The sequence below is a fragment of the Malaclemys terrapin genome, chromosome 12, assembly GCF_027887155.1.
Source record: "Malaclemys terrapin pileata isolate rMalTer1 chromosome 12, rMalTer1.hap1, whole genome shotgun sequence".
In the NCBI taxonomy this organism is placed as follows: domain Eukaryota; kingdom Metazoa; phylum Chordata; order Testudines; family Emydidae; genus Malaclemys; species Malaclemys terrapin.
Window position 1 is genome coordinate 14,112,629 of NC_071516.1, and position 144,179 is coordinate 14,256,807.

General features: G+C 41.7%; 1 protein-coding gene across 4 annotated transcripts; it reads right to left on the reverse strand.

Annotated features, from left to right (window-relative positions):
* Positions 1-24,155: 24,155 nt before the first annotated feature.
* Positions 24,156-118,882, reverse strand: DOK5 (docking protein 5). 4 transcript variants are annotated; one of them, XM_054046504.1, is made up of 8 exons: positions 118,420-118,882; positions 66,287-66,394; positions 46,596-46,710; positions 46,376-46,495; positions 43,502-43,691; positions 42,017-42,152; positions 29,611-29,731; positions 24,156-24,852 (listed from the first exon to the last, which is right to left on the reverse strand). In XM_054046504.1, exons 1-8 carry the CDS (start codon positions 118,483-118,485, stop codon positions 24,788-24,790), a joined length of 921 nt encoding a protein of 306 aa, XP_053902479.1. In that variant the 5' UTR covers positions 118,486-118,882; the 3' UTR covers positions 24,156-24,787. The 4 variants fall into 4 exon arrangements, with proteins under 4 accessions (XP_053902479.1, XP_053902480.1, XP_053902477.1 ...); XM_054046505.1 differs by having other exon boundaries at positions 24,156-24,742; positions 46,376-46,516; XM_054046502.1 differs by having other exon boundaries at positions 46,376-46,516.
* Between the last annotated feature and the right edge of the window lie 25,297 nt (positions 118,883-144,179).

Genomic DNA, 144,179 nt, shown 5'->3' on the forward strand with positions numbered 1-144,179 from the left:
TACTCAGTAGGAATATGGAGCTGCTAGAAGCATGAGGTGACTGGAAAGCCAACAGAAGGGAGTGGGGAAGGGTGTGGGTGCTAAGAAGAGTCAGAAAAGAGATGAATGGTCATGAGAGTTGACCAGCCTGGGGAAACTGAGGGAGGTACATGACCAGAAGGCAGGGAAGGGACAGTCATCTTGTCACAGAGCTGTATAGAGGATTAGGTTTTGCACAGGCATAAAGGTGTCCAAGCCAGGGCCATCTCTAACTGTTTTGCTGCCCCAAGCAAAAAAAAAAAAAAAAAAAAAAAAAAGAGTGCCGCCCTCCATAGCGCCACCATAACACACACCCTCAGCACTGCGACGCCACCCCCCGTGGAGTGCCGCGCCACCGAACCCCCCCACAGAGCCCCCCACGGAGCACTGCGCCGCCGAACCCCCCCAGCCCTCCATGGACCGCCGCACCACCAAACCCCCCAGCCCTCTGTAGAGTGCTGCGCCGCTGAACCCCCCAGCCTCCCACGGAGCACCGCACAGCCGAACCCCCCTCTTCACGGAGCGCTGCACCGGTGAACCCCCCCAGTCCCCCGCGGAGCGCCGCGCAGCCAAACCCCCCTCCCCGTGGAGCACCGCTGAACGCCCCCGCTGAGCTCTGCACTGCCGAACCCCCCGCCGCCACACACACCTCCAGCCGAGCGCGACGCCGCCAAACACCCCTACCGCCGAGTCGCGCTGCCGAACACCCCCCCCCACGGAGCGCCCTGTTGCGCCGCCACCCCCCCCTCCGTGGAGCACTGCTGCCGAATCCCCCCCCAATGCCCCCCGCGCACCCAGCCGCTGAAACAAAAACAACCCACCCCACCCCCAGCGCCACCCGACCGAACCACTACCCCCCCCCCCAAAAAACCCGAGGCCCTCTGCCACCCCAAGATTGGCCGCCCCTTATCAGGCGCCGCCCCAAGCACGTGCTTGGTTGGCTGGTGCCTGGAGCCGGCCCTGGTCCAAGCATGTTCACAAACGGCAACCACTTCAGCCACTTGCAATGCTATTTAATAAGTCTTCATTGCAATAACATGCATGTTCCATTATGAATAGCCCAAAAAGAACTGAAGGAATCGGGGGAGGGTCCATTCTAAAGCTATATCATTCAGTCAAAACTCCCATGAGTTCCAAGATCAATGGAAGTTTTGTTCAAGTAAGGAGAGTAGGAGTAGGCCTATCAGTCATCAGCATGTCTTTGAACATATTTATGAACCAAATGTGTTTGATATCATGAACTTGTGTATAGTTTCTTATAAAAGATGCATCTGGTGAAACTGATCTGTTATGACAGATCAATTTCTTTCTTTCTTAAAACACACACACACTCACACCTATGACATGCCGCTCACACCACCCACAGGGAAGATTCTCCTGGATCACTTTGCTACAAAGTGATGGCTTGCAGCCAAAGATGCTAGATGGCTTTCAAAGATGAGCTAGTGCCATATCTTCACAGCGTTCTTCTTTTCATGGATTTAAACCACCCAGAACAGACTGTGGCTGCATATGTGCAGACATGGCAGTCGTCAGAGGAGTAGAATCTGGGACTTTCAGCACCAAACATACAGAACTATCATTACAGCTAAAAGAGTTTTGAGTGAATAGCAGGCTATGATAAGCCTTTCACCTGAGAGGCCCGATCTGGTAGAGGTGCTCAGAGGGCACCTATCAAATTGGGCCACCCCTTCTCTGTGACTCAGATGGCTGAATGCATATCTTCCCTTGGTTTGTGAATCCTTCTGGGGCGTAGGCCGGAGATAGGCACCTAGACGGAAGCAGTAGAGTAGATGCCCAGAGGCACAAATGTACGCTTCTAGGGAAGTGCTCTTCACTATTTTTGAAGTGGGAAGCCACTTTGGAAAGAAACCTTCAATGTGAGAGCCACATCAACCTGACACAGATGGTTGAACACTCTGAGTTCTTTGTTGGTTGATATGGTAATATTACCATTATTGGTAATATTGCTTGGGTGCAGGAGGGGCCTGGGGGGGGCTGGCTCTGGGAGGGGGCTCAGGGCTGGGGCAGGGGCTTGGGGTGCAGGAGGAGGTATGGTGGCTGGCTCCGAGTTGGTTGGTGGGAGAACTATTCAGAACCTGCCCACTGAAGGGAATGGCACTTACTTTGGGGCATCCCCGGCCCCACACTTCTCCTAAAAGGGGCTAATGTGCCCTTCCAGCCCCTCTTTACAGGGACCATTCCCGCAACTCCCATTGGCCACAGTTCCCCATTCCCAGCCAATGGGAGCTGCAGGGGTGGTGCTTGCAGGCAGGAGCAGCGTGCGGAGACCTCCGTTGCCCACTTTGCCCCCCTAGGGCCGTGGGAGTGAGTTGGCCACTTCCAGAAGTGGCGTGGGACCGGGGCAGGCAGGGAGCCTGCCTTAGCTGCAGCCCCACTGCTGCCGGAGAGCGCGATCGACAGGGAGCCGAATTTGGGGTCCATGGGAATCGACACTGGCTCGCAGGCCTTGTAGAGAAGAACACTGTTCTAGGGAGTTTTATTCTGAAAAACATAGGTACCGAGTCTGTTTATGCACCTACCTGGTTCAGCAGGAGTTTTGTGCATCTCAGTAGTGCTGAAACTGGGATTTAGGAGGCTAAAACAGGGACTCGGGCACCTAACTCCTTTTGTTCACGCAGGCCGAAGTTACGTAGGCTCCTAAGTCCCATTTTCAAAAGTGACAATCTTTCATTTCCCTACCTCACATGGGTGTTGTGAGGATAACTACAATACCCACCTGCTGAAGTGAAAAAACAGATTGACAGAGCCAGAAGAGTACCCAGAAGTCACCTACTACAGGACAGGCCCAACAAAGAAAATATCAGAACACCACTAGCCATCACCTTCAGCCCCCAACTAAAACCTCTCCAGCGCATCATCAAAGATCTACAACCTATCCTGAAAGATGATCCCTCAGTCTCACAGATCTTGGGAGAAAGACCAGTCCTCGCTTACAGACAGCCCCCCAACCTGAAACAAATACTCACCAGCAACCACACACCACAGAACAAAAACACTAACCCAGGAACCTATCCTTGCAACAAAGCCCGATGCCAACTCTGTCCATATATCTATTCAAGTGACACCATCATAGGACCTAATCACATCAGCCACGCCATCAGGGGCTCATTCATCTGCACATCTACCAAAGTGATATATGCCATCATGTGCCAGCAATGCTCCTCTACCATGTACATTGGCCAAACCGGACAGTCTCTACGCAAAAGAATAAATGGACACAAATCTGACATCAGGAATCATAACATTCAAAAACCAATAGGAGAACACTTCAACCTCTCTGGTCACTCAGTAACAGACTTAAAGGTGGCAATTTTGCAACAGAAAAGCTTCAAAAACAGATTCCAGCAAGAAACTGCTGAACTTGAATTAATATGCAAACTAGATACTATTAATTTGGGCTTGAATAGAGACTGGGAGTGACTGGGTCATTACACAAATAGAATCTATTTCCCCATGTAAAATATCCTCACACCCTTTTGTCAACTGTCTGAAATGGGCCATCTTGATTATCACTACAAAAGTATTTTTTCTCCTGCTTATAATAGCTCATCTTAATTAATTAGCCTCTTAGAGTTGGTATGGCAAGTTCCACCTTTTCATGTTCTCCGTATGTATGTGTGTGTATATACTATATCTCCTTACTGTATGTTCCATTCTATACATCTGATGAAGTGGGCTTTAGCCCATGAAAGCTTATGCTCAAATAAATTTGTTAGTCTCTAAGGTGCCACAAGTACTCCTTTTTACATTTAAGACTGTGAGGTTCTCAGATACTGTGCTAATGAGGGCCCTACAAGTACTTGAGAGAGACAGACCATAAGAATGGCTGGGCACTAAGCAGCTAGTTCTTTGAAAATCTGTCTCCAGTGGGCCGAACGATTCTTCTGTCGACCTAGCACTGTCTGCACCGAAGGTTAGGTCAGTATAACCACGTCTCTTGGAATGTGGATTTTTCACATCCCTGAGAGACGCAGTTATACGGATGTAAATTTCTAGTGACGATCAGGCCGAAACCCTACTATGAGTTTATGTAAAAAAGATACCGTGAACTAGATTTTTAGCACTTAGCACAGCACTGGCTCTCAGGGAGTTGGAGTACCTACGCTGATGGGAGAAGCCCTCCTGTCTACATTGAAGTGTCTACACTGGTAGTGTCTACATCGGGGTGGACAAACTTTTTGGCCCGAGGGCCACATCTGGGTGGGGAAATTGCATGCAGGGCCAAGACTATAGGCCTGGGTCAGGGGTTGGAGTGTGGGAGGGAGTGCCGGGTGTGTGGGGGGGTGCAGTGTGCAGGAAGGGGCTTAGGGCAAGGGGTTAGGGCAGAGGAGGGGTGCAGGGTGTACGAGGGGGTTCAGGGAAGGGGTTGGGATGCAGGAGGGGGTGCAGAGTGTGGGGGGGCTCAGGGCAGGGGTGCAGGTAGGGTGCAGGAGGGGTGCAGGGGGCTCAGGGCAGAGGGTTGGGGTGCAGCAGGGGGCTGGGATGCAGGAGGAGTATGGCAGGGGGCTCAGGGCAGGGAGTTGGGGTGCAGGAGGGGTTTGGGGTCCAGGCTCCAGCCCAGCCCTGCTTACCTGGAATGTCTCCAGGGTGGCAGTGGTGCACACCGGGGCCAGGGCAGGCTCCCTGCCTGCCTGGCCTAGCCCTGCGCTGCTCCCAGAAGGGGCCAGAACCACATCCCTGCAGCCCCTGTGGGAGGGGGAGCAGAGGGCTCCGTGTGCTGCCTTCACCTGCAGGTATCTCTCCCAAAGCTCCCATTGGCCATGGTTCCCCATTCCCGGCCAATGGGAGCTGTTGGGGGTGGGGCCTGCAGGCAAGGGCATCGCACAGAGCCCTCTGCTCCCCCTCCCCCAGGGGCTGCAGGGATGTAGTGCCGGCTGTTTCTGGGACCGGCCTGGGGCCCCCGGCACCACAGGGGTGGCAATCCTGCAGGCCAGATTCCCTGCCCTGAGGGCAGTATCCAGCCCGCGGGCCGTGGTTTGCCCACCCCTGGTCTACACTCAAGTGCTACAGCTGTGCTGTAGCATATTAAGCATAGACATAGCCTTAGTGGAGGCTAATATTTCTTCCTTTAAAATGCCTCTCTCAGCTAACAGTGGCTTGGGAATGACTCAAGTCTATACCTCCACTTCAGACACATTCTGAAACTAACTGTAGCAAAGCAAACAGCTCAAAATCAGGCCATATTAGTAATAATAAAAATCCTAATGGACAGCAGACTGTTAGGCAGTTAACATTCTAGTCATAGCTAAAAGAACAAAATGCAAACTTTGGAGACACAAAAAAAGCAACTAGCAGCAATTTTGAAGAGAATTTGATGTGATTGTAAGAAAATCAGCTGGTTCTATCTGGGCTGCTGTAAATAGACTCTTTAGTGACTCCCTGCACAGCAGAAATGCAACAGTATGAAAGATGAAGCACATAAATCAGCAATCAACTCTTCCCCCCACCAACACATTAATAAAAGCTAAAATGAAATGAAGGACAAAAATGCAAACTTCCACTGATTTGAGGCCTTGTTAAATTGCACTGCACTGTTCCATATTTATAATGCAGACAGTTTTGATGCTTCAGTGTTCAATGGAATTTTGCAGAATGAAGTAATTATGAGGACTGACATGCTTTTCAAGGGGCTATTAATGCAACAGTTTCCTACAATGACAAAAGGTTTATTTTGATTCCAGGAAACAGTACAAATGAATCCCACATACTTGTTCTTCACTCAGGTGAACAGATACTGTCACAATGTGTCTGAAACGTAAAACTAACTCCTTACCTCATTTAATAAAGTACATCTATCTCTGTAGAGTGTGGAAAATATGCCCTCCTATTGAAGTAGGGAAAACTGCAGAAGGACTGATGGCCTCAATAAAAACTGAAGAATGGCGGTTGCAAATTGATATATACATACAGTATACATCTTCCTATATTTCAACTACAGGAACTTACTAAATACTGACCATCAAAGGACATCAGACAAAGTTACAGCAGTAGGATCCAACAGGGTGCAATCAAGAAAGGCAAGACATGTTAGTTTGATCTCTTGATTGGTTCATGAAAATCAACAGCACACAGCTGGAAAATTAAATAGAAGTGATTTTAGAATCTACAAATCCTATAGCCAGGAACATTCCACTACTTATCTTCAGAGACAGAAATACATACCTTAGCATTTTCTCATCATGTTATTCAGCGATGTACTGATTAATTCATTATTCTAAGAAAAGTGGTTCCATTTACCAGTTTGTTGATAGCTTTAAATGCTGTTCTCCACTACCATATATGCTCAGTGTCATATATTGGCCAGCTGTCCATTTGAGATTGCCCTGTTCTGTCAAGAGGTTCCAATTTTGCTAGAGATGGTACAGGTTTCTGGCTGGAAATTTGAACACAAGAGAAAATAATCTTTGATTCCATGTGTAGGTATAGCCTATCTATATGGTCATCATCTTCTGGTAAAGCATGTATCAAGGAGTGGGGATCTGGATTCTGTTGCCATCTCTGCCACAGCCTTGAGAGTCACTTAACCACTGTCTGCCTCAGTTTCCTTATCTGTATAATGGGGTTAATATGCATATAACTCTGCAGCGCTCTATAAGCTACACTCATTAATGTTTGCAATGTGCTCTCAGATCCTCAGATGGAAGGTGCCTTACATATTCAACAAAATCTCATCTGAACAAAACCTTTTTGTTGTAGAACATTTTCCAACCAGCTTTGCTATTTATATTTAATCTCCATTCAACATAAGAAGACAACCTCACAAAATAGGGATGAGCCTACTCAAGATACATTAGGGCTGGAGAGAGCACCAGTCCTCTCTTTGGTGAAGACTGAGCGATTGGGTTCTCTGACAATTAGGGTGGGATGGAGTCCTTCTCCTGGACTTGTGGGCAAGAAGAGCTGGCTCTGTCTTCTGATTGCCATACTCTCAAAGACTGCAGCGGTGCAGGGAAATACGTTTGACCTGGTCTTTTACTTAGGCACAGTTTCCTATAATAGGGGGTAAGGTAGAATTTGGGAAAGTAGGATTCCAAAACAGACTTTCTGTGGGACCTCACACAAGTCATTTAGTCCCAGATCTTCAAAGGTACTTAAGGTGCATAATGCCCATTGAGTTAGGAACTTAAATACCTTTGAGGATTTGTCCCTCAGTCTCTCAGGCTCAATTTCTCATCTGTAAAATAGGGGTAATAGCACTTCCCTACCGCACAGAGCTGTCATGAGGACGAGTACATTAAAAAAAAGATTGTGAGGCACTTAGCTCCTATGGTAATGGGGACATAGGTACCTAAGATATTCACTTAAACAATGTTATGTGCCATGTGGTTCACATTTATCTCACCTTTACCCTAGTGGGAGTCTGACTCTTGTGAAGTTAACATAGCTCCCAGTTCCAGCTGATGATTCCTTTTTTTGAAGGCAGCAGGAGTTTTATAAATGAGATGTTCCCTTCCCACAAAGAGCCAAAACAAGCCGAGTTTGAACACTTTGCAATGTCAAAAAGCGTGTTCTGACTCACTAAGCAGTGAGAGCTCAAACCCCAGTTTGTCAGGGAAAGCCAGTGCAATTATCTGTTTGAGTAACTCTAGCTTCTTTGACCCAGGCTTTTCACAGAGGAAAAAAATAGAACACTTTAAAAATCAAATAATAAACCACCAGATCTGGAATGAGAGAGAAGTGGTTTGTCCCATCATGTTGTCCTTAGTGGGCTGTTCTGAAAGCGTTTTGTACTGTATAGCTGACTTCCTAGGTTTGTAGTGATTTTGGAGCTCATCAGCATATTGACTTGATCACAAGCCACTTAAAAGAATAAAAGGCAAAATGAAGGGAAATTAATTGTCAGGTGATATCTCCTGTTTGCAGTTTAAAATGAAGCTAAAGGATCCCTTCCCAATAATGGGAGTCTTTCTATCGATTTCATTGTTGAGAAGTCACAGTTTCAGAAGCTTGAAATGGAGCATGGCTATCTGCCTCACCTGGCTCGAAGGGACAACAATGGGTCTGATGTTTCCCATGTACTGCCATACTAAAATACTATGGATTTCCACCCCCAGTGTTGCCGCCTATTTCCTCTGTTGTGATGTGTGTGGTTTTTCCCATCCACTGGAGCAGCAGCCAAGTTTACCCTCTTCCCCCATGTCCAATCCTAGAGCCATCTGTGCACTGGATAAGTACCTGGCATGGCTTCAAGAAACCAGATAGTTGATTTAAATTGCAGCTGCTTGGAAAAGCCCTACAGGGGCAATACAGCAGCCTAGGGTGCTGGGATGGTGAGGGAACAGATATAGTGATGCAGCTACAGTGGATCTATCACCACATGGCTTCTTTGGGCAAGAGGCTACTGCAATAGTGACCTGGAAGAGCCATCCTATAGTCTGAGGTGCATTCCTTCCCTAGCACTGCTAAGATTCCCACAACCCAGGAACTTTCCTGGTTTGGGTTTGGGATTAGGCCCTTAATTATGTGCAGCTATCCCAGATGTGTTTTTTTTTTTTCAAATTATTTACCTCTCGCTTTACTGACCAGCCCATTTTTGCCTCATTTCTTTTTCTAAGATGTGCAGTGTCTTGTGAGATATCACCCTTTGGAACAGAACTGGTATCCCACCCGTAGAATGGAAATCAGTAGAGTGGGAAGCGGTTATAAGTCTAGCTCCCACTGGCAATAAGAGCTTGTATTTGGAAGGCTGTGCTGATGACCACTGTTTGTAAACTAGGCCAAAGGCATCTGCATCTTCAAGGTTCTGCCTTGGGTATTATAGCATTTCTGTTTTGTATGCATGGTTCATGGTGCAGAAACAGTTCTAGGCACCTAAATCTATAGCCCAGTGAGCACTAGCTTTTCAAAAGCAGGAGGACTACTGTTAACATTTCATGTATAATGACATATCAGACTCAAATTACCTGATAAAACTGAGAAAGTCAGTGTTATTTTGCTGATTCCCTACTCATGTAGTAACAAATTACCAAGTCTGGGAACATGACCAAATAGCATGTAAATAATTGTGATTGGAACTAATTATTATTAGCAATTAGTAGTTTGAAGCATTTAAAAAAGCCTCAGATTTTCAAAGGCACAAACAACAGTTATGTGTTTAGCTCCTATTCATGCCTTTGAATCATAGGGCCTGATTCTCAGTGGTCCTGTTTGGAGTGCCAGGTGCTCAGCACCTGTCAGGATTATGCCCCTGTTGCAGGGTGTATTTTAAGCTTCCTTGGTTAGTTTCCCAGATATATGTATAACTAGGTCCATGCAACAGAAAAGAAATGAAATCCTCGCTTTATTAAGAGGCCGGGGGAGCGGCTTTGCAGTTTCAGGCCGTGAACCCGATTGTGCTCTAAATGAGGAAGCACTTCAGCAGACAGCACTGAGAGAAGAAAAGGAAACACAAAAGCAAATGGAGAGCTTAAAAATCTAGTAAGATAATTAAACTCTAATTAAATGCTAGGTTCTCACTTCAAGCAATGGATTATGCAATTGAAGCAATTTTCCACAAGGATTTGACAGTCACGTGTGGCAAAGGAAAAGCAACTTTGGATTGATTTTGTTTCACTCTGTAAACAAGTAAATTGAATAATCCATTGGAGAAACAGATGTTATAAATAACCGACCCCCAAATAAAGCTAAATGAAATTTATTTTATATATTGCTCCTCTAGCTGAGCCACCGTTTCAATCAATCCTTATCATCGAACTGCAAAAGGTTGGCAGAGATCTGCCACCCCAGAACTTCATTCTCAGAAATATTTGTTGCTTGGCTGTCTTGTCTGGAGAAAAGAAATATATGAAACTAGAGACATAGGATAGTTTTTAGGGAAGAAAAGGACTTGCCACCGTTACAATTAAACATCTCGCTCTTGCTGCAGATTTTTTTGACATCCTTTAGACGGGTTGCCAAGAAACGCCTTTGTATAGATTATAAGCGTGTCGGGGGGGAAAAGTGTTAACACTAAAAGAAAATGGATTTTTTTTTTTTAAATGTGCAGTTAGCACACAGGAAAGGAATTGGCTTGACAGTCCTTCAGACTGAAATCCTGCTGGGTCTTCTGAACATTCACTGTCTGGATAGTAGCAGCCACCTCGTCTGAACCATCAATGGGCACCATCCCTAGCCTGGAGGGACCACCTCTACAGTGAGAGCATAGTACAGTATCCATGCTAATTTATTAATTGCCAACTAAGGAGCAATGTTGGTAGTGGATTTATGTAATAACATTGAAAAATAGATTGAGACTCTTCCTGAGAGCGGTGCAGCCTTGCCTGGAAATAGTGTGCCTTATTGAATGGGGTGCTGGACTGGGATCTAAAGGATTCTGTCCTCATTTCTGCCACTGCCCTGCTGTGTGGCCTTGCAATAAGGTCACCTCCCTGTGCCTCAGTTTCCCTACCTGTAAGATGGGGATAGTGGTACTTCCTTCCGTTGTAAGAGGATTTGAGATCTATGGGTGGAAAATGCTGCATAAAAAGCTATGTATTAATATTATTACACCAAATTTCATTTAGTCCGCTGAACATCAATCAGATGTTGACAGCTATTAGTACACAGCCAGGTTCCAATGAGTTTCAGACAGCCGGAGGGGTGGGCAGATGTACTTTCAGAGAACTTAAAACCTGAAGTTATGGGTAGATCATCTAATGATTGATTTTATAAACTTCTTAATCACCGTGGTATCTAGATTCTAGTACCACATTAAGGGTTGCATGTAGGGGTTCAAGACACTACCAGTCCCATGACACAATTCATAGGGTAGGTATTTGTCCCACTCTTTATGGCAAAATACCACATCCTTCCATGGCTAAGGTCGAGTCTCTTTTGTTGGCTGCCGCTCTGCACCCCAGAAGTCTGTATTTCAGGGTGAGGCGATCCCTGTCGTTACGATGGCCCTGACTCTTCATTCTGCTGGATCTACACTTGGCATAGGAGCAGGACAGGGATATCAGAGGCAGCTTTGCAGAGCCCCAATATTGAGACCACCCTCTGATATCTACTTTTATTTGCCCTTGGCTACCTGTGGTCTCAAGATATTCCACCAGCAGAGTATAACTAGAGCACAGCAATGCTTTGGCCACATCCACTTTGCTGGTAGCTGCAAGATAGCAGGCATGATGGCTCAACACCACCCTATGTTAGGTTTATTCTTTAGAGGCCAGATTCATCGCCTTTAAGGGCCCTTTTATACCTCTGGAGGGTCACAGTAAGTCTATTAACATAGCAACTATTGGACAGATTTTCTGTTAACACTAGGAAATACTTTGGGATAAAGGATACTGTATGCATGCAGGGTTTTACGGTTATCAGTGGAAGTTCTGTGTCTGGAACAAAAACATGATTTGGCCTCTTATTTAAAGTGCATGCGAGTGCATGAGGTGTACTTAGTCCTTATTCTGTGCCAGGGAATCCAAGGGAAAAAGGACCATGGACACTTTGACATACTCTAGCAAAGTTCTCTCACTGCAGCACGTCACTCCAAGGGGGGATGCTTCTGTATGCGGAAGAGAGCCATAAATCTACTCGTAGTACCCTTGGCATCAAGACACTAGAAAATAACATTATTAATACCAAATGTAGATGGCATTTTATCTAACTAAATTATAACTAAAAATAGAGCTCATGCATCATTAATGCCATAAGGCTTTCATCAGAGTCATTACATGTTTATGGAAAAATGAGGTGTTTATGCAGATATTAGCTCACGTTTTATAGATAATATATTTTACAGAGGACATGTCTTCATCACAAAGGGTTTTGTAAATCATTGTGGTTTGCATAAGTTTTATCTCACTATGTAAAATGAAAAACTCCTTGTTCAGTGAAAGAGATAAATTTTCTTAACAATTTCTTAGTATAACAACTCATTGACCTCCTCTACAATGCCTTTTATTCAAGGATCAAAACACTTTATAGGCACTATTAAAGCCTATAACTTCCCCACTCCTGATGAATATAAAGGACATAGATAGTGCATCCAGCCCTGGGTGGAGTATGGAAGCCTTTTAACAGATCACAGCACAACACAAAAGTTTAGGATAGGAAGGGAAGAAAAGCATATGCAGTAGAAATTTGACGGGAAAGTCAGGTAATTACTTAAGTAAAATGTGGCCAGAATGCAATTCCACTCTTACAGAAAGTACCATGGGATCTATAATTAGCCCACATAATAAGTGTCTCTGTTTTACATCTAATCTGAAAGGCAACATGTCCAATAGCACAGCCTTCCTTAGATATGTATGTGGCCCTCCTTACTGTAGTGTCTGTGCACCTCACAGTTGTTAACAGGTCTTTATCTTCACAACACCTATGTGAGGTAGGGAAGTGCTAACCCCCTTTAAAAGAAGAGGAAACAAGTTTAAATGATTTACCCAAAATTATACAGGAAGTCTGTGGCTGATCTGAGAATTTAATCCAGTTTATCCACTGGACTATCCTTACTCTAACACCCTACTGGAGCATTGCTTCAGAGGTAGAGGGAGAAAGGAAACCTACTGAATACCACTCCCATTTACTTCAGCACCTTTCTGGGACGTCTCCTGTCCAAGGGCAGTCATTCACCTGACCTTGTTTAACATGAGAAATCTGACTGAAATCAAGCAGCAACAATGCTCAACCTGTGGGCTGCAAGCTCTAAGGACACGATGAGTCTCTTCCCATTCCATGATTTCAATGTTCAGTGGAAATGGATCTGTTCAGTTCCTCCTGTGAAGTGCTGCAGAACCCATTGCTTCCTTTGAAGTGCTGTGGATGTAGGGGAGCATCAAAGGAGACCATTTCCAAGTAGTTGACTTGCGGGGGACGGGTATTTGTCACAGGCTTAGTTTTCCACAGCATCCTCTGGTCGGTGCAACAGGGCCCCTGTACTCACCCATCTTCCAGTCCTCAGTGTCCAGGTAGACAGCAGCACAAAGCCAGGTGTGGGAGACTCAGCTGAGTCCCCACAAGAGTCCACCCATTCCAGGGTTGGACTAAAGGTCCCCCCCCGCCAAAAAAAGGAGGTGGGTGGGGAGAAAACAAAACCTGAAGCTAGCCCACAGCAGGCCTCCCTTCTTTCCAAGGGCCTTTTGCAAGCCATGGTCCAATTCTACACCCACAGGTGAGTCACTAGGAAGAGTTCTAAAGCAATCATTCAGAATCCAGACCACCTGCCACTCAATGAGCTCAGACAGGCAGCAGTTGCACTAGCAGTCCTTATTCTCTGCCACACTTTCCTTTGGGAGCAGAGGACTGAAAGTCTGTTCCCTCCCTGGCCTACTGCTAACTGAGTAGGGCTTCCCCTCTTTTAAGCCTTTCTTCCAGGCCTGGAATGCCTTGCAGGTATAATAGGGTGAGCCCATAACAGTTCCTTAACCATCACCTGGCAGGTGCAGGATTTGTACACTCCACCACAAGGGATCACAATGATCGAGAGCCCTTAGTATCCAGAATGTTTTAGTATCTAAGTAGTCTACAGCATGTCCTGTCAATAGTGCTAAGGTTGCAATACACATGGGACAGAGGAGATATGTGGGACCTGCCACAGCACTGGATCTTGCACGTTTGAAGTCAGTGGGAACAATGACATTGATGTCCATAGACACATAATCAAGCCTTTAATAGTTGCATTGCAACTGAGGAATTTTTGTACATGTCTGCAAGAGGCACAAATTTGAATCTCTACCTCTTATCTCAGCATCAGAGGAAAGAAATGCCCTCAAAGACAGCAAGTTCTGTTTCAGTGGAGCTGGGGAAGACTCCAGCAGTGAGTCAATAGATTCTCTTTTGCCAGCTGGAGCATTATCTGTGGTTAAGGAGGAAGTCTGGACTGTATGTGAAGGAAAATCAGGATGGTGATAGGGACCAGAAATGGGTTAATTGGGGAGGGGAGAAGAAATGCCTCCTTCAAGCAAGCCAGGGAGCTTCACACTGTGTTACAATAGCCACCTGGGAGAACCATGCTGCAGCTGTGTGCAGTTAGACAGTCCTCCAGCTAGATGGGAAGGAGCTGAAATGCAGACAGACAGGGCCAGTGTTCATTTACATGCTTTGATTTTCATAAATGTTGCAAGCAGCAGGAGAAATGTGTCTAATTTAGGCTCTTCCCCAATTACACCAACCCTCCCTTTCTCATGTTGTGAATCACCCCTCAGTGACAGAGAGAGAGATGCCAAGCCGTCTGCTGCTATTTCACAGACAGAACAATCCCCCATTCTGTGTGATTCGCGAAGAGTCAGCAGCACACCTTTGTTTAAATCCTACTCCATCCTGATCACCATCTGTGTAAGTGGTGGACGTACAGCACACCGGAACTAATTTTGAATCCAGAGTTTTCATTTCTGCAAAGGGGAATTGTAGGTCTCCAATCCATTTACACTTTTATTGTGTTTCTCTATAAGGTTTCACTGCAGAGATTTCTTTTAGAATAAACCAAATGTTTCACTTTGTTGCTATTGCTATGCAAGCAACATGAAAGATAAAGAGTAGAGGCCTGATATGGCGGAAATGGTGGAAGGTGTCGTAAGATAGATAAAGAAGAAAAAGCATAGGATAGTTTTACTTTATTAGCTATAAACCCCAGTTTAGCCAGAGAGCAAAGAATAGGGCAGATACTGTTAAAGTAAATCAAGTTGTTCACTTTTTCTATCACATGGAAACAGTGACACTTAGTGGCGAAGGAGAGTGACACAAATCAACTTTAACAGGGAATTCTCCCAGTTTGATTTCTGGGAAGTGCAAACCAGTTGGGATAAAATAAGAACTGAGACAACATTTCAGACAAAATGGGAACTGACCTGTTCACAGTTATTTCTCCCTCAATTGGTCTTTCATCTGTGTACCTGCAGGCCCACTCATTGACACAAGTCCTGGCTAATGTCAGCAGTGGAAGAGAGACCATCTAGGAGGTTTCTGAAGTAACACTTGTTGATACATCCTTCTTCCAGTTCTCATCAGACTCTGTTCCCATGCAAGTGTCAGCCTTGTTTTTAGAGCTGAAGAGGGTTAGAGAGTTTGGATAACCATTTGAATGCTTCCCTGCGGTGAAACCTTTGAAGATTCACCCCAGCACCATCATGTGATAAAAGACCTGTCTGAACAATCCATTACACTCACTATCCTGGTGCATTTACATTGACTTTAACGAGTTTATGTCAACCCAGTCTCATCTGGTGTATAAGAGTCTTCTCAGTTGTAAACATTTTCTGCCCTATCACTGAGTTTCCTTCCAGAATGAAATAAAATGAGGTAGAAAAACATGTTTGTAACACTTTATTATTAATGTGTAGCATTTAGGGGCCTCTCTCAGAGATCGGGTCCACAATATGCTAGGGGCTATACAGTACATACATATAACAAACAGTCCCTGCCTACAGGGATAATTCTAAGGCAGGTATGTAAATCTTCTCAGCTCATTGTTGGCTCTAAATAAGTCCTCTACTAGTAGTTTCTTTTAAACCATATGGATTAGAATTCCTCAGGGGGCAAGTTGGACCTGAGCTAATCTCAAACATGTGAGACTTTAGGGTGATTTTGGGATGGTTTGATAGTGACAGTTTTGTTTGAAACAGCCATCTATTTCCTCTATTGCTATCACTAAGATGATTTTCTTATCTATTGTACTCATATGCCCCCTGTTATCACCACATCTGAGCTCCTCACAAATTTGAATGCATTCATCCTCATAACCCCTGTGAAGAAGGGAAGTACTGTGTATTCCCACTTTAGAGATGGGGAGTTTGGGGCCCAGAAAAAAAAGATAGGTGACTTGCCCAAGGTCACAGTTAGTTTGTGGAAGAGCAAGGAATTGCATCCAGGTCTCCTGACTTTCAGGCTAGTGTCCATTAGGCCAGTGGTTCCCAAACTCGTTCTGCCGCTTGTGCAGGGAAAGCCCCTGGCGGGCCAGGTTGGTTTGTTTACCTGCCACGTCCGCAGGTCCGGCCGATTGCGGCTCCCACTGGCTGCAGTTCGTTGCTCCAGGCCAATGGGAGCTGCTGGAAGCGGCGCGGGCCGAGGGATGTACTGGCTGCCACTTCCGGCAGCTCCCATTGGCCTGGAGCAGCGAACCGCGGCCAGTGGGAGCTGCGATTGGCCAAACCTGCGGATGCGGCAGGTAAACAAACCACCCCGGCCCGCCAGGGGCTTTCCCTGCACAAGCAGCGGAACAAGTTTGAGAACCACTGCATTAGACAATCCTTCCTCTCAAGATTTCATTGGGCAAAATGCACCAATGCACACTAGGGAAGCTTTGATGTTTCCAGTAGTGTCCACATGGGAAGTTAGTTTTTGACACACTGATGCACCCTTGAATTTACACCCCAGTTATGTCCCATTAGTCCACCATGCAGACATGCCCTAAGTACTTCAAAATATGGCCGAATGTTACCAAGAAACTCAATGAATTTTTCCTATCAAGTATACTTGATGGCATTTGGAAATTAAATGGGGAAGTGTAACATAATCAAGATAACCTATCTAACTCTAATTAGAGCCATTTGTTTGGAAGCAGTTTTTCTTTAACTATTATGTGTTTGGTGGTAATGATACAATATTCTGTAAAAACAAGAAAATGTTTCATTAGTGTTCATGGCAACGGAAGATCAATCTGCACTTGTGAAAGTTAATGAATACACAGAAATATCATATTGTGACCTGTGATCTCAGTGCCTGAAGCAGTAGCATTATTACGCACTCTTCAGCATAGCAACAGGGCTCAGACACAACTATTTTGGTATTCAGATTATTTGTGTGATTATTTAGTTAATGGTAACAAAACCGGACGTTGCAAACTTGAAGAGCTACTCATTTTCTTAAATATGAACTAAAGCTGTTCACACCCCCTACACAAAACAAAAACAAACAAAGCCAAACAAAACAAAAACCCACCACCAAAATATTAATGCAATAGGACAAATGTGAAAAAAATATGGAGGTTTAGTTTTGATAAACATTGTAATTATCGGGGGTGGGGGGGGGAGATTGTGTGTTTTTGTTTTTAATTCTCTAAATACATAGCTTCCAAGGACATGTACAGCCAAAGTTTTCAATGTAGGTACAATTAGGGCTAGTCAAAATATTCTGAGTTTTTAATCTCACTTCTCTTTAACTGAAAACAATTTTTGATGAAAATTTTCAACACGGATGGTTGTGTTTTGCAACCTGCTCTGGAGACAATGCACAAATGCCTACCCATCCACTATTATCTCTGCACACACAAATCATATTGACCAATCCTGCTGTATGTACCATTGCTTGATTTGCACAGCCATATGTTACACTGCACATAAATGTGGGTTATCATAGTTGCACCTTGGTGGCTTGATTTAAAGTGTGTGTGTGTGTGTGCGCATGCACCTGCCCCTCATTTGCCTGCACGAAGAATGTGGTATGTATGTACATGATTGCGAATGATGTATATTTACATATGTATCTAAAAATGATTAGTGTGCTCATAAATTAGATACATAATTCAAGGTGCAATATGTGTCTGTAGCACAACCACATACTTTCAAAATCAGGTCCATATTTCTAGTGAAAATATTTAAACCTCATTTTCCCCCTTTGAATGTGTTAAATGTAATCTAAGAAATATGCATGACTATGTAAAGAAACAGAGGACAATCAAAGCATTAGAAAGAATCATATGAAGATCTCAAAATTACATCCTTGCTTCAGCACGGCTTCCATACCCTTTGTTGTTGGTACTCAGTACAGCCTCGGGGCTGGAGCAATTGTCCCCCACTCCGAATTTACATATATAGAGAAGAAAGTCTATTCCCATAGTCAAAAGATGAACTTCTGACATTAAAGATCACTAAATGTCTATCATTAATTTCTGGAAAGGGCAATCCTAAATAAAACAAAACAACAGAACCACATTTGGCTCTGTCTTAATACCCTGTATTCTAAAAGACAATCAGATACAGCTGAAGAGTGGTAATTTGCTTTGTATTGGCTTTACTAAATATGTTCAAGGAAAATCAAATGAAAATGGTATAGGATGCCATGACTTTACTTCCAGGGATGCAGCTAGTGATTTTTTTCCTGATGTATTGAAGATCTAATTCAAGTGAAGTCTTAAAAAATTATCCCCCACTGAGTGCTGCCAAGGTCAGTGCCAGCTTGGGTTACCTGCTGTGTTGCTGCTGGTTAAGTAGTTCAGACCTGCTCATGAGTTAGAAAGACTTGCACAGTTCAGAATACTTTCTCGTTGTGATTTTGGACTGAAGTGTAATTCGCTTGGCAATTCACTTCCTTCTCATTTCCTCTCTTCTTCCAGCCCCACATTTATATTTCCCTTTCCATGTTTTGTCCCGGAAGACTATTCCTCAGTAGTGAAAATATTCCATGCTGATAAATACATGCTGATCTCTTTCAGGGTGAGGGAGAGTGAAAGGACGGAGTCCACCACTGATCTGTCAGATCTATGTGGAACTGCAGTTTGACAAATAGCACAGCGTTACTTATGTCCAATGGTGAAGGTTACACAAAGCTCCAGGCTGCCCTTTGGAGGGCATCCATATTGGCTGTCCGCTACATGTACTCATGCTGAATATTTTTGTTCTTCTGAAGTGTTTATATATGGGCTGAATTTCTAATCACCCCAAGTTTGGAGGGAAAGCAAGCTGGGGTGGCAGAGTTCAAATAGGAGGATCTGGGTGGTAGAACTGTCGTCGTCTCCCTGCTCATATCTAGCCCATCCACTGTGCAGCAGGATTATACCTCTTGTTTGGGTGGCTGACCATTCTGTGTGGCAGGTGGAAGCAGAGAATGGGAGAGCCACAGGAGAAATAGTGCTGAGGGACTTGTTACTGCATGGATTCTACTATCCTTTTTCCTGATCCCAATGGGATCCCTAAGGGCCATGGCCCAACTATTACATTTCTAGCATTCTTCCTGGTATACATCTGCTCAGTGCTCAATCCAGTGGTTTGCTATTCTATTTCTATACCATCTTCACTGTTGTATCAGTTAGTAAATATTTTAAAGCCCATCTGGATGAATCATACAATATCACCCAAAGATTCATCACCATTACCAACATTACATGCAAACAGACTTCTAGGCACTTTACAAGAAGACAATTAGAATTCAATTCAAAACCCTCACACAAACTTTTCACCACCCCCTATAAAGCCATGGGCAATTTGGGTGGGCATTCTCTTTCACTCCGCTTAACTAATGACCTCTCTAGCTGATTTGTCTGGTGATGATGCAAAAGATAAATAACCCACCAAATTCATCCTGATCTGTTGTAATCATAGCTATACATTTAGCTAACCATTTGTGACAGATTTTTGACATTAAATGTCATAAATGATACAATTGAAGAGTACAAAGTATTTGAAGGGAAAGTTACTTTTAGGTCATTTTTCCCATCCTGCAGACAGTTCCACTAAAAGGGAAAAGAATCAGACCCCACTGATTTAAGGACCCTTCACTTAAAGACCAAGGTCACAGCATTTTCTGTCTTCTTTATAATTGGACTGTTCAACCATAGGTAAAGTCTTACCATATCAATCACTGCATGAATGAAGGCTGAATAAAAGCATTTACTGAACTGTCACATTCATGATAAAACAACAGATGCTGTCAGCTTTAAAGGGAATACGTTAATGGGACAAAGCCTTAAAGATAAAGATTAGTCATAGCATGCCCTTAAGATCACTTATTTATGGTCACAGTTCAGCTCAGAAATAAAAAAAGAATATAATCCTTGTTTACTGTCAATTAAGCTTATCTTAGTACCGAACAGTGTATCAAACAACAGAGGTGTATTGATTTTCCCCTTCACAACTACATGTTGCCATTCTTCCCAGCACTTTATGTCAGGCTGCTTTTCTGAAAGTCCCTATCACTCTCAGTTCTGCTAGTTTGACTTTCTAGCTGGTGGATACTAGTCACTTACATTTCTATAACGCCTTGCATCCTGAACAATCCCAAATTTATCAAAACAATATACAAACAAGGGACCCAAGGCTGATTTTTTTGATTTTTTTTTACATGCATGTGTGGTCCTATTCGGAGTCAAGGGCAGATACCACAAAGAAATCAAGGCTTGAAATGGTGTGGAGACTGAACTATCTGCCCATCCTTATCACAGGATTGAGGCACATTGCTAGGGAAAGTATGGGGAAGTCTAGACTGCATCTGACTGTGCTGTTTGATTTAAGAATACAGAACATGAGTCTCCTGGGATATTAGTCCGTTTCCTTTGACCAGAATTAAATTTTAGAGAAAGGTCTAAAATGAACCCCCCAAAACATCCTTGAATAGGTTTAAACCTATGGTCTTGGAAAAGACTAACTTGTATTTGAAAAATTGTTCCTTTGTCAGATGTATGACTGAACCTCCAGGGAATTTAATGTGAAATTAATGATTAGAGCTGGTCAGGAATTTTTTAAATGAAACTTGTGTCAGAAAATACTGATTTCTCAAAACTGAAACTTTTCAAAGCATTGTATCATTTCAGTGAGGAAGTTTCTCATATCTAGGATGGAATCTCAGGTCAAAATGTACATGTGCATGTCACCAATAATCCACTGGGAGGTGGAGACTCAAGTTCAAGTCCTTATCCTCTGGATTATTGGCTAGTCTGGGGTGGGGATGTCTCCTGGGGGTTTTTCATGAAAAGCCCTGAGAAGTCTCCATTTTGTCCTGATGTGGAACAAATTCTCAATTTATTTTTTTGTGTGAAATGGAATTGTTTCCCAAACAGCCCTATAAATGATTTATTTCAGCCCAAATCAGCAAAATGGTTACTTGCTTATGTACCTCAAAACAATGTTAAGAAGAGTGGAATTAATATGTTCCCTTAACAGCCAACCTGTTTTATTTTTTCCTTCATATCAGCATTTTTACTTTCATTACTTCAATATTAAATCTTCTTTTATTCCCCTGCATACCTTCATTTTGTTTTATTGGCTTTCAGTTTAGAAGAAACATGACTTTGGCTTTATTTAAAAAAATACATAAACACATTTTGTGCTATTCTGTAGTTTGCTTAGCTTTTGTGGGGTGCGGGTGGGGAGAATTATTCATTCTTCTGAGGCAACTTCCCAGAAAGTCAGTATTGAGTCTCCAATTCAGCAAAGTACTTAAGCACACGATTTATTTCAGACATATGCTTAAAATTAATGTGATTACACACTTGCTTAAAGTTAAGCATGTGCTTAAGCTTTTTTGACTCCTGAGAAAAATATGTAAATATAAAAATTAAATTCCCATGAGTGATTTAGAGGCCTAGTCATGAAGAGACATGTTGAGAAACAAAAATCAAGAGAATTACTCACCTGAGTAAACATTTGCAGAATTGTTTCCTATAATTACATGAACCATTGACAAATTTTCCAAGTGTGGTTACTGAAAGGTAGACACCTAAATAAAGTATCTAATTTTAAGGACCAAAATTTGAAAATGTTGGCCTATTTTTTGTTTTTGATTGAAATAAAAATATATTAATGTCCCTCCCTTTTAATATATACAATTTCCATAACTTTTTCCACTGTTTTCCTTTTACAAGTGAATACTGCCAGCAATTCCATAGGCACTAAATCTGACCGGACTATCTTTGTTAGTTCCACTACTGTAACATGTGTCCTGGAAATGAACACCATACCCACTGAAGTTGTAATGACCCTTGTGAGTGTGTACATGGCTGGGACACAAAGCGCATTTATCTCTCCATTGTGCCATAAGCATTACACATAAGCTTCATTCACAATTGCAGACCTTGAATGTTCTTGAGTAGAGTGGGGAGGGGAGGTAACAGGCTATCTCCTGTCAGCAAGCTACAGGGGGGAGTGTTTGCTGCATCTCCATATGGCTTAGGAGTCGGGGCCATTCCCAAGCCCTGCTTCACGAGCTTCTTTCTCTCCAGTTACCCTCTTCCTTCAGGGCTAGTCACATGAGAAACAAGCCCCTCCTTGCAGCAGCTTACCTTCTTCACAATCAAGCTGTCCCTAAAAGACTGTGAGATCACCCAGCTCCTTCACAGCTGCACTTAAACTAGACCCACCCCATGTAACCCTCAGCTGGGAGGGTATCTGCTCACAGGCAATGCTGACCCTGACTCTCCTTAAAGGGCCAGTCACTTGTGACAGGTAAAAGTGATGGCATCACAGTCATATCAGACTCAGCACATAATTGACCAGGCTCCACATAAATCATTTGGCATCCTTTCTCATATAGTTATTCCAAAATCAATTTTAATTTTTTTTTCTTCTTCATGTGAGCCTGCTCACATAATGCATGCATAGCAGGGGACTGATGTCTAAGGACCTGACCTACTCCAGTTTAAATCCAGAGTAACTCCCCTGAAGCGGGTGAAATTATTAAGTAAAAATTAATCAGGCCTTATTTATTAGTTCAACTCTGACTTCATTCAGCTTCCTTCTACTAACAATGTTCATAGGTCTTTGCTAATAAAAAGACCATTGTAGGCAGTCACCACAGCAAAATAGTATCTATAAACATTCCAGCCATCTCTTTCACCCACTTCTTTCTTCCGTTTCCCACTGTATTTCTTGTTGTGTCTTCAGCTCCAAAACTCTTCCTTGTTTTCATAGCTTGTTCGCTCTCAAAGGCAAGGACGGTGTCTTGTACAGCACTTACCATAATGCAGACTTTGGGCTTTGTGACCTTTGGGCATTATGATACTCTAATATTAAACATAATAATAAAATTGACTCCCAAGAATAAAATTGTAGATAAAGGGGAGAAAATGGGTTAAAGTCTGAATATTAAAGTTTATGGCAGTATTATGGTTTATTACAAAAGACCATGCTTCCTTTTAAGTATTGTAAAAGGTAATAGTTTTCCTGGAATACACGTCTAAAAGTGTTTTGTGAAAAGGTTTTCATTTCACTTTATTTGAGACAGGGACACGGGTGATAAGGACTCTAGAAAATCCACAGGCAGAAAGACAGATAATCTAAACCATTTATCAGACATTTGGAGTATGGGTAAAACAGGACTCAGATCTAAACCACCCTGCTTTGGGTTTTGCAGAACCTAAACATGACCAGCACATTTCTGCAAAGCCCAAACCACCCCTTCTATCTTACCTTGATGTTGAACACACACATCCCCAAACTGGAGCCATTTATTTCAACATGTGAACTTTGTGGGAGTTAGTTGAATGGGACCAGGATCTGAACCTACCTCAGGTTTGGATTTGCAAAAACAGCACCATCTCTAGCGGCAAAGGGAAAAAGCTCTTTACAGAAGTAATAGGTTTCAGAGAGACCGCTCTGGCTTCTGGCATTGTAAGCAGGTTGATTGCTATTTCCCCAACATGTGACTTTAGTTCTTCCAGTTTAAAAAAAAAAATCATCACACTATACTTTGAGTAAAAAAAAAAAAGTATGGATTTTATAGATGCCACCATCTTACATTTCACAGATACATCCTAGGAAATAGTGCTAGTGCTTATTTCAAGGGAAATCTCATGTTCCTGTCAGTTTTCAAGTTCCTCAGGCATGTATGGGTTTATTGATACTAAAGTGAACATTGCCTGAGGATACAGGAGTGGCTTCTCGAACCTATACATTTTAGAACTGACTCTGGCTAGAGTTCAAGCTACAAGTGCCCATCATTTGGAATAAAATAAACCAGTTTTTCACCCTTGCTCCTGCTCATTGACTTATTAGCAAATTTTATTAACTATTGTTAAAAGTCTGCATTACTACACATAGCTCCCTCATGTATGAAATATCAGAAGAGCCAGAATTATCCATCTATAGATCTCCAATTCCCCATTTAATGCCCATAAACTGGCTACCCAGTTAGTGCAACATAAAACACACAAAACACAACTGTTGCATGAAAAATTCCGTCCAACTTAATTAACATTCTAATATCGTATCTTTGAGTGCAGCACTTAAAGGAACACTGTTAAACACAGTAGCTAGGACACAAAATGTGACCTCTGCCACAAAATTACTTGGAGCTCATGGCATAAAGAGTGTGGAAGTTACATTCTGTTTCTCTAAATTCATCACAAATCCTAAAGAATGGTGATTCTTTGGGAGAGATCCAAAATAATCCAGTTTCCCTCTGCTTACTCATGAGTGTCTGTTGCTTGACATTATTCTATGAGCTGATTGCACTGCTGATACTGGCATTCACATGGAAAAGCACAACATTGGTGGGGGGAAAAGTTTTATTTTTAAACACCACAGAGTTGGAAATAAACATGGAAAAATTGAAGAAACTTTGACAGTGTCCTTTTAAAAGTCTATCAGGACTCAAGGAGACTTAGCACAGGAAAAACAGATCCAATTGCTGCTTAAAGCTGGCCATCATTTCTGAAAGTACTATGGTCAAAGATTAGTCTTAACCAATAATGTTAGCAACTAAAGGGTAAGAGTTACAACAAACAGGAACCATGAGATTGCTGGCACAGCTGACATCAACAAACACACTGCAGAAACAGACTAAGTGGTATCACAGTACCCCACATCATAAGACAAATTCATATATTTGGAACATATATCTATCATATAAAAACATTCAGGAACATTTAAGGGCTGATTTCTGTCCCCTCCAGGTGTAAAATATTAAATAAACGTGTGATAGTCAGTTTGGCATTTTTTTTTAATATCTACAGAACACATTCCTTTCTTGCCAAGGTTAAAAAAAAAATTATTCAAGGACTTAATTCAATCCAAGCTGACTTTTTCTGTATTTCCACCTTTGTTTGCTTGCCGTCATCATTATTATCCGCTGGGCCAAGCTGTCACAAGACAGAGAGAGTTTTCAAATCCTTTACAGTCTTTTATCAATGCTCTGATCTGTAAGTGGGGAAAGTGTCTGTTCGATGAAGCTTCAGGGGGCTTGAAACATCTTCACCAAATCAGATGCAAGAAAAACAAGCGTAGTTACTGTACACAGCACTAGAACTAGCTAAAGAATGAGACATGCATTAGACTCACTTTAGTTACTTAAGGGAAAGATTGTCACTGTACAAGCTGCTGCACTGCCCTAGGAGCTGACCAAGAAGGGAATGTAGAGAGTCACATGTCCCTTCTGGGCTCCTTCCTTACTCCAGGGGGAAGCAATCGGCTACTGGTCTGTACATATACGTATAGGTAGAAGACTGCTTCTCCTGCCATGCTGATTCAGCTCTACTACCTGATATGCTGTGGGAAGGAGCTAAGACTCCATCCATTCTCCACCCTCCTGTGTAGAAGGGACAAGAGTGGTCCCATAGAGGCTGTTCTCCCTTTCTTGCTGTGACCCACAAAGTGTGTAGCCCATTCAGGACACACAAGGGCTCCTATATCACCTCACTCTCCTGTGTGAGTGTGTAGGACAAGCAGTCATTTTGCACTAAATTAAATAAAAATGTAAACAGGGCCAAATTGAGCTGCATGTACTCAGGCTGAATGGTGCCTGACTTCAAAGGCCATCCCAGTACGATCCATGGGACTATTCCCTACAGATGGTCAGGAAATGAAAATTTCAACATTAGCAAATCAGTTTCCATTCTGAATCAGAACAGAAAGTCATAACAGTGAAACATTTCACAAACCAACAGCATACAAAAAGTTTTGATTCAACATTGCAAAACGAGATCAGGCCATTTTGTTTCCAAATGTCAATTCAAAATGAAAATGTTCATATATTTTGGAAAATTCCCCAAAAAATGGGAATTGAATTTTTTTTTGCTTTTCAAAACTTCTTCCCCGCAGAAAATGTAGCTTCACAGCAATTTTACAAATATCAACCTTCTCCACTTCTCACTTGGTAAGATATTACTCAACGCGTGTAAGGGTATTGCAATTGGGCCCATGCTTAGGACAAAGTTTATTTTATACTGAGTGTTTCCTTTCCTCTTGGTAACTTGGTGCATTCTAAGATTTTGGTGAACTAAACTGATTACATATGTTACAGGTACTGCGTGAAAAGCAGTTCTAAATACCAAGTAACACAATAATCCTAATGGGTGTTTACTAATTGGAACACTATTCTATGTATGACTTCTTTGTGGAAGTCCCAGGACTTATCAGAGAATTTAGATCCATTAGCCAGTCCGAGCTGTGGATTTTTTCAAGGATCCTTCTCTTTAGTTTATTAAATCTAAGCAATTTTTCAAGTATAAAAATAACAGTTTGTGCCAATATTGTCTCCCTATTTATCTTATGTCAAATACATTGGTGTTAAATTATTACTTTAATAGTGGGCTTTATCATAAAACACAGTAAGAAAAATCTGCTGATTGCGGGGCAATGTCACAAATAAACATTTTTCTCATTGTGTCAAAGGCTGTCATCAGCAGGTCAAGCCCTAATTTATGGAGCAAATTCAAACTGTCATTTAAGCAAAATATTGCTTTTACTCTTCATCCCTTTTTCAAAACATTTGCTGCTTTTATGTTGTGTCTGCGCCCTCTAGTGTTCAGATCATCTTCAAAGACAGTAGGGAAAATCTGCTTAGCTTTGTTTATGTGTTTGTGATAAATGAGGCAGGAGAATGAGAATGGTACACAGGCTATATCTAGGCTTGGCAGAATTGGATTTTTTAAATAAATTCAATAGATAATATCAATGTTATATTAAAACTTTTTTTATTTTCATCCATTTAAATTTTCACACTTGCGGGAAGTTATGGGGGTCAGACAATTATTTCATGACAATAGATTTTGAGATTCAAAAAGTGAATGCTTTATAACTATTAAAACACAAATTGTCAACATCATATGTCAAAATATACAAAATAAATATCCTTATATCAAACTCAAGTTCTGAAGCAGCACTTTTCTTACTTTGCCTATCTGTAAATTTCAATCATGATAGATGGAAATACTTTTTTGTCGGTTTGTGTGTGTACAAGTTGTCTGTGAAGCTGATGTTTTACTGACACTTACCAATAAAAATCTATTCCTGTCTAAGCCTATCTATATCTCAGTGTTGCCATCTCTTGTGATTTTTATCTCAAGTCTTGCAACATACGGTAAACCCAGTTCCTGGAGTCATTTGAATGTGAGAATTTCAGCTTTCATTAAAAAAACAAATGTACTTCTCATTATTGCAGAGAAAAAACTTGAAAACACGAACCCTAAAGCTCAAAACTAGGTAGCAAATTAAAAGAACCCCACATTTTTAAAAAAGAAAACTCATAATTTATGCCAATCTCATGATTTTTGAGTCCTGACTTGACATTTGAACACTTGGGGTTGGCAAGTGATATCTGCACTTTGATATCAGGGGTGCAGTGTGCTGCCTAACCAGCCCCTAAACCATTCTGTGGAACACACATTTACAACGTTGTTTTGTTTTACAGTCATTTAGCTCAAAGTCTGTCCACATGTTTCCTACTTCATGGAACTCAATTGCAGTCAGGAGCAGTAAGGCCTTGACTTCTCCAACTATTTCTCTTTCTGGGACAAACTGTTACAAGTTTGCCAGTAGCCTGCCCCTGTGCATCACCCTGCATGGGCGCCAGACACAACTGCTGTCCCTGAGCAATCTGAGTGGCATGGATTTTCCCTACTGGTGCTCCCTGCAGTGCAAGCCACCCCAAGATTAACCTATCCTTCAACACACTAAACAATTCATGTGCACCCTTCTCAGGGTTAGTGCAGCAGGTGTTTTCTTCCTGCAAGTCAGTGAGCTCAGGGAAACATTTCACCTCTGTGGTGCATGTCAGTGGTGCCTCCTCTTGGGACAGTACAACTCTATCCTAACTAAGGGTTGTGCCTGGATGATAGAGTCTAGACCTCTTTCCATTGCCTGTCCAGTATTGACATCTAGCAAAGCTATTTCAATCCCTCTTCATTAACTAAATGAAACAAAGGAACTGTCCAAGTTTTATTTAGTGCTTTAGAGAGAAAATCAGGCCAGAGAGGTTGACAGTTTTTGGTTCCTGCCATCCAATAATCCACTATTGCCTTGTTTCTGTTAAATATTCGGTTAGTCCAATCTGTTTCGCAGAACTCCTCTGCTGACCACTCAGAACAGATCCCTGATCCTTAATTACTGATTCATCATCAACACTGAACCAACCCCCAAAACAGCCCATCAGCTTCATTCTAGCAGATTTAAAATAATAAACTTCACAACGTAAAATGTAGATGGGAAAAGGTTTCAATTTTAAATTAAGAATATGTGCACAAGCTAGAAGGTACTGATTTAGGGCCTGATCTTGAGATGTGCTGAGCACCCACAATCCCCACTGAAGTCAATGGTAACAAACAAGACAGTCCAGACGTGATGGAGCTTAACGGAGTTACATCATGGATGTATTTGAACCAAAGGATCTATGATATATTGGAGATATTGCAGTATGACCTTCTGGGATCAGCTCTTAAATTGTAAGCGTGGGATTCTAAAAAATGCTCAGTACTGTCTAACTCTGCTCCTACTGAGCTTGGGGGGAATTTTACCAGTAGAGTTAGGTCCGCACGGCTCATTTTTAAAGATCACATGCCAGATACTAAGGATAGGACCACGTCTTCCTCCATGTTTGTAAGTGTCTACTGCACACTCACCACTCAACTTCCAATCTGATAAATTAGAGCACTGAATTGGCCATCAGGATAAAGATTCTTACTAGCCACTAGATGTCCCCCAGTGATCATGATAGAGGCAATAATGGGCTTTATAGAACTGCTGAACTACTGACCCCATAGGAAAATCTAACTTTACTGAAAACTGCCCAGGCTCTTATGAGAAATCTCGCAGAATGGTCTGTGCTATCCCTTAGGCTGGCAACGGGAAGTATATCTGAAATACGATAGCCAGAGGAACTGCAGTTCCCCTGAGTATGAGACTGCAAGGACGCAGTTATCCCCCTGCTGAGTTGGATGAATTGTTCACAGCAAGGCCACTCCACTGTGTGCTTTACTAAGCTGTATTTCCCTGTTTGTTGTTGGAAGGACTGGAGTGAGAGTGTTGGACAAGGAGAAAGGTTAGTAATGGTTAGTGGCGTGATAACACATTTGAATGGTGTGGATTAAAAAATCCCCAGCAAATCATTTCAACTCATTTTGATAATTTAAAATCACTTGATCTTTTCAAACCATTTTGTTATTAGAATAATTTGAATTTGCTGTAATCAATTGACTACTCCCATGAGTAAGGCATGTTCCAGGACTGGACCATAAACATGTGCAAACTGCCATTTTTCAAAGGCTTATAACTTGGCCAAATTTAGGCAGATTTTCACAGGGACAGCAAATGATACAGCCCTGACACAAAGGCCACCTGCTGACAAATTCAAGTCCCTGCTCCAAAGCATAGAGAAAAGAAAAGGTGCTAGAGAAAGAAAAGGTTGTTAGAATTTTTTGACATGGGCAAAACAATGTATTTTGCGTAGCTTTGTTCTTGGAAATGGCTAAAGCATTTTGGCTGAAGTTTTCTAAAATAATTCAGCCTTAGACAGATATGTGACAAAGTAAATTTCAGCCTGAGTGGTCAAAGTGTGGCAAATGATAAGCAACTAATTACAGGATCTTATAATCTTATGGGCAACCATAAGAATGTGGTGCTACCATCCCTGCCTATAACAACACAATTATTGTTTCCAGCACAATAGGTGGTCAAACCACTCTTTGGTCCTGTTTGTGGCAGTTTGAGTCTCCCTGCACCATCTCTCCCTTACCTTGTAGGCCATAGAGCTGGCCCGTACTGTGTTGCCGTGTAATGTGCTGCCAGTAGGCACTCCGAGGCAAGGGCACTATGGTGTTGAGGGAGACGGCTCGCTCACTCATTTTCATTTGAAGCTGTAAGAAAGGAAAGTGACATCAGGAGGCGAGCACTACAGCGGTGTTTCTAATACCCACCAGAGCATGTTAATTGCTAAGGCAATAGTTGCACAGAAAAACCTGCTGGAGCGTTGGATGAGAATGACAAACACTCAGGTCCGAGACACACAGGTTTATTAATTCAAATCTTTATCTGAACCAGACGCATGCCTTGGATTCCAATTAGTATTAAAAGCAAGAAACGATAGAGATACTGAAAAAGACAATGTCCGGTTACCTTCTCCTAGGGAGCAGGCAGGTCATGATGGACTTCTCCTATGTCTCCATGGGAGCCCCAACTACCCCTTGCAATCTACCACCTTTTGTATACAACCAAATTATATATTTCATTAGTTCTCTTCCAATCACTACTATGTAGTATGAATATTCTGTGTTTTATGCAACTCCATACAATATACACGTGTAAACTTCCATTGGCATGACTTTTACTGCCCTTGCTATTTTCGTGTTATTTCTAATTTGTTTATGACCACTGATCATACTGATGGCACGTGCTTGACCAGGCTACGTCTGTCTTTTACCCAATATTAGGGAGTCAGTTTTCTCCAATTAGCTTTTGGCAGCACATTTTGCATATTCATTGTCCTCCAATTTAAGCACATCCTATGGTGAAAACATCACTGTTGTCCCATACAGCAACAGCAGTAAGCAAGTTTACTTAATAACAAGGTCACAAAGACAACACTTATATTAAAACTAGGTTGAAGCCAGCCAAATCAGTACAAATATCATTTAGAAATGACCCTTATGTTAATTCCCAATAGGAGCGTCTAATGGAATAATAGCTTTATGCCTCCACCCCCAGCTCTTGCCAAAAGTGGTGTAGTTTTATATTTTGCACTGGTAACAGTGACACAGAAAATTAGGGGCCAGATTCCAGCAAGGCTGGAGAGGGGTGTGCAAAGGCAGCTTAAAGCTCATGTTTGTGCTTCCCTGGTCCTGGTCCAGCACTAGTTCCTCTGAAGGCTGTTCTGAGCCCCCAAATGGCTGAAACAGAAACATGAGGAATTTCTGGCCACTCCCCCTTTGCCAGCAGAGAATTCCACTACAATGGGGATCAGTCTGCCTGGGCCAAACGTAATCACACCGCACCTGAGAATCTGACCTTAAGTCTTTTTCGGCCAGGGTGTGATAAGAAAAGAGACGTCGTTCTTATTTTTTGGGCATAGGTTTTTCTTTTCACTATTCTCTGTCTCCTCTCTCATCTGCAGGGCAGCAAGCACCTTTCCCTAACATGCTGCACTGAGGACAACACAGGAGTTCATTGGCTCCTCAACACAATAGAACAAATTCATCCCATGGGCACCTTCATTGAGTTAGACATCTGGGCTTGTCTACACTTATAGTGCTGCACCAGTGAAGCTGTGCTGCTATAATGCTTACTGAAGAGGCCACCTATACCTCCCAAAGAGGCAGTAGCTATGTCAATGGGAGAAGCCCTCCCATCAACTGGAGTTCGGTCGGTATAACTGCAGATTTTCCACACTCCTGAGCAACACGGTTATACCGACATATGTCTGTAGTGTAGACCAGGGCTCAGTACACCAAATGATCAGATTTCCACAGTGAGGAGGACCACAGAAATACCTAGCTAGGGAGTTGGCATGAATTGGGGCCATTCAAACTTCACTGGCCTGAGAAGAAAGACTGATGAGATCATGATGATTAAATGCTGTACATTACACAGAAGCTTTCTAAACAGAATGACTGGGGGTGTTAATATTATGTTGGGGGTGGGGGTGGGGGTGGAATGGCCAATCCAGTTTTGAGCAGAGAAGGCTTTCGGGTGACCTAACAGAATTCACAAACAGGCAGAGGTCAGACAAAGACAAACTGTTCTCATTAGCGACACAGTCAAGTCAGCACACCATCTAAAAATTAGAACATGAACAGAAAACTATGAATGTGAGCAGGGCTATTGCTACAGCTTTTCATACAATGAGTTCAAACATCTGGCATGGACTAAGCTGCCAACTAAGCCCACTGAAGCAGGAGTTTAAGAGACAGGCAGTCTTGTGAAAGAAGAACCCTGTGGCAATGCAGAGGGAGTGCTGGGATACAGCAGAAGGGACCATGCTAAATGTATCCTACCCAGGGATACAGCTGTCTGAATCTTTCATATCCAATTCATCTTGCTTAGGGATTCATTATGAACCTGGCCTTGGTTCACCAAGGTAAACCCAGGATACATTTTGGGTGGATATAGCCTGAGTTACTGATGAACCCTTTCATGCCTAGCTAGGTGTAAATGGCAGGTTTGAGCTGCATTGTACTTAATTTGGGGATTCATTCAAGCCTGAGACTCAAAATGAAATAAAGTTTGCCTAATATCTTACAAAAAGACACTGCTGAATTTTGCACAGCTCTATTCAGATAGGACTTTCCTGGCCATTTCCACTTTCCTGGTTCTGTATCGCTATTACCACCAATGAACTAATACCTTAATCTGATAGTTGAGGACTTCTAAATTGTGTTGACATAGTTGCAAGATGGCATGGTTTATAGCTTACCACACATTCATGTCAACAGAAAAACATGCAGGACTTCAAGCAAGAGTTGCGGTAGTATTACTGTGCCACAGCCTACAGCTTCTTTACAATTTGCTCCCCTGAAAACAGGAAAGCTAACAAATTACTGTAATTTCAAATCATATTAGTCAACCAAATAAAGCACTTTGAGATACAATACTCTTTTTATGACATGGGCAGTTTCTAAATGGAGACAGATCAAATTAAAAATGCCATAATTTTTTGGCTCGCCTCCAATTTTGTGCACTGACTGATTGCACCTGCAAGAAGTGGGTATGCAGCCATTTTGCATACGCAAACAAACAATGAATGCACAAATCAGTGAGCCACCTTTTACACCACTCTACAGAAAAGAAAAACCGAGGCACAGAGAGAGCAAGTGATGTGGCTCAGGTCAGAGAAGACGCATGTGTAGCAGAAAGGGAAGAGAAGCAGATCCCATTCCTTAACCAGTAGATCATCTATGCCCTTCAATTTGCTCCCAACTTGAACCAAAACATTTAAAATAATGCTATTTGTATTTGTCTCTATATTTTGTTGTGTATGAGACCAAAACTGGAAATAGTGAGATACTGAGTAGTGGGCCATTCTTGGGAGATTTTCAACCCCACCCAACCTGACATCTTGTTCTCATGATATTTCCAGCGTAATTTTCAGGCCAAGAAGTTTTGGCTGTTCAGAGCACGTCTGAAACTTTTAGATGCTTATATGAACCTCATTGAAACTTTCTCAACTGTCCCAGTTGCTAATGTAAACAGTATCAAATAATTTCTGGTGTCTTTCAATTAACAGGTGAACACCAAAAAATCACAAAGCTTAACAACCTGTAAAACTCAAAAACATGAAATAAAACTTGCACAGAGAAAGGACAACCAAGAATACTAAATATCATCCTACCATTTGATAGTCAACAACACGACACACATTTCAGAGTAGCAGCCATGTTAGTCTGTATCCGCAAAAAGAACAGGAGTACTTGTGGCCCCTTAGAGACTAACACATTTATTTGAGCATAAGCTTTCATGGGCTACAGCCCACTTCATCGGATGCGTAGAATGGAACATATAGTAAGGAGATATATATACATACAGAGAACATGAAAAGGTGGAGTTGCCCTACCAACTCTAAGGTATACAACACTCATAGACTCATAGACTTTAAGGTCAGAAGGGACCATTATGATCATCTAGTCTGACCTCCCGCATGATGCAGGCCACAAAGCCGTTCCAACCCTTTCCCTTGACTCTGCTGTTGAAGTCCCCAAATCCTGTGGTTTAGAGACTTCAAGCAGCAGAGAATCCTCCAGCTAGTGACCCCTGCCCCATGCTGCGAAGGAAGGCGAAAAACCTCCAGGGCCTCTGCCAATCTACCCTGGAGGAAAATTCCTTCCCGACCCCAAATATGGCCATCAGTAGAACCCTGAGCACGTAGGCAAGACTCTCCAGCCAGCAAGACTCTCCAATCATTGGCCATTGATACTATTTACCAGTGATGGCACACAAAGATTTTCTCCCTGGTGCAGACCTAAACTCTGTCAAAAACCTTTCATCTGCAAAAACCTTAGCATATAGACAGCTTCCTCTGAAGGTCAGGAGACCCTATGTATTTCAGATCAGGGTAGAAAGCTGTTCCCAGAGCTTAGGGACCCTCCAGGAGGTTGTCCTACCTCCTGACCATTTTCTCAGCTTGAATGTCTCCTCTGTTTGCAACTGATTTAGTGCAGCGTCAGAAAAGACATGGAATCTCAAATGGAGAAGTCCCAATCCATTTAGGATTTAGAACTTCCTGGGAGACTACCTGTCTCCTGGTGCCATATTTCTACAATTGAGATCAGCAAATGCATTTGAGTAAAACTATCTCATGGAAAACCCAGTCTCAGGCCTCTTCCCTTACATATAACACCCTCAGCTATATTCCCTAATTCTTTATTTTAAAGTAGAAAGCATTGTCAATTACACTGTGCTTCAAGATATAAAAATGCATGAGACCTGCACTAGAGCTGGTAAAAATAGTCTGAATTTTGACTTTTTAATGCAATTTCTCATAAATTCCATTTTTAATCAATATGTTTTCTCCAGCCAACAGTAAGCTACACATTTCTCAAACTTTAACTCTGTGGCACTGCCAAAGGTTCTGTCCAGAAAGTCAGACTAAGGTCTCTAAAACCCAAAGTCTCTTAAAATCATACCAGTCTCTTAAAACCCCAGTCTCTTAAAATCTCTGTTATATTGGGAGCAAAAAGCACAGTAATATCTATGCTACACTGTGTTCTTGCAGAATATGTTCTTAAAGACATGCTTCAAGCATGCTTCAACTTTTATTTTCCTTTAAAAAAATCTGTATCTAGAAATGGAGGGAAAGAATCTTTACAAAATTAGTGTATTTCACAGCGAAAAGGGAAGGGTCAAGCAAGCACACAGAAGAGGAAGAGATAAGGGCTGGCTGTCTTAGAGGAGAAGAAGTAAAGATTTGAAAGACAAAGTGGGTGAGGTAATATTTTTTATTGGACCAACTTTTGTTGGTGAGAGAGAGAAGCTTTCAAGCTTACACAGAGCTCTTCTTCAGATCAGGGTAAAGTTATTTAGCGGAACCCATTCGCCTACAACCTCCTTTCTGTAAGGTGTGGACATTGTGCTTGGGATCTGAAAGGAAAAGCAAACACCAAGTCAACTACTGATCTTTAAAACACCCACATTGAAGTTACTATTACTGAATCACTCTAAACAACACACACTTCCACCTACAGTCTCTTCAATAAAGTATCAGCAGAAACGTCAGTGTTAGCATACATTTCAGCACCATAGAAACAAACAACTAGGGATCTATTCCAGGAAATGTAAAACTAGAACACTGACTTTGACAGTTCCCCAACTGCACAAAATCTTTAGCAGTCTGAATTCCATTTAACAGTGTCTCTAAGGTAGGTTGGGTCAGAAGGGAGTTTAAGAGACAGTACAATATTCCTGAAGTAAGTGGAGTTAATAATGGGACATCCTTGGAGGATGGGAAAGAGACTTTGGGGGAAGAAAATTTGAGGAGGAGAAAGCAAAAGGCCTGAAGGAGAGCCTGCTGTGAGTTTTGACCCAAAAGGAAGGGAAATGGGTCTGGAGAGATAAGGAGAAGCAATTCTATGTCCTGAACACACAGACTGTGTCAACACAGCTCAGATTTCATGCAAACCCTGTCTAGACCATGACTGATTTGATTCCCATAATTAATTCACTGGTATCTCTGCAGCAACAGGAGGAGCTGGAATGACATGATAATTGGCTGTTTTTATTTCACATAAACACTCAGCACTAAGAAGTGGATTGAAAGCCGTAGGAAATGAAACACTAATGTGCACATGCACAGTGCTTACGAGTTGGCCAAGAGCAGAGAAGTGTGAATCTGTGTTGCATTAACTTGGTGAGTGAATGATCTGGCAACCGAAGGACATCAAACTGAAAACCTACCATGTTGGGAGTGCTGCTTAGATATTTCCACTCATGTCATTGGTTAAAGCCTATTGGGACCCTTCCAGTTGCATCCCATCCAAAAGATACTTTCGTTCTCCTTGATGGGACACATCTTTGCAGAGACTACACTGTAGCGCTTGTGATGGCTTGCTGGTGAGCCTGCACTAGCACAAAAATACTGCACGTTAATGCATCCTCTTCCATCAAGGCAAACATTTATGCTCAGCCCTACTTAAGTGCACTTTTTGTGGTGGCTTCTTCTTCATTTTCCTTATCCCTTAATTATGGTGAAATCTCCTCTTAAAGGCAATGAAAGGGACTGGAATTTTTCTGACCTTTGTAACAGATAACTGCATAATGCAGTGTGGATGCATTCTCACAAAGGCTGACATTTTACTGGCTATTTGGATGGATGACCATGGTACAGTGATCATTAGCAGGGTTTTTGATGTATACTGAGGTTCACTGGCAACCTGGATGGTGTAGTCTGTTGATAATGTTCTTCCACTGCATATACATAACACGAAAAGCAATTTAGAGGCACTCAGGAGTCAGTGGTGGCATTGTACCATTTCACCATTAGAGGCGAGCCAAATGCTATTTTGTAAAACAATGCAGTATGATGGGACGTTATTGCGTGGTGTTTCAGCCAACCATGGAATTCTGTGCCATATTAGTGACTCCATTCTGCATTCAGAGAGAAGCAAAAACACAGCGGTGAAAAGTAAGTTAGTATTTTAGTTCATATTTCAATAAATTAATGAAAGAGTCAAGATGTAATATATAGTGTAAATACCTGGCTCTGCCTGAAATTTCTCTGGATGAATGTCTCCACATCTTAAATCCTTCTCCTAAACAAGGAGAGCATCCTTGAGTCCTTCTTCAGTAGGAACGCACTAGTGTGACTGAGAACAGAACTTGGGCTAATACCTACAATACTTCTCCAATATTATCTGTCCATTGCAAATAAAAAACACATATTTCTACTGGGGCGTCCAATGTTTTTTAAATGTTTTCTGTGGAATTCAGAAAAAAGGCCAAATTATCGCTCTTACTATGGTCCCTGGTGTCATTCTAGTGCTGGAAAAGAAGAGTAAAGCTGCCCTAGCTGTGCATTTGAGAATTCCCCTGGCATGGGGGTTGTATTACAGGCTTACGTAGAGGACAGTTACTAGGATGGAACCTAGTCCTGGGGATTGGTTTCCAAGCAGTCCAGCAGTTTGAGGGAGTCATCTTTGCACCCTCTCTTGGGTCCCACATTAAGCACAGCTCAGCCAGGACTAAAGGTTTGGGTCAGATTTTTTTTTTTTTTTTTTTTTAAGAATATAACTCCCCCCCCCCACCATCCCACAAATTAATATTTCATGTGTTCTCTCTCTCTCTCTCAAAAAAAAACAAACAAACAAACAGAAAAACCACCACCACCTAGGTAATTTATGTAAAATGTTTGTTAATAGTGTGATCTGTTCACTTAATCTGATGAGTATACATTTCAGAGCTTTATCAAACACTCTAATTATAAAGTACCTGAATCTTAGTCCTGGGATTATTATAGTGAGATTAGGGCTGTCAATTAATCACAGTTAATACATGTGATTAATGCAAAAACATAAACTAAATAAAACACAGTTGCGATTAATCACAGTTTTAATTGCACTGTTAAACAATAATAGAATACCAATTTAAATTTATTATAAATATTTTGGATGCTTTCCTATATTTTCAAATATATTGATTTCAATTACAACACAGAATACAAGGTGTATAGTGCTCACTTGATATTTTTATTACAAATATTTGCACTGGAAAAAAAGATAAAAGAAATAGTATTTTTTAATCTCACACTTAATTGTGATTGTTTTTTTTAATCATTTGTCAGCCCTAATTGAGATGGGGCTTTTTTCTGCCAGGTGAAGTAGGTTCACGTAGTCAATTCAAACTGTTTAAGACAATCATTGCTTAGTTAAGGCAGTTACCAAATCCATTGCAAAAGATATGCAAATGCTGTAGAAGAGGAAATATTTTTATTTTAATGTCTTCAGACAGACAGGGATATGTTAATGCTCTTTTTAAATTTTTTTTGATGGGTTTACTTATGTTGTTCATTTTTTACCCTACTGTCATCCTTTCTACAAGATACTCCTTTCTAGTCCCAAAGATAGGAAGTACCATTCCCAGCACTAATTTCCATTTCTAATGATTACAAGTACACATGGAAATGACCACAATTAGCAATTTGACCATCCACTAATCCAGTTGCACTTGTATTATCATATGCATCAGATGTACTTTTGTCTGAAAATCTGCCCCCGAGCATCTAGGCTGCCCTTTGAACTGGCCAATAAAATCATTCTAGGTAATACTGGATTTCGGTTGCCAGAACTAGGAAGATTCATTCTCATTAAGTTTTGACATTCCATCATGAGAAGTAATGAGGTTCCTTCTCAAACTACCTGGACTGAGCCCTGGCATAAATGGCAATAGTCAAGAACTATAATTCTGTTGGTCAATTATTAGGCCAGCTAGATAATCTTTCATGGTTTTTGAAAAATGTGTTTGTGCTCTATATAAATATTACTTTTTCATTGAATGATGGTAGAAAACAGAAAGGAAGAAAGCATGAAAAGGGTGGGTATAAACCAGATATGCTGTGTGCTAGCAAATAATCAGAAAGGGTGAAATTCACCCGAGCAGAGGGCTAACACGGTTTCTACTCTTTCCAAAAAGGACACATCTTTTAATTCACTCTGCTGACAAGTAAATGCAACTGTCTGGTGTGTCTGTGTCCAATGTTGCAAAGAAGCCATAAAATTGGCATATCCTATGCCACTCCCATATGAGACTTGTCATGTGTCTGGACAAAGGTCATGTGGTCACAGCATCTTATCTGAAATGATCCCTTGTCTGCTCTAATTTGCAGTGAGGGCTAGCCTGATTCCTTGTCAGTCCCAGAACTGGGGGAGCATGTGGGCAGCTTAATGTCACTTCTGCCAACCTTCCACCAGTCTTGTGCTAAGCACAACTTGGCCAGATTGGAGTACCTGAGCGAATGATTAGATATAGACCTTAGAGATGAGTAAATAGTGGACGAAATTTTCTGTGAATATTTGAGTTCTAAAATGAATTTTAATAATCTACATATTCTACCCTTCCAGGTACACTTTCTATAAATAAAAATGAGAATTTCATGATGTAGTTGAATATGTTTTGTGATCAGCAAAAGAGGTGAAATTCATCAAATAGATTACCTAGTATGAAGTATTCTCTCAGATCTAACAAGACAACCAGAAACCTTAATCTGGACACCTCTGAACTCTAGGATGAAGGCTGGAATCTGAACCTAGATCCAGAGCCATATTTCAGAGCCATCTCTATGATGGGCTACACCAAAAACCCAAGCTCTGAATTTCCAGTTGGTCTCAAGTTTGTATCCAGATGGGCTCATCTTTGTATACCAATACTAAATGATATGCCTTTAAACTGAAAAGAAGAGTATGTTGTTATCGTCAGGTTAGCATACTAGGATTGACTGTGTTATTTTTAGAAGTTATAGTTGGACCTAGTTTAAGTAAAATGGAGTTTAGATCTGTTGCAGCTGCTCCCCACTGAAATTTATGGCAACTGTATCTTTGTGAAGTGATTGAGGTGACGATTTTACAGTGCAGTTTAGTATTTTAAGAATCAATTGAAGTGACTCTTCAAATACCATATTGCACAATAAGGCTGCCATTTACAACTTCTGTAAAAACACCAGATATGAAGTGGTCTGAAAATGCTATTCACTTCAATAGGAAAAAGTTACCACAGTCTTTAGACTGTCTTTGAAAATAGCTATGACTGAATAGACAACACATGCTACTCAGTCTCTTCCAACACTAATGGACTGCAGCCAGTCCTTGCTTCCAAGGTATGTATGACCCATGCCAGGCTATTTTTAATCTGTTTTGTTGAGTGGTTTTGTTACACTAGTAAAATAGCTGCTAATTCAGGATAAACAAAATAATTATCACCCTTTTTATTCCCCCTTTGATGAAAGGCTGACATTGCTCCTGAAGACTTGAAAATAACCCATTGTTTCAACAATCAGAAAGTCATCTATACAGCTCTAAGAAATATATCAGTAGAGGATACTGCATTGAGAGAAAGAACAGCAAAAAACTTCATTTGCTACTGATTTTGCACCTCAGGTCAATGCGTTTGTAGAGGCAGAAAAGCAAAGTGTGTCCTTGACAAGTACTACCCAAATATAACCTAATAAATTGAAGGCTGCACTGGAAATTGCTAAAATCCCAATGGCCGCACTTGGGGCAGAGTTTTTACAATTGCATTTAGGTTTGGCATGCTGTATTCTGTTGTCATGACAACACATGTGGATGTCCTATTGACATAATGACAGTGAATATATAAGGAGCCAGCTAACACCATGTGGATTCAACAGAAGAATCTTGCCTTCAAGAATTACTTCTTGGTAAAAACTTCCCCATATTCCTAACCTACAAGGTGATCACAGATGCTGATTAAGGAAATGAATACACGGCAGAAAGTCTAGGAAAGCTACTAAGATAACAATATCTGTGAAGTGTCACTATGAGCTACAAATTAATATACTGGTATTGACTGGAAACAAGTGAATGTTTTACCACTGGACCTTTTTAGGTGAAAAAATATGTATAGCATCAAATACCTTACAAACTACACCAATGAATTATTTATTAGCGTGGGTGCTTAATTGAAGTTTAGCTCAATTATCCAATCCACAAAATTTGGCTTGACACCTTAAGAGAACAGTTAGATTCTTTTGCTTTCAGGGTTTCTTGTATTTCCTCATTCTGGTTGGTCTGGAATTACTATGAGAACAGCCTCTCTAGCTTTGTTTTTGTGATTCTGATTCCAATTCCTGGCCTACATTCAGAAGAACAAAAAAAACCTACAAAAGGTTAAAAAAAGGGGGGAAGGCAGAGGTGAAATATTAATTCAATATATTAATCTTCCCCAAAAAAGGGCGACTTTTGGATGAAATTTCAGTGGACGATTTCCATTTTTTCTCAACCAATTTCATCCAGCCTGACTCACTGCCACAATATATCACTTAGACCAGGATCTTAGAAGGATTCTGAAAAGGATTAGACATTAATATGGATAATAACAACATCCACATTTACATTAGGAAGGATAAGGGGTATAATCCCTTATGCTTTAGGGTATAAGCCAATCACCATCTGTCTGGAATAAGGAGAAAAATTCCCATATGGTCAGGTTATCCCACAGTTCTCCATTAAGGGAATTTTATATCTTCTGAAACATCTGTTACTGGCTAGAGTGCTAGTCTGGGATTCAGGATATTAGTGTTCAGTTTCCTGTTCTGCCACAGAGTTCCTATATGATCTTGGGCAAGGTACTTAGTCTTTCTGTGCCTCAGCTGTAAAATGGAGATAAACAGTACTCTCAGAGGGGTTGTGAGGATCAGTACACTCAAGATTGTGAAGTACTCAGATGCTACAACAATGGGAGCCGTATAAGTACTTTAGACAGATCACTGTATGAGACAGGACAGTAGCCTAGATATACCACTGGTCTGATCCAGTATGCCAGTTACTGGGTCTCTAAATGCCTAATTTCTCTAATCTTGTAAATGTCAAAAAACAGGTCTGAAGACATGATTAAAGCATTTTACAGCCCCAGGAAGCTGAGATGCTTTGAGACTCTAGACCACTATTTGTTTCCTCCTAACAAATCAAGCAGTTTAGTTTAAAACAACATATGACGCTTTCTAAATTATTCTTAAAGTGTAGACATCAATTAATAAATGGAAAACCATGAGTCAGCCACAATATTTTGGAATTGCATTGATGAGAAACACTTCCAAATAAACTACTCAAGTTGCTGATTAATAATGGGAAGCTAATGAGAATGGAAAACATGTGCCTACAGGACCCAGCCATCTTTCCTATAGCAATTTACACCTCTTGATGGTTTTACAAATAACGCAATCAAGGAATATAACGCAGAAACTTCTCTACTTTCAGTTGCTTAAAAAAGCAAACATAATTATTTACTGCTTTAGTAACCCCAAGTGCTAAATGCCATCAGAACTGAACAGATTAACCCCTTAACTAGAAGAGAAGAAAGTCATCATGCACTCAAACTATTTAATATCTGTAAATCAAAAATTAAGAACACGCTCAAGAAGGTGGTCTATGAATTTTGTTACTCATTCATGCGGAGTGTTGGATGACAAGCACAACTAACAGCCATACCACTGAATTTTTCACACTCTGTAATAAGCGCTCATGTTGTTCTGCTATGGCCAAAGCAGCTGAGTGAACCTTCTGATAGATCGCCTCCCCATCTCTTGTCTGAAAGATGAATAGTCCTTCCCCAGTGTCACACATCCTGCCAAAGCGAGAACAGAAATGATCCAAATGTGAGGTTTTCATTTGTTCAGGGTGATTTGTAAAGTATATTTTCGGCACTACTGCTGTAAAAAAAAAGTGATATCAAAGCAAAAGGTAATAAAAATAACAAATGATTGTTTGCAGTAAAACACACTGATTTAGATACAACTTCATAAGCATATATACAAACCACTAGAACAGGATATGATGATTACTCATCATTATCAATAACATGTGGGCCAGATTCTCCAACCCATATTCATGGAGTAGTATTTACTTATGCACATAATTGCTTCTGAATGTAAACATTACAGAATCAAGTCCTTGGTGTATTTCACTTTCAAACTATGTACGCTTGAAAGGGTTTGATTCAGCTGTGAAACTCAGGCCCCTGTCTAAAATCTACATTACTGAACTAAATTAAAGTATTGTGTATCTCTTTAGATTTATTAAAGATGTTGTTAGAAATAGGGAAGTGTCTCCTAGACCAGAAGAGTTACTAAGAAGAGAAATGTTACCTCCACATGCACTGGTGGATGTGAACTTTATTTAATTGAGGAGACCAATATGTAAATTCACTGAGAAAGTCAGTAATTAGGCTTATATTGATTTGCACCATTAGGAGAGCACAAAATTTCCTCTGGGACCTGTGTGAAGCCACCATGCCATTTCTCTTCAGATTGTTGCTCTTTCAGCTCTATAGAGAAACATCCATCTCAACATAAAACATAAGGGTCTAATAGGAATTAAAATAGCATTTTAACACTAATGCCAATGCTTTAAGGCAAAATTCCCCTCTTGCATCTACATGACAGATCCTGACTCCACTATTTAGCTCTCCCTAATTGCACAGAACTCCAGTAAAATTTTGAGAGCAGAGTTTGCCTTCAACTTGAAACACTTGTACATGTAGCTAGTAGATCCATTAGTAACTCCTAATTGAATCTTCATGCCATTATGGCTAAGGTAGGTGCTATTAGTGACCAAGGGTCAATCTTTGTGTTGCACGAATTATTGACAGAGTATAATATTTCCCCCCATTTTTTTTAAATCTGTACATCCAATTCTCCGGGCTCATGTACAGTATTTATTAAAAATAACTACACAGTAAAAAGTAGAATCAGTGTGCAAAAGTTGTGGTTTATAAAGCAGCAACTTAAAAGTATCCATATCATAATGTGAACTTTTTTCCCCGCAAGGTGTGCAACATCCTCTGTAAGGTTCTGAACAATCTCCACTCTCATTCACTTCAGTATAAGGTGGGAAAGCTCATTAGTATCACCTAGGATTAGCCCCCCTATCACCTCTCTATGAAAATGGCTTATAGTATTATAGCAAAACACTCACCTCCCTGCTTCAAACGTAAACCAAGTTGGGTCTCGTCCATACCGCCGGAGGGCACTTAATGGCCAAGAGATGAGTTTTACTCTGGGATTCTGGATATCCCAAAGACAGATATGCTCAAATGTTATCTGCAAGGTACATTCCCCATGCACCTCTAAATTAGGGGATGGCATTAAATACACATTGAATCTCTCTGGAAGAAAAACAAATGGTTGGTCTAAAATCTCTAAGATTTTCCTATTTTTCCTTTATTTATAATTACAAAGTCTTATATCTACTTTTAGCAATTACTCCAAGAATAAAAACTCGCTTCCCTCAATTGATTACATTTATTTCTAAAAATATACTGCATACAGAGTGAAGCCATTTAAGTACCATAAGTACAGTACATAGCAATGGTCTCTAAAAATCCATAAAATGTTATCTATGTGATCACTTTTTCAACAACTGAGATTTGAAGCTCTCTGGGGCAAAGGTCTATTTTATTACACATATGTAAAGGGCCTAATAGAGTCCTGGATTCCAAGCCAGAAGGGATCATTGTGATTCTCTAGTCTGCTCTTCTGTATAACACAATCCATAGAATTCCCCAAAATAATTCCTAGAGCAGATCTTTTAGAAAAAAAATCCCACCTTGGTTTAAAAATCATCAGTGATAAATCCACCACGAGACTGGGTAAATTGTTCCAGTGGTTAATTTTCTCCCATCATTAAAAAAATTACACTTTATTTCCGGTCTGAATTTGTCTAGCTTCAACTTCCAAATGCCAAGGGAGAAAGTTCAAGCTGCCAAGGTTCAATATGTGGGGCCGCAAGGATCGGAGACCATAGAGAAGCCACATAGTGGAATTTAACAGCTCTCTGCATGCTGCACAAGTAAACTCTCCAGTGGCCTGCTGTGCATGAGATTGGAAGGGAGGTGAGCTCTGGTATGACCTGGGAAGTGACTGGGACATTGCTAATGGATCCAGACCTACACAAATTCCTGACGAAGGTTGCAGTAGGCTAAAACTTGTTACCCATGACCTTCAGGAAGAGCTGGGAAACTCTCCAGTGCCCTGGCTCGGGTTGGGATTGCACAGAAGATTCAGCATTCTCTACCCAAGTAGGCTTTGATTCCCCAGACAAAGCCTATTTACTCAGGCCTTACATTCAGGACATGTATGTCACTGTGAAGAACTATAGCAATGAACTTCTCTTCTAATAATTATGGTTGTATATAAAAAGTGTCACAAGAATAGTTAAAAGTGCAGTGCAAATCTGTGCATTTAATAAGTCTCTAATCTATGTTCATGACTGCTTAAGTTTTTAAATGAACTCAATTTCGCAAAGAGGATTCCCTCAGTCTACTTCTCGCAGACATGGAATTATCTAAAGCCACTCACCCACTTGTCAAACTGGTTCCTTCTCATTCATCACCTTTTTTCAGTCACTTGACTTAGTGCACATATTTTGGATTGAATGAGTAACAATCAGAATCGATAGAGGAAAGTGGCAAGTAAATCTGAAAATTAACATGTTCTTTAATTTCAAGCCAGGATAGTATTTTAGAGGTTTAGAATCTGATTCTCCACTCTGTTACATTAGTTCTGTGATGGTATAAGACTGTTTAAGCCAGTGGAATTGCAATGGACAATGGAGACAATGTCTCCAAAAAGACAATGGAATGAAACACAGATTCAGATTTTTAACTCTGAAATCTGGTTTTAAAAAAGCTTGGAGAAATGCTGCTAAAGGAATTCCAGGTTTTCTTCAGGTGAAAAGACAACCTAAGCGTTCAAAATTAACTCTTTTAGGTTCAATGAATGGTTAAAAATGTAACTGATGTTGCATTCTCCATTATATTTTTAGTGCAAGTCCCTGGACTCAGTTTGCAACAGAAATGGGATGAGGGCTAATTATAAATTCTAATATGTTAACCATACATGGGCATCTGAGAGTGTGTGTTTGGCCAGTATACAGATAGAGGGGAAATAAGCTAATAATTAGGGCTGCTTGCAAGGAGGAGAGATTCCAACCTGTGCTTCTCAAAGAGGAGTGTGTTTTCACAGGGCTGCCCAGAGGATTCAGAGGGCCTGGGGTCTTTGGCGGCGGGGGGGCCCCCGCCACCGAATTGCCGCCGAAGACCCGGAGTGGAAGAAGCTCCGGGGGCCCAGGCCCTACGAGAGTTTTCCGGGGCCCCTGGAGCGAGTGAAGGACCCCGCTCCAGGGGCCCTGAAAAACTCTCGTGGGGAACCCCTGCAGGGCCCGGGGCAAATTGCCCCACTTGCCCCCCCAGGTGGCCCTGTATTTTCAAGGTAAATGCATGTGGGCACACAAAAGGCATTCACAACTGTATTTTACATGCAGTTAATAAAATTGTGTGCACTAATCAAATCATGGAAAGCATGTGTGCATACAATTAGCTGATTTCCATATGCAAGTGAAGTAATTGAGCTCAGATTATGTATGCAATTATTATTTATATTGCAATATTTATTATTTGTATTTGTGCCTACGAGCCACAGTCATGAACTGGGACCTTATTTGGCTAGGTTCCTTCCAAATGCAGAACCAAAAAGCATTCCCTGCCCCCAAAGAGATTACAATGCACCTAATTTGTCTGAAAAATCTCACTAGAACATTTCTAAAATCCTAAATCAGAGTGTCGGATTAGCAGAACAGGTTAGTTAGTGCTGATAACAATCAAGATTGGTGTTTTTTGTTTTGGGGTTTGTTTTTTTTTGTTTGTTGGTTTGGTTTTTGCACCAGGTTGTAAAAGCTTGAGTATATTTCTGGTTTCTACGTGCACAGCCCAAACATTTCAGTAATTGAGCCATGCCCTCAGGTAGGAATTATGTTCTAAAACGCTATAAAGTTCAATATTTCTGTACATACCACTCTGCTCCCTTTCTACACCAGATGCCAACAAGTCAGGCTCTCCAAGACTTATGTCATTAATCTGAGTTCCTAGGCATTCCATCTGCAGCACTTTGCACCACTCATCCACCTCGAGTTCTGTATAAATGCCCAGAAAATCTGTTTGTAGGTACAATATGTTTATAATTTCACAATTTACATTCCAGTGTTTTCTAATATACTGTGCCAGTTTACCCACCTGATTCACAAGCAAAGGTTTTGGACGTGTCGTCATTAAAATAAATGCCTACAGCATGTTTCTTCGTGCTTTTTGGCAGTCGTAATATATTCTTCACATTATTGAGTTCTGTGACCTGAAAAAGAGCAATTTGGAGTTCTAATTAGAATCCTTGAATAATGACTATTGAACGGAGGAGAGAAGGGAAAAGCATTAAGCCAAGCTGGAAAAAAAACCAAAAAGAATGAGCCCATGAGCACACACAAGGAAAAATCATCTTGACATGAATCAGGCTCACAGATGAACTTGAAGATTCTAAATGATGTATTCACATTGACACTTCCACAATGCCTCATATTCTGTCTGTGCACAAGCTCCAGTGAAACCCAGTAAAAACAGGATTTAAACCACAGGGATGGTGGAATCATCTCTTCAGGAAGCAGCATTCACGCCAGTGAGGAAACACCTATATGAAGTACATGGTAAAGAGCAAACAGGTGCAGCAGAAGTAGCAACAAGACCAAGAAAAAAGGTTTCACTTGATCCATTCACTTAGCGGGTGAAACCGATTCTGTTATGACTTGCTCTATGGCAGAATAAACACTAGGGTAGATGAAATTTTTCATCTAAAACTATTTTTGATGGAAAATTAGTTTTTCAACAGAAGTGTCCACTTTCCTTGTAGGCCTGTGACAGCAGGGGGCTGGACACAATGACCAAGAAGGTCCCTTCCAGTCCTATGTCTTATGTTCTTTGAAAATTTTCAATTTTTTGGTCAGAAATACAAAAACCTGAAAACAGAACATTTAAGTCCTCTCCACCCCTCAAAAATATGTTTTTCAGTAGTTTTTAGCCAGAGATTTTCAGACTTTGGTTGACAAAAACTGAAAAAGTTTTGATTTTCCAGTTTTCATTTTTTCAATGCAAAGTTGATTTCCCCCTCCCCACCCTGTGGAAATCTCCTATTTTCTGTCCAGCTCTAGTAGACAGCTTCAGCAGACAATAGGTGCTTTTTAACATTTCTACACAAAGAGCCCTATTTTCCAGCCTGGACTAGGACTTTGCTCTAAGATTTTAACAAAAAAGAGCCTAACATTCGGCTCAGTGGTAACTGTTGGTTTCTCTGCACTATTAACACTCAGGCAAGTGGCTAAATAGGGAACCAGGAGACTACATTTTAGGCTTCTGTTTTGGAAAATCTTGGCCGTACACCTCAACATTTTCATTGCCAAAGTAACCATCTGAACATGAACTTTAGCCACTCCCTCCACTGGTGCATTTTTTTTGGTAATTTCACCAGAAAGAGGAAGGATGTGGCTGCTAGACATGTTCTCTCCAAAGACAGCTTGCACCATCATTGTCCTGGTTTTCCTAGTTCTCTGAATATTACTAAAAGGGTATTGTAACATTGAGCAACATTACATGCCAGTGGAAAATTTCACTTGTTTTTTTACCATTGTGGGCTGGTTCTCTACAGTACTGAAAAACTAAAGGCTTACAATCTATTTATAAAGAAGTGAGAGACAAATATCCTAATGAGCCTTAGGCTCCCACTGACCCAGTCTTACCCAGTTCCTCCTCAAAGCAGTTCTATTGCATGTTCCCTTCTGGCAAGAGAGAGAGAGAGAGAGAGAGAGAGAGAGAATGAGAACAGCTCTAGAGGAGGAAAATCTTTGAAAGCTAATCTCTCCTGAAGGAGAATGGGGCAAAGTAGCAAAGTGATGGGTGCATTGTGAGCAGCCTCCAAAATAAAAAAAAAGCAATGCATTGGCTGAAACCTGTGTCTGGACTCACACTTCATTGAGAAGCAGCAGAAAGAAAGTCAGGAGAGGGTCATCACACAAACACTAACCCAGCTGCTAAGTCTCACCTCCAGCTGGCTGAGTTCAGAACTCAGTCTTTTTTGCCTATGGGTTTTAGAATCAATCTTAACATTGCTTTAAACAGGATAATGTAATTGTGCTTAATTTGCAGGATCTCTTCCCACTTTTACAGGGAAGGCTATGGTGAGAGAGCCATGATGGAAGAGCATTCCTGATGCTAACAAGACAAGACACTAATAAATATTTTGATAAAAATAAGAAATCTGTCAATATATATTCCCCTCCCACCTCATCCCATTACAGGTGAACTGCAAATTATCAGCTGCCAAGTTCAACTTCTAATATTTCCTTCTTGCCCTCAACGAAAGAATTCAATAGCATGAGAGAAACGGTAGACATTTCCTCTTTTAGGACCAACGTCTCCCTCTCTTACTCACAATGAATAGTACTTTACTCTCTCTGAGTAATTCCTCTGAAGAAAATGGGACTAATGGTGGAGTAAATTATTGCTCATGTTAAGTACAGAATGGTAGAATCTGACCCATAAAATAATTTGTTACAGAATTACATAGAATGCACTATTCTATCATTTAGCATATAGCATTAGATAGAACACCGGGAAGAGCCTGCTTCCTGAAGTCGTTAAGCTTGCTTTAGTTCTCCCCGTTGTTCACAACCACAACATAGAGGCAGTTCAAGATTTGTGCAAGATTAGTGGCCCCACAGAGATTGTATTATGGCTCCTTCCCTACCTGTGGGCTTAGGTCTGTGTGAATAGCATTGCTCTACTTGGTAGAATGCCCTTCACAACTCCAGTTACTGGGCCTTCGCCAGACTGATGTTAGTGGGTGTTTTTTGTCTACAGAATTTGAATCCACGATCGCAAAAAGGTGAAATAACCTAATTTACTGATATGGCATCTCTGAAATAATTTTACCTTCATCTTGTGGTTGGTAGAGGACCAGACCATGGAGAAAGACTGTTGCCAGAAGCTGGTATATGCATTCTTTCAATGATTTACATTAGACTCGACACATCCAGAGAAAAGCTTTCCAGAATAAAGTCTTCTGTTTTCACATATTCTCTACACATTCAAAAAGGCCAGATTCTGCTATCTGTACTCATGCATGATTACAAACCAATGGTATTACCTGCAGAATAATGTACTATTTAGTGTGGATAAGGGTTTCAGAATGGGACATATAATGATTCACAGTGGTTTCCCTAATGTATATTAACAATAATATCAATATAAGCATTGTGGCCTGATGCTTTAAGCAGTGGTCCATCAGGGTAATCTGCTGGCGGGCTGCGAGACAGTGTTTATATTGATCGTCCGCAGGCATGGCCGCCCGCAGCTCCCAGTGGCCACGGTTTGCCGTACCCAACCAATGGGAGCTCCGGGAAGCGGCATGGGCTGGCCACTGCTTCCTGCAGCTCCCATTGGACGGGAACTGCGAACCATGGCCACTGGGAGCTGCGGGCGGCTGTTTATGCGGATGGTCAATGTAAACACTGTCTCGCGGCCTGCTAGCAGAATACCCTGATGGGCTGCGGGCCGCAGGTTACCCACCACTGCTTTAGAGAATAAGGAGCTCTCTGTTCCCCTCTGTTGTTGAACAGGGCAAAGAATGGCCCCAGAGCTGCTTCATTTGCGTAAGCTATTTACCTAGAACTAAGGAGGCATGTCCCAGGGGAAGAAGCTCTCTGTCCCCATCTATTGGTGTATAGGGAAAGTATGGCTGCAGAGAGAACTTCATTTGCATAATCTTTCTACCAGTAATTCCTCCAGTGACACTTTGGGAGCCACCAAACTGGCCACAAACTCAAAATGTATTGAGTAGTGGAACTGAACTGACAAAGAAGAGAGGGGAACTCTATCTTGTGTCATGGAGTGCATCCAAAATAGAAAGCACTTTGCTCAAGGGACTTATATGCTAGTGGTTCCCCTCTACTGAGGATCCTGTGCCATTGAGAGAACTTTTTGCTGAAGCCACAAAGTACAACACCAGAGCTACCATGGAAGAATCCAATGCCTGCAGATTGGATGCAAGATATCAGCCTTCATCATCTTAAATGGGACTTAGCACATGCTTACCTTCCACAGGCCTTCCGAGGGTAGCAAGGAGCACCGTAGTCAGGTGACTAGGCTTTTAGAAGTTTCAAATGGAATTATTTTTTATGCAAATAAGCTTTTTGAGAGAACCGTGTATAAATTTAAACATGGGTTTTCAGTTGTTCAGCATATCATGACTATGGAGTTTGGGAGGAATATACAACTGAAGATGGAGAAAAAAGTACTGACATTATCAATTCATCTCAAAGGTCATGCAGTTATGAAGAACTACTGTGGTAATCCAAAAGGTAGAGCAATAGATTTCAATAGTAATTTAGTACGCTTCAATTCATGCTTGAAATGCCAAAGTTCATCCATTTGAACAGCAACATTTGTTTTCATTTGATTCCTTTTTCATTTCACATTTGCTCTTTATGAGAGTACTATGTCACAAAGCAAAGAAGACTATCTATACTATTATCTATTTCTCATCATGGTTACCTTCATAGTGCCCATACTGACCAATTTTGCTTTGACGGTTATCAAGAAACACTAATCCTAATGAACAAAACAAATTCTTCTTCACACCAACATTAGATCAGAGGAGAAAAATATATGGAATACATAATGGCGTGGTTGGTAGAAAGTTTATTTTGAAGGCTTTCAGATGGGCCTTCTGCTGGTCATGCATGGAGTAAATTTCACCCTTTAGGACAAATCTTGGAAATATTGAAGTCAGTAGGAACTTTGCCATAGATTTAAATGAGACTGAGATTTATCAGATATTATTACTGAAGAAAAAACCCATAGTTATAACTGAAGTTAGATAGTAAACAAAAATGTAGAAAGATTAGCACCATAGATAAAATTAATCAACAGCTACCAAACTTTAGAGCAAACTGCACTGGAAACTTAGTTCGGGTGCGAGGCATTTCACACAGTGTGGTCTTTCTGAAATCCTTTACTTGTAGCTATGAACATTTTCTGATGATATTTGGTTTTGTAAATCTGAACAGGCTGCAGTGGAAACATTACCCTGTGTGCTGTGATAGATATATAATCCAGAATTTTGACCTCTGATTCTGGTCCAAATATCTATGATAATGTGCACATCATTCCTTCTCTTCCCAGCTGGCTTCAACTCTAATTCTTTTTTGGCAAGGCTTCATAAACACAATGAGAGAAATCACTTGAAGAAACCAAGCACTATGGGTGTCATTTGGACCGTGAATTACACAAATGATTTGATGTGAAGTATTAACCACCAATATCCCTTCACAGATCAACTCTTCAGTTCTCTGCTTCCAGACTCTTCAGCCAGAAGACTTACTTTTTGTGTGCTTTGCTTTCATGGCTGCCACTTTATGTAGCTTGAGCTGTGCAAGAGAAGTCTCTGCTGTTTCCCTTTTATTCTTCACAGCTACATTTTTATTTTTGGAATTGTTACTGAACATGTAAGAGATGACAAAGACGACAGACACATTCCAACAACAGAACATCCCCTTCTTTTAAGATCTAACTTTAGCCATTGGGTTATCCATGTTCTTTAGGCTCAAAGCTGCACCTGGGTATCTGAGGGGGAAACTGTGTAAAGACCTCTTGATAACTGAGCTGCTAAATCCCTCAACAAGCAATTTCATCATCATCTCCAGGTATCCAGGCAGTCTTCCTTCAGCTGACACTTGTGTGGCAGATGGTGCAAATGGCCTGGCACATGTATGCTGAATCCATGTTGAAAAGTGACAGACTGCTAACATCTGTAGTACACTTCTACCTCGATATAACGCGACACGATATAACACAAATTTGGATATAATGCGGTAAAGCAGCACTCTAGGGGGAGGGGCGGGGCTGTGTGCTCCGGCGGATCAATGCAAATTCGATATAACCCGGTTTCACCTATAACGTGGTAAGATTTTTTGGCTCCCGAGGACACGTTATATTGGGGTTGAGGTGTATTGTGCTTTTTGGGAGAACTGCTGATGAGGAAGTCTGAAAATGACTGGAAATATTTGTGATTGAATTTTTCCTGGCTTCTTTGAGGGTGACTTGTGTCACCTTCTTACCTGGTGTTGTTTATTATTGTTACTACTACTATTTTTCTTTTCTGCATCTTACTAACTCTCCTTGACTCAGACTCTTTCACAGCAAATGTATTTTCATATGCATGATTTGTGCTGTGCTAACATTAATTAGTTAATCCTCAGTAGCTCTTTCAGATAATGATAATTACTGTACCAACTCCCATTTTTAGAAATAGGAAAACTGAGACACAAAGAAATTAAGGCCAACATTTTCAAAAGTGGCCACTAATTCTGGATATTTGCCACAGTTTCAGGGTAACTGCACCTGTGACCTGCTCAAACCATGCCCTCTTAGGTCTCTAACAATCACTCTCACTGAACAGGGACCCATGTTCCACTCTCTCCTGACCAGGGCTTTAGACTTGCAGCCTCCTGGTATGCAGAGAGATTCTCCCCAGCAGATCTGATCAAAAGTCTAGGCTCCATGCGTTGCTGTCTCTCCAAGGGCTATGACTGACATACTCCAGTGGTTACAAGTCATCACGGGTCCTAGCAAGCACTACCTAGGACTGCTGTGAGCGATATCTAAGCCTCTGTGTTCTGTAGAGTGGCCACCGATGCATCCCCAGAATACTAGACATTGCAGTACTTCCAGAGCGGTGTGACCCCGCACCATGTATGTGAGGTCACGCCAGATGGGGCGGAGCAGAACACTCTTCAAAACGGCCTCCTTTCCAAAAACAGGACAGTATGACTTAAAACCAGACAAATGTCCTGCCTTGTGGTCTGGATCCCCTGGGGTTTGTCAGACTTCTAGAGCTGCAGTGCTGGTTCCTCCCTTTGCTGCTCTGGCATATTTCCTGGGTACTGACTTCATCTGCTACCTGATCAGTCTCCTTCCTTAGCCCCAGGACCAGCAGTGACACCCCACGAGATACTCCAGTTAATTAAACACACCCCTTTCCCTTAACTCCATCCAAAAAGTGTGAAGGTCCTAGTTTACAGTTTAACTCGCTCAGGGCATAAAGTAGTTGTCAAGCAGTCAGCACACACACACACACACACACACACACACACACACACACACACACTTTGCACAATCCAAAACCTTTATACTCTTTTATTCGTAATCATGTCAAGAACAGGGGAGCACGGATTCTACAAAAGAACAAACATCTGAAACCGCAATGTCCCACACTTTCTAGCTCACACTTCCCTTGTGAGCCCTTGGGAAACATCGGGGTCCAGGAAAGTAGACAAAGCGTTCCCTCCTCATACAGGCTGTGGTATGCTAGCTGGTCTCCCTCACCCAGCTTCTGTGACCTTCTGCTCTCCTGCCCCATCCTATCTCTTCCTCTCTGGCCACTGGTTCCTCTGTTTCTTTATTTAAGCCCCTCCTGGTCAGCTGGCCTGTTTTGTTCTACTGCTGGTATGTTTCCACTGTCAAGTACCATTGTTAACCTTAAATATTTCCCTTTGTATCTGTCTGGTGTGTACATGCTACAGGACCTGTCAGCAACAGTGAACCTACATACAGATAGGCATTTGTAATATAGCAGTTTTTCATCGTATGACTTCACAAATCTGGCAAGTCAAAGTCCTACCAACCCTTTAGCAGGGTTTGGATAAAAGGTTGTGTCCATTTGCTCAATCATGGCTTCTGTTTGTAAATGCCCAGCTTGCACACTGGATGAAATCCATTGGTTTTCTATTGCCATTGACTTCAATTGGGTCAGGATTTCACCTCTTGGGCTTAATTTTTGGAAAGTACTGAGGTCTGCAGCTACTGAAGTTATAGGTATTTGGCTTTTTTTAAAAATCAGGCCTATGGGTCTAAAATCTGGCATCTAAAAACCAAGGAACTCAAAATTAAGTCCCAATTTTCTAAAATAGGTGCACTCCCAAATTGCACAGCATATTGTCCCAGCATATGCATAGGCTGTGGATTTGTGTGCATGTACTCACCGTACCCTGAGTTAGATTTAAAATTCCTTTGAGTGTCTTTTTATTTTCTATTTTATTCCCTCACAAGACTTTCTGAAGGAGGAGAGCAGAGTACTTCTTTCTATAAAACGAACCCCCAAAAGCCCATTCATGCATATGAATAGCAGTACATGAACTCCATGAACTGTTTCAACTGCTTCAAAACTACTTCACAATGTGCTTCTGGTGTTGACCCATATACACCTCATATGTAAGTAATAAAGTGCCAGTATTCTAATGGAAAATTCGGAGGAGTACATTTGCAGCTGGAACTCTACTCCGGCCTCCATGTACTCTTACTTGCACCTGCTTTTGCAGTCACAAACACCTGCTAACAATTCTAGCATCTGTGGGCATAAACAGTTTTTAAATGCTTAGAGGGGCAAATATACCACACCTTTCTGAAAGGGGTAAATTATCAACCATTAGCCTCCATTTCTGCATGTGCAAAGCTGCGTGCACACAAAGATACAAGTGTGTTATGTATCCGCAAAAAGAACAGGAGTACTTGTGGCACCTTAGAGACTAACAAATTTATTAGAGCATAAGCTTTCGTGGAAGGTGCCACAAGTACTCCTGTTCTTCTTTTTGCGGATACAGACTAACACGGCTGTTACTCTGAAGTGTGTTATGGTTTGACATCGGACAAAAATGATATTACATTTCATAAGGCTTCCAATTCTGGCTTGTAGAAGGATTATGGCTAAAACCACCTACTGAATTTTGAGACTGGACTTATTAGGACTTATCACCAACTCTATCACTCTCAGAACTAGTCCCTTGGCTCACATGTTCATTTGAGCTGTACTGGAGATCCATAACCACTGGCTACCAGCTTTATACTACTTGTCATTTCACAGTAAGGAATGGCACATATACGCTATATACACCATAATACGCCTGATAAATCTTGATGTATGACAGTCCAATAAAGATGCCAAAAATGCCCTGCCAACTTTTTTCAAGTCTCTGACCAGACACTTTATTTATAATAAGTGATAGTATTCATTAAAATAAATGTTTAACAACCAGTGATTAGCAGAGTGGCCATATTTTAAATGTTTAATTTGCTACCAATATCGTTTTGCATTAGCGAGCTTGGAAAACAATTACAAATTACACAATTCAATTTTCCAAATGGACTATTTTGTAACTAGGCAGAAAGACTGCTTAAATTACTTCTGCTGTTTCAAGGGAAAATTAATATGACCGGATTAAAACTCAGATCCCCTTGAGGAATCAGTATATTCCTGTCAGCATTATGCAATTAGTTGGTATAGTATTGGAATATTAAGACTGTTTCTGATATGTTGCAAAGTCAAAAGACATTTAGAGAAACAAGAATTTAACTTCCAACATTCCCCCCCCCTCTTTTTTTTTTTTTTTTTTTGCATATGATAACTTGTAGATGATTTATTTATGTTTACCAATGAAAACAAGACAGCTACTTAAAAGGCAATTTTCTGCCCAGCTTTTGTAGTCTGTATCCTAATTATTTTTCCTCCCTTGTGGGACTGCATGAATTAAGTGGCCATTTTGCTTTGTGTATACAAATTTGGAGCCCACTTCTTAAGCTTCAAATGACTTTGTTCTCACACAAGTCACCTATCTATAGCCTTGCCCTGAATAAATCACATCCATAGAACCCTTTAATCTTTAATATGTTGTAAAACTAATAGAAGATTCCAAAGTTAAACTGATACTATTTATAGGCCAATATTTTACAAAGTTACTTATTTCAAAATGATTTGTTGTTCTTTTACCTAAACGAGGCATTGATTTTTATCTATTAAGTACAGGACTCTTCCATGGAACCTGGATTGGTAACGGAACTATTGAACCCTCCCCTATGCACTCAAAAAAGGGATAGCTAAAATCTGGCCCTAGGTAATTAGTAGAGAGCTTATACGGCATAAATTAACATCTATTGAAATTATTATGCCTTGCCCATCACCATGGGCACATACGAACACATACATATGAACAAAGTCCACATATCATTAATCTTTAGAATCTTAAACCCAAAGACAAACCTGTTTTTCCTACCTTTAATGATCCTCTGCTGTAGGTATTTTAAGCCATGTGCAAGGCTGGCAAACTCTCAGTCCTGTCCTCAAAATTTGTGCCCACAACTGAGTCTATCTTCAGCAGCTGACAAACAGGGATTCTCAGAAGCCAGCAAGATGAGTGAGTAACCGCCAGGAGTGAAATGCCAAGGATGAGGGTGGATTTGGGGCCCAGATCCACAAAGTTACCTAAGCATCTGTGGGAACATCTATGCTGCAACTGGGAGCATGCTTCCCAGCTTGGATAGACAGACACACGCTAGCTCTGTTCGAGCTCACATGCTAAAAATAGCAGCATAGGTGGGGATAGCACAGGCAGCAGCTCAGGCTAGCTGCACAAGTACAAACCCACCCAGACCCCCTGGATACATATTTGGGTGACTAGCCCAAGTCCTGTCCATGTGCTATCCCTGTCTACTGCTATTTTATTCCACTTGCTCAAGCAGAGCTAGTGAGTCTGTCTACTGGAGCTGAGAAGCAGGTTCCCAGCTACAGTGTAGACATGTCCTGATTGACAGGCCAGAAGGAGGTGCCTATCTCTGCTTTGGATTTTCATCCATGAACCTTCTTCAGGTCAGCCCTTTCTCATGAAAAACCATAGAGATGCCACCTGACTCCAATTGCGAATAGTCCAGTGGATTGAGAACTCACCCACGGTGTTGGAGACCCAGTTCAAATCCCTGCTGTGCCTGATTTGGAGCAGGGACTTTAATCCATGTCTCCCACCGTCCTGGAGAGTTTCCCCAACCACCACGCTAGAGGTTGCTCTGGGGCGGGTCTCTCTTACTCTTTTCTGTTGAAGCTTTCCCACTTTGTATAAGTAAATATTCATTAGGCCATGTAGGGAGGGAGAGAAAGAGAGAGATTGACTCTATAGCTGGACAGTCAGCTTCAAGTCCCTGCTCCAATGAAAATTTAATTTATACAATGTGGAACAGCTTCAAAAGGAGAGACTGAGAATGACCCATGTCTGGCCATCCTCATGGGAGACCTGGGCTTTAGTCCCTACACCAAGTTAGGAAGGATGGAATCTGAGTCACCTACACTAACCGCTGGGCTATTGGATATTCTGCAGGACATGTATGCTTACAGCAGTCCCCCAAATTCCCCATCTATTTGCTCCTGTCTTTTGAGCAAGATAGCGTGCTTTGAGAATGCCTACCAGATTGGGCACCACAGGCAAGGCAGGCAGGAGAATACCTAGCTTGGGAATCCCACCAAGCTTTGGGCATGGGCTAGGGCTCCAAGCAGCTCATTAGCTGCAGAGCGGCATCAGGTCTTTGTGTGTTCCATCAGTGGAAACTTAAGCACCTGTAGATGCCTTATGGGGAGTAAGGCATCTACAAGATTAGGTGGCACCTGAGCAGTGGTTTGATGAATGTCCGTGGAGCCTACATGTTGGACTTTGGCATCTAAAGAGGCAGGTAGGTGCCTAAATGCCTTTGTGAATCTAGCCCCAAATCACTAGGCATAATGAGCAGGGCTATGCATGAAAACAATAATCTAGAACTGAATTTCCCTTTCTTTGTGCATTCAGTGAAAGACTTTTAACATTTAGGGGACTGGCTGGAGGAGGGGTCAGAGGTGTTTTTGTTTTTGTTTTTTAAAGAAGAAGAAATGTAAAGAGCCTTTTACAAGTAATTTGAAAATGCTGTGAAGATTTTAGGTTTTTCAGGATTTTCCATAAGCCATAGCCTCACACTATATCAGGGATCGGCAACCTTTCAGAAGTGGTGTGCCGAGTCTTCATTTATTTGCTCTAATTTAAGGTTTCACATGCCAGTAATACATTTTAACATTTTTAGAAGGTCTCTTTCTGTAAGTCTATAATATATATAATGAAACTATTGTTGTATGTAAAGTAAATAAGGTTTTTAAAACGTGTAAGAAGCTTCATTTAAAATTAAATTAAAATGCAGAGCCCCCTGGACCGGCGGCCAGGATCCGGGCAGTGTGAGTGCCACTGAAAATCAGCTCGCATGCCGCCTTTGGCACACGTGCCATAGGTTGCCTACCCTTGCACTACATGTTTTTCCTTGATCTTGGGGGAACATCATTAATTTTAAAACATCTAGTTCCCCTCCTCCCTCATTCCTATTTTTCAGGATATTCTTTAAATAAAATAAACATACGTATGTTTAAAGGCCTGATTCAGATAAATTAGGTGTGCATAATCTCTCTGATTGCATATGTAAATGCTCCTAGCTATTTCGTTGTGCACTTGCACTGATTGGGGAAGTCAGTCTTGAAGTTGAAATTCATGCTGGCTTCTGTACTGTCAGTCTGAAATTAATCACAAGTTACATCAATAAGTCATATACTCTCCATTTATTTGTATTTGATTTACCAGCATATTTTTCACATTTAGGAAGGGGCCTGATACATACTTAAAATAAAGGTCCAAATCTGTGTTGCATCAGAGACACAGCACAGAAGATACAGGCCACAGAGAGTCAGAGGAAAGGTGGCTTTACACCACCAAATTTGCAAGGCAGACGAAACAGCATTCAGCATAAGTGAGAGCATCCTCCAGGCTGCCTATGGGCTCACTGCATCTCAGTATCTCCATAGTGCCAAGCACTATGGGTAGGCCTCCTTCCACCCTCAACCCAATCCCTGCCTTGCATCTTATCCTGGAGCTTGTGGGGGTGAGACATTATAAGGGAGCTTATGTCATCCCTATTCTACTTCTACATCAGAGGATCTCGCCCAGCCCCTTTCAGTTCCTTTACAGTCCCACACACCACTGGAGAGGCATATAGGTGGCAGAGTTGATCCCAGAATTCCAATCTGGGTTAAGCCTGGGTGAACCATTCAGAAAAGCAAAGCAAACTCATCTGAACTGACTGTTCGGATATATAGAGCAGAATACAGATATCATGTATCCGTGATCAGCAGTCTCAGATACCTCAATGTGATGACACCATTCTAGAGCCCACAGACCAAAACCCTAAGTAGTGACATAGTAAAGCAACCCACCAAGCAGAACACAAAAGAGTTCTCAGGCCACAGAAAGTGAGAGTCTGACCCCAGATCCAGGACTATTGGTATGACAATGCCTTGAAAGCAGATGCTTAAGAAAGAGCTCTGTCCTATCGAAATAAATTAAAAGTAACACCTGCAGTTAAATCTATCATTAAAAATATATATATAAGAAGAAAAGATTTAACACTTCAGTGAAGAAGCAGGTGCTACAGAAACACTGGCTGTTTTCACCATTTTTCCTCCCCCCACCCCGAATAGTTTTTGTGATGGTGTAAAACTTTTCTTGTAGAATGATATATAAGGTGAGCAGAGGCTCCTGCTGTTACTAGATTTGATGCTGCCTTCCCCAGCATTTGGGAGCCATTTTTCAGGTCCCAAGAGGGAGGTTAATAACCAAAATTCTTAAACATTATTCATGCAAAAGTGGAGTTTCCTCCTACAGTATCATTTGTCCAGCTGGACCTCATTCCCCTGGATTCATTAGCACAATCTCTCGTTGCAGTGACACCAGGCATGGTAAAGGGGTGGGGCTGCTTTCTCATTTGTTGTAGCAATGCTGCCTCTGTCATAGCTATTTAAAAGCAACCTTCTTTCCCAGGGGTATTTAATGAGAATATTAACAGAAAAGAACACAAAGCTATTACCATACACTTAGACCCATTCTTGCTGACCAGTGTGATTATATATCAATAAAGGCAGAGTGCCACGATTCCATGTTGGTCTCATACATCAAAGCAACAGAGCATAAAGATGATGCCTTAGTACAATACATCACCGAAGCCACATTACTCTAATGATATACATAGTGAAAAACTGACCAGAGGGAATATTAGCTGAAATCTCTGCCACGTAAAATTGGTTTTGAATTATTAGCCATGCTGTTCCTAGAACCAGCTCATGATTCAAATAAAGGAATAATGATGATATGGCAATTTTTCTCTTCACTTTATTAGATTTAGTTAATATTACTATTATTAATTGTTATTATTATTATTATTAGACACATTTAGTTAGATTACATCCCAGACTGGAATTTCACACATCTACAAAGTAGCCTTCAGGCCCTGACTCATCTAGACAGACAATGCCGCCACTCTTCTTGGTAACTATGACATCAAAGCGTGTAACATCAGAAAGTCTAAACTCCGTTTCTGAGCAATCACCTTCACAATTTGCATTCACAATATGGATATATGCCCAACACCTAAGTGAGCGGATGCAGGGGGAAAAAAAAGTTTTTCATGACACATGAGGGTGGGTGGGAGAGGTAGGTTTGAGTGTAGCTGACAATTTGGCCCACAAAGTCCTCCAAACTTTAGGTACTACTTTTTGTGGCTATGACAGCCTTTGTTCTGATGCCATAGACTACAAGAGAGGCAGTTCTACAAAACTTTCAGAAATTTCCTATAAAATATACTCTTATGGTAGAAGTAGTAATTGAATGCATGTTACTCAATGCTCCTATCAATAATTTGAAAACCTCAGTAGAAAGAATTAAAGGTAGATTTCACAACCAGCCAGATCCAGATGACGATTCAAGCTACACTGTGGATTAGACCAGTGGTTCTCAAACTAGGGCTGCCGCTTGTTCAGGGAAAGCCCTGGCAGGCCGGGCCAGTTTGTTTACCTGCCGTGTCCGCAGGTTCGGCCGACTGCGGCTCCCACTGGCCGCGATTCACCGCTCCAGGCCAATGGGGGCTGCAGGAAGCGGCGTGAACCGAGGGACGTGCTGGCCGCCCTTCCTGCAGCCCCCATTTTGAGAACCCTAGTTTGAGAACCACTGGATTAGACAATCTCGTTTGCTTGGATGGACACTAGCACAGAATTTGGCTCTGATAGACATTGATTATGGTCACACCTGACTGAGGAGTTCCTATGTATTGCAGAGTATCTGGATGAGGAAGCGCTGGTGGAAAATTTTCAGATTTCTGGTGAAAACAGTAAAAAAAAAAAAAAAAAAAAAGATTTTGTGATACGATTTTGCTATTTTGACCAGCTTATAGAGTGGTTGACATTTTTTCAAAAATTCTAAATTTGGCCTAAAAGTCTTCAATCACCTGTCAGATAAAGGTAAACATCCAGAGCCACCTGAACTAGTCTGTGCTTAACACTGAGCACATGGAACTTCATGCAAACAGGGTAGTGATTTGAGGACAAGGGATTTCCCAGCTCAAACCAGATGGCTTGTCGAGAGTAAGGGGCAGAAAAAGGAGCTGCTGTTATTTTGGCTACAGGTTGGACATATTGGGGCAAGACCCTCAGCTAATGCAAATCAGTGGCATAGCTCCACTGAAGTCAATGGAGTTATTTCAGTTTACACCAGCTAAGGAATCTGCAACTTTATCACTGAATTTACCATCTTTGTACAAGAAAAATAGTAGAGCTGAGTGGGAAATGGTTTTATTGTCCCATGAAAATTTTTGAGATACCAAAAGAATTTCCCATCCTGAATTTGGTTGAAAATTTGAAAATTTTCACAAACAGGAAAAAAATCTAGCTGGGTCAATCAAAACATTTTCTTTTAGTAATTTTGAGAAGTTTCATTTTGATTTCAATTTATTAATTATTATTATATTAGAGCTAGCATCAATTTCAAAAGAAAAGTCATTTCAACCTGGAAAACTGGAACTTTGTGTTTCAAAAATGTCAAAACAAAACATCGACAATTCTGATACTTCTTTCCTCCAATTTTGTTGTTTTGTGTTGAAAAATTTGTCTAAACTGACCCTTTTCCACAAACAGTTAAATAAAATGGTATTTTTCAACAAAAAGATTTGTCAGAAAATTCCCGACCAGGCCTAGTAAACAGGACTTGTGGACATTTTGTAAATGAATAAGTTATGCTACAGCTGGAAAACACCCTGTCTCCATTTCAAATTTCTCTCCCAATGAAAAATGTGGATTCTGCTACGCCACAGACTCTGTTACCACAGCAAAGGGGAAATACTACCCAGGCAAATGATAGCTCATCCTGGTGCATAATTAAATTTAAACAATATTGTCTGATAAGCATTGCTTATTTTTCATTTTTGGGTGTGCACAGAAGAATGATAAACATGGAGAAGCAGTAAATTATAATGATAACACTGACTGTTTGGTGAGGGGCGTGGAGAGAATACGCTTCCAGATTCACTGTTGGAATAGTGAATGAAATCATAAATTAAAATAACATTTACTCTAGACTACAAATGATTTCTGATGAAAACATACATACTGCAGCAGAAATATTCTGGATATAGATAATTATTATTGTGACTAATTTGCATTGTAGTAGTGCATTTAGGGCCCTGCTCCAAATCAGAATTTTGTCATACAAGGCACTGTACAAACTTATAGTTAGAGACAGACCCTGTGCCAGACAGTTTACATCTAAACAGTCGGAGAAAACTGGCTTCTTGTGAACACACTTCTACTGGGCATGAGGACATCCACTCCCAGGCTTGTTGACCAACATGTTTACAATGTCGAGCTCCACTGGCCACATGCATGGCTCACCTACAAATTCTTGTCCACTGTGGTCCCACATATGGAGACATCCTGGAATACTAGTCCATTTTGTACAGGAAATTGCAGAATACCTTACATGGATTCTTTGTGGCTTCGCTTCCCATGTATTTAGACATTTGAGTCTTATATATGTGGAACTTGGGGCAGCTCTGGTTAACGGGCTCTGAAGTTTGAAAAGTTTTGGTTGGAATAACATGGATTTCCCATGGCAGAATCTCATTGGGAAAGCATGGCTTGTGCACTGTAGGTTTGCTTAAATTCTCATGGATTTACCAGAACCAGTACCAGAAGTGGGACTATTAGCCTGTCACAGGATGAGCTGGCCCATTAAGAGGGTTGAGGTCTCAGCTGAACCTGTATCAGATTTGGTTTGGTGGTGGTCTCCCCTCATAAAAGCAGTGAGTGAAGTCACCTGACAAAGCATCAGGTGACTAGGAATTGGGCTTTCTGGGGGAATAAAAGGACAGTCCTGGCCAACTGGCTGCTTGGCCTGTGGATGAGTGTCAACTGACTGGAATATATCATTTAGCTTGACACATTTGGGCTTGAACTCAAAATGCAGCATGAGCAACCATACCAAAATGTTTGTGAATACCCAGAAAGAGCAAGAACAGTTTCCAAAAATCTTGAATGGGAAGTGCATGTACATAGAGGTTTGAAAGGATGGTGCCTGATCTAGGAATGCAGGTCAAACTCAAACCTAAACAGATTTCAAGTGTATTCAGTGTCTGAGTCAAATCTTTCACACAACTCCAAAAAATATCATAAAATGTAGTTCTAGATAGAACTAATGTAGCTTTCAGAAGTATATGTTGCACATGCATTTTTTAATTTTAAAATTACATGAAGATGTTTTATTTCCTTAGAAACTTTTCATGTTTTGTGGGAGAAATGTTGAGATTGGGGTGGAAATGTTGAGATTGGGGCGTACTTTTGGGTTATTATTGTTGTTTTTTTTAAACCAAAACATTTCTAAACAACCCAAAATATTTTCCATGACCATTTTTTAGATGTTCTTTTTACTCAAAACGTTTTTTTTTTTTTTAACAAAAACTTTCAACCATGTCTAGTGTTTATTTTTTGCCAGCAACTATTTCTGGGTGTAAGTTTACTGATTAAGGGTGAGATTTTCATAAGTACCCAGAACTGGTTGAATTCTGCTCCTATTGAAATCAGTGGGAGTTTTACCATTTAAGTGATTGGGAGCAAAGTTTGGCCTATACTGAGAGCTATTGTAAATGCCACACTAGCTGTCTGAGCTCCCGATTACATCCATAAATCAGTTACTTGATATTAGGCCATATCTTGCAACTTGATTTATGTGGCTGGATCCCTATGCCTTCATGGAATCCCTCTGAAGTTAGTGGTAGCCCTGTGGTATAGTGGTTCACTTGTGCAGATCCAGTTGCAGGAATTGAAGTCTGGATTGCGTATGTAATAAACTTGCAAATGCAAAAATGGATATCCTCTTAAAGACGAGAAGAAAATTTGGCCTTAAGTATTTTGGTTCCTCTTGGATCTCAAATCCAGTCTTAAATTCAAAATCTTCCAGGTAATGCTGCATATATGGCTGATGCTCTGCGTTAATATTATAAGAGATTAAATTTGCATCAGTAATTGTCAGAACTGCACCATCATAGAGGTTACATATTCCACACAGAGCTGAAATGTATCTACTCTAAAAATATATACTGTGTAATCCCCACACAGATCAAATGGAAAAATTATTATTCACTTTTCATTGCTTTTGCAAATTGCTTAATATAAATTTGAATGAACGCCTTTTTCTGGGCATGACGTACTACAAATAGCCCTGGGGTTTTATGACCAATCCCTTATAAATTATATTGAGCATAGATACAGATGGAGACAAATAGGAGAGAATTCAGATCCAGTATTCCCTCATGATTTCCTCCTATATGTCTCACAAACCGGATAAGAGAGGATCAGCCTCAGAAGCTCATCTGCAGTCTCAGGCACCTCGAAGGTTATGCAAATAATTCCTAATTTTCAAACGTCTTAAGCTTTTACCAACAAAGATTATAAATTAAAGCATATTATTTTCAACTCCATGCCCAAGGGAATTACTCATGTAAATTCTCAGATGAACTGAGATGAGCAGAGGTCTCTAGAGAGAAGTGATTAGAAAAATTAAGGAAGTTCATTGGTCTGAAAAGCATCTAACGAGGGCTTTCATATTAACATGGAGCAAAATTTGCTAACTTCAGCAGAGTTCAACTAAGGATGAATGTGGTCCTTTATGTTTCCAAGAGTTTGCACAAATAATCCCTGCCAATATAGACCATTACAAGTTCAATTGAAACTTGTGTCTAAAAAAACCTGGTGGTAGGGCCCTTAAAGTCATGGTTATGGCAATTATGATTTAGACTCCCCTTTCCAGGCAAGCACTCTGGACCTGATTCTTGTTTACATTAAGGCCATTTTATACTCATTTAGCAGTGCAAATGGGTCTTAAAGTACAGTAGGTGTAAATATTAATTTACTCCCATTTACATCTTTGACAGTGCAAAGAGACCCTATCTTTTTATATGTCTGAGCTGTATTTAGGTCACTATTCTTACCAGGCTAATAATAAACTGGCGTTGATTCATAAAGGTACCTATCACATGTTTTCAATGTTGAAAAAGAGGGGACACACTCTTTGTAAAAAAACTTCCATGAATTTTTTTCCAACTTTTCAACTAGCTTTAAGGCTCATAAGTGCAACTTAGGGTTGGTCCACACTAACCCCCCACTTTGAACTAAGATACGCAACTTCAGCTACGTTATTCACGTAGCTGAAGTCGAAGTATCTTAGTTCGAACTTTCCGCGGGTCCACACGTGGCAGGCAGGCTCCCCCGTCGACTCCGTGTACTCCTCTCATAGAGCAGGAGTACCGGTGTCGACGGCGAGCACTTCCGGGATCGATCCGGGATCGATTTATTGCATTTAGACAAGACGCAATAAATAAATCCCAGAAGATCGATTGCTTACCGCCGGACCCAGAGGTAAGTATAGACGTACCCAGAGTTAGGACAGACACAAAAGTGAGCCCAGGATTTTGAGTATCTTGATTATTTACAGTTATATTCATAGTAGATGAGTTGTCAAACTACACACATTATAAAATCTTTAAATTTCACTGGAGAGCTTGTCTTTGAAGTAGCAGCAAAACTAAGCATTTTTGGCCTCTAAACATCTGTGGGAGCTGTGTAGAATTATGAACTCAATGGAAATTGGGGTAAGTTACATATGGCCAAATCTTACCTTGTGATAGCACCTAAAATAGGCAGCACGCTCATCTGAAAACTTCTCCAGTCGTTTAGGCCCTTTGCTTGAAGCTTTCTTGAATACTAACCAACATCTCTGATAAATCTGGAAGCACAAAAGAGTAAACTTGGCATCTCCAATGACTTGAATATCACTGACATTTGCATAAAATGTTTTCTTTTTGATGCTTTTGGACGTAAATTATTTACAAGTCACAAACTAGTTGTTGCTTACAGTAAAAATAAAACATTCTATCCACCATGGATCTAAGATAGACTTGCTTAAATCAGAAGAAAGAAAATGAGGGTTTTGAAGACAGATCCAGGGGGGGAAAATCATCACTGGCCTGATTTCAGAATACAATGGCATGAAGAAAAAGTTTCAGAACAAAATACTTGTCTGATCATTTCCTTTAATGCTAGCCACTAGAGGGAAAAGGATGCAAATCATGGACTTGCTAATGCAAGATAATTTCAGTTCCCAGGGGATCAATACTATAGAGAGAATAGTTGAATGATTTTTATTTAGACATACTGTATTATTGTAATGGGAGTAATTAAAATAGGCATAGGATTCAGTCTTGCTACATGCACTTCAGATAGCAACTTTGTAAAATGTTGATCAGAACAGACAGGCAGGTACGGAGCTTTCCGTATCAAAGACAGGAAACGATGCTCTGTGTTTCTGACGGGATTGGAAAAGTTACTGGACAACACAAAGGCAAAATCATTCAATTATCCTGGAATCTAGAACCAAAGGTTGGTCCCAGTGAAGTCAATGGGAATTTTACCAGCATTTAGCCATTAATCATTCCCATATGTTCATTGTATTCACCTGAACTTATTTATTTTTGAGCTCTTCTTCTGCTTAACAGAACACCAGGGAAGTTGAAGGAGTATTTCATTAGCCCCCATAAATCCAGCCTTGACCCACCTGTCTCTCCAACTACTGCTCTAATCCCCTTAATCTGTTCACCTCTAAATTCAATTGTGCCATTTACTGATTATCATTAATTGTACTATGGTAGCATCTGGGAGCCAACCAAAATTGCCACACTTTCAGAAATGTGTGGCTAAATTGGAAAGAATTCATACAACGGCAACAAAAGGGATAAAAGGTTTAGAAAACTTGACGTATGAGGAAAGATTAAAAAACTGGGCATGTTTAGTTTTGAGAAAAGATGACTGAGCAGGGGACCTGATGAAGAGTTTTCAAATATGTTAAGCAACTAAATATCAAAGCTCTAAAATTGTGACCCCCCCACCCCAAATGCATTCACAAGAAAATTTCTAATTGTATGGTTCACAAACAAAACTGGACTTTGAATGAAAAAACATGTTCAAAGAAGACAAGGAATGTTGACATTAAAGAATCATCATGTTTTCCATAACTCCCTCTACCCTTTCTAGTAGATTAAATGTAGCACAGAATAACATATATTTACTCATAACACTGAAACAGAAAATAAAGAATTATTAATGATAATATTAAGATAATATTGATAGCTGTATTTTTAATGATTTGTAATTATGTATAGATGAATTAACACTTAAGCCATGGTTTTGGTCAGCATATGCGTGGTTTTGGCAATTCTTTTACATAGAATTGCTAATCTGTTTAAAATGTTATTGCTGACAGAAGATAACATGTTGTGTTGGAAGATGTAAGTAAAAAGAGTCACAAACAGGAAATGATAAATAAATAAATTAAAAACACACACACACTTTTTCTAGGAAGACCCAGGGCACAGTGACATAAAAACAATCTGACCCACAAACTGCAAACCCAGCAGAAAAAATACAGAAGATGGGTAACTGAAGCTTGCACATGTGTAATGTATAGGTTACCTAAAATCCAAAGAGCTGATGTGCTAAAAGCCAATGGGATAAAGATTAAATAATCTATAATGTAGAAATGTATAAAAGACCTAAGTGAGCATGGCCCCAAACTGGAGCAACACCAGACCAGAAACTGAAGAACAGGACTGAAGGACCAGACCAAGGGAGAAGAGAAAGCAATGATTATTATAAAAGGTGGAAGAACTTCCGGTGCCCCAGCTGTGGTAATTTGGGTCCATTTATCAATTCTGTCTTGTCTGTCATTATTTGCCTGGAATAAACGTATTTCCGGCTGGACTAAGTGACTACAACTCTGTCTGACATTGTACAAATAAGGCAAAAATTAATTAAGCCTAAATTGGGTGGACTTTTAACTCAGATTCTCAACTTTTACTCTCAACAGCTTTTATAAATAGGAGCATGATCAATTATTCTCCATGTCCACTAAAATTAGTTGAAGTAATAAGGGACTTAATCTGCAGCAAGGGAAATTTAGGTTAGATATTAGGAAAAGTTTTCTAACTCTAAAGTTAGTTAAACTCTGGAATAGGCTTCCAAGGGAGGTTGTGGAATCTCCATCATTGGTGGTTTTTAAAAACAGGTTGGACAAACCCACCAGGGATGGTCTAAGTTTACTTGGTCCTGCCTCAGCGCAGGCGGCCTGACCTGATGACCCTTTGAGGTCCCTTCCAACCCCACATTTCTAGGATTCTAAACTATTGCAGCCCCATTGTGCAAGGTACTATACAAACACAGACTAGTAAATAGTCCCTGCCCCAGAGAGTTTATTATCTAAATTTTAGAGACAAGGTGGCAAATGGTAAGGAAGGGGGATATAACACAAGCAGAGTGAAAAATGTGGTGGGCTGAGAGCATCATGTTAGCGTCATGGGTCTTCTATTTACTTCAGGAGAGTGTTCTGTGAGGATGGGGATTGGCTAAATGGAAAGACATGGGAAGGGAGAGGGAGAAAGAACAGCAAAGAGAGAAGGAAAAAAGGAAGTAGGTATGAGAAGAATTGTCCAGTGGTTAGGGCACTAATCTAGGATTTGGGAGAGCCAGATTCAACTCCCTGCTCTGCCACCGACTGTCTGGCATTGGGCAAGTCACTTAGGAAACTAAGGCACTGACAGTCTATCTGTAAAATGGGAACAATAGCACTTCCCTACCTCAGATGGGTGTGATGAGGATAACTGTATTTAAGATTATTGTTAGGTGCTCATATACGGGAGCCATGTAAGTGCCTTAAACAGAAAGAAAGTGGAGTGAGGTGCCGGCTTTGGGGTGGGAAAGTAGTTCTAGTTCCTTACAACTGTTGCTTCCCATACAACTGCATTCTCAACCTCTTCAGTCTGAGGGCTGTTCTAAAAACTTAACACTTCAATTGAGCTAGCTATGGTGCTCAGGAGTGTCTACACTACAGCGCTATAGAAGCACCACTGCAGTGCAGTAGCGGTGCCGAAGTAGCATCTGTAGTGTAGACAGCCTGATTCATCCTTGTCTACTACCAAAATCCTCTCAGAGGTCTTTAGTTACTCCATTATAGCCAGACCCCAGGATCTCTATTCTTTCCTCCCACTCTTTGAACCCTTTGTTGCTTCCAAGAAGGTAGGTGACACCTGTTTTGACTTCTTCTTCTTCCTTGACTTCCATGACTCCATCCTCTTCTTGTTTTCCTCCAAACTCGGATTTCTCCTTCAGTATCTCTTTAGGTGAGTATCTTCCTTCTCCTCAGTCACTGTGCATGAGGGCTTACAGAGGCCCCACCTTCTCTTCTTTACATACAATCTCTCTCATCCATTCACATAGCTTGAACTACCATCTTTATGCTGATGACTTTCAGATCTATTTTTCCCATCCAATCCTGAACCTCAGTCTCTCTCTCTCTCTCTAAAATCTCCCTGTGGGTGTCTGGTGCAGAGGCTCAACCTGAAATTTTCCTAAGGCGGAGGCCATTGGCAAGACCGGAGCCATCCAGGACTTCTTGTCCCCACCTTCACCAGAGAGACCAGGACTACCTGGACCTCTTCCCCACTCCTGCACTTTCCTTCTGAGATCTCTCTATTCCCCACTCTGTCACGATTAACCTCCTTCCTGTCTTTCAGACCTGGTATCATCTTGGATGCCATCTTCAAGCCTTGTTCCCCTCCCCATCCCCACATACATATTCAGGTTGTATTTAAATCTTCCTCCACACAATTTGTAACATCTATCCTAGTTTCTCTCCAGACAGCTCAAAACTCCTGTCCACACCAATAACATCTCCTGTCTTGATTACTGTAACCCCCTCCTCACTAGCCTCCTACCACCTACCTTACCCCTGCATACCTTGCACAAACAAAGTGGCAGTTTTGGGTGCACAACCAATGCATGATCAGCATTTAAGAGGAAGAAAGGATGAGTTAAATTGTAATGAATTTAATAGTGTCCATCACTTAAAAACACAGAGCAATGCCAGCAACTGCAGCATTCTTGAGGTGAAATTGTTTTCAGCAGCTAGGCAAACACAAGCAGAGTTACAGACTTAGAGAATCCAGAAGCTGGATGAACAATTTCTGCCTTATTAAAATAACCTTTATACTTAATCTAATGGCGAAGTGTGATGATTTGAATCTGGAAAGTTAACAGACAGAAGGGAAATGTGTTTATTTGTTGAGTGTAACAGCTGGGAAGGTATTCATTTTTAAATCAGTAATATTAATAATTTTTATACATTTATAAATCCTGATTTGAGTCTGATGCTCTGTACTTGACATCATGTCTGTATATTTGTATACAGAATACCATTGGTATGCATGGCACTTTACAGACAACAACCTTTTACTATTTTAAATATAATCATTGGGTTTATCTAGTGCAGTATTCTACCTCCAGCATGGACAATAACTAGTGCTTCAAAAGGTACAGAGCAGGACACTGTTCCTGCTCCTTTGTCTGGTTCTCCCTGGGGGGAGGATTACCCTGGTGCAGGCACTGCGAAGGACAGCTATAAGACTGCCTTCTAAGGATACTCCTGCACACCCCAGCATAAGGGGAGTGGGACCAGGAGCAGGAAGGTGTGCTGGGGGCTGGACTGTAGCAAAGCCCAGAGATTCTGGACAACTCTGCAGCCTATAGGCTACTTTATCTGAGAGGCCCTCAGGGCTGTCTACCAGAGACCATTGCAACTTAGGGCCAGGAGGGTGTAAAAGACGTTTAATCACACCTTAGTCCATCCTCCCCCTAGGCTGCAAGTCCTGCACGTCATCTTTTAAAAGTGCAGCACAATTTCACTCCAGGTGTCCTTGTCTGGTCTGCTTCCTGGCACTGTCTGTGCTCTCTGAGGTGCATTATCCGATGAGGTGGGGAGGAGTGCCTTTCTCAAATACGTCCCACCAGTGGAGACATGATGCCACATTACATGGATCATTGATCTGCTGTGCGTCAGAGCAGATTTTCCTGTCATCATGTGACCCAATACAATGGGCACATAGCTCTTGATTTTGTGTTTCTCTCATTCTGTCACTGGGAGTTAGGGACACATATTTAGAGAATAGTGTATCTGATTATGGAAACTCCCCAACTATTCTAGAGCATGTGGATTCAGATTCAAGCAGTAAAAATACACTCATTTTCACAATGCAGTGTTTCAGAAACCTTTTGGAGCCACTTATTCATACTCCGTTCTTAACATCCACTATATAAATTACAGCTATTATGCTTGCTACTGACAGATACGCAATGGATCATTGGGAAAATGAAAACATTTGAAGACACCAATCGCTTTCTCATGATGCTTCCAAGCAAACCACCTCAGAGAAGGATGGTCTTGTGCTTAAGGTGCCGGTATAAGAATCAGGAGAGCGAGGGTTTCTTGCCAGCTCAGCCACAAGTTTCCCATGTTATCCGGGGCAAGTCATCTGTGTACCCTAGTTTCGTCATCTGTAAAAATGGAATGATAAAATATTCCTATCTCACAGAAGTGTTCTGAGGATAAATTTGTTGATGAGGTGATCAGGCAGTAAGGTGATGAGCACCACTACATTTTTTAAATGAAATGTTTGTGTGCATTAGATATACACTTGTAACAAAATGATCCATTTACTGTGCAATTACACAGACGCCATAACTATAGCACAGTACTTCTAAGTAATCTTTAGAGCCTGTCAGGTTTCACCCTAAGTCTAACTAAGGAAACAAAGGATACAGCTCAAACGCAATAAGAATTAATGGGCCAAATTCACCACTGTTATTTGCATGCCAGACTTGCCTAACATTGAAGGTAGCCATATACACCAGCAGAAAATCTGACCTACTGTCTTCTTGGGTCAGATCTTGCTTTTGACTTTTATGCTTTTGATACAGCCGGATGTTGATTGCAAAGAACAATGGAAGGAAAAAGCCTAGAGTTATTTATTATCTTGGTGCTCTTGCCTGAGTACCATAGGCTTTACTAATTAAACATAAGAATAGTTACTTACAGCCTAGCTCTGGTGTCACATTGCAATGAGAACACTTACTTTGTGCTGCTTTCTACTTAAAAGAGTCTCAGATGTTGATTATACTTTACATCTGGGAATGTTTGAGATGGTTTCTGGATGAGAGCAGGAGGTTAGTAAGTAATTTTCTACAATACTTAGTTTGAAATACTATCTTGAGAGTTTATGGGACACATGCTAACCAAGTCATTAAGCTGTCAATTTACTTAGGATAACCTTCCAAATATCAAACATTACGCAGACATCTTTATGATATTTTAAAAAGGTTAGGAAGAAATATAGAAGTACTACTGAAGATAATGTCTTCTGGTTTCCTTTGATCTAAGTTTGAATTAAAGACTAGTGATTGAATATACACACTAATACAATTTAAAGCCCAAATTCATGGTAGTAAAATGTAGGACAGCTTAGTGTAGAAAAAATCATAAATGGATCCGTATGTATTTTATGACCAACAAATGTCTACGCAGATTAAACCTAACAAAATACAATGGCAGGTAATGAAGACAAGAACTAGAGGCCATGTTATGAAACAAGAACATACAGAAAACTCAGGTAGAACTATTTCAGGTGGATTAGGATATTTAGATTGTAAACTCTTTGGAGAAGGACAGTCTTTTACACTCTTTGTACAGTGTCTAGCACAACAGGGTCATAGTCCATACACTATGGTAATACAAATAATAAAGAAAACATTGCTGGAGAAGATCACCAAACCAAATAATGTTAATCGCATTTAAGAAATAAGGGGCATTCAATTTATGCACTCTGCCTGAGTGAATTATCTGACATCTCTGATGGAAACACTAACTTGGGGCCTGATCCAGAGCCTGTTAAAGAAAATGGGAACCTTTCCATGGATTTCAATGGGCTTTCGATCAGGCCTTTGGAAACCAATCCATGGTGCTCACTGTGGCTAATTCCCAGAGAAATCAATGAGAAGTTGGCTGGAGTAAAGACTTCAGGATAAATCTTTGGATTGAAACCAACTGGGGTGGGGTGGGGTTGGGTTGGGTGGGAAGCATATCACACAATCTGGAATTACATTAAGAAAATACGGCACACTCTTTGGGCCTGTTATTTTGAAAGTTGTGTGCATGTGAAACTGATTAATATGCATTTCCCTTTAAGTATTTACACACACACCCCCCTCATTTGCCATATCCATGTGAAAAACACCTACAGTGGCAGATGCTTTGCAGAGAAAACTCAGTCCACCTTGTGCGCCTGCTCTAAGGCTAACAGACATAATAATGCAGTTCTATTGCATTACAGCCCTTGTGCAGACTGGAGGCCGTACTGAGAATAGCAATCAAAAGCAGCATTACCAGCTTCCCTTACTAGCTCAGATAACAGTATGTGCACAGAAATCTCATTAAAAAGGTATCACCAGCTATCCCCATCCTTCAATTTGGATATAACCAGAGATTTCTGTTAAATGATTATTTACACCTCTGCATTGTTGATGTAAACCAAACCATGTCATAAAGATGGAAAGCAGGAAACCTGTGTTGCATAATGACTTAGAAAAGAGTATGGCTGAGCTTTTAAAGGTGAGTTAGGATCAGGGCCGGCTCCAGGCACCAGCTTGGCAAGCAGGTGCTTGGAGCGGCCACTCCGGAGAGGGGCGGCAGGTCCAGCTATTCGGCGGCAATTCGGCGGACGGTCCCTCACTCCCACTCAGAGTTAAGGACCTTCTGCCGAATTGCCACCGCAGATCGCAATCACGGCTTTTTTTTTTTTTTTTTTTTGGCTGCTTGGGGCGGCCAAAACCCTGGAGCCGGCCCTGGTTAGGATCCAACTCCCATTGAAATTATTGGCCACCGGGTACCTAACTCCCTTTGGCTTTTATGAAGATCTCAGCCTATAACTCCGTTCAACAAGCATGTGCCCAACTTCAAGAAGAGGATTAACCCCATTGACTTCAGTGAAATTACTCATATGCTTAATTTTAAGCACTTGCTTAAGTACTTTGCTCAGGACCTATGTCTTGCACCAGATACAAATGTGGCTTAGGAGAAGTAGCCTCAGATTCCCAGTTTTAGCCCCGACAGTGACTATTTTGTTGCCTAATTATGTTTCTTTCCCCTGCTTTTCAATCTTACATGCTTTCCATTTTATCCTTTTTCTCTCTGAGTACTGCTCTGCTCTGCTAATAACTTTTACTGTCTCCCTTCCCCAATGAAGAACAGTCAGGCACATATACAACCTATTGAGAATTCTCTCCGATTTTCCAGTTTATTGGCAATTCAAGAACACGTTCTGTTGAACACTAGAGTTACTAGCATTTGTGAATTGCATTGTTCAAGGATTTCTAAAGAGTGACCAAGATGAAAACCCTGTTTAATCTAGCAAAAATAGATCTGTCAAGACTTTTAAAAAAAACTCTTCTACATATACCTGGGGGTAGGGATAGCTCAGTGGTCTGAGCATTGGCCTGCTAAGCCCACAGTTGTGAGTTCAATCCTCAAGGGGGCCATTTAAGGATCTGGGGCAAAATCACAACTTGGTCCTGCTAGTGAAGGCAGGGGGCTGGACTCGACTCAATGACCTTTCAGGGTCTCTTCCTGCCCTCTGAGATAGCTAGATCTCCATATATTTTTATTTATTTTATTAGCAATTAGGACATGTGTTGCTACTGTTTTTTTTTTTTTTTTCTGAGCATCTTTATTATTTGTTATGGGGAAGATTTTCATAGGCACAGTAAGGAGTAGGGTACCTGACTCCCCTTTGTGCCTCTGAAAAATCTCCCCCTATTTGTATTATCATGGCACCTAGAGGCTCCAACCAAAAACAGGGCCCCATTGTGCCATGCTATACAAACAAGAGAGATCCTGCCATGAAAAGCTTAGTCTATTTTAACCATATAACCCCTACAATTTGAGACAATCTCCTCAAACACTTCTCCCAATGAGAGAAGAGGTTGGAGAACCAGACTGGCTTCCGAGTAGGAAAAAAAATAGTTAGAGATTTTTATTATATATCTTTTGAGTATTGATCCCGGTTTGTTACCTCACTTACAAATGAAACCACCATTTCAGTTCAGAAACTTTACAGCTCAATAAATTGGAAAATAAAAGTCCCACGGTACCTCTTTTTTTAAAGCATTACAGTCTTGATGAGAACCATTCTACTGGGCTGGTGGCATTAGCTTTATATAAAAAATTGATTAGAGGTCTGGTCTGAGCCAGTTACAATAAAACAGACACACAAGGCAGTCAAATTTCATGGCTTTCTTACTAAAAATTGTCTTTTTATTTAAGAACAATTTATAACAAAGAGATATACAATGCCCGGTCCTTATGGAACCTGAGCTTGCAGCTGATGACAGTCTGATCCCAGTCCTGTCCGGTTCAATCATTTACTCAAATGTACATTCTTTTCTAGATAGACAGTCGACAATCTATAACTTCCTTTTTTACATTAAGGACCATTATGCATATCCACTTTTTTTCTGGCATATGTTACAAATTTCCAAGTACATATTGCAATATACAAATTTTCCATACTAATGCAGTTAGTACATCTTGAAGTTAGAACATTTATTCTGATCAATAGGATATTATACTAAGCAGTTAAACTTTCCATTCTTAAAAAAGATTACACAATGTTATTATTACAAATTATTCTTAATGCTTACTAGGGGTTTGATTCACTTGACGATAGACTTTTACATAGCAACAGGTCCTTTGACCAAATGGTCAACAGTGGTTAGAAGAGCAGAGCACTAAGATTATGGACTATGAATGTGTTTTGGATTCCAACCCTGGTCTTGCATACTGGCTTTAAGATTTTACAATAATTAGTGTCAAGTTTGATTTCACCCTTAAAGTTTATGTTTCTTATGCTGGCTAGAATGATATGTACTTAGGTGTCTTTCCTATTCTAGATGCACTTGCCTTCTCAGCCCCACTTCTATCAAACAATTCTATGACCTCATTCTTAGTTGTTGTTTTTTCAGAGGAAGTTAAAGAGTTATCTTTCCAGACAAGAAAACATGTAATTCTACCTAAATATTTGAGATGGAGAAAGTAAATGAATTTAAAACATCCAGCTATACTAACAAGAATACATACAAAAGAAAGAATACGGATTGAACTTTGTCAATGGAGATTGTTACACCATTTGTAGTTGTTCTACTAAATAGGATGGGCTTCCCTATAAAACTTTATCTTCCTCATTGCTACAGCCTTTTGATTCTAATATTCAGCAATTTACAAATACATAAGGAGTGTAACACAAAGTAGATAAAATGTATTGTTCCTACAGGAATGTGCATATCTAAAAGCCATCCTGTTAAAACCCAGAGAAACAAGATAAATATTTATGGAACCTCCTCTGTGACATGAAGAGTGTTCAAGTCCACATGACATTCTAATGTCCCATCCAAAGCAGTAGGTATTTTCAGATTTTGCAATTATACTTGCTGACTTCACATTTGCCACTACAGCATTAAATATAGGTTCTATACTCATGGGAATGAAGTAGTGTAACCCACACACCTCCTGGGTGTAGTGTTCTGTCCCATCTAGTGGCACCGAGACCACTTAGAGAGAGAGAGAGAGATAAAGTGAGTCTGCTCTACAGCTTTAGCTAATAACCAGTTGGCTTTTAGCTCATGCACTAAGCTCCAGAGGTCCCCGGTTCGATCCCACCCACTGACCACCGGGGTCTGTCGGCATTACAGTAGTACGGGGTTCTCAAACTTCATTGCACTGCGACCCTCTTCTGACAACAAAAAATACTACACAACCCCAGGAGAGGGGACCGAAGTCTGCCCACTGCCCTGGGCCCCCTGGGTGGGGGAGCCAAAGCCCAAGGGCTTCAGCCCCAGACATCAGGGCTGAAGCCCTTGGGCTTTAGCTTCATCCCTGGGTGGTGGGGATTGGGCTTTGGCCCCAGACCCCAGCAAGTCTAAGTCAGCCCTGGCAACCCCATTAAAATGGGGTTGTGACCCACTTTGGGGTCCCGGCCGACAGTCTGAGAATCACTGAAGTAGTAGATTGTAGCATTTCTAGCAGGTGGTGCCAACATTTGATCACTGAAGGGTGTGATTGAGAAAAATGTATAACGTAAGTAATATTTACTTGGCACAAGACATGTCTGCTCTCTGGAAATCCTCAATATGCAGCAAAGTGACCAAAGTTATGAGAAATGTGGCTAGATCAAAAGATTTGGAAGAAAAATAATGGAGAAAGGAGATGTTTTGGGAATTCAGGTACCACAGCAATGAGCAAGCTATAAATACCTTGACAGACAGATCAATAAATCCATGCTCACCACTTCACTTTCTTTGCATCCGAATAAACAGGAAGCAGGAAAAGAAATGAGGACACGGAAAACTAACAGTGCACTGATGGCTCCCTAAGTGCAGATTCAGAGAAATAATTTATCTAATGTTTAAATTAAAATGGAACAACAGCAATACTCTAACACTTTTATATTGATTCAGACACCTGGCAGCTACTACAGCAAAAAGCTTTACACAGCTAAGAAGAAATCTTGAAGTCAAATTGGGACATTGAGACAGAAGACTTCTGAGGCACCTGGAATTCCTCCCAGCTCAATGTTTGACTAGACCCCTAAGAACCAGAGGAAAAAAAGATGACATTCAAGAAGTCAGTCAAAAAGGAATTTGATGAGATAGTATCAAAATCACTAGAGATTTCATGGACAGAGCTGTGAAGATCAGTACAAGGGAAGGGGAAAAGAATCAAATGTCCTGGGTATGTCGAATGAGAGTTTTAATCCTGCTTTGGTATCGTTATGTTATTTTCATGAAGGATATGAACCAAACAAACGCAAAGCATTAGAACAGTCAGCATCAGTTCATCCAGATTAAGACTATTTTTTTAAATCATCATATGATTCTTAATGTCAGCAAGTAAATGCTACATATTGTCAGGCTTATGGGTATGATCCAGTAAGGTGCTGAGCCCTCTGCCTCCAATCTAGCAAAGCAAATTGCAATTACAAATAGAGACCAGACTCCAACCACACTTATAAAATATACCACGTACTACGCACGCTGCAGTTCACACCTTCATGGTCATGCATGGCAAGCAAGATTAGCCTATTACGCTACTGCAGTCAGTAACAAGCAGAGCTGGGTGGGGAAAACTGGTTTCCCATCCTGCAAAAATCTTTGCTATTTCAATTTTTTTCTCATTCTGAGTTGACATGAACCAGAGACCTTTGTAATTTTTCAAGGCCCCCCGTGATCCAGACTAGCCAATAGCCCAGTAGTTAGACCACGCAAGTGGGATGTTGGAAACCCAAGTCCAAGTACTCACTCTGCCTAACTCAGAGCAAGGACTTGAACCTGGATTTCCCAGGTGAGTACCCTATTTGTGGGAGAAGGGAAGTCAGTCAGTCTGTCTCTCTCTCTCTTCCTTCCCTTCTCTCCCTCCCCACAAACAAATTCCAGCCTGGACCAGAAAAATCCTTCCCAATGAAAGCTCACAGAAATGTATCAGTTTTAGCTCAGCACTTTCTAATGAATCCTTTTTTTTTTATTTTTCCAAAAAAATCCCCAACCAGTTTTTGTGACCAGACTTGATCAAATGAGCAGACTTGGTCAAAGTAAGAGGAAGGTGCTATGCAAGTTTTAAAACAGATATTTTATATTGTTCACCCTCAACAACTGCTGAAGGGCAATTAGTTATGTATATTAATGGATTAACAAATTAATCCGCAGCTAGCAAGGTTCTATCACTTCACTAACCAAATGGTAATGTTGTTAAACAGTACTTTGTTGGAATTTACACTTCATAAACCAGGAATGGTGGATAACCTGGTTACATGGAGTGATAGTGAGTGAGCAACTGGCTGGGCCCCTTAATTATTTATTTACAGACTAACACTTTAATGTTTTGTTGCATAATGTAGACTGCAACAAACTCTGTGATTGAATCCTGGCCTGGATTAAGCAAACAGACCCTGTTCCTCAATCTGTGCGCTGAGAGTCAATTTTCTAGAGTCCCCGTGTCCCTAGCAGCCTTGGTATAAAAACCTTTTGTTTGCTACACAAGTGTCTGCCACAAGAGAAACTGCATACAATGGCATTCTTAACACTCCTACATTGACAAGTTTCAGAGTAACAGCCGTGTTAGTCTGTATCTGCAAAAAGAAGAACAGGAGTACTTGTGGCACCTTAGAGACTAACAAATTTATTAGAGCATAAGCTTTCGTGGACTACAGCCCACGTTTTAATATGTATCTAAATAGCCAAAGTATGTTGGTTCCCACTAGCTCTAATTCATTAATATAGAGAGCCACCAAACAAAATGAGACTGACATGTTGTGACCCTAGAAGTATCCCAATTCCAGAAAGCAGGGGCTCCCTGATATCAGGAAGTGAGTTTCAGTTGGCCTGACCAGCTCAGTGTACCTCAATTCATTAATGTCATAAGCTAATAGATGTCATGTAAGGTATCATTGGATCATTACACTTGTGGGGTGTATGTACAGTAAACACCCAAAGGACTGTTCAAATGCAAAGGAAATATGGAACTAAAATGTGTTTGAACCAGACGAGTCTGGGGAATGGATAAACAAGTTTTTTTTCCAGACAAAGCCAAGGCCGATGCCTCCATTCAGGTGTAATCACAGACAACTGGCAATCAGTCAAGTGGCCATTCATTGGCATATCGAAGACTGCAGGGACAAATCAATTTGCATTGTAAAAAGCACCAGTGGGGAAGAAACCAGCATGGAACCTTCTCCATCAGACTCATTGGCAATCTTCCTAAGAGCAGGGCACTGGACTTTGAGAAGGATACATTTCAAAAGTTCACTGGACTATAAAAATGTGGGATTCTTTGCTCCTCTCACTCTTTCACTGAAGACGGCAAAGGAACTGAGCACTTTGGACTTTGAAAGAGATCCTGACCAAGGAGGTGGTCCGCCATCTTACTAGAATAAATTGAAGTGAGAATCTTACCTTGAACCAAGAATGTCGTTTTGTTAAATCTTAGTCACTGGAAAGCATTTTTAAAACTTTGATTTGCTTGTAACCATCTCCGACTTTGTCCCATACACTTGAACTCACTGAAAATCCTCTCTTTATTATTAAACTTGTTTTACTTTGAATCTAAAGCAACCCATTACTGTGTTTGAACTGAAGTGATTAACACCAGTTAATACAACAAACTGCTGTATCTGCCTCTTGAAAGAAGCAGCAGACCTCATTACTACCCCAAGTGTTCCAGTAGAAGGCTGGTGGACATTTCAGGGCAGATGGTTTGGGGGGAAATTCAGGATTGTGGGTGTGTTGGGGTCACTTGGCTAGTATTAACCAAGGCTGGTGGAGACCAGAGTATGGCTGTGGCGTAACAAGCAGGCTGCTGGAGTCAGAGTTGCAAAACTGGGGCTGCTTATCATAGAGACACTTACTGCATGCTTGTATGCTGGCTGGAAGCATCCAGACAGGGAGCTACAGAAGCAGAGCATTTTAAGGCACTCAGGGTTACAAGACAAGTGGTGACACAACCAGTCACTACTCCAGGTTGCACCCCAAAAAACCAACACATGTGTATGCAAGACTCATCAGTTATCTCCCAATAACAGTGCCAGGACAGCCTACTTCCTCTTCCCAAAGATAGGAAAAGAGGGGACATGTTTTCCAAGCACACTCCCATAGCCTATGTGGGGGAGGGTGGAGGAGACAATGTATTTGTCTCCTTATATAGCTTGTGTTAGTGCTCAAATACAATGACAATATATCATAAATAGGATACATTATCTCCTAACGAAACAGACTGATATAGTCTTTACCCCCCCTCACACTGTTGTCATGTTGAACTTTGGGACCACACGAGTAAAACAGTGTTATCTTACTACAGAATTGAATAATGTGTGCAGAAGGGTGACCTCTCCCCCTTAGTATCACTACACCCTAATGTAACCTCATTTACCTTGTAGACAGGGCCGGCTCCAGGCACCAGCTTGGCAAGCAGGTGCTTGGGGCAGCCACTCCGGAGAGGGGAGGCAGGTCCAGCTATTTGGTGGCAATTCGGCGGACGGTCCCTCACTCTGGCTCGGAGCAAAGGACCTTCTACTGAATTGCCGCCGCAGATCGCGATCACGGCTTTTTTGGGGGGGCTGCTTGGGGCGGCCAAAACCCTGGAACCGGCCCTGCTTGTAGACCTTAAAATAAGATGCTAAATAGAACATTAAATAGCTATTACCCTTTGCATGAATTTACAGTTGTCTTTTGTATGTAGATTGTCCAATCTAGCCTGCTTCTTAAAACAGATGATCAAAGTTCTCTGTTGTCTATTTCCATTTTATCTGAGGTAAGAATTCATCAGTTCAGTGAGGCCAAACACACAAACAAGTGGACACCTAATTAATGCCTCTCTTACACTACTAATGTTATTGATGATGGCTACCCTACCAATTCCTCTCAAATCACGTTGTATACGAAGAGTTAGTACCAAGGAATAGGCTCTAACTGGCAGATGTTAAGCAAAACTCAAAATATTGATTAAAAAAAAAAATAATAACCACCAGTTTCAACTCTGGAGAAGATTACTGGCATAAAGGAGTAAATCCTGCCTCTTACCATCCTTTGTGGTTATGCTGTGCAACTGGAGATTCTCACACAGCAAATTAATCCGAATTAACTAAAGGCATGACTTTAACATGGATTAGTTAAACCACATTAGACCTATTTCTGGATGCTTTCATTCAGAATTACAGTGGTCTTAATTTAGTTTAGCTTAATTCACATTGGAAGTAAGGCCATTTTAATCCTGAATAAAGGTGTCCACACAGGGATTCAATGTAGTTTAACTAAGCCACTTTAAATATTAATCCAGATTAATTTTTATGATGGTCCCTGTGTATACAAGCCCTAAAAAATGTGCCCTCACCATGCATAGATACCACAAATGTTATTGAGTCCCATGGGCTGCAGTCACAGTTGGGGAGCAAATCCATTAATGCTTCATAACTACAGTATAGGAATGAGACTATTATCTGTTCCCCAATCTCTGATATATCCCTGCACTCAGGCGGTGTGCAGGGAACATGATCTGATCCTAGGAACATCAACATACTCAGCTCTCATGAAAACTCCTTGCATCCAAAACCATTTGCAAAGCCATCTGTGTAACTCACATAGAATACAAAGGAAAATGTAAAATGCTAATTTTACTGGGTTCCGAGGTAGTTTGCTTGAGCATATTCCATCAAACAATATAGCGGAGGAATTTGTTCTTGGAGTCAAAGTCAGATAGGGATGCCACATGAACAGATGGCTACAAAGAACCTACTGTGGAATTGCTTCTTGGAGACATTAAATGAGTCAGCACTTTCAGTCAACTGTAGTAGCACTGGGAGTATTGAAGCCTCTTTATACAACTTCTACAGTTTAAACCTGCATACACTTCCTGGCTCCACCAAAGACATTCACTGCCTTCTCTGTGCCTCAGTTTCCCCGTATGTAAAATGAGGATAATTATACTTACTTCCTTTGTTACGTGCTTTGAGAGCTACTGATGAAAAGCACTGTAAATATATTATATTATTAGAAGTGCAGAACCTAAACATTTTATAACTGCTTATAAAATTACACACACACACACACCCCTGGAAGATCCAGCTGCCAACTAAAGAGTCAATCAAAACATGGATAGAGAGACATGGTAGGTTGGAAAATCCATTGGCCAATCTAACTTGTGAACTGGAATCCAATAAAGTGACCCAGATTGAGATTAAGTAGTTCTTTCATAAACAGTATATTTACAGACATTTCCAAAATGGTGTCAGTCAGAGTTCTAACATGGCAAGTGCTAGTGTATTCGGACTTCGGCCATTGAATTCAGTTGGCGAAAGATTCCTACTGGACTCAGTCTAAGTGCTAAACTTTCAAAAGCAAACATCTATTTGCTTTGCATGTGTGCAACCCTCTGGAATTTAAAATTAAGCTGAAATATGCAGCCCCTGACTGCTGTTTGTCCACGTGGGGTTGTACACAAACAAAAGTTGGCTTCTGATGGCCCAGGATAACTGTCTACCTGCTTTGTGAGTGCAGTAACATTTTGGATACAGTCATCTAGAGATAAATCTTTAAGAGTGCGCACTTATGTATACTTGACTTATGAGTACTGGGCATCTGGTAAAGCACAATTTTGAGAATTCAGCCCAAGACACTATGATCTGCACCTGCAAATAACTGCAGAATATATCACACCCAGCATTACAATAATATCCGTACTGAACACTGAATATAAATATAAACATGTCTGTTTCGAAGAAAGAACTGAATCTGATCAGTTTAAACAAAGATGCAAATAGCTAGCATTTTTTGGCATCAGTTAGATGGACTTTTCCTATGATCAACACGAATTACCAATGGCATCACTTAACTGATTTGAGGCCTGATCTACCTACGATGAGGGCTGAGAAGCTTGAACCCAAAGCACTGGATTCTCAGTTGGTGCAAATTAATATAGTTCCATTGGCTCTGATTTATACCAGCTGAAAACCTGGCTCAAATTTCTCAAGAAATAGATTGAGCCAATACATCCTCAATTCTCCCTATACATGTTCTATAAAACTGATATGACTTAAATGTACTGCAACTCTTTGAGTCTTCTTTGCTTAGACCGTAAGCAATTGGAGGCATGGGCCAACTTTTGGTTCTGTGTTTGTACAGCACCTAGTACAATGGGGATCTGGTCCATGACAAGGATTCCTAGGCAGTATACAATACAAATTAATTTACGTTTAAATATTTTATCTTCGAAAAGGACCTACCTGCATTATGTTTTCAGTTCCTGAACAAGACAGTCAATATGGCAATGGAAAATTCCTTTGTTCTATTTGCAAAATACAATAGGCAATCTCCTCAGTTGGTGTAAATCTGTGTAACTCCATGGGCTAGATCCCCACCTACACTATCTGACGCTATTGCCATGTGTTTTCCCGTCATTATTATTTTTCACAATAAAATCCCAAACACAAAAGAATTACGACACATCTAATTTAGACAGGTTGCTCAAATTATTTATGGCAGGGGCTAAACTGCATTTTTTTTTAAACTAGCGGGACTTGCAATTTTATTCTGATCAAAAGCAATGAATTTTTCCTTCGAACATACAGTGGATAGAATTCCAATTAATGCTGGTGCTTTGACTTCTACTTCTGTCTTTTAGTTCTCATTCACACAGCAGTGCAGTCAAGAGATACCTCTTCCCTTAAAGCGTTCGGAGCATCTTCTTATGTGTTACAAATTGTGACAGGAAAACTGGTGGAACGATCACCGCGGAATGCTGATAATGTCACATATGAACATTGGTACATTGGTAATACAAGGCTAAGCTATTTTAGAGAAAATGTCCCCTAGACTGAGAATGCAGGATGGTCCCCTTTTAACTGAACACAGCCACTCTCTTTTTTCCATTACAAACTGATATGAATGCGTATTGTTTATCACTGCACTTCTGCATGGACAGATAATTACAGGCAGGCAGATATTGGAGAAATGTATTCTTTCATTGTTGGGCACAGCAGCCATAACATTTGTTATTTAAAAGATATGTATAAGTGCTATGTGAAGTACTATGTGGTCGTTTAGGATGAAAACACTATACAAATGTAAAATACAATTATTACTAAATAGAAAAGTAGCAGGTATTACACAGCTGCAAACTAATTTCAGGTGCAATTTGGATTGTTTAGCATGACACTATTATTACCCTCCCACTGAAGGGGGAGAAAAGATATTGTTATTGTATAATAAGAAATAGACTGTTATAGACCTAACAAACAATGCATGCAAATGCAGACTGGTTCACTGATTTGGCAGAGTGTTGACACTCTACTTTATTTATAAAATGTAACTGCACTTGGCAGTACATAGGACTTTATTGTCCTGTAATACCTATTTAATGTTACTGTGTTATGAGCATAAATGATATATTACATTATTCATAGTGATCAGGTAGTAATGACCATATAAATCAATGTTGTTTTACAGAAGACTATGTACATTTCTTCTCCTTCCCTGGGTAAACAAATGTATACAAATCAAAATAAATCTCATGAGAAGCTCACTTCATATATGTCTTCAGACCAAAACGGTTAGGATAAATTAGTCTAATCTGCTGTTTGCTAAGAAAGAAAGAAAGAAAAATCTCATAATATATATATAATTCTCTGTAGATCTCAGCTGGCATAAATGAAAATTGCTCTGTACTGCAGTTTCCAGAGGGAATCTAAAGCCCCTGTCTTCCCACAGACACGTCAGTAGGAATTCAGATCAATAAAACAGAGGTGTGTGTCTCCAACGGACAATAAATGGAAGTGTTTAGCATTGTACCACTAGATAGGTCTGTAATGTCTTTTTTGATCACATTATAACACATAACATACCTGGGGAAAGCCTTTTAACCCAAGATCTCAAAGTGAAACATCACTATCATTGTAACAGGTGTACAACAAAAAGAAACTGTTACCTAGTAGTTCAAAATAGCTTAACTTATAGCATTTGATATTGGAATACAGCTAGACAGTGATAATTCTTTGTGCATGTTTAGTACCAGAGCTAGTGAAATTTTTTTCAATAAGAAATAGGGTGTTGAATATTTTTGCTGAAAAAAATAGTCATACGTCTCTTTTCAAAGAAATTTCAAAATATTATTTTTTAAATTTCAACTTTTGTGGGGAAATTTTCAGCATTTTTATATTGAAGTATGGATAATTTTCATTTTTGCTTTAAAAAAAAATTCTTCCCTCCCTAACCTACCCCCACTGGAGAAGGTGGAAAAATTAAAAATGAGATTTTTTTTCTCCCTTTACTTTCTCTCTCACACACACACACACACACACACACACACACTTTTTTCCCCATGGAAAGTAGGGAGAAGCAGTACAAACATGACTGGGATTTGTCTCACCAAAATGAAATAAAATTTTAAAGTGACTTGATTTAAAGAAAAAAAATCATATCAAAATGGCTTCATTTTGATAAAGGGAAGATCCTCTTTTTAAATTTTTCCATTAAAACCAAAAATGATGCATGTTTTTAAGGGGGGCAGGAGAACATTTTTGATCAATTCTATTTAGCACTCTTCATCAAAAGAATCTGATCAAAACTCCACATTTCCATTCTCAGGAAACTGACATTCCAATTTGGAACAAACAAAAACAATTTTCTGAACTTCTAACTGAAATGAAAATTCTGAAATTTCAGTTTCAGAATTTCAAGATTTTGTTCTGAATTTTATTTGATGGTTTTATATTTTTTATTATTTTACATTACTTCATAACATGTCAGTAATAGTGCCTGTTATGACATGTCAATTCCATATGGTTCAAATATTAAATTTTTGTATTTTTTAAAAAAAATCATTAAGAGAACCTGCTCCTTCAGATGTTGCAATTAGTACTAACTAGCAGCTGTCATTACCGATTTTAAAAACAGAACATTTCAGCTGTTATGTCGGAATGACGTGCCAGTAGTAGTAGAGCATATCATAGAAATATAGGGCTAGAAGGGACCTTGAGAGGTCATTAAATTCAGCCCCCCTGCAAAGAGGCAAGACCAAGCAAACCTGGACCATTCCCGACAAGCGTTTGTCCAACCTGTTCTTAAAAACCTCCAATGATGGGGATTCCACAACCTCCCTTAGAAGTCTATTCCAGTGCTTAACTCTACTTGGCATTAGAAAGGTTTTCCTAATATCTAACCTAAATTTCCCTTACTGCAGATTAAGCCCATTACATCTTGTCCTACCTTCAGTGGACACAGAGAGCAATTGATCCATGTCTTCTTTATAACAGCCTTTAACATATTTGAAGACTTATCAGTTCCCCCTTCAGTCTCAGAATCATGCCCGTTTTTTTAAACCTTTCCTCATAGGTCAGGTTCTTTAAGCTTTTCATCATTTTTATTGCTCTTCTCTGAGCACTTTCTATCTTTTCTAATGTTTGGTGCCCAAAACTGGACACAGGTCTCCAGCTGAGGCCTCACTGGTGCCTGCAAGAGCAGGACAGTAACCTCCCATGCCTTACATACAACACTTGTGTTAAATACACCCCAGAATTATATTAACCTTTTTTGCAACCGCATCACATTGTTGACTCATTCAGTTTGTGATCCACTATAACTCCCAGATCTTTTTCAGATTTTTGCTTCCTAAGTGTAGTATTTTGCACTTGTCTTCACTGAATTTCATCTTGTTGATCTCAGACCAATTCTCTGATTTCTCAACATTGTTTTGAATTCTAATCCTGTCCTCTAAAGTGCTTACAACCCCTTCCAGCTTGATACCATCCTCAAATTTTATAAACATATGCTTCACTCCATTATCCAAGTCTTTAATTAAAAAAATTGACTAGTATTGGACCCTGGACAGACCCCTGCAGGTCCCCAATAGATACACTCTCCCAGTTCGACAGCAAACCACTGAAAACTACTTTGAATATAGTTTTTCAACCAATTGTGCCCATACCTTATAATTTTTTCTAGACCAGATTTTCCCACATTATGGACATATCGTGAAACCATGTAAAAATAAACATAAAAAAGAGAACCCACAAAATTTGAAAACAACATTTTTTTAATGCTCTGTATGCATCTGAAGAAGTGGGCTGTAGTCCACGAAAGCTTATGCTCTAATAAATTTGTTAGTCTCTAAGGTGCCACAAGTATTCCTGTTCTATTTGCGGATACAGACTAACACGGCTGCTACTCTGAAACCTAACATTTTTTTAAGTTTTCCAAAATTATTTTTTTCTTAAAATCAATTTTTCATTTTGAAATTTCAGCAAAATCTACACGGTCAAAATTGAAATGCTCCCCTGCCCCTCAAAAAAAGTTGTTTGAGTAAAAATATTTTGATAAAAGTTTCCAACTAACTCCACATCCCAATTTACTTGTCCAGCATCAGCTAAGCTTGAAATCTAAGGAGTGAGTTTCAACAGGCAAGTGTTAACCCACAGAAAGTAGATATGTCACCAGAAATTCTGGCAGCAAAGTGTGACATATGTGTCTTGACTATGTCCCAATATCAAACCAATAAGTTCTAGGCATTGTTCTGCTGTTCACTCACTGTGTTGCCCTGGACTGTCTGGGGTTCATTTTATGCCTATGTAAGAAAAGGTTAACCTATTTCATAGGAGTTTTACAGATTTTTTTTTTAATATCTAGATCTTATGCTGTGGATTTCAAAGCTCTCACAAAGGAGGCAAGCATGATTATTCCCATTTTATAGAGGGGAAAACTAAGGCACAGAAAGGTGAAGTGACTTGCCTCAGGTCACTCGGCAACCCCACAGCAGAACTGGGGATAGAACCCAAAGCTTCTGAGTCCCTGTCCAGTGCTCTTATTAACATTTGCCAGATTCTTGGAGATGCTTGGAGGAAGTGTTTGTGTGGAGGAAAGGGAAGCATGAGTAAAATGTTGTAGGAAGATGAAGGCGTATATGACATTTGGTGTAGTCTCATGCATTCCAAAAGGTTTAAAAAACTTGCTCATCAGAAACATTTTTTAAGACTCAAGAATAAATCATCTCTGGCAGGACTGGCATGGCAGGATCCAAAAATGTAGCGAACTCATTCAAAGGCAGGAAAACGATTCCAACCTTCCCTTCAGTTTGGAGACAAATTTTAAAAGGGCACCTGGGAGCTCCCAAGAGTCCCTTGCAGCACATCACTTCAAATGTTAATAAGCTAGTTTAAAAGCAAAATATCTCCTTGGAATTGCTGTTGATGCACAAAACAGTTGGAAGATATTTTATTGTAAAGACACCTCAATGAATGCTTCCAAACAGTCAGTGGAGGGCACCTTCATTTGGTTATAATCAGCTTGATCTCTTATTATCCAGGCTGAAGGGCGTATAGGGCTGACAAAAGGAAAGATAGTCTTAAGGGTTATGGTAATGAAATGCAGGACATCTGGTTTCTTTCTCTGCTACAGAGTCCTTGTGAGGCCTTGGGTAAGACACTAACCCATGATCCTGCACTGAGCTCCGTTACAGGACTGAGGCCATAATCTCTTTTCACTTTAGCTTCCCCATCCGTAAAACAGAGATAAATACTTCCTTACTTCACACGGGTATTGAATTCAGTAGCGCCAGTGAGATGTTCAGACTCTATGACAAGTGCCATAGGAGCTCCTGTAAGTAAATAAATAAATCTACTGTCCAGGATGCAGATTAAAAAGAGAAGCAATGCTTTGGATTGGCATGGCGGGGAGCAGTCATTATCCAAGGCTTTATTCTACTATTCCTATTTCTCTAGCACTTCTCCAGAATTTAACACAGAAAAATCTAGAGATTCTGAACACTTAAATCAAGCTTCCAGTTACAATTTCCCCCTTTAACAGACTCTCCCCCAAAACGGTCACTGCACCCAACTACTTTGTAACAGACACCTACCTAAATCATCTATCTCCAGCTCCTTCACCTACGAATCTGCGACCTCCCTGGGGAAAGATGGCCAACTATTCAGCATACCCAGAAAAGGCTAACAAATCCTGCCTTTGGTGGGTCACAGAGGGGAGCGTATTCTAGAACTAGGGACCATTTTCAGCAAACAGAAGCTCCATCTTGTTAGTTATTGAGGGAACTCACGCTGGAACGCCTCCCTGCTAATCTAAACTGTGCCAGCATATGAAGACAGCTCTAGGCATTAAATGAGGTGAACAGTCACACTATACGGTCTGAGTCACAGAAAACTCCAGGCTTCTGTGTAAAGTCACAGAAACTACAGGAAACAGACTCAGTACAGCTACCTTAGCTTGGCCATAGTTTCCACCAGAACACAAGCCAGATATGTTGTTTTACTGAATCAGGTCATTAATATAGGCTGCCTGCTGGCAAGGTACAAAAAAAATCAAGGACCAACTCACAAGTAGATTGGCATGCAATTTGTGTTTGAATGGACTAGTTAATTGTGAATGAAGCTGTGACCATCTATGACTGCAAATATCTGACAGCTTGTTTGATTAGAGGGAAAGCTAGAGGGGAAAAGAAGAGCTGTGTCCATGCCATTGTTGTTAATTCATGGAACGCACTAATTAACACATGGGAAGCAGGCCACAAATATATTGGCACCTAATAATTATGAGTGATCAACAGGATGCATGACAATCATAGGGCATGCAAAAAGCTTTTCTTCTTAAAGCAATGGGACAACAGCTTTATTTCAGTCTCCCAAATCTAGCTGCTTATAAAGGCAAATATAAATTCAGGCTGCAACATTTGGCTCTAAAGTTCAGGTGTGTTTGGATCAGAGGTTTTGTTTTAGCCAACATGGCTCAGAGCCATTTGCAAAATTCACTCAGACCTGGATTTGGATTGCTATATTGACTAAAAGTAGAGTGACCACTTTTTCAAAAGCCAAAAGCGGGACACATGCAGGGACCTGTGACCCTACCCCTACACCTTCTCTTCCCCCCTAGGCCCTGCCCCCTGGCCAGGCAGGAAGCCTGGGCCACGGTGGGGAGCCCGGACCCTCCACCTGCCCTGGGCCAGGTGCCGGGTACCTGAGAGTAGTTCCTGGCCTGTGTCCCTGCCCCGCCCGGAGGCTCCAAGCCCATCTTAGCCCTCACCCTCCCCACCAGGAAGAGGCTGGCACTGCCTCCTTAGCCTTGGGCAGGCACCGAATGGCACCACAGGGAATATGGGACAAATGCTGTCCCAGTCATTCAGCACGAGACCGGGACTTGAACTCTGCATTTCAGGACTGTACCACCTAATTCAGGACAGGTGGTCACCCTAACTAAAAAGGTACAACCAAATAATTGACTATTCTTGCAGTTCGATATTAAGAATCTTCAAGAGATCAAATAACCAAGCTCAGACAAAGCAATACGTACAGGAAAGAAAGAGTTGATACATCACCAGTCCTTCCCAGGAAGCGAACGCTCGCAGTGTGTTCAGTTCACCTCACACAGAAGATGTGCTTCCCAAATGACCCCTTAAACTAGGGATCTTTTACAGTACGACTGTTTACAATTTACACAGCACTGTTCACATCACTAAGATTAACTAGCTGGCTAGCTAGTGCCAGTTTTGAGTTTGAGGCCTCCTGGAACTTTCCCCTGCTCTCATTCTGAATATTAAATTCCAAACATTAAGGAGCACGAAGATACTCTCTAATACAAAGCATTCATATATCTTACTTTATTTCCACATTGTACCTTGTCCATCTAGCTTTTGACAGTTTCTGTATTTTCCAAGGCCAAGTGCTGAGCAATACATGTCGCAGGGGTATCATGCCTCAGCAAAAGTGATCAACAGTAAGCCTAGTACAATTTAGCCTGGTGACCCAACAAATACATATTTTATTAATACCATGTGCATAGTACCTATTCAAGTAGTGTGTGTATATAAGCCTATAGGCATTGACTAACACCTAATACTATCAGCATTCAAGGATGTTGATTTCATGGGAAAAGGGATCTAGGTTGATTTCAGACCTTTAATTAACGTTAGTACTAATATTTTCCTTATTGCAGTGTATTTCCTTAGACAATGAGGTGCCATGGACAGGACACTGGACTGAAAGTCAATACACTAATGCTCTTTTCTCATCTCTGCCAATCATCTGGTACATGACCTTGGACAAGTCACTTCACCTGTCTCCACCTTCCAGTCTGATAAATTCTAACAATATTTATGCTCACTGAAAATTCCTTCAAGATCCATGGATGACAAATGCTATAGGAGAGCTAAGTATTATTAGCACATGATGAGTATAATGGTCCACTTTTAAAGTCCAATTCTCTTTCTACTGAAATCACTGGATGGTTTGCCAGTAACTTCAATGAGGGCAGGAGCAACCTCCCAAAGCAAACACCCTGCCAACTACTTCCTTTCACTTTTCTATTTTTTTCCAATTCAGACTTATCACAGCTGTACAGTGAGTCATGGTCCCCTCCCCCTCTCCCCGCCCCCCCCACTTGTATTTATGACTGACTCAAATCAAGGGAAGATATTTATTTTCATGAAATAGCAAATAACGCATCAAGTGAGTCACAGCAAGCTGACCCCAAACAACAACATTTTGCTTTTTTAAAAGTGACAGAATTATAGTCCATTAAATCATACTAACAAGCACTTTAGCTCTGCCTTACAGCAAATAAAATCAGAATGGTAATTGAGATCATTTGGCATGAAGTACTGGACGTACTAATGGATTGTGGCACAGCTCTGTTGCCAGGCAGAGCCCACAACTATCAAAATGGATTTCCTTTTTCTAGCACTTTGATGTAATGACATAAGAGTTATAGCTCCATCTGGGCTCTAAATTACCAAAGTAATCAAAGAGATGTTCAAGTGGACCCAAGACACACAGTAGAGTCCATGTGTGATTACAGTGATCTTGATCCTGCATCCCATGCATATATAAAAACTCCCATGGAAATCAATGAGCCAGTGGAATCCATTGGCATTTTGGATGCATGAGGAATACAGGGTAATATACTTATTAGCGCGTAATCCTAGCATAAGGCCACATGTACAATATAAACTTTGGTTGACGCAAGTTAGGTTGGCATAAAGCTGCCAGTTAGTGTATTGCTTGTGTGTGTACTTGAGCTTCTTACATCAGTGCTGTCCGTTGACAATGCACAGGGTAGTGGACCATGGATAGGTATCCCCAATGTGCAACCCGCCACCATCCAGCACAGTATCTTTTGGGAAGTTTTGGCAATGCATGGCAAGATAGAAACAAATCTAAGGGTATGTCTACAATACGAGAGTAGTTCGATTGTACTTAAATCAAATATGTGGAATCGATATTACAAAGTCGAACGTGTGTATCCACACTAAGGACAGTAATTTGACTTTGTGAGTCCATACTAATGGGGCAAGCATCGACATTGGAAGCGGTGCACTGTGGGCAGCTATCCCACAGTTCCCGCAGTCCCCGCTGCCCATTGGAATTATGGGTTGAGCCCCCAATGCCTGCTGGGGAAAAAAATGTGTTGAGGGTGGTTTTGGGTAACTGTAGTCATCCAACCGTCATTCCCGCCCTACCTCCCTGAAAGCGCCGGCGGGCAATCAGTTCACGCACTTTTCTGGTGAGTGACAGCGCGGACGCCAGAGCACTGTGAGCATGGAACCCGCTGCGACCATCGCTGCAGTTATGGCCGTTGTCAACATCTCGCACCTTATCATCCACCTTTTCCAGAGGCAGATGCTGAGAAATCGGGGGAGGAGGCTACGGCAGCGCGGTGAGGACATGAAGTCTGAGAGTGGCACAGACCTCTCACAAAGCACGGGACCCCGCGTCGTGAACATCATGGTGGCAATGGGTCATGTTGATGCTGTGGAATGGCGATTCTGGACCAGGGAAACAAGCACGGACTGGTGGGACCGCATAGTGCTGCAGGTCTGGGATGAATCACAGTGGCTGCGAAACTTTCGTATACGGAAGGGAACTTTCCTGGAACTTTGTGAGTTGCTGTCCCCTGCCCTGAAGCGCAAGGACACCCGGATGTGAGCAGCCCTGACTGTCCAGAAGCGAGTGGCCATAGCCCTCTGGAAGCTTGCAACGCCAGATAGCTACCGGTCAGTTGCGAATCACTTTGGCATCGGAAAATCTACCGTGGCAGTTGCTGTGATGCAAGTAGCCAACGCAATCGTTGAGCTACTGCTGTCAAAGGTAGTGACCCTTGAAAACGTCCAGGTCATCATAGATGGCTTCGCCGCGATGGGATTCCCAAACTGCGGTGGTGCTATAGATGGAACTCACATCCCTATCCTGGGACCGGACCACCAGGCCAGCCAGTACATTAACCGAAAGGGCTACTTTTCAATGGTGCTGCAAGCACTGGTGGACCATAGGGGACGTTTTACAAACATCAACATAGGATGGCCGGGCAAGGTTCATGACGCTCGTGTTTTCAGGAACTCTGGTCTGTTTAGACGGCTGCAGGAAGGTATTTACTTCCCGGACCAGAAAATAACTGTTGGGGATGTGGAGATGCCTATAGTGATCCTCGGGGACCCGCTAATGCCCTGGCTCATGAAGCCCTATACAGGTGCCCTGGACACTGAAAAAGAACTCTTCAACTACCGTCTGAGCAAGTACAGAATGGTGGTGGAGTGTGCTTTTGGACGTCTCAAGGGGAGATGGAGAAGCTTACTGACTCGCTCTGATCTCAGCGAAACCAATATCCCCATTGTTATAGCAGCTTGCTGTGTGCTCCACAATCTCTGTGAGAGCAAGGGGGAGACCTTTATGGCGCGGTGGGAGGTTGAGGCGAATAGCCTGGCTGCTGATTACGCCCAGCCAGACAGCCGTGCGATTAGAAGAGCCCAGCGGGACGCGCTGTGCATCTGGGAGGCTTTGAAAGCTAGGTTCCTCAGTGAGCAGGGTAACCTGTGACTATAACGTTTGTTTAAAGAGAAGCTGAACCTGCCCCTGTTTCTTTACCCACTTACTGTTGGCTATCCTCTCCAGCTACATACCCCGTTCACCCCGTCCCCCCCTGCTTCCAACACACGTTTAAAAATAAAATAAATGGAACTTTGTTAATGAACACCGTTTTCTTTATTACGGATTTCGCGGTAAAGTGTTGAAACTGGGATGCAGACTATGGTGGGGAGCGGGCATAGTGATGGAAAGAACGCTTCTAAACTCGAGGAATGACAGGCTCCTGCTCCTAGAGCGGTCCGCAGTGGTGGACTGGTTGTTTCAGCGGAGCCTGCCACCCCTCCTTTTCCGGACTCTGTGTGTGGGGGCTATGTGACTTTGTGGCGGGGGAGGACGGTTACAGATCCCCTGCTGTGTGGCTCTGTGATCCATGATAAGGACCGATGCATAAGATCTCTATCCGCCCTCCCCCGCCACAAAGTCACATGCCCCCCCCACACACACACACAGAACATGAAAACCACCTCCCAGACTGACCAGGGTGCCTAGTGACTATAATGTGTGTGTGACCTTCTGCTGAACCTGCCCCCGTGTCTGTACCCTGGTAAAGGTGACTGTCCTCTCCAATTACCAACCTCCTTCCCCCCCCCCTTCAAACACACTCTCCCCTAAAACAACATGATGGAAACAGTAATTAACAGAAACGTATCTTTTATTAGCAACTACACAGTTAGGGGATGAAACTGGGACGGGGGCTTGGGTGAGGTGGGAAGTAAAGGGAGGTGGGAATGAGAGCCTTCTGGTACTTGAGTGGTCTGCAGGGGTGCAGTGACAGTTTTCGCGACCCCTGCCACCCCTCCTTCTTGGGACTTTGGGTGAGAGGGGTATGGGAGTTTGTGGCGGGGAGGGCGGTTAGAGATAGACTGCAGCGGGGCTCTGTCCTCCTGCCTCCGGTCCTGCAGAACATCCACAAGGTGCCAGAGCATGTCCGTTTGCTCCCTCATTAGTCCAGGCAGCGTTTGAGTCACCTGCTGGTCTTCCTGCCGCCACCTCTCCTCCCGTTCGCTGTGTGCTCGCTGGTATTGCGACATGTTCTCCCTCCACAGGGTCTGCTGGGCCGCATCGGCTCGGGAGCAGCCCATAGGTTCTGAGAACATGTCGTCCCGTGTCCTTTTCTTTCTCCGCCTAATCTGCACCAGCCTCTGGGAGGGTGATGCCAAGGTAGGTCCGGAGACAGTCGCAGCTGTGGGATGGGAAAAAGGGAGTGAATTCCTCAAAGATAATTTTTTGTGAACAATGAACATAGTCTTTCTCTGTGAACAATACCATGCACAGCACCTATCACATGCGCACTCAGGACAAGGTCAAATTTTCGGCCTTCGCATTCAGTGCCTGGGGCCTTGCAGTGGAGATCAGACAAGCGGGGCAGGACAGCGGAATTTGGGTAGCAGACTGACATGGTAAGCCGTAGACTTTTGGCTGCTTAAAACTTAAATTATAGCAGTGCCCTCCTTTCACGTTCAAAGCAGTTCTCCTATCGTTGGCCAGTTCCTGCTGCCGGCAATCCGGCAAGCATGAACTCTGCCCCTGTCCCACCCCCTCGCGGCTGTCACCGGGAAAGATCCCTGTATGCTGCCCCATCCCGCCTCCACCACGTGGCTGTAAACCGCTGGTGACAGTTCTGTAAAGGAACAGGCAAGCAGTCCCAATAGTAACATTCCCCTAATTCTAAGCAGGTTACCATGAGCGACATCACTCTGCTGAGGATTTCTGAGACCAAGAAAGAACGCATGCTGCGTGAAAGCCAGCAAAAACCAGGGCCGTATGCCGCCATGCTCTGCAAGGCAATGATCCCAGAGTACTTTATGATAGCCTGGCGAGGAAAAGTTTCCTACCATGGAGGACACAATAAGGCCGCTCTCCCCAGGAACCTCATGCAAAGGCTTTCCAATTACCTCCAGGAGAGCTTCATGGAGATGTCCCATGAGGATTTCAGCTCTATCCCCGGACATATAGACCTTCTTTTCCAGTAGCTGCACTGGCAAGGACTAAAAAATAGAGCGCCGAGGGCAAACTAATCATGATAAACCCTGTTCTGTTCCGTTCAAAATAAATGTTTACATGTTTAAAACACTTACCGACTGATCCTTCCCCTGATTCAGGGTCCGGGTTAACGCCTGGGGACGGTTGGTAGGGGATCTCTGTGAGGGTGATGAAGAGATCCTGGCTGTCTGGGAAATCAGCGTTGTAAGCGCTGTCGACTGCCTCGTCCTCCTCCTCACCTTCCTTATCTTCCCCGTCTGCTAACATCTCCGAGGAAGCGGCCGTCGACCCCCATCCTCAGAGTCCACGGTCAGTGGTGGGGTAGTGGTGGCAGCCGCACCTAGGATGGAATGCAGTGCCTCGTAGAAATGGCATGTCTGGGGATGGGATCCGGAGCGTCCATTTGACTCTTTGGTCTTCTGGTACGCTTGTCTCAGCTCCTTGATTTTCACACGGCACTGCGTTGCATCCCGGCTGTATCCTCTCTCTGTCATGGCTTTTGAGATCTTCTCGTAGATCTTTGCATTCCGTCTTTTCGATCGCAGCTCCGAAAGCCAGTGCTGCTGAGCTCGCCACAATGTCCAAACAGGAAATGCCCAGACAGGAAAAGGAATTCAAATTTTCCCGGGGCTTTTCCTGTGTGGCTGGTCAGAGCATCCGAGCTCGGACTGCTGTCCAGAGCGTCAACAGAGTGGTGCACTATGGGATAGCTCCCAGAGCTATTAGCATCGATTTCCGTCCACACCTCCCCTAAGTCAACATGGCCATGTCGAATTTAGCGCTACTCCCCTCGTTGGGGAGGAGTACAGAAATCGAATTTAAAAGACCTCTCTGTTGAACTAAATAGCTTCGTTGTGTGGACGGGTGCAGGGTTAATTCAATTTAACGCTGCTAAATTCGACATAACCTCCTAGTGTAGACCAGGCCTAACTGGGAACAATTTCCCACCATGCAACTGTCTCCATCACATGATGTCATCTATATCCCATAATTTTGCACTTTTAAAAAAAAATCCCACGAACCCACACAGCCCTCCTCACTGTCTGCCATCTCTGAAAGAAGCATGGAGCCTGCACAGCTCTGCACAATTATCATGAGCATTGCAAGCACAGGACTTGCAATCCTCTGTTATTTGCAGAGCCATAAGAAGAACTGGATCAATGGGAGATGTGATGATTTCTTACAGGACAGATTGCTGTGGGACATAGCGAGAACCTATTCAAGGTTTATGTTGGTGTTCGTAGGCAAGCTGCAGATGGTGGAGTGTCACTTCTGGGCCTGACAAAAAAGAGCACAGGCTGTGGGATCACATTGTAATGCAGGTTTCAGATGATGAACAGCAGCTGCAGAACTTTTGATGCACAAGGCCACATTCTTGGATCTGTGTCTCGAGCCCACCCCAATCCTCCAGTACAGGAACAGCAAAATGAGAGCTGCTCTGACAGTGGAGAAGCAAGTGGTGATTGCACTGTGGAAATGTGCAATGTTGGATTGCTATTGGTCAGTGGGAAACCATTTCGGAGTTGGAAAATCCACTGCAGGAGCTGTCATCATGCAAGCGTGCAGGGCCATTAATAGTTTCCTGCTATGCAGAACTGTGACTCTCAGCAATTTAGAGAAGATAGTGTTTGGATTTGCAGCAATGTAGGGTTACCATCCGTCCGTATTTCCCCGGACATGTCCGGTTTTTGCGTTTCTAAATAGCCGTCCGGGAGGAATTGGTAACAAGGTTAAAATGTCCGGGGTTTTTTTCTCCCTTGCCTCCCTCCCTCACTCCCTCCCATGCAGAGTGTGGCTGCTGATTGGGCGGCTGGGCCGATTGAGCCACTCCCATTGGCCTCCAGTAACCAGAGCCCTCCCCTGCTCCCCCCTCCCTCTGTCTGCAGCCCTGTGTAACACACAAACCGACCCACCGGGCAGCGTGTTTTGCCTACACATGGAACCAGAATGGTAAGGGGAGTCTGGGGGGGGCAGTCAGGGAGCAGGGGAGTGTTGGATGGGTCCCCGGCCTCCACCTGCCACCCCCCCGCCGTGCGGCCTCCCCCTCTGTGGGCCCCCGATCCCTGCCTGCCTCTCCCTTGCCTGCTTGTACTGCCAGAGGCAGCAGCAATTGCTGTCTGCTGCCCCAGGGTCCTAGCGTCCCCCATGCACTAATGAGAAGACAGGCTGCCCTTACCCTGCCCTTCCACCCTAGCCCTGAGCCTCTCCAGCACCCCAAACCCCTCAGTCCCAGCCCTCATCCCCCCACACCCTAATCCTCTGCTCCATCCCTGAGTCCCCTCCTGCATCATGAGCCCCTCATCCTCAGACCCATAGCCCTCACCCCTGCATCCCCTCCTATCCCCAAGCTCCCTCCCAAACCTCCTCCCCCCTTCCCACACACTCCCTCCTGCCCTCAAACTCCCTTCCAAAGCCTGCACCCCCTCCCTTTGCACCGCCTCCCACCCCCAAACTCCATCCCAGAGCCTGCACCCCTCACCCCCTCCTGCACACCCACCCACTAATCCAGCCCGGAGCCTGCACCCAGCACCCAAACTCTAGCCCAGGGCCTGCACCCCTCCTGTATCCTAATCCCCATCCCAGGACCTGCACCCCAGACTTCCTCCCCCAACCCAACCCCCCTCCCAGAGCCTTAGACAGGTGGGGGGGAGGTTCTGGGTACCACCAAAATTTCTACAACCCTGCCACCCATGCGAGTGGATACGGGTCGGGGCAGTCAGGGGACAAGAAGCACGGGGGTTGAAGTTCTCAGGGGGGCAGTCAGGGGGTGGGAAGTGGGAGGGAGTGGATGGGGGCAGGGTGGGGGCAGGGCTAGGGTGGGGCTTCCCGCCCCCTCCAGAGTGTCCTCTTTTTTGATTGTGGAAATATGGTAACCCTAAACAATGGGGTTCCCGAACTGCAGTGGAGCAATAGATTGCACACATATCCCTATTTTGGCACCAGACCACCTTGCCACAACAAGCTACCTTTCAACAGCCAAACAAGCATTGGTGGATCACAGGGGACACTTCACCAACACCAATGTTGGCTGGTCTGAGAAGGGGCATGACACTCACATCTTTAAGAGCAGAAAGCTATAAGCGGGGACTTTCTTTTCCCAACTAGCAGATTACTGGCGTTGATGCAATTAGTGATCCTGGGGGACCGAGCCTACCCATTGATCCCCTGGCTGTTGAAGTCATACACCAGCCACCTTGACAGACCAAGGAAAGATTCAACTACTGGCTCAGCAGAATGACATATACAGTATGAAAAGCCCAAATATGGAAGTACCACAGAGATCTAGTAATACGTGTCCATTTCTACCACTGGCATCACAATTATAAGGAGATAATTCAGTGCTGCCATAGTATCCATTCCATTCTGAGCTGTGATACCACCCTTGGGAGCCGGGGACACCCTAGTTAGATTCCACATACCCTTGTGCATATTCTGTCCAAATGGATGCTCTGCTTCAATACATACAAGCAATGATGATATACTGTATTTATATAGCACCTGTGATGGGTTCCCTCTGGGGTGTCACCTGAAACTGGGGTACCACTGAGCCCCCCAACCCACCAGCCTTACACTGTACTGCTATGACCAGCCTGCCAAGCCCTCTCCCAGGCTCCAGCCTGCACTTTACCAGCACACATACAGGTAGGGACACACCCAGCTGTAGGACATACAGATGCTGTGATAAGCTCTGCATGGAAAGGCACACCTAGGGTACCTCCCAGTTCCTAAGGCACACACACTCCTCTGGAGTGTAAACCCAAAATTATACCATCTTGCGCTACACAGGTATCTGTACAGTGTAAGCTCATGAAATTCAGTCCCTCCCTCAATATGGAGAAGGATATGCAACAGCTTTCTGCTCCAAGTTATGACTCCCACACACTGGTTTTAGACAAAGCAAAAATAAGATTATTAAGTACAAAAGATAGATTTTACGTGATTATAAGGGATAGCAAACAGAGCAAAGCAGAATACCTAGCAAACAAAGAAAACACCCAAACTAAGCTTAATATACTAAAGAGATTGGATACGAGTAGCAAATGATTCAGGCAGGCTGCAGAGATTCTTAAGGGACCAGCTGCACTTGTTTACAGCTTAAAAAACCCATATCACTTTCACAGGCTAAAAATCACTTTAGCCTGGCTCCAGCACTCCTCCCTCCCTCCCCACCCCCCCACCCCTGTTCAGTCCTTGTTCCTCAGGTGTTTCTAAGAGTCTCTTTGGGGTGGGGAGTCAGTGAAGAACCACAATGATGTCATTCTCATGCCTTAAATAGCTTTTGCATATGGCAGGAACCCTTTGTTTCAAAAAAGCTTGGTTCCCATGCCAGTCAGTAGAAAAACACTGATATTCCAAGATGGAGTCCAGCACCAGGTGACCTGATCACATGACACTGTTGTGTCATAGCAGTCATGAGTCAGATCCTGTGTACAGTGTCCTCAGAAAGGCTTCCTGGTGGGAGATTAGTTTCTTCCAAGACCTATTGTTTTCTCCTAAAGGCTCATCAACCTGAATGGGCCCTTCCCAGCTAGCCATCTAGACTGAGCATCTTTTGCCTAGTGGGCGTTCCCCAGGTGTAAACACATTTGTAATACAGATCTATAGTCAATATTCAGTAAATCATAACCTTTCCAATGATATCTCACATGACCTATCTTGAATTATGCCATAATCATATCATTATATGGTATGTGAATCATATCACTGTGAAGAATATGGGTTGCAGTGTCACAGCAGCTTCCACCCTAAATATCCCCAGTGCATTTGGGGTGGCATTTTCAAAGATGTCTAACTTCCTTAGGCTCCAAGATCACACTGAAATGGGAGTTGGGTGCCTACCTCCTTTACTCAGCATTGAAATCCAGCCACTTCTGGAACAAGGAGGGTAGCAGCCAGACAGACCTCGAGGAGAAGAAATTTTGGCCAAAGAGGCAGAAGCCAATTTACAAACAATACTTTGGAGTTTTCAATGTCCAGGCAGGTTAAATAGGGTGTGACAGATGCAATGCTATGAAAACTGCATTCACTTCATAAATGATATATGTCTAAATGTTCTCCCTCTCTACGGGCTGGCTAGTGATTGTATTCCTGGTTAAATAGGTCAGAAAAAGGATGCTTCCTGCAGGAACAAACACAGGGACAAGGGGTGAGTTATTAATGTAAATCATCAATTCTGAAACAATGCAGGTAACAAGTCTTTAAAGTCATCCCCCATTCACCTGCTCCAGCCCAGAGGAAACAAACACAGACATGTTTGACTTGGGTTAAGAGGCCCAAGACAAAGTACTTGAAACTGTATATGTGAGAGCACTGAGCTAGGGAGGTGGTCATTCACACTCCATCCAAGAGTAAATAGACATGAAATACAAGCCCTGCCATATTTTAAGGATATGTTTACATTGCAATTAAACACCCACACCTGGCCCACCTCAGCCAACTCACGCTTACATAGCTCAGGCTGCGGGCTGTAAAACTGCAGTGTAGATGTTCAGACTCAGGCTGAAGCCCAGGCTCTGGGACTCTTTCCCCTGAGAGGGTCCCGGAACATCAACAACGCAACTTCATAGCCCCACAGCCCAAGCCCTGAAAACCTGAGTCAGCTGACACGGGCCAGTGGTGGGTGTTTAATTGCAATGTAAACATATCCTAAGTCTCCCAGAGTCTACCAGTGGAAGATGGGTGACCATTTGGTAAACTAGAAGTGTGTATAAGCTGTTTATTGCTTTTAAGATGTGTTTTTTTCCCTCCTGTAATGCTGTTGTTTTGGATAACTTCACTTTGCTTTATGAAAGCTTCCTGGTCACTGGTAACCTAACATTGCACCCAACCCACTAAACTGCAGGTGCTAATCTGAACTTTGACCTGCTGAAGGGATGTCAGTGAATTGCTGGAGTCCACTGCCTAGGACCATAGCTGGGAGGGAGAAGAATGTGGGATTCCACCATGAAAAAGGTAAGTGACCACGAAGGGGTCTGAGGTGCAGCTAATTTGGGAACTATTACAAAAAGGTTCAGTTTTTAGGTCTCATCTGAAATATCCAGACAGTGTAAACTACATGCATCTCAATTTAGGAGAATGAGTTAGTCCTCCCAGGACATAAGTAGTTCCAGGGAGTTTAGGTATTTCAGGACTAGATGCTTCAGGCCTGACTCCAATTACATTTAGATGGAGTTACACCAGCCTAAAACCAGTTGACTTCTGTGGAGTTACTCCTGATTTATAGGGGTATGAGATTAGAATCAGGACCAGAGACTATGACATATATGCACAACACTTACTTCATTAAGTGTCTTCACATCATGCAACAAATTGCATTATTTGGCTAAACAGAGGAAAATAATAGCATGTACTTTGCCATGTGAACACAGTGTGGCAAGAAGTGCCTTTGGTTCCTATTGTACTGTAAGTGCAGTTCAACAGCACCCAAAATACAGGCATTAATTATTTCAGTACAATCAATTTTCAGCTCACTTTATCCTTTGCTTCTTACAGATGCTTTACCTAAATAAGTGAGAGCACTAAAACTAATTTTTCCTTTGCTGACAATGGAGATTGTATTGTTCCCCAGATGAACATTACCTAGCATGTTAAGGGACAATTTCATCTGCTGTAGTGAAGTTACTAGGAGAGAAATGCCGCAGTCATTCTACTCATCAATATTTTTAATTAAAACAAATTATGTTACTTTCAGTATAGGAAATAAAGTCGAATTCACTGATAGCCTGGTACTCCAGTGATATTTCTGACAGCACTTGATGAACTGAGGCAAAAAAAAATTACAAAATTAGTCCATCAACTCTTATAATGTATCTAAAACAATAGAAACAAAATCAAGATGTCAGCCTTAGTTATCGTACTCCCTCCATCTGTTATTTCCCCAAGATGTTTCACTGGCACTGAAAGACATATATAGCTTGCAGGTCTAGAGTATATAGAGATATAGTTCCATTGACTTCAGTGGAGCTATGTCAACTTACACCAGCTGAGGACCTGACCTTAGACTATATAATGGTTAGTTACACTGGCTGGTAGCTTTCCATGATCGGGAAGGATCAACTTTGCTCACAACAGAGCGTGGTTTTCTTTGGCCATTTTCTACTGTTTACTATCTCATTTGTACAAAGATGAAGTGCAAGAAGATGAAAGATTTTCATCCATTCCATTATTCTCCATCAATATTGTTATTAAACATCATGCACAATCACTGATTATATATTCACTGCTGCACAGAGCACCATGAGTTGCTTTGAATCCCTGAGATTAAAAGCACCGTAATCAGGTGTTCTTGTTTGGGGATTTTTAAAATCAGACAGTCTCTCCCCCAAATACTGCTAACACACACTCTCCCACTTCATTTGGGAGTCTTTTTAGTTTATTGGGGGGTGGGGGATGAGGAAGAGCTAACATTTGGAATTACTGCCAATTTTACATCAAAACAATAAAAACCCAGAGAAATATGGGGGACTCAACTCAGTCTGAAACACGTGCTGAAAAATACCTAGAAAAATTAGTAATTCCTATTCTTAAAAAAAACAAAACAAAAACAAAAAAACAAAACCTGCTTCATTGTTGGCTTTTAACATGCACCATAGCATAAAAGTCTTCTACACAATCCTCAGGACATTCATAAAGAAGGTTTGTTTAGATCTCCTACATTTTAGCAGGCAAACATGAAGCTTTTTTTAGCATCCTTTGCTTATGATGTTATCACCAAAATCTTTTATCTTTCTTTACAATCAGCATTTCAGATGCTACTACTGGTAACCGCTACCTTACAAATTAACAGCATAACCATGCATGACATTAGGAGGCTCAAAACTAGTGATCTGGAGAAGCTATGAAATTTTAACGGAACTGGGAACTAGGTGCAATTCACCTCATTAAGGTTTCATTACACTCTGAAAACTCCTGAACTATGTAAACCTCAAATGTACCCAGGTCAAATTTTGAGTGGACATGGTCACATCCATCTAGACTCATAATTTAAGTTTCACATAGCTTCCTCTTGAAATCATTAATTTAGTTTGGGGTAATAATTTTAAATTGCAAACTGAAAAATCATGTGGTGAAAACCATGTGAAGAGAAACAGTTCCCCTGAACTCCTGCAAACAAAAACCCTAAATAACTCACACGGCCAGTGCTTGAGGTTGTAAACAAAATACCATCCTACTAATTTATGTCATAAAACGTAATTTAATCATCAATTTGCAACTGTAACCCAGTGGTCAGGGTGTTGTCCTACTCTGTCTCCAGTCCACAGATGATATGAGATTGTTACAGCTCTCACATGGCAAGGCTGCCTTCATCTCAATCTGTGGCAGTGCCTTGTTTTAGTTCTGAAGGCCCCTGATCAATTCCTCATGTTGGCAGTCACATAATTACTGTCCTCTTAATCTCCAAATAAGCCACCCTAACAATGTCCTAGAGCAGGGGTCAGCAACCTTTCAGAAGTGGTGTGCCGAGTCTTCATTTATTCACTCAAATTTAAGGTTTCGCATGCCAGTAATACATTTTAACGTTTTTAGAAGGTCTCTTTCTATAAGTCTATAATATAGAACTAAACTATTGTTGTATGTAAAGTAAATAAGGTTTTTAACATGTTTAAGAAGCTTCATTTAAAATTAAATTAAAATGCAGAGCCCCCCGGACCGGTGGTCAGGACCCAGGCAGTGTGAGTTCCACTGAAAATCAACTCATGTGCCGCCTTTGGCACGCGTGCCATAGGTTGCCTACCCCTGTCCTAGAGCAATATTGGAATGAACTGGCTAGTGTGCATGCCTACCCACCACCCTTTACCAAATGGAATCAACCCTGCTTAGCTGTGCCATAGGATTTATACCACTATCCACAAAAGGAGATTTCCTTCAGTTTAATTTTCATTCATGGTCTAGAAAAAATTTACATTAACTGTGTCATGAGGGACGTTTGTACCCCAAATGCATTCAGAAACTTCAAATATTTAAAAAAACTGTTCTGAGCAAAAAAATGAATTTAACTAGCAAATTGAAAGAACTAGCAGGACTCTCATTCTGGGTGTGCCTAGATGCAATTTCCACATCTCCTTGGAGTATCTTCAACCTTAAGGTGACTGTATGAAGCCACCACTTGCACTGCAATGCACCATCATCAATAAGCACAAGCAATGTCCTAAAACAGCATAGGTGGATGGACACTAGTTCATGATCTGAGGGGTAGCCGTGTTAGTCTGAATCTGTAAAAAGCAACAGAGGGTCCTGTGGCACCTTTAAGACTAACAGAAGTATTGGGAGCATAAACTTTTGTGGGTAAGAACTTGCATCTGAAGAAGTGAGGTTCTTACCCACGAAAGCTTATGCTCCCAATACTTCTGTTAGTCTTAAAGGTGCCACAGGACCCTCTGTTGCTTTTTACTAGTTCATGAGTTATCACAACGTGTATGCTCATGGGGTACAACATTACCCTACAAATGCATTATCTATTAGCATGCACAAACTACATTTATGTCAAACAAACAGCTTGTTTAGTGAAGGATACATAGTTATCACTATTGCAACACGAGATACTCTGACTAGAAGCAAACATGTAAACAGAACTACTAAAAATACAAGATATGTACCCCAAATATGTTGCACTTTGTACCCCCATATACTTTTTTGATACAGAAAAAATATTTTTCATGCTATTTCCTTTTTGGGCTGAGTTGTGTACATGTGCCTAGGTGACAATGTCCTAAAACAGCATAGATGGATGGCCACTAGTTCATGAGTTATCAGAACATATATACACTCACAGGGTACAACATTACTCCATGAATATGGAGGAGGGTTAAATGGTTGGAGGCCTCTGATTTTAGAGCACAAAGTTCTGCGTTCTACCCCTGCTGTCACTGGGACGTACTAAGTGGCACAAAATCCCCGATAGCTGTCGATTTGTTCCAACACTTACATTTTATAATTTGCTAAAAATATGATCATTCAACAATTTAACATATTGCAGGTTGAGGTTCTTAGCTTTTCCAGCACTCATCTCCTTTGATTCAGTCTTCACATCTTAAAGTTTAAGTCATAACTATCTGATATGAGTGTGAGGGCATGAATTTTCTTACACTATGACCCCAAACTTGCATTTTGTTCCCCATTACACAGGAGTCCACTCACACAGAACTTGCAGGATTCGGGCCTATTTTTCGTAAGATGCTAACGACACAAAGTGCACCACACAGAACTGGTCAAAAAATTTCATTTGGAAAAAAAAAAAAAAAATCCCCAAAAGAATAATGTTCCCCCCCCCCAATTAAAAAGGAGCTCTCTATTTGAGAAATTTTAACGGTGTCAAAAAACGGAAACCCGCAAATTTCAGTCTGATAACTGAAAAATTTCAGCTTAAAAACCGTCTGTCTCCACCACCACCACCCCTTCACGTTTTTGGATCTTTCATGAAAACCCCAAGACTGCGGATATAAAATGTTGAGATCCATCCATTTTTTTTAATTGGAACAAAAATGTTTCCTCGCTAGCTCTAGTGCAATCTAAGAACTAAATAGCAACAACAGTGACAATTTATTTTCTAAGTGGTTCATAGTAAAATGAAATTGTTGTACAGCCCACATTTTTTAAATCTAGCATTTAGCCCGTGTGGCTGAGATTTGTTCGTAAATTCCAGGTTCAACACGGTCAATTAGCACATGCTAAAAATACACATCTGTCAGTTTTTAGGTGACATTTTTGTGTTGCTTTTTTAAGATGACATTAGCCTCACAGTACCATGCAAGTCTGATAAAAGAAGAATCTGTAATCCTGTGGGTAACACATCAATCTAGTTAAACAGTCCAGAAGCCTGGGGAACTCCTCTTCCTTTTGAATCTTTAATCAATCCGGAAACATCTGGCATTCAGAGCATTTCATGTTATTCCACTTATTATACAAATGCTTCCTAGAAATTAGCTATCAGTAAGTGATAGACAGTTAAGAAAATCAGCTTTCCCTCTCCCCACCCTCATTTCACTCGAAAACCAAATTCCCAGAACAGAAGGAACATGGTCCACTTATTTTGACAAAGGGAAAGTACAGCCAGGCATGGATCCAATTTAGTCCTCAGTGATCTTGTCTGCACTAGGAGCAAAAAAATTCCCATTGATGCATCTCCACCAGTGACTACGGTAGTGGGAGATATTGTGTAGACAAAAACTATTGCAACCACCCAGCATTTTTAACACTGGGACATCACTGGGAGCCAGGATTTCACCCAATGTTTGTTTAGACTTGTTCTGATCCAGATTAGGGTACGTGATGATTAAGATAATTGCACCAGAGGAGCCTTTTTTACTCTAGTGTTGTCACTGAAGGAGCTGAAACAATGGGAATTTTTGCCCACCTCCCTCCCCTGGCCAAAAATAAAACAAGATGGCCTACATTTTCTACAGAGCCAAGTACCCAACAGCTCTCACCTAGGCACCCAAGTGTTTACCATCTACCCAGTCCCCTTTGTTCTCAATGAGAGTTGCTGGGCATTGAGAGATCTAGCCTCTTCATTAATAAGTCAAGCTTTTGAAAGTGTTGGGCACCCATACTTGAGCCAGGATTTTTCGAAAGCTCAGCTTCCCCTTAGGCACCCAAATGAAGTGGCCAGATTTTCCAAGAGCGTTCAACACCCAGCAGCTCCTATGGACAAGGATGGGAGCTGCAGGATGCTGACTTCCTTTGAAGGCCTAGCCACTTATATATTTAGGTGCCTGAAGGCTGTGTTCAAAGTGTCTACACAAGGCCAGCCTCGTAATTGGAACTGTATGTAATTCATTTTGAAGTTTAGGTAAACAGTAAAACCTATTTGGGAAGTTAAATTTTGGATCTGAATCACAAACTATACAACTGATATTTTAAAAGTGGACTAAACATTGGGGCTGTTCCTTCTGCAAGAACAGTTATCAGTATTCATCTCTATGAGCTAGTCTCCAGACATCACAGTTAGTGAGTCACAGATGAAGCCATCTGATTGCTTATAACTGTAGTTTGTAGGGCAATCCCACCTCTCAACTGGCTACCCCAGTGCTCTAGTTCAGGAAGGCAGTGACATGGGAGGAGATCAATGGAGGTTAGACACCTAAATACTTCCGAGGATCTCAGCCAGACTCCCAAAGAAGGATCCACTTTCTAACAATATGGAAGGTGGATCTTTCTTCACACAACAAAGGCGTCCCTTCAGCAGATGGGACTAAAGCTGTGAGATGCAAACAGAATATAGTGATTCTGGATTTAACCATTACAAATATGGACAGACAGGTGCATGGTAACTGTGAGAACAGCTCAGCGAATGGCCTAGCAAGTGCAGAGGTGGTAGATTTCACAAGACTCAGAACAAACGTCTGCCGAGCAGTCAGGAAGAAGGTGTGATCAAGGTAAATACTTGTGCCAAGACATAACTACAAGAAGCAGATTGTGTTCCTATTGCTCGACAAACCCCACATTAAAGAGAATAAGCAGCTGGTTTTCTTAAGTGCCGTGTCTTGGCATATCATAGGATGAAGTGCACCAGTACACAGATTTGTAGGTGTAGATCCTCGGCTGCTGTAAGGTATCATAGATCCATTGGATTTAATGGAGTTATGACAGTTTATGGTACTTGATGCTTTGCCCTGTAATCTCCATATATCCGTTCGATACAAGGCAAAAAAGAATTTTTTTAAAACCAGACATTACATATATTACAGTAGTAGTTTTCTACACATTATTTTCCATGCTACACATTATTTTCAATTGCAGGATGTTCTTTGGCTTGCAACCATACCATGTAGCTGATTAGTGAACTGTATATATTTTCCAGCAAAAATCTCTTCTCTTGTAGACATTAAAGAAACATTACAAAGCAAATGCATTAGGCTGAATGGCAAAGATGACCAAAGCATTTAGAATGGCAAGTGATTCAGACACAATTGTCTGTGTATATACTGCTATAGAATTGAATTAATATACGTTTGGCCTCAAGATATACGAGACAGTCAAAGCTGTTTTAATAACTAGGTTTTTTTCTCAGAATCAAATTTCATCACTAATACATCCTCATCTAACATATGGGCATTCTTATCTTGCATATGAAAGTGCTCTACAGTATTTCCCATGATATTTAAAGAAGATTAATAATTTTTAATTTTTACTACAGCTCTAGTGACAACTAGTCTTTAAGCTGGGCAAATTTTCCTTCATTATGATACTGTAAATCAAGCGAGTCTAGAGTTGTCACAGAATCCGTTCAGTTTAAAAATCTCACAACATTCAGGGAAGTACACAATCTGAATTGACAAGTTACACATCTACCCACCAGCAGCCAACACAAGCAGTCTCTCAGGGTCACGACGCAGCTGTTAAAAGTAGAATGAATATAGGGTATCTTCATTAGTGGATATAGTCTTGTCCAGTGATTAAAGGCAAAGGGAAACCAATGGCAACAGCCAAAGCAAACACTCAACCCAACAACCAAATGTATATAAATTCTGATATTTCATGATACTAATGTGGCTCTTGAACAAAGGAGTCTTTGGGCTAGCTTCTCAAGCAGCACAGATGCCCAATAAGGCAGATGGAAATTCCCTAGTACAGTGAAAATCCTGGAGGGACATAAAACTGACTTAGCTAGCTCTACACCACCCACTCTCTACCCCCCAGAAACATGAAGTTCATCCTGTGATCCAGCAATCCTTAGAGAAGTGCTCCTGCCACCTTAAGATCAGGTGCTCTGGACCCCAGCCATCACCTGCATTAGGGGAGCAGAAAAGTGGCTTATAGTCACTTCTCCCACCCCACCCCCACACTGAGTAGAGCTTGACATAAAGACTTGGCCTTTGCTATATATTACAATCCTATCTTAGAGAATTACACTGCGGTCTATCACTGCTAAACCTGAGCATCTTACATGTTAAAAAAGTCAATGGCAATAAAGTCCCAACCATTATTAATATTTAAAAGATTACTTTTAATACATCTCTACCGCGATATAACGCTGTCCTCAGGAGCCAAAAAAATCTTACTGCGTTATAGGTGAAACCGTGTTATATCGAACTTGCTTTGATCCACCAGAGTGCGCAGCCCCGCCCACCTGGACACTGCTTTACCGCATTATATCCGAATTCGTGTTATATCGGGTCGCGTTATATCGGGGTAGAAGTGTATTTCAAAAAAAGTTGAGCCATTGGTCAGGTCTACATCCAGTCAAAAAAACCTGAAAAGTTTTCATTATTTTTTTTCTGGTTTGACTTATTCAGTGGCAAGACAGGAATATTTTTTTCAGAAGGATAAATGAGAGGGCAAGATCAGTTTCAGTGTAACCTGACTGGCAGCTCCTGTATTTCTCATGTCGCCCAAGTACAAAAGGTATCTTATTTCACAAAGATCTGCTTTTGTCATGATCAATTATTTATATTAAATGCCAGACTTTATGGACTGCTGGTCCAATCTGATATGGTAATTTGAATGTACGTCTCCAAGCAGTAGGATGACCACCTACATTTCAAGGAGTAAAGGACCACAAGGCCTTATTTAATGAGACAGCATCCCACTGTGACACTGCACCCCATAGTCTTCATAGTAATATTATTACGATATGATTATAGAATAATTATGATGTAGTTCATGCAAGATAAGTCATGTGAGCGGTCATTGGAAAAAAGTTAAGGTTTGCCGAGTATGATTATCCTATTTGTATGCATGTATCATTTTTGTATCTGAAGTTATCAATATTGACTATGTACAGTATCTGTACTTCAAATGTAGTTACACTTGGGTAACGCCCACTAGATAGTGGGTAGGGAAGGGCCTATTCAGGGAAATGGGCCATTAGAAAAAACAATAGGTCCTAAGAGAAGCTTATCTCCCACCTGTGAACCTTCCTGAGAACACTACAGACAGCCTGAGAGTGATGGCTGCTATGACTCTACAAGGACATATGACGAGGCCACATGACGCTGGATTCCATTTTGGGATGTCAATATTTTTCCCGCAAACTAGTCTGGGAATCAAGTTTTGGAACAAGAGTTCCCGCCATATGCAAAAGCTATATAAGACAGGGATCAGGAGTATTTGTGGCACCTTAGAGACTAACAAATTTATTTGAGCATAAGCTTTCGTGGGCTACAGCCCACTTCATCAGATGCATAGAATGGAACATATAGTGAGGAGATATATATACACATACAGAGAACATGAAAAAGTGGGAGTTGTCCAACCAACTCTAAGAGGCTAATTAATTAAGATGAACTGTTGTCAGCAGGAGAAAAAAAACTTTTGTAGTGATAATCAAGATAGCCCATTTAAGACAGTTTGACAAGAAGCTGTGAGGATACTTAATATGGGGGAAATAGATTCAATGTGTGTAATGGCTCAGCCATTCCCAGTCTCTATTTAATCCTAAATTGATAGTATCTAGTTTGCATATCAATTCAAGTTCAGCTGTTTCTTGTTGGAGTCGGTTTCTGAAGCTTTTCTGTTGCAAAATTGCCACCTTTAAATCTGTTACTGAATGGCCAGAGAGGTTGAAGTGTCCTCCTACTGTTTTTTGAATGTTATGATTCCCGATGTCAGATTTCTGTCCATTTATTCTTTTGTGTAGAGACTGTCCGGTTTGGCCAATGTACATGGCAGAGGGGCATTGCTGACACATAAAGGCATACATCATATTGGTAGATGTGCAGGTGAATGAGCCCCTGATGGTGTGGCTGATGTGATTAGGTCCTATGATGGTGTCACTTGAATAGATATGTGGACAGAGTTGGCATCGGGATTGGTTGCAAGAATAGGTTCCTGGGTTAGTGTTTTTGTTCTGTGGTGTGTGGTTGCTGGTGAGTATTTGCTTCAGGTTGGGGGGCTGTCTGTAAGCGAGGACAGGTCTGTCTCCCAAGATCGTGAGACTGAGGGATCATCTTTCAGGATAGGTTGTAGATCTTTGATGATTCGCTGGAGAGGTTTTAGTTGGGGGCTGAAGATAATGGCTAGTGGCATTCTGTTATTTTCTTTGCTGGGCCTGTCTTGTAGTAGGTGACTTCTGGGTACTCTTCTGGCTCTGTCAATCTGTTTTTTCACTTCATCAGGTGGGTACTGTAGTTTTAAGAATGCTATAGAGATCTTGTAGGTGTTTGTCTCTGTCTGAGGGATTGGAGCAAATGCAAAGACTCCTGGAAACACCTGAGGAACAAAGACTGAACTGGGGGAAGTGCTGGACCCAGGCTAAAGGGATTTCTAGCATGTGAATGAAGACCTGAGAAACCCAAACTGTAAAGCTAATGCAGCTTGTGCCTTAAGAATCTGCAGCCTGCTTGTATCATTTCCCAGGGTGAGAATCTGCTAATTCATATCCAGTCTATCTAGTATATTAAACTTAGGTTGTGTTTTTGTTTATTTGCTAAGTAACCTGCTTTGATCTGTTTGCTATCCCTTATAATAACTTAAAAGCTATCATTTGGAGTAAATAAACTTATTTTTGTTTTAATCTAAACCAGTGAGCTTTGACTGGAGTGCTTAGGGAACATCTCTGTTTGGTTACCACAAGTGTGCATTGTTCTCTTCACATTGGGGGAGAGGCGGACCAGGTATTAAACCCATTCACTGGTCAGATTTGACCAGGGCAGGATGGTACTGCTCTGGGGTCCTAGGCTGGGAAGCTGGTGGTTAGAGAGCCTGTGTGTAACTGCAGCTGGCGGTGTCTCTACCTGTATGAATGCTGGTGAAAGTGCAGGCCAGAGGGCTTTGCAGCTTATCACAGTAGTACAGTGTGAAAGGGAGCCCAGGCTGGTAGGTCAGGGGGTCAGTGGTACCCCAGTGGCACCCCAGGGGGAACCCATCACACCCACAATATTTTGTTTTGGATTAAAAAGACCCACACATTTTATACTGTGACACAAATGTATGATTGTTGCTTGCAAACATTGCTTTAATCAGATCAAATGCTTTTGATTAGTTGTATATTAATCACAGAGAATCACACAGACTGTAAACAGGGACTGGAGTCCTGGTCCATTACTGGGACTTGTAAGTATTACCACAATGCAAAGGAACAACTGCTGTCCATTAACACAGAGCAGGTGATCAGTGGAATGAAATGAATCTTAAAGTAGTGCATACTAAAAAATTACCAGCAGTACAATCCAGCTGCAACCCCTTCTGTATTTCAGTTTTACTGGAATGTGAGATGGAGGTATGTCATCGTTTAGAGGACTTTTTTCGTAAGGATGGAAAGACTCTGGGAGATGAGAATGTTGTGTTTTCTTAGGAATATATTATGCTCTGCAGAGGAAGCATGTGATAAAAATGTTGCTATGGGAACTATTCTTTATTACATAAATGTAAATTGTCAGGTTTTAGATAATCAATGTAAAAAACCATAAATGACCCAAATTAGATTTCAAGGTATACACTGGCTTTCCAGAATTTTGTCCTCTGATTCGCTTTATGAATAAATTATTTGCTTTCAAACAAAATTACTTGAACAAGCTTTAAGAACCACATACACAAGCATCAGCTTCACCCCACTCTCTTAGAAATGTCAGAACTTAAGAGAAGTTGTACAGTCAAAACTCTGCTCCCATTTTTCCTCAGGCTGGAATTAGCCCAGATTTACACTGGAGAAACTAGGCGCAGAATTAAACACATGCCAGGTTTCTTTGAGAAAAACATTAGACCAATTCTCTATCTTCTATCTCACCACAGAGTGATGGAATCCTTCCCACTTTGGAACGAATCCTCAGACAGCGGTTCACAAAACAAGGATGTTTTCCCCACTAAAGAATTTTACCAGTATTTGCTCACCTCTCACTCCGCCCTGCCCCTCAACCTGCACATGGCTCAATATAACCAGCACCACCCTCTGCTAAGGCGAACTGGATGAGAGTCTTACTTTAGCCAGAAAGACTCACCAAGATGGAAAGTTGAAGTAACTTGCTCAAGACCATAGACTCAGCGTCTGAGTCAAGATTCGAACACAGTAGCACCTGACAACTCAACCCTGTATCCATAAAAATAGCACTTGTAACTTATTATTGTGAAGACATGATATATTTTACTTCTCCAATCTAAATGTATCTAACTCCAGAATACATCAGGAAAATACATCTGTAGTCCAACACACCAAGCTAGAAATCACCAAAATAAAGTGGGATTGGATAATATTGTTGTGTAACCACCCACTTCCAAATTAGCTTAATCACAGCTGTCAGCAAGGCATGCTTGGGTGAACTATAAGACCTATATCATAACCCTAAACATATGGAAAGAAGAGAAGAGGCTCTTATTCATCTAGATTGTGTCTTTCTCTAAAATACAGCAAACTAAGGCCACAATCCTATCGATAGTTGGGCACATGAGTAGTCACACTGAACTTAATGCGACTTCCCACAAAGTGTGCCAAGTTACTTATGGGCCAGATTTTCAAAGAGCTCAAGCTCCTGCGTAGACACCTAAATGATATGGAAATGGAAATCTGGACCCAGTTGTGAGTACTGAGCAGCTTGTATTTACAGTTTTCACTATGACAAGGTTAGAGGGATTGCCCGCTACATCCCACAATATATGGAAAGTGATAATTTGATGTACTGTATCCTCATCTAGGAGGAAGGATTGTCCCATGGTCAGGACACTAGCCCAGATGTCTGAAGACCTAGGTTCAAGTCCCTGCTTCCACCACAGACCTCCTGCATGACCTGCCCCAGTCATACAGGTAGCTAAGGATCTGGGCTCATCTGCTCTTTTAGGTGCCTAAATCCACCATTTAGGTGCCACATACATTCTCAAAGCCACCACTCGGCTGCTGATTAACCTTGTGGGCAGCAAAGTTTACACTGGTAGGCAGCTTTTGAATGCCAAACTGCTGGTGCTTCCCCTTAGCTAACAAGCTGCTCAGAGCCAGAGGCCCCAAAGCAAGATTCTCAAAGTACACAGGGGAACGTCTGTCTCACCAGCAGGCCCAGTCTGAATGCATCTAGGACCAAATATCTGCAGCAGGAGAGCCAGATGCAGAACACTAATAGGTTGAAGGGCAGCAAAGCACAAAAAGCAAGCAGGACAGGAATTTTTTGACAGAACTCTGCTCATGTGTACGTCCAAAAGTAAGACCTCTCTTCCTCTGGTTTAGAGAGAACATCATCAGAGAATGCTCAAAATTAAATTTTTCTATTTGAAGGGTCATGCCTACTGTATATATTATACATATACTTGGCAGAATTAGATTTTTAATTTCAATGGATAATACCTATATTTATTTTGAATTTTTTTTGTTATCAATTTGAATTTTCTGCAGTTGGGGGGAATTATGGGATGAGAAGGTGTCAGAATTTTTTTATGACAGTAGATGTTGAGATTCAAAAAGTTATAGCTTTATCACTGGTAAAGCACAAATTGATATATCACATATCAAAATGTACAAAGTAAATATCCTTAAATCAAACTAATAAGCTCTTAAGCAGTACTTTTCTTACTTTGCTACCTGCAAATTTCAATTATTGATATAAATATTTGTATTGATGTGTGTGTACAGTGAAATCAATGTTTACCAACATTCACTGATAAAAAGCTAATCCTTCCAAGACTAATTATACAGACTGTGCAGATTCCATCAACATGAGAAAATTACAAGCAGTATCATATTTTAGCTGTCAGAAGACTGCACTGTACAAACTCCATGCACCACTTATGGAAAGTTCTCCTTTTATACTTCCTTGAGTGTCTGTTTTTCTGTAACACTATTTATATACCAAGTAAATATAGATCCAAAAGATCATAACTGTAATAAACCAGCAAAAACTTTTAGATATCCACAGAATCTTTCAAATAAATTCCCATGTGATAAACCTCAGTGTAAAGCTTCAAACTATGAACGATTCGGAGTCACTGAATTAATAATGCAAGGGCTGTTCATATTGGCATACAACAAAAACCAGAAGGCATTCTAAACTTCTCATAACAAAAGGGTAAGTACGTCCAAAAGAAAAATCTATTCTCAGAACCCTCCCACTCCCCACCTTGAACCACCTTCTAACTAGGTGCATATTTTATACAATAAGAAGTATGCTTTGCAGCCTGAAAGGCTGATTAACTGCAGCTTTTAGGTAGCTTGCCATTCTTTGATACCCAGAAGAGAGACAGCAACACCGTATTCTCAATACTACTAATGGGAATTAATCACATAAGAGGAGAATGAAAGCCAAAAGATGTTCCATAAGGAATTGGCCTGCTTACATTATATGCATCACACCCACATTTAAATCCATAAACATTTCACAATAGTAACCAAATGCATATTTGCAAAAGAAAAGGAAAGGGCAGACAGAAGAAAAAAATATCAGAAAGTATAAAACTATTGTGCACCCCCCAACTCAGTGAGAGTGTTTTAAGACTAGTACAAATCTCCCTCCCCACCATACCTGAGCTTTTAAATCACAAATGCAAACTTTTAATGTGCAAATGGTCAGTCGGTAGGAATACCCAGTGCATGTGGCATCAACACAGCTGCAATTGCAATCCCAGGTGAGATGAATGGTTTTGACAGCCACAAATGTTACTGAATTCAAAAGGCACAAGTTTGCATTGCAGGAAGTAAGGTCTTGTCTACATGGGGACATTCAGGGAAATTAATTAACTAAGGGGGTGAATTTAAAGTGGCTTAGTAAACCTGTGTGTGGATGCTCTTTCTCAGAATTAAAGTGGCCTTAATTCAGTTTATTAATCATTAAGGCCACTTTAATTCTGAGTAAGAGCATCCACACAAGGGTTTAATGGGAGTTAACTAATCCACTAAATTCACACCTTTAGTTAATTAGGATTACATTTTCTGAGTTTCTCCCTGTACACAAGCTCTAAAAATCAGTCACACAGGCCTTCCGATAGCATCCTAGAGAAAGTTTTAGTTAATACCCCTGCCCCCAGTGATTCTCAACAACTCCCCCAAACATACATCTGTTTTAAAAGACGCCACCAAAAGCCAACCCCACCCCCATTTCAGAAGCTATCTTCCCAGTTCAGATTCTTTTGTAGCTGCATGTTACTGTCAGACTCTGATCCACCGTCCCTGTCACCAAAAGGCTTGCAGCTCAACTGCAAAGTTGAGTGAACTAGAGCCCTTTGGCAATGGAGATCTTGCTTGTGTTCCTAAGCAGAACAGAGTCCAAGTTCTGGTCTGCCCTTTCCCCAAAACCAAAGTGCATCTGTTCAGCAAGCAGCCTATTGCGCTGCACCTCAAGCTGTTTCTATATTTGTAGTGTGCAAATGACACAGTAGCGATCTGGATTGGGAGCTGAAGGCAACATTTTTTTTTGTTTTCCCCCTGAGACAGCCACCGAGCAGTTCGCAAAAGAAATAACAATCGGAGCCCTCGCGCATGCTGTCTCCAGCCCTGGCCCACGAGAATGCTAAGGCATGTCACCCTGAACCACCAAAAGAGAAAAAGAACAAACAAACAGGAAGGGAAAGCACAAATACTTACACCTAAACGTCTGCTCCTAATCTTTACATACCCTTGCTTCACTATGTCATTAAAATTGGAAGCCATCCTTTTAGTGGGGAGGAGCCGCTGGCCCAAGTTGAATCCAGTCTGTGGCTGAAATGATTCACCAAGCCCACATCCCCTGGAATAATCCTCCTGACCCAGAAACTCAGCGGCAAGAGTTTTAATCCACTTGGGAGAGGGGGGAAGAGGCTAGAGGACCCCCTCTGCATCAGCTGACGGCGCTGCCGGCTGGAATGAGCTCAGCTCAGCTCCTCTCCTCTTGCAGAACAGCGGGATCCGCCCTCTGCCTTCCTCCCCACCGGGGCAGAAAGCCCCCGGGCCAGCGCACCTAGCAGGGGCTGCACCTGGAGAAGCAGCAGTCCTGGCTGTTCACAGGGGGAAGCACCGGAAAGTTGCGGGGGGGGATCCCAGGGAGAATTATGGTCGATGCAAGAGAGACAATGAGAGCGGGGGTGAGAGAAAGCCTGGTGGAATAGGGCTGGCTGAAAAACGTTGCTGCTTTGTGAGTTGCTCTCTGTCTCCTGTTCCCTACATGTTCTGCCCAGCCCCTTTAAATACATACACACACTCTGGACTGACTTAGCTTTCCTGCCTGTTCTTTTTACTCGTCCTTTTTATTTTCTTCACTACCTATCTTCACCCTTATTAAGTCTATTTCTATGCTCTGCGGCAGCTGTCCCAGTTTCTTCTGTCTCTTCCCCTCTTTCACCATCATCTCAGTTGTGTTCACCCCTTCTCATTACCCATGTTTCAGTCTCTCTTTTCCCCTTTTATAGGACTGAGCATAGGGTTGCCACCTGTCCGCGTTTTACCGGGATAGTCTGGGTTTTGGGTGCTATGTCCGGGTGCCCTAATTAGGGTTGCCCAGTTTTCGTCTGGAAAGTTCGGTCAAAAAGGGGACCCTGGGAGTGTCCAGTGAGATGTACTGACTGGCCACCAAAAGACCGTTTACCGTGGGGTGGGAGGGTAGGGTGACCAGACAGCAAATGTGAAAAAATGGGACAGGGAGTGGGGGCTAACAGGAGCCTATATAAGAAAAAGACCCAAAAATCAGGACTGTCCCTATAAAATCAGGTTTCAGAGTAACAGCCGTGTTAGTCTGTATCCGCAAAAAGAAGAACAGGAGTACTTGTGGCACCTTAGAGACTAACAAATTTATTAGAGCATAAGCTTTCGTGGACTAGTGGGCTGTAGTCCACGAAAGCTTATGCTCTAATAAATTTGTTAGTCTCTAAGGTGCCACAAGTACTCCTGTTCTTCTTTTTGCCTATAAAATCAGGACATCTGGTCACCCTAGGGTGGGGAGGCACTGGGTGATTAACTCACGCCAGCCCCTGCTCAGCCAGGGCCACCTCCTACCTGCGGGCAGGCTCCTTGTCGGGCTGTATCAGCTCCCATCCCAGCCCCGAAGCAGAGGGAGTCCAGCTGAGGAGTGGGAGTGGAGATGATCCAGGGAGGGGGGGAGAGAAGTAAATGAGGGGGGCAGGACCTTGGGGCAAAGAGGTGGAGAAGGGGGCAAGGTGATGAGCTCAGGTGTAAATCTATAGCACTCTGACCACTTGGAACAAGGTACTTTAGTTAGAAGTTCTGGAGCATGCTTTGACATACTGCTGTTTGAAACAGGTCAGAACTTTTCATGCCCAGTATCAGGGTCCACAGGTCAACATGGTGCACAGCAAACTAGTGCACTGTATCATCATACCCTGACATGCCACACATTGAGCCACAGACAAGCCCGCCCCCACACACACCACGGCAAGTCATTTATTGGGAGCAAAAAAAAAATTGGACATCACCCTTAAAACCACTGAACGTGATACTGTCCTACAATATTTCAGCATGTACATATAATTCCCTGAGTATAAACGGACATGCTGTTTTGGGGCCTGATTTAAAGTCCATGGGAGATAACAAAAAGACTCCAAAGTGCATTGGATCAGGCTCTTAGCCTCTTTTTTGTGTGTGTATGTGTACCAAGTTTAAGATCCACATAAGAAAGGACCAGTGCTCAATAACAGGGGCTGTCCTGCAATTCTCAGGACAGGTGATGGTGACCTGTGGTTTTCTGCAGGAAGGTGCATATCCCAGAAAGTCTCTTGGCTGCCTCAACAGGCGTCAACTGGCACCACTCCAGACTCTGACTGAAAGTAACCTGAGCCTTGGCCCTGTGGAAGTGGTAGAAATGTCACACAGACATATGCCACTTTTACTCTGGCAATGTGTGACTGTCCCGATGAAAAAAACTTGGCTGGCATTGGGCAGCATGCTGCAGCCGGTGGATAGTCATTGCTTTCGGATGTTTGCAAGCACTGCTGAGCATAACAATGAACCAGGAAAGGGAGAACTTCAGGCACCCCCACCACTGTTGTTGAAATGACTTATTCATACACCCCATTGCTGGGGAAAGAATTGCTCACTGTGTAAAACTGGACATTTTTAAAAATGCATCCTTTACTACCTGTTAACAGTTCTAAACACAGGCACCTATTGTCTGGGTAGGAGGATACTCAAATACCTCTCCCTTTTAGACTGAGACTGCCAGCTTACTGCAATGACATCCTTCTTATAGAGGAGCTGGGCAGATGGCTACAAGGTAGACCAGGAAAGAGTCACTGAAAGCCAGAGATCAATAGTAAATGTGGAATGTACCTTCTAGGTATGTAACTAAATTCTTCAGGCAGGGATTGCTTTTTTAATGTCTATTGTACAGACCTAAGCATACGGTTGGCACCAAACCAGCAACAAGTTGGCCAGTCACATAAGGTTTTATAATTTCACTGAGAGCCATGGAAGCAGTGAGTGTAGGCATGTGGTCTCCCATCTGGGCCTGTAGCCCTGTAACTATGAGTTGCTTTTATAGGCATCTCCATTAAATGCAGCTGATGGGACCAGGGACAGAATGCTGGTATATTTTAAGGAGTCAACTCCTGCTTTACCTACTACCTCACATACAGTTTTGTATTGGGAAAGGCAGGTCCTAGGTCATGCTATTTTCTCCACAGTGATAGTCCGCTTCTCTACTCCATATCCTACATGGACTAATTCATGGACCCACCTTTTGCTAAAAGAACCAAAAAAGTGCCACCGTGGCTAAACGACAAAGTAAAAGAAGTAGTGAGAGGCAAAAAGGCATCCTTTAAAAAGTTACATCCTAGTGAGGAAAATAGAAAGGAGCATAAACTCTGGCAAATGAAGTGTAAAAATATAATTAGGAAGGCCAAAAAAGAATTTGAAGAACAGCTAGCCAAAGACTCAAAAAGTAATAGCAAAAAAAATTAAGTACATCAGAAGCAGGAAGCCTGCTAAACAACCAGGAGGGCCACTGATGATTGAGGTGCTAAAGGAGCACTCAAGGACGATAAGGCCATTGTAGAGAAACTAAATGAATTATTTGCATCAGTCTTCATGGCTGAGGATGTAAGGGAGATTCCCAAACCTGAGCCATTTCTTTTTAGGTGACAAATCTGAGGAACTGTCCCAGGTGTCATTAGAAGAGGTTTTGGAACAAATTGATAAATTAAACAATAAGAAGTCACCAGGACCAGATGGTATTCACCCAAGAGTTCTGAAGGAACTCAAATGTGAAATTGCAGGACTACTATCTGTAGCCTGTAACCTAGCATTTAAATCAGCTTCTGTACCAAATGACTGGAGGATAGCTAATGTGACGCCAATTTTTTAAAAAGGGCTCCAGAGGTGGCCTTGGCAATTACAGGCCGGTAAGCCTGACTTCAGTACCAGACAAACTGGTTGAAACTATAGTAAAGAACAAAATTGTCAAACATATAGATGAACATAATTTGTTGGGGAAGAGTCAACATGGTTTTTGTAAAGGGAAATCCTGCCTCACCAATCTACTAGAATTCTTTGAGGGGGTCAACAAGCATGTGGACAAGGGGGATCCAGTGGATATAGTGTATTTAGATTTTCAGAACGCCTTTGTCAAGGTCCCTCAACAAAGGTTCTTAAGTCATGGGATAAAATGCATTAAGCAGTCATGGGATAAAAAGGAAGGTACTCTCATGGATTGGTAACAGATTAAAAGATAGGAAACAAAGGGCAGGAATAAATGGTCAGTTTTCAGAATGGAGAGAAGTAAATAGTGGTGTCCCCCAGGGGTCTGTACTGGGCCTAGCCCTATTCAACATATTCATAAATGATCTGGAAAAAAGGGTAAGCAGTGATATGGCAAAATTTGCAGATGATTCAAAACTACTCAATATTTTAAAGTCCCAAGCAGACTGTGAAGAGCTACAAAAGGATCTCACAAAACTGGGTGACTGAGCAAAAAAATGGCAGATAAAGTTCAGTGTTGATAAATGCAAAGTAATACACATTGGAAAACATAATCCCAATTATACATATAATATGATGGGGTCTAAATTAGCTGTTACCACTCAAGAAAAAGATCTTGGAGTAGTTGTGGATAGTTCTCTGGAAACATCCACTCAATGTGCAGCAGCAGTCAAAAAAGCGAACAGAAGGTTGGGAATCATTATGAAAAGAATAGATAAGAAGACAGAAAATATCATATTGCCTCTATATAAATCCATGGTATGCCCACATCTTGAATACTACATGCAGATGTGATTGCCCCATCTCAAAAGAGATATATTGGAATTGGAAAAGGTTCAGAAAAGGGCAACAAAAATGATTAGGGGGTATGGAATGGCTTCCATATGAGGACCAATTAATAAGACTGGGAATTTTTAGCTTGGAAAAGAGATAACTGGGGGGGGAGGGGAGAGATATGATAGAGGTCTATAAAATCATGACTGATGTGGAGAAAGTAAATAAGGAAGTGCTATTTACTCCTTTTCATTACACAAGAACTAGGGGCCACCAAATGCAATTAATAGGCAGCAGGTTTAAAACAAACAAAAGGAAATATTTTTTCATACAACACACAGTCAACCTGTGGAACTCCTTGCCAGAGGATGTTGTGAAGACCAAGACTATAACAGGGTTCTAAAAAGAACTAGATAAGTTCATGGAGGATAGGTCCATCAATGGCTATTAGCCAGGATGGGCAGGGATGGTGTCCCTAGCCTCTGTTTGCCAGAAGCTGGGAATGGGCAAGAGGGGATGGATCACTTGATGATTACCTGTTCTGTTCATTCCCTCTGGGGCACCTGGAATTGGCCACTGTCGGAAGACCGGATTCTTGGCTAGATGGACCTTTGGTCTAACCCAGTATGGCCATTCTTATGTTCTTATGATGAGAAACAAGTTCTTCAGCTGAGAGAGCTCTCTAATTTTACCTTTGACATTTTGTATGATTGCTATGAAAGCAGATGATAGTAATGGTAATACCATGGTAATATTTTCTACATAAACCGCGGCTCTGTCTTTTGATGATCCAAGATTTTTTTTTTCCCCACTGAGATTCTTAAGGCCAGAAGAGGACATCATGATCATCTAGAGTGGCCTCTTGCAGAACACAGGGAATAAATACATTTTCACCCAGTAATTCCTGCAAATGTCCACAACTTTTGGTTGCACTAGAGCACATCGCATAGAAAGACATCCTAACTTGATTTGAGAGGAATCTTAACTTGGTGTTAGAAGAGAAGATATAACACACACTGAAAAGAATTTGACCTTGCACGTGTTCCTTTATTCCTGACTGGTTGTCTCTCATATGATATATGGAACTAAGCTGAGAGCAAAGCTAGTGTGTATAAACATTTAGTAACCCAAAAGTCTATTTAAATTTGTAAGTAATTTGACTGGTGAAAATCTGTCCCCAATAAGCACTCTTTTCAAAACAGAGGGTTGTGGACTTTGAGAGACTGTAAAGTTATATCAGGTTTCTTTACTTGGCATGGAATTAACCAGGTTGCATAGCTTTATCCTCTCTATTTGTGACATCCTTTTATATAAAGAGAAAATCAAGGGGGAGCCTTCTTCTACATAATCACTCTGTCTGATTAAACAAGGCCAAAAATGGCCCTATCTTGGCTATAGGAATGTTTTGAGACTTTCCTAAATTATGCAGCTATCCAGTTAATCTGATTTGAGCAACCAGATGGAGCAACATTAACATTGGACACAAAAGACTTAACTCTAGGAGGATTTCTTGGGAAAATGTCAGTGTTCACTCCAAGAACACTTATTGTCATTATCTTGACATGATCAGTGTGGACCATTTTCTGCAGAGGATGACTGTAGAACTTGGAAGGTCTAGGGAAGGCAGAAGTCCTGGCTCAGCCCTGGAATTATGCCTCAGTCAGGCCAGCGTGGTGGGGTTATTAACCATGGCCACGAGTGATCAAAGACTGTGAATCCCTAAGTCTACTTGGACATATTTCTGGCAAAGTAATCGTATGTTCTGATAAAAAAATTTGGGCAGCCCTAAAAATTGGGCTATTCTTTGGAGCCTCTATTCTTCCCTTATATTTGGAAATCTATGGAGTGTTTTTGCTAGAACCCACTCAATGTCCTAATTTATTGCCAGCTTTTCAAGAATGTGAAGTAAGTAAAATATGGACCTAAGTTTGAATGAAATTACTATGATTGCCCCTGCAAATCAGGAGACAGCATATACAAATACAGCTCACTGCCCACCTAACTTTAAAGAACAAATACATGTGGTCATTAATGCATAGAAGTATTTACCCATTGCACAACTGGGAAAGAAATTCTTACTGAAAACACCTTATAATGTTATGATTTATGAAAATAAAGAATCTATTGACCAGGCTGATATGCCAGTTTATGGAGTAACGTAGGTTGTGCAGTGTAATTATCTTGCCTCTGTCCCATTCAAATATTTTTATTTTATATAGGCCAAAGTGGAGAGAGACAGCATATATTAAAAATAACAACAACAAATGGAATGTGTCCTTTTACTGGAAGCTGTGTTTCTGATTTTAATATTGTGTGCCTAACAAAATTACTGTCAAGATGGTGAATGTTAAGATAAAAATAAATATATGCTGACTAAATCTGCAAGCAAAATGAATGCATTTGAATCCTGGGTAACAGGACCTACTGAGAAACCAAACATTTATTTTGTTTGCTTTGTGTTTCTCTGACAGGTTACAAGTATCCGAACAACTTTGTCATCCTCAATCTCCTGAGGACATATGCCAAGGGACCTTCCTCCAGCCACATAACAGTGACTCAGGAATTAAGTAGAACTGAATGTCAGATCACAAGGTCATCATCATCCATTCTTCTTTTTCCAGTATGTAATTCATCAGAATCTACAGCATACCAGAGCTCAGCTCCAGGACTGACAGCTTCCTTTGAACTGGCTGCTAAGGGAGAGCTCTGACTGATACAGGCTAGCTTCTCCGGGTGGCTGGAATCATTGTCTATGTAATTCTCTCAGCCTGAGTCAGCACAGGGAGCATTATTCCCAGGATTAGTCCTAAATCTGTTGTTATAGCTATCAGTGAAAACCAACTACAAGCAGCAAGGAAGCAGTGCAACTTTTCTGGAGATACAGGCACCAGCAATGGCAAAATGCAAATTCTAATCTATGACATTATATCTTAAGAGATAGATATGTTAAATTGTGTGGGTATTTAGCTGCATTACTTGCATTCATGTCAGCGGAGCTTGCATAGCTAAATCCCTGTACACCATTTTGAAAGTGTATCCACAAAATAAGATTGCATGACATACTAATATAAAATATAAAGAGGGTCATCCCATTGCTTATTTAGAGCTTGATCCTGCCCGCGTGCTGATAAGAGTTGTGTGGGACCGGTGTTGAGCCCCCACTAGAGCTCCTGAGTAGTGTGCTTTTTTACTCATGATCTACTAAGGAGAAGTTAGGCAAGAGGTGTGGGCATTGAAGTCTGGTGGACTAGCAGGTCCACTGTACCTGGCTTTCATCAGGAGCACCAACAGTTGGCTGAAGGTTAGTGTTTGCTCAGAACTTTCAGGTACATTTCTGTATCAGCAGCCCTCATGGTTGACCCCACGTTCAATTGACCAAATCCCATCCTAAAAACACTCTAAATTGTACTAGCAGGAATGTTTCCTCTATAGACAGGTCAGGGGCTAGAATTCCTAGCAATTGGGAGCCAGAGGCTCTGTTCAACCCAAACATGCCTCTTTTGTGAGGGGAGAGAGGAGAGTGGGCAGTATAAAGCCGGTTATGTCAGCCTTAGGCTACTCTGGGAATTTCCTATGCCAGGCAAATCCACAACTAACTTTAGGGCAGCTCAATGGCTGCTTTCTTGTGCTGCCACAAGAGGGGCCAAGGATCTGACCCACTTCCTTCTAAGCGCCGCTCTTGACAAAACTCATGTAGCCTCTTCTCCTGGCAGGCAGTGGGAGTAATTAAAAATCCTTAAAATGGCCACTATGCACTGGATTGCACTCCCGGCACATATGTTGTGGCCACTTGCCGGTTCTGTCCCATCACAACCACGTCCACCCCTACTCACCTGTTCTCACCACTCTGGTAAAGGTTTGCTCAGGTTGCTGAGCCCTTCTGTAAGTCACTGTCTTAAAGCCTCTCTCCTCAGGTGTGGAGTAAACATCAAGTGCTGAACTTCACCCTTTTTGTCTCCATACTTCTTTCTGGAAGTCTCAGCAACCTGAAAAAGTGAAATCCAGTTCATAAAGTCCTACATAATTGTATCACTATGATCCCTGTGACCTGATGCTCTGGAGGGCCTGGAGCTCTCTTCCCCCCTCTATTGGTGAACAGGTGGAAGTAGTTACAGAATGAGTGCTTCATTTGCATAAGCTTTCTACCCCAAATTCTTCTAGTGGCACTGTGGGATCTGCCATGCTATACAGAAATTCAGAATTGGTTGTGTACCAGAATTGACCTGACAGAAGGAGGGGAAAATATGGGCATCTCCCTTGTGGTAAGAAATGTATCCCCAGTGGCGTGGTTGTATGGTATTGGTTCCTCTCTGGGGATATTGTGCTATTGGGAAGACTGACAGGAAATAACACAGGAGGCGTATCAGCCAGGTGCAACAGTCAGATAGCTTATTGCTGAAGCTGCAGAGGAAAACAGCAGAGCTGAGTGAATTGTAGTGAGGCCCCTTCCTAGCCAGCTGATAAAGCTGAAATCGTATCTGGTTTAGGTGGTGGAGCCTAAGAACAGGTTCAGTCAGCATGTCAATGAACTTGAGACAGATCTGCGCAAGTGCACATGAGGACATTGGAACTACATTACCCACTTACACCAAACTGGCTGGGGTTTCACGGACAGGAAAGGGAAGTGATGTGGTGAAAGGATATTTGCCTATTGGACATTCAGTGGCGGGTGGGAGTCCAAGTTAATGGGCTATTGCCAGAGTTACTGTGGGGGAGTGTTTTCTTTATATAGACAGGGAACATAGCAACATTCACCCAATAAAGTTTACCTTGTTTAATTCACACTTGCACACACACCGACAACAGATTTGCAAACTGGGATGTATTGCTTATTATAAGGGCACCCAGGGAAGGTAGTTAGTGAGCCAAGACATCCTGGGTGGGGGCTTAAGCTGGTGGTGTTTGTTAGTTTTAAGAGGGACCTCCAGCTATTTCAACCTGACAATTATATGTCTGATGTGGCAAAGAAACATTCACATTTAATTTTAAATAAAGCATACATTTAATAAAATCATTAGGAAAACACCACTTCTGATGAAAGCTTCTCACGTTCTATCATATAATTTTGAACAAATAGAAATAATTCATTTATGAATTAAGCTTCCACATTTATCTTTGTAGGTCTCCTAATGTTGACTGATTCCAGTGAAGTTTGTTTTGCCCTAAATACTCATTACTGAATCAATGTCAAGCTAATTTGATGTCTGTGTTAACAATGTCTCCAAGGCAAATTCTTATCTTGAATCAATGCATATTTAAGCATTTATTGCTGCATGTCTGTTGAAAAATTATGGCTGAAAGTGTACAATTTTTTGTTGATGTTAAATGTTAGAAGGAAAATAAATTGTCTAATTATAGTATTTGCCGATTGCATTTTTAAAAGATACTAATGGTCTCATTTCACACCATAGACAGGTTTTATGTACAGGTCTGTCTCATCTTATGCGCATTTAACATGTGCGAATTCAGCTTTGCGCGGTCGGCAAAAACAAAAAAACAAAACAAAACAAAAGAGAAAAATTACAATTTCAATACTGCAGTGTAGTGCGGGCGATTTCGCCCGCCATTACACTCAATGGAATTTTGACTATACGCGATTTTCGCTTTACACGCTGACTGCGGAACGTAACCCCAGCATAAGATGCAACAGACCTGTACTGCCTTTATAATCAATAAATGTTGGAATAGATTTTCAGGGTTTGGGTTTGCAACTGTAAGCTTATTTTCCATAATTGCACCCCCAAATTCAATTGGTTTCACATTCAAGTGAGTGGAACTGCCCATTTGCTCATTCAGGACCAGATCATGACTGGTCCAATCTTTTGCTCAGGGGAGGAAGCGGGTTTGAGACAACCCTCAACTATGCCTACATAGTGCTCTAGCAATGCGGCTGGGGTTGTAAGTGGGAAATGGAGGGGTTGTGCGCCAGAACTGTTCCCACTTGAGCAGATGAATGTGGAAGGGGCAGAGTATGTCAGTCTTAGCTCCCACGCTGTTCTTCCAAAATGTCACATGTGGGGAAGTGCAACGTGCATCCAGTAAAGGAATGTGGTAAGTTATTATTCCATAGGAGCCAGGTGGGTTTCAGTGCAGGAATTAGGACTCGGAGTCACAGTGTCTTTGTAAGGCTATCTGGGGCACTGCAGCTATTTTCCTCCCCTAAATATTGTCTGACCCTGAAGACTCAATCTACTTCTTAGTAACAATTGTGTGTAAAGTGACTAAACTGTGGCAATTTGCATGTGGAACCGGACGTCTAATTTGTCTGAAAATCTGCCCCAGATTCATGAGTGTTCTTTGCTACTTTTCAAGGTGAAAGTTGATCTGAAAGCGAACATTGTGGTCAATCGTTAACTCAAAGACGAACTAAACAAAATAAAGGAAATGCAATTACCTGGACAACATGATGACATTCCTCTTACTCAAAAACAAGGTACTTAGCTCATGATTTGGGACAGTGGGACTGATGGGGGGCAGGAAGTGACTGCCCCCCTCAGCTGGCTTTTAGGTGTATGTATGGCACTTTTTCAAATTAATAGATATAATTGAAGGGCGCACTACCAATGACTCGTCGCTCCCCGCACCTCCAAACTCCAGCACTGCTCAAAATCTGGCTCCATAAAGGTTTGGGAGCTTGTTAAAACACATAGGTATTATATTTGTCACGCTGTCTGGAGTGGCTCACGACCATGAGTATCAAACTCAAGGCAGACTGTCAAAAAACAGGGCATGAACACCAAACTGGTTGTGTGTTCCATACTTAGATTTCACCAACCAAGTAACAAGTGTGAACACCTCAGGCACTCTAATAGCCTTAATAGGGAGCCACAGACCATCCCCTTGGGTTCTCCAATCTATCTTGCCACACAGTCAAGTCTGCTTTTGTGATAGATGGTCCCTTACACCAAAAATATCAATATTCAGTCCCAAAGGACCAGTCACTTACCCAAGGTCAGATCTCAAACCGAAGACAATGCTGAAGCCAATCCTGTAACTAAAGGTTTACTAACTAGGAAAAAAAAGAAAGGAGTTATTTGCCAGGCTAAAGTAGTTAAACACATACACACAATCTTAAGTTCAAAAATATAACAGAAGTTTATAGAATAAGCAAGTGTTATGTCCTTTAGAGCTAACCCAAGCCAAGCAGCATTGGGATCGCTTGTCCATGTTTAGGAATCCTTGCCCCTCAGAGTCCAGACAGCATAAAGGTAACATTTTCTCCTTATCAGGAATTTTTATTCCCTTCCCCCAGCATTCAAGCTGTGATGGGATGAGGGCTTGTGCATATACACTCTGTAGGGGTTTGGGGGAAGCAATCAACATAGTCTCCTGTGCACAATGGCTTGTCGGATGTCTATAGACCTTCTTCTGTTGGGGAGAATGCCTCTTGTGGTAAGCTAGCATTGCCCAGCTGGTAATACTTCTCACCTGACTGTAGGGAGTTTACAGTCTTCATAAACATTTTTATAGTTGGAGCAAACATGTAAACGTTACCTTATAACATGGTAAACAGATTTAAGTAGGATTAATACATGCAGCATCCTACAAGCATTCCAAAAGTTTAAATACTAAACACATTCTTATAACTCTAATGTTTATTTCCACAATAGAGATGAAGCAGACTGGTTTCCAGCTCTTCATTTGTCAGTGTTCAGTAAGGCCCAGGGCCTTGGCATGAGCTTGTGTCACAATATTATTTAAAATGTGATGAATATTTTCATGATCGTAAAGATGGCTAAAGTGTATTGCACTCAGAAATATGTATGTACCTCAGTAACATAGTGGTAGCAAAAGGCTCACGTGTAGAATAAAGATTTTGGTAACAACTGTGACATTAAGTTATGAAAGACAATTTATTAATCATATCTGCACTGTGAACGAAATTCAAGCCTATCCTTACAACATAAATTGAACGTAAGTGATGTTTAGGCCTTCTGCAGAGGAAGGGATTTCACTCAGTGCTCACTAGACTCTAGGTCCTGTCCCAGCATGTAATGGACACAGTATGAAAAAAGGACAGGATTCTCTGAGGCCAGTTATATTTTTCAGCTGTTCCAAAAGATTTAGCAATCTGGAAAGAATTTCCTTATAGCTACACCTCTTACGTGTAGTTGACATTACTCCACCTCTTACATGTAGTTGACATTACTTGAAATCATAGTAATTGTGGGAGAATACTCAAAATAGGCTAATGGGTTTTAGGAGGACAAATCTCCTTTGGAAAGTCTCTCCTGTATGCACAATATAGGCACACTGTTCTGCACCTAAACTGTCTCAAAGTCAGGACCTACATTTGTTCCTGCTTCCATGATTTTAATTCTGTATTCAGATAAATTAAACTTCGTTCCAACTGCATAGTTCATGCCCTTATCCTTTGGCATGTAGAGGACTGACAAAAATTAGGATACACTGGGTGGCTTTAACTGATTACAGCAAAAAGTATTGTCACCTTAGAACTGTAGAATCAAATTCTTCCCTCCATTATGCCTCTACAACGTCCCTTCCATTCTCTTCAGTTTAATTTCATGAGACGTAAGTGTTTGATCCTGCAAGACAATGAACACCTTTAACGCCCATTCATGGCACTAGGACTTTTGCAGGTGCTCAAAACCTCACAGGATTGCCTATGTATCTGTCACAGGGCATGCACAAGCTGCCTGGGTACCTCCCTCTTGCCTAAGCCCCAGTGGGATCCTCACATTAGGCACTATCCCACCTACCTTGTCTGTAGTCCCAGTCTGATAGATGTGCTCAGAGCATGCCTACTGGATCAGGTCTCACACAAAACAAAGGAGAATTAAAATCTTTAGCCTAATTGTTAGAGCCCAAACCCCGGGTGTGGAAGACCCAGATTCACATCCTCACTCTACCTGACATTGAGTAGGTATACCTGGGCTCAAATACCATCTCCCAGGAGAGTGCCCTAACCAGGGGGTTTTGGGGTATTCTAGGGTGCATCTTTCCCATTAAAGTTGTTCCCCTTTGTATAGAGTATTTACTAGTCCCTCTTTCTTTCACCCAGTGTCTATAGCCCAGTGTTTAGTGCATACAGCTGGGATGGTAGAGACTTAAGTTCAAGTCTGTTCCAATGACTACTTAGTTATTTATACAAATGGAACAGCTTCAACAGGAGAGACTAAGAAAGAACCATCCCGAACACCCCATTGCTCAGTGATTAGGGCATTCACCTTAAAGGGGAGAAGACCTTGGTTCAAATGTCTGCTCCAAATCAGGGAGGCGGGGGGAACTAAACCTGGGTCTCCCACACCCTGGGTAAGTGTTCTAACCCATGGGCTACTGGATCTAGGAGGAGCACCTGCATGTGTGTACCTGCCCAAGAAAGGGCTTGTACTCCTAACTCAGGGGAGGTTTCACAGCTGTGAATTCCAAGCAGAGGGAGGTGCCTCCAATTTAGTCTACGTCCCTTTGAGGGGTTAGACTTAGGAAATGCTGAAGAGAGGGGCATGGCCTATTGGCAAGTTTAGATGGCTTCCCACTCAGCATGCTGGCTTTTGTGAGTCCCATTCTTAGGGGTCCAGCTCTCCTCAGGCATTGTATAGTGAGCCTGGGCACCTACCTTGGAGCTGTGCATTCCACGAGGTGGCATAACATCTAAGAGTAAGGCACTGCAACGCTGAGTCCAAGGGCTTGCCTACACTGCAGCACAGTGTGGGCTGTGGACATGCAAACTGCAAAACGCACCAGTGTTGTGCTCAAAACTGCCCCATGTGGATGCTGCTGGCACAAACTACAAAGGTATCTAGTTTGCATTAACATAATCCTAAATCCTCTTTTAGGATCTAGCCCCAAGACTGATTAGTGTACACAGTATCCTATGTGCATGAATTCATGTTTGGTTAATATGCAATAGACGCACAATCAGGGTATAAGTGTTTTGCTGTAAATAGACTGGCCTCTTTGTCTTCTTCCTTCGCTCAGCTTGCTTTCGGGGAGTAAGCTGGAATTCTTATGGTATTTGGACAGTTTGGGGGCACGCAGTTCATGTCTCAGGCTATGTGCTTTGTCCAATGCACTGTGCTCCTGATAAATATGATTCAACTTCACATTGATTCATCTTCATTTACTATGCTAGTCAAGGAGTTTTTATCCAGTACTGAAAGAAAATAAGACTGCAGGACTCCCACAATGGAGCTTCTGTTAACTAATCAATGTTATCTTTTGTCTTAATCTACTGAAACCGAAGTTATGGTCATTCAAAGAGCAGCCCTTGTGAAATACACCATCTAGCTCACAGATCTTCTTTGAAAACAAAACGCTGGTGAGGTTTTAGAATTAAGATAGATTTTTAAAAAAAAAAGGACTGTCAGCTTGAATAGTACCTGTTCTTGCTGCAGCAGCATTATCTGTCCTTTGGCACCGTCTGAAGGTTTGAAGCAGAGATGAAAAATTGTCCGGGTGCTCTCGTATTGACATTTAAGCACATCACAATAGGCTTCTATTTAAAGTCTCAACTCAAACTGTCTGAACTTTAGACATTCATATATTTGAAATAATTCACTTTGGTTGGGATTTTAAAGAGTCTAACAGACTTAGAAGCCCAACCCATTGAACTTGCAATGGGATTTGGATGCTGAACTCCATTAAGTTCCTCTAAGTGCAGTAAAAAGGGTTTTCTAATTCCTGGAACTAGGATTCAGAATTGTTGAGCTCTGCCACTGACAGGCTGTGACCGTGAGCAAGTTACTCAGGGCTATCATGTGGCTCTTAAGTCACAACTTGCATGTTGGGTTGCCAACTTTCTGATCACACAAAACTGAAAATCCTTGCCCTGCCCCTTCTCTGAGGCCCCGCCCCACTCACTCCACACACACCCCTCCATCACTCGCTCTCCCCCACCCTCGCTCACTCATTTTCACCAGGCTGGGGAGGGTCCCTTTTCGACCAGGTGTTCCAGTTGCATGGAAGAAGGCAAAGACACTCAAGACAAACAGGAGTATTGGAGGATGGGGCAGCTGTGGGAACATATGACAGATGGAGCTTTTTTGACATTCTTTAACATGCCCTACCCTTCAGGGCCAGCCTTTGGCGAGTCTAGCATTTATTTAGGTTTTTCTGTGGGGAAGTATTAATTTCTCCCCTGAGAATTTCAAGAGTACTTTCCTCCTTCCCTCCCTTAAGCTTTACCACAGAAGGTTGCAAAGCCCTGATTCAGCAATTTAGAGCATGTGAACAGTCCCACTAGTATTAATGGGGGCTACTCGTGTAATAAAGTTAAGCATGTGCTTATGTACTTTGTGGATCCAGTATCTTAATGCTTGAATATCAGTGGAGCCCTTTAAATGGTAAATATGCAGGTTCTATGTCAATAGCAATAGTTAGTGACTGTGTGGCTGAACAAGTGAGGTCTGTTCATACTATTTAGTATGAGTTTCTGTTCTAAATTCGCAGCTCATAGAAGTTCTCATGGCTCCACTGATTTCAAAGGAGCAATGTCAATTTACACTGTTAGAAAGTCTGGCCTACTAAAGCTTCACCTGTGGTCTTGTCCTCTGACCTACGCATGCTACAAAGTTAAGACTTTAGGGAACAGAATCAGGACTTAATTAAACACGTATAGCTAGTCATTGGGAGAACTCTAATTGAATCCAGTAGGAGCAGGATTGAATACCTAAAAGGGAGACGGTCTTGACTGAAAGAAAAAACTCTAGTTGCCAGTCATGGCTTAACTCATGGCTGCAAAAGCTCTTATACATTATTAATTTCCACAGCAAAATAAGTGTTGCTATGACATTTAGCAACACTTTACAATCTTAAAGTGCTGCCGTTCCTTCTCAGCCTATACACGTCCTGACAGTCCATTTCCCTAACATTAAACTTTAATTCAAACATTACTTTTGTTTAAACTTCCCTATATTAAATCAGTGATTCTAATGGGACTTGCTTGAGGTACAAAAGTTCATTATATTTGTGCAATATTTAGTGTAAGCCCCAGAGGCATTCATTGGACTTCTCAGTTCATTTCAAATTGCATTAGACATGAGTTTTAGTTATGCAAGATGTGCAATGGCATGCATTTATTAGAATTGCCCTTGCAAATTGGCTAACTGCATGTGCAAATGCACCTAATTAACCATGTATGTAGAATTACCTGTTTTCAAAATTCAGCTGAAAGCTTTACAAGCAAGATTTACAATTTTGAAAAAGCAGGTCTTTTTTGTTTTATTGTATAGAATTCTTCAATTAACAACCTTGATCTATAAGATTTCTTTCTATACTAGGAACCCATCTGAATCTAGGATGCACTTTTCAGTAGTGATTGATCTTTCCAGACAGCAGTGAATAATCTAATGGAATAAATCAAATGGAATTGATGTGTTTTAAACAGATTTGGGGGCATTAATTGCAGTGTTGCCAGATCATGATTTTATTGTGAGCCTTGCAACATTTGGTGTTTTTCTTTAAGCCCCAACTCCTGGAGTCATGCAATTACTCAGTATTCCAGCTGTCATTTTGAAAAAAGAATGTTTCTAGCTCTCATGGTTGCAGAGAAAAGCTGGAAAGTGTGAATCGGAAAGACTCACAAACCCCAAAGCAAATGAGAAGACAACCTTTATTTTTTTTAAATCTCATGATTTGACTGTGTAAGGCTGACAATACTGTTAACATACTATTACATGTTGCACCATCTTTGTAATTTCTGAGTGGATCAGCTGATGTATGACTGAAGTTTTGATTTAGGCTTATCCATTAGAGGTGTGTGTATCTCAGTATCACCAACCTCAATCTCTTCTGGACAAAACTGATTGTCTAATTTGTGGACACTTCTGATTTGCACTGGTTTTCTAGACAAAAAAAAAAGAGAGTCATTGCTTTAAACACTCTATGCACTGTAAAGAAGTAGAAAGAGTTAATTTAGTTTACTTAGTGTGCTGGGATTTCTAAGCAGTTCACATTAACTCCATCAGTGATCAGATAGGGATATTGATCTAGCATAGGGACAAGAACACTGGACTTTGCTGAACATGGGACTTCTGCCAAAGTAAATCATTGCTATGCACAAAATTCTGTTGATTAGTTACCCCGGGGGAATTTTGCACCACTGCACGAGCACAGAATTCTTTGGTTCCCTGCAGAAAAAAATGACTTTCTGACAGGAAAGCAAAGGGAAGCTTTAAGAGCAGATGTGCATCACTCCCTAGCAGCGCAGGTACATCATTTCAGGCACCCAGAGCAGCCAGCAGAGAGGTAAATCACTGCAGGGCTGGGGACACCCCAGTCAGTGTCTCCTACCTTAAGCTGTAATCAGCTGCTAGTCCCGGCTGTGCTGGAGGCAGGAGAGAACAGGACTTCCTCTTCCCCTGGAAGGAGTTGCTGGGGCTGTGTCAGACCCACCCCTAAAAACCTCCCCCAGCTGCAGGAAGCTCAGCATCCTCCCATGCTTCATGTCCCCATTGCTCCTCAGCTCTGGGGGTCACAATACAGGGAGCTGCTCCCCCATTCACCCAACCCCTGTGCGTCCAGACCTCCCATACCCAAACATCCCTGCAAAGCCTCACACGGTACATCTAGAACTCCCCTAGCCCTCCATACCCAAACCCCACCCCACTGAACCTCATCCCCTGCATCTAGAGCCCACCTGCACTCAGACTCCCTGCCTATGGACCCCACCCCTGAACCCAGACCACTCCCCACTGAGCTCCCTTCACTCAAACCCTCACCATGATGAGCCCCACCCCCTGCACCACCCTGAGCCCCCATATCCAGACCCCATGCCACTGACCCCAACTAGCTGCATCCAGACGCCCACCCCACCAAGTCCCACTCCCACAGCACCCAGACCCCTTTGCTGAGAACCCCACACCCCTCCGCTGAGCCCTAACCACTTTTGCCTGGAAGCCCCTGCAGAATCCCATTGCCTCAGCACCTGGAACACCCCCCAACGATCCCCACACACACCAAATCCCCTACTTAGCTGCCTGCACCCAGATTGTCCCACATAGAATCCTCTCACCCCACATCTGGATCCCCCCCCCCCCACAGAGCCCCTCCACACTTGGATCCTGCTTGGGTAAGCCTGCCTGCCCCACTCCTGGTGCACCTGGCACATAGGGGCAAGGCCTCAGGGTGTTTCTGGGACAGGCCCAGGCCTTGTGCTGTGTCAGAGTTGGGTGCAGCCTCCATGTCCCGGTGAGGGAAGGTGATATCCCACCTTCATGCAGTGGCCTGTGCTCCCCACTTCCATGCTGGAGCCTCTGCATTTATTTATTGACAAATAAAACTTGCAGAATTTTAAAATTTTGTGCGCAGAATTTTTAATTTTTGGCATAGAATGCCCTCAGGAGTAACTAGTTTCAGTCTAAAAACTCCAGATAAATCCAGAAGCTGTAGCATCTTCTCATTCAACAAGTTTCGGTGAGGGTGGGGATGGAGGTGAAAATCAAACAAGAGACACTGGAGGGAGGATTATCAACCATCCTTTTAAAGTGGGCAATCAAGGCAGTGGTGTTTACTAACTTGTCATTGCTAAAATTATTCTAATGTGTTCCACAATGCACAGTTTTGTTTAAAAAAAATTTTTTGGCAATAAATCCTGTGCATGCTTTGCTGGTTTGTAATCCTCTACTTGCATCATGTTTGGTCCAATCTTCAATGAAACAATAGGCACAAAAAAGAGCTACATGCCAAAATGGACACGACCTGGGAATTTGGGACCTAGATTTTTAAAGATATCACCTAGTGGGATTTTTAAAAGCACATGAGATGCCTATCTGTATCTTTAGGCACCTAAAGACCTTTAAAAATCTCGTCCTTTGTTCCTAAAACACAGCGCACGTTAGCTACAAGATAATCTCAGTTCTCAGAAGCAGTACGAATTTTATTCTCTCTGCAGTCAGCCACAAGAGGATGGCATACTGTTCTCAGACACACACAGTCACCATTACATTACTCAAGTATCAAGGGGTAGCCGTGTTAGTCTGTATCCACAAAAACAACAAGAAGTCTGGTGGCACCTTAAAGACTAACTGTAATTTCCACTCCATGCATTTTTTACCCACGAAAGCTTATGCCCAACTAAATCTGTTAGTCTTTAAAGGTGCCACCGGACTCCTTGTCATTATATTACTGTTATATTCACAGCATACACAGAGAAAGCAGATACAAACAAATATTCTTGCTGGAAGACTGCAACATTACACAGCTTTATTTCATAGAATTTAGTGATATACACACAAGAACCCATAAAGAGAGAAAGCAGATTGCTCCCCAAGGCAGTGAGGCACTACTCAACCCACCTTTATTTAAGCTGTGTCTTTTCAGACTGACTCTGATCATATGCCTTGCCACTGAGCCCCCTATCCTGCAAGCAGGACCAGGAAACCCTCCCACTTTTATCATGATCATTTGCAGTTTCAACAGTCCTCAATCCACCACCACCACCACCATCTCCACTTGGATCCACCCCACTTCAAAATGGGAGTTTGCAAAAAGTGCTAATGAGCGGTTTGTGAACCCCTGCTGAGGTGCACATGGACAATTAGGGTATGTCTACACAGCCTGTGGCAACGAGCCTCTGAGCCAGGGTCAAAGGACTCAGGATTGTGCCACCTCGCTAAAAATAGCTGTGTAGATGTGGTAGCTTGGACTGGAGCTTGGGCTCTGAAGCTGAGGGAGAGGAGTGAGTTTCAGGGCCCAAACCACAACTTAGAAAGCACTGTTTTTAGTGTGGTAGTGCAAGCCCCATGAGCCCGAGTCTGTCGATGCAGACTCGGAGGCTCACAGCCACAGGCCGCAGAAGCATACCCTTAGGGCGCAGCGGGCTAGCGTGAGGTAGAGTCACAACACAAACTAAGTATTCATGTAGATAAACCTACGTTGGATACAGTGAGTGAAAAACTCTGTTCTGTTGGTGGGATTTAAGGAAGTGAAATGTAATTACTTACATAATATTTGTCCAGGACACAAGAATTAATGTTCTTCAGAGTAGTGTCAAGAGATCATTAATGATACAAGGAGTTATGGACAACCCAAGTTTTTTCCTATCACATGGAAGGTGACACCTTGAGATGTCAGTCTGATGCATTTCTCCAAACATTGACCAGGACAGAAGAGTACAGCTGAGTGAGTCAGTTCACATACAAAAGCAAGCCTTCCAGGACTGAGTTTTCTATGAACCCCACGACTATTAAAACAAATAGAAAAACCTGGTGGATTGCTTTTATAGCTGAAAGGGGCTTGTTGAAACTGACAATGTTGTTTACAACTAAACTAAATTTTGAAGAAACTTTTTTTTTTTTTAGTGTCAGCTGAAAATTTTGGTTTTCATTTTTTTGGGGTTTTTTACGTCAAAAAATTTGACTGAAAATTTCAAAAACTTCCTTTATTGGAATTTTTCTGCAGAAATTTTTTTTTCAACTGACTCTGAGCAGTTCATTTCTGCAGTGCATTTGATACACCCGTTTCGTTTTAGCCATAGCCTATATTTGAGCTGAACATTCCTGCTCAGATATATACAAGGAGCTCTTTGTATTTGAACAGAGGTTCATATTTTGTACAGACCAAAAGAGCCTCTCTATCGAGCAACCCTCTCCATTCGTCATCATTAAAGAGAGGTTGGAAGAGCATTCTGTGTCAGATGCTGAACCACTTATGCCATCTGGGAGTCTCAGAACATTTGAGATTACCAAGGATCCTACATCTTTTCTGGTAGAGGGGAAGGCAGCTTCAGATTCCTTGGCCCAGACAGAGACTTATGGGTGCAGTAAGCATTGCTATTCAGAAGACATTCCTATCTTAGGCAAACACCTGAATCTCTATCTTTTAAAGAGAGTCTACAGGAGGCTGTGTTTAGATCTACTCTCCTTGAGTGAAGTCAGTCTATTTTCTATTATTTTAAAGGCAAAATTACCACTATCCTCTAAAGAATAAAAACAAACAAAATCAAGTAGGGCACATCTCCAGCTTCTTCTAATTTTGAATGGAAAATATTTTCAGATGCTTGCTGAAGCTTAAACCAATGAAGCAATTAAGAGAAACTTAATGAACTGGTGTGCTAATGAGCGTCTGTGGCAACAGAAAATCAAACTGCTATTGTGTAAAGACACATTGCATTACTGATTCCTAATTGACACTTTGCTAGCAGAAAGTATAAATACGTCCTCCGCCTACTTTTGTGTTTTATTTCATTTCTAGGATTATAACCCATTTAGGGGTATGTCTGCACTAGAAAGATCAATCTGTGGTAGAGCAATTGGTTATTCTAACCAACTGAGTGCATCCATTCTATCCTTGAATCAGTGTAATGCTTGCTTCCTCACACTATTCAGGTGGGGAGGCCGTCAGCAGTAGAGGGTATCTGTGTTGCGCAGGATGAATGGAGCCGTGTAGCAGCACTCCCTATAACTGCTAAGTCCCCCCCCCTGCTAAGTTTGGAGGGGCCAGGGACGGTGGGGGAAAAGCTAGTAGCCAAGGAAATGTCAGGAGTGTAATTACCAGCTCCAGTCCTCCACTATAGCCAAGCAGGACTTTCAGGCAGTGAACCAATCAGTTATTCCATTCTATTTTCTTGCTGGAAAATGTCCAACATCTTTCTGTCAAGTGTACTCACCCTAACACATTTATTGTTATTTGTATTGCAGGAGCACCTAGGAGCTCCAGTCATTTACCAGAACCCCATTATGTTCAGCACTCTAGAAACAGAACAAAAAGGTGGTCCCTGCACCAAAGAGCTTGTGCTCCTCTTTCGTTTTTGTCTGGGCTCATGTTGGAAAATCAGGGCTGCAGCGAATGGAATTTGTAGCTGTACAGCAACAAGCTTGCAAAACAAGTCCATAGTGGTCCAGAGTGTGAAAAGCAGAGGGAAAAAAAGATGTACTGGGGGAGGGGAGAAGGGTGCACTGCAGCACACAGTGGGACCCTAGCAGTAATTCTTCATGGTTGAGACATGCACATTTCATGCCTCAGAGCATACTTGATTACAAGAAGCGGCTTGGAAGAATGATTTGATGTGAGAAGTGCGTGATGTCAGACAAAAGAGCACAGGATAGTTTAACACTGGCTGTGTAAGGTATGTGTGCAGAAATATGGGGAAATAAATAGGGAAATTAAGGCAAAAAGGTTAAGTCACTTATCCAATGTGACTGAATACAGATAATAGCACAGTTCTGCAAGGCAGTATTGTCAAGTTATCAAGGGGAAGAACTGACTTCTATCTCCAGTTCTGCCACTGACATGCTGGATGACCTTGGGCAAATCAGCTAGGTAAACTGAGGCACAGAAATGCTATCTGTAAAATGAGAGTAATGCATACTTTGCACTGGGTAGTGCAGCTTATTTAATTAATATTTGATAGTGCACATTGGCTTGAGTTTTCACTTTTGTGCTCAAGATCTCAGCCGAGGACCAAATGCAGTCATCCTACAAACCTCTATACATCTTTGAAATCACAGTTTATTATTCCCTAACTGGTGGAAGAGTTTTGTAAAAGGAAATATTAGGGCCTGATGCAAAGCACATGGGAAGTCAGTGGGAAGACTCCAGTGGGCATTGAATTCGCAAATTAGTCTATAAAGGGAAAGAGCTACTTTTGTGTACTTGTAGCTTAGTCAAAACAGGGTTGAATCCGTTTTTTCATGTGAGAATAAACAAAACCCCAATGATTTAAATTCAAAGTCTACAAGATTTTCCCTTGAATTATAGATGAAGGAGGGGTCTACTGTCAAGATCAAATAAGATAAGAGAATTTTAAATATGGGGGGAAAGTCAAAATGAGCATTTCAAAGATGGGCTTGCTCTGTTTGGATAAGCGAATATTTGCATTTTCCTTAATGGAAGATTAGAGCTCAACATTTTAACCCATGATTCTCTGGATTAAACAGAAGTTAACACACACACATATGCATCAGGAACACAAACATGGCCCATCAGACAGACTCCTTTCCTGACTTCATTCTTTTCAAGCATTGAGAAAATATTGACATCAATGAACAAAACAAATCTTTTCATTTTGTGCCGGCTTTTCATCTATAGCTTCAAAGACAACATTTCTTTGCCCATGTTGTGAATATGATTATGTTTGTGCCTATCTGAAAATCAAAAGGTGCTACCAAGCCATCTGATTTATCAAAAACATTACAAGTTAAACCGCCTCTCTCCCATTCCATTTTTATTCAACATTTTGTATTAGAAACATAGGATGCCACTGGGAGGATGGATGAGATCCAATGGGATGATTTAACTCTGAAAGCTAAATTTTCCTATAGAGGTATAAAAATGGTGCTATTAGGGCAGACTGTCACAAAATGATTAATACTGCAAGGTGGCTATCATTTCTTTTAGTCTTCATAGCAGGATAGCCCATTAATCTGCAATCTGTACAGTCACAGCAAGTGTCATTTGCTTCTATGTTTATCCAGAGGGACCAAGATGTCTTCTTCATAGGGAAATTGATATTGAATATGCTTTGGGCTTAGTTTCTAACTAATCAAAAGAGTGGCTACCTAAAGGCAAGTTTCCATGTGTGGGTCAGGAGAAGGGAATGGGGTAGGAAGGAAGGGAAAGGGTCTGTTAATGAGTTGTCGGTGTGGTAGGTGCTGTTTGACTAATGTCACAATGCCAAGGGTCCTGTGCTTAAAAATACTCATTAAATTTTCCCCTGGAGTTATGATTTATATGGTTGGTTCATTTATTTGTCTATTCTATCTCAGGGTTTTATACTGCCACTCATCTGAGCACTGTCCATGTAAAATCAATATCAGAGTCCCTGGAAAGCTGAAATCGGCACTTTTTGAAAATCAGTGCCTCAAATTGGGCAACTGAAAAACTGAGGCACCCCAAAACAATGTCACTGGTCACTTGAAAGTGTAGACCCATGTATTTAAGATGGCTCAGGGCCATGGCTTCCTCCCACATATGCCCAGGGGATGTGTAAGGAGCCTGGCTATAGGTCCTTATGAGCTAGGTCATATTGGCATAGTTGTTTTGGAATTTGGCTCAAGCCAATGCGGGCAAACAATTCAAGTTTGGTGACATTTTCATTTACTTAGTTCTAAGGGCAGCTGGAAAAGAAGAGATATGGCCGCTCAATTCCATTTCAGGATGTGCCTTGTTCACATTTTCCTTTCAATAGCAACAACAGCTACGTTTGGTCCACAGCCTGCTTCCTTTGCACAAAGCCCAAAAATCAGCTGGGCTGCCAAAGTTGTGAAGGCCTTCAAGCTACGGATTAAGTGCATTCTAAGTCAGCAGAATTGGGAAAGGTGAATCATGGACATGGTCATTGAGTTGTCTAGTCAAAATCCATGCTGGGTAGGGAGTGAAGCAGGTGCCAATATGTAGCACTGACAAAATTACTGTTTTGGTTCTCTATTTATAGTATTTATTTGGCCCCTATCATTTAAGTATATGAGCACTCAGGCCTTTGATATATTTATCCTCATGGCACAACTGTAAAGCAGGGAAGTTCAAATATTCTCATTTTACGGATGGGGAACTGAGGCATAGAGATATTAGATGACTTGCCCATCTAGGAAGTATGTGGCAGAGTAGGGAACTAAGCCCAACTCTTCTATAGGTAGGGATGGTGACTTATGGAGTGGAAGGATGATCCAGTGGTTAACACCACTGGCATATTGGTTCCTCCACTAGGTACCATGTATAACATGTTATTATTCCATCAATACACAAGGGATCAAGACTTTTCCATTATAACTTCTTTTGCTATCAGGAGAGGATATTTAAAAAGAAAAGTTCAAAGACTAGGCAATGGGGGAAAAAAGTCTTCCTTTATAGAGATGTATTTTGCACAATTAGAATTTGTTGAAAAATATATGCTCCACTTCAAACTAAAACATCTACAGTCACTTGACTTCCTTGGTGCATATTTATAGCACAAAATAAACAGAGGTCTCACATGACTTCCCAGTAATAAAATTAGTTTTTAAAAGCCCAGTGCTATTGGAAGAGAGCAATTAACACACCAAGCACAGCGATAATCTAACCTGTTTAGAATGATCTCTGATGAGCAATCTTTCATAGACAGGCCAATATTTTATTAGGCTGCTTTGCAAATACCAGAAAGCTTTGAAAGTGATAGTACAACAAATAATCTTTGCCGTATCATTTTGTTTTTACAGTAGTGTGAAGTATTGTTGTACTAGCCAGCTAACGGATTTTAGATGGATTGCTAGCATACCTGGCTGCAATTTAAA

What these genes read in the sequence shown, in the direction of transcription:
- DOK5 (XM_054046502.1), bottom strand. Translation starts at nt 118,485, where the DNA reads ATGGCTTCCAATTTTAATGACATAGTGAAGCAAGGGTATGTAAAGATT. An exon ending in ATTTTAGGTGCTATCACAAG is followed by an intron (nt 46,711 to 66,286) that starts GTAAGATTTGGC and finishes GCTCTTTTTCAG; the next exon opens with GTCACAGAACTCAATAATGT. An exon ending in AGAGTGTGAAAAATTCAGTG is followed by an intron (nt 29,732 to 42,016) that starts GTATGGCTGTTA and finishes CCTTTCTTACAG; the next exon opens with CTTCAAATGAAAATGAGTGA.